Raw genomic sequence first — 144,179 nt, forward strand, 5'->3', positions numbered from 1 at the left:
TAGATGCCAGACTTTACTAATCAAACTTGTGTTTTATTGTAGGGCTGTGAACAATTCTAACTATGGCTGGAGAGCACTGAGACTTCTGGCACGCAGAAGTCCCCACTTCTTCCAGCCAACAAACCAACAATTCAAGAGTTTACCTGAATATCTAGAAAACATGGTAATCAAATTAGCCAAGGAGCTGCCTGTAAGTAATATTATCCTCTAATAATAACTGCTGAATTCGTTCACTTTCTGGTTGTCCCTCTGCAGTCCATTTGGTACATGAGGACAGAGGGGGCCAAAAAAAAATAGCCAGGAAAAAAATTTGTACACTGAAGTAAAAATTACAAACAAAATTAGTCTAATCTCTGAAGATCCCAGTAACAATAAAATAGCTGTGGCAATCCTGTTGGTAGGCAGGAGTATACATGTATATTTATATGTATGTGTATGTGAATATATACACTTATATACATCAACCCAGCTGCTTGGGTTCCATGTTGCAGTGCAGCCCAGTTTTATGGAAGGTGTAGGTCAGAATCATGGCTCATGAATATACAGGGATGGCAGGAAAAGAGGCAGCGTGTGCAGCTGGTGGTGCTGTGCTAAGTGTTACCAGAGCTTTACAGCAAGCTTTGCCAGAGCTCTTCTATCAGCTCCCTGACTTCTAAAATATGCAAAACAGGAATAAACTTTGTGGAGCTGTAAAATTTAAGGCATTAACCCTATGCTTGATCAACAGTACAAATTTGAGTCCAGGGGGACCTTTCAGGTGGCTTTATACACAGTGATAAGAGAGGCTGCCAGTGGGGAAGGGACACTTTCTGCACCTCTGAATTAGCACACAACCCAGCAATATCTTGCAGATACAAACCCCTGCTTCTCTACTGAGACCTTCCTTTTGTGTCATGTGAGCTCTGAAGGTTGGAGTTTAATGTATGGCTGTTTTATTTGTCCAGCCATCAGAGTTAACTGTATGCTAAGAGCAAGTTCAGAAAAAATGTGGGGATTTTAATGTGTTGGATGTGTTAAGGTATGGCTGTATGCAATATTCCTGATGGTACCACTGTCATGTGCCCAAGGCTATGGCAAGAAACAACTATCTATCTAAGGCCCGTGGCTGAAATGTAGAAAAGGATTAAACATTTTGGCTGATCAGTACCTGAATGAGGGAGTGAAAAGTTTGTTGTTTGTATATTTGATTGTCACCTTCCAGAAGTCTGTAAGTACACAAACTTTGGGGAATTCCCAAGTGTGGAATAAAATTAGTCAATAACAATAATAATGATTTTTTTTTTAATGTTCATCGGTAATGATCTTAAATTTGGTTGGCTGGGGTTTTTTTTTATGCAAGTGATAAAGCTACCTATGGAATGCTTAGTTGTTATTATGAAAAGGAAGACTCCTATTAAGTCAGTGGATGCTTTTATGAGGTTGTATTAGTTAGTAATATGTTTTATTAGAACTTACTGGTGTTTAGGAGACTCTGGGGAATTTTTAATTCTCATGTGGGATTGTGTCAGGCTTTCCATTCTAACACACATTCCAGAGACAAGCACAGAGCTGTAGAATTTCTCTTTGAACACAAAATTCATCCAGTGATGTTTAGTTCTTTCATTGTAGCCTCCTTCTGAAGAAATAAAAACAGGTGAAGATGAAGATGAGGAAGATAATGATGCTTTATTAAAGGAAAACAATGAAAGTAAGATTTGCATATTCTCAGTCTTTTCAGTTTTTCTCTTGATGTGTATTGCAGAATCTGTGTTTTAACATAGTTTCCACTGAGGACCATCAGTCCTGCTTACCCCAGTGCATTTGCACCAAAAAGCACAGCCTTTTTGGGACACAGGGCACCAGGAGCAGCCTCCCAGTGTCCTGGCCTGCAATGCTGAAAGCTTCCAACCTGTTGGATTAGCACTTCCACTAGGAGCCTCTTTCACCTTTTCTGCTATGTGGTCTATGTGGCCAGTGTCACTGGGTGTTCATGGCTGAAATGTCAGCTGTGTAATAGCCTGTGTGAGTGCTCCTCACCCATTTTCCTGTTCTCTCTGCCCTTTAATCACTGGGCTAAGCACTTTTCCCCTAGCCCATCCTGGGGTGGTGGGAACTGTGGGACTTTCAAAAATGGATATATTCCAGCTCTGAGGTCTTTACTTCCTCTTCATTTAAAATACCTTGAAGGCAAAAGTTTCTTTGGGAGAAGAGCAACCTTTCTAACAAACATCATCTCACTCATTTTTCTCCACAATCCATGTCTGTTTGTCTCTTGCCTTTAACCCTGGCATGTCCTGCTCCTAGGTGTCCTGCCCCATCTCCTTTTGTCTGTGAGTCTGCCCTCTTCCATCCTCGTTCATGCCTTCATCTCACAGCACCTTCTCATTTGTGGGTTTTAACCCTGTGTCCCAGCTCCTGGATCCAGCATGGGTGGATGGGATAAGCAGGAAGACAAACACTGGGTACCTCTGGCAGCTGAGGGTACCTCTTGCAAGCTGTTTTCTGTCAGTGAAAAGCCACCTGTGGGCCTCTGTGAATCTCTCTCCTGTTTCCTTTTTCCATCCATCACTTGACCTTCTCCACAATCTCCTTTGCAATAGCAGAGAAGTTCTTTCCTCTTCAGCTTAATGCTAGTTCACACAGCCTTTGTGGTGTCACTGTGTGGGATTTACATCCTTCTTTAAATCTTGTCTTAAAGCAGTGCTGGCAGAGCTGTGGTCTGATGTGCTTAGAACATAAGGGAAATTATCTGAGGACTTTTATTGCTTTGTTGTTCTGCATCTTTTGTCCTTTCCCTCAAAGTGGCTTTAGTTCAGATAAATGACTGTGACTGATAAGCACTGGAGAGACTTGAAATTTCTACTCTGTGCCAACTGTCTCTTCAGGTGGCACAAGAAGGGACTAAATTTTAATAAGATTATTTTTAATGAAATCTATTTTATTTAAAAATTAGGAATATTATTGATTTCTCTATGTATTTCAGTTGTGTGAAATTTCTACTCCGTGCCAACTGTCTCTTCAGGTGGCACAAGAAGGGACTAATTTTTTATAAGATTATTTTTTAATGAAATCTGTTTTATTTAAAAATTAGGAATATTATTAATTTTTCTATGTATTTCAGTTGTGGTTTTTTTCTTTAAAATTGTGAAATAAACATGAGTGGTAAGCCGTAGATTGTAGACCATGATAAGCTATGAATGTGCAAACCCATCTGTAATCCCTGTAGCACTTGGCTCCTCAGCAGAGCCTAGTGTTCCATGGTTTTTATGTCAATGCCAGAATGACAAAAAATTCCTTAAAGTACTGACTACACATGAAATTTACTGTCATAGCCCTGTTGCCAATAGGAACATGAGAAAAAACTGAATGAAACTGGGTTTGTTTGGGTTTCTTTACCTGGGCTGACTGAGTAAGGTGACTAAAAAATTTCAACTAAATTTTAATAAGATTATTTTTAATGAAATCTATTTTATTTAAAAATTAGGAATATTATTGATTTCTCTATGTATTTCAGTTGTGTTTTTTTTCTTTAAAATTGTGAAATAAACATGAGTGGTAAGCCGTAGATTGTAGACCATGATAAGCTATGAATGTGCAAACCCATCTGTAATCCCTGTAGCACTTGGCTCCTCAGCAGAGCCTAGTGTTCCATGGTTTTTATGTCAATGCCAGAATGACAAAAAATTCCTTAAAGTACTGACTACACATGAAATTTACTGTCATAGCCCTGTTGCCAATAGGAACATGAGAAAAAACTGAATGAAACTGGGTTTGTTTGGGTTTCTTTACCTGGGCTGGCTGAACTAAGGCGACTAAAAAATTTCGAAACACAGCTAAATGTTAAAGATTGCTCTATATTTTAGTGTTATAATTGACTTGTGTTGATAGCTGTAGGCTGTCTGTCAAAATCCTTGTTTTCATTTGGAGGAGGCAGGTAAACACCTGTGAAAATCTGCTCTTGGAGCTCAGGTAGGTTTGGAAAGCTGCAGGAAAGGTGTAAGTCAGTCAGTAAATAAACAGAGGCTCTAAAATTGGACCAATCAGGGAAGATTCATTTGCAGTGTCTGGAGCTGTTCCCTGTGTCTCACTGGTTCCTTCTCTGTTTTGCCCAGGTCCAGAGGTGCAACGGGACAAAGCCATGACGGGCGAGCAGATCGAGTCCTTCGCCAGCAGGCTGGGGGAGCAGTGGAAGGCCTTGGCCCCCTACTTGGAGATGAAGGAATCCGATATCCGGCAGATTGAGCTGGACAGCGAGGATGTGAAGATGAGAGCCAAGCAGCTGCTGGTGGCCTGGCAGGATCAGGAGGGCACTCATGCCACCCCTGAGAACCTGATCGCGGCGCTGACCAAAGCCGGGCTCGGGGACCTGGCCGAAAGCCTCAGCAACGACACCGAAGGCAGCAGCTAACTCGCCTCTCATGCCAACTGAGTGACTTGGGGCTGGGGTGTTGGTAATTGTGACTCTTCTGGTGCTTGCCATTGATAATTGTTACTTTTGTCGCTAGGTAACAGATTTTTGATAGGTATTTTATGTTCAGTAAATGATATAAAGCTTTTTAATATACTGTTGGATTGTCCAGATTGTCTGAGAACAGGATTAGTCGCCCTGGCCTGGAACTAGGAAGCTTCATCTTTAGTGGTAGACCATGAAGGGGAGGATAGAGAGTCCTGGCAGCTTTTGGGGCAGGCTCTGGGACAGTTTGGCACCAGCAGAACTCGGGTTGCTCCCACTGGGCAGAGAATTGGCAAGCTCATTCCTCAGAGCAGGGAAGGACTGTGTGTGAAGGACTTTGGAGTCACATTTTGAGGTGATGGGAGCTGAGGACTGTCAAAACCTAGTAGAGGTAGGACTGTCAAAAACTGGTAGAGGTAAAATAGAAGGGTTGTGATGGTGCTCCAAGGCTTCCAGGGAAGGAGCGCTGTCCTGCTCTCCCACTGAAGCACTGGTTCAGTTAATGATCATGAGATTTCCATACTGATTTTTGTTAATGATTATTTTTAGTGTCTCATTCTTTGGCTGTGTAGGAACACCCCTGAGTAGTAAACAAATAATTATTTTTTTTGTCACAGGTTACTGTGGAGGTTTCATTTTAAGGCTGTGGTTGTCTCTAGATGGGTACAAAAAGCTGTTTTCTCTCAAACTGTGAGATATCTTTGTGGTGTTAAGTGGCAGCTGGCTACAACTTGTTCTGTGGCTAGTTTGTTTTTCTGTCACTGAACTCTTTTCTGTATTTCTTCAGCTATTCACTGATAGCTGTGAATTTCCAGCATGATTAGCTACCATGTCAATAGAGAGTTCCTGCCTGCCGAGCCATTAATGAGTTTCGTGCCTGCTGCCCCACTTCACACTTAAATGAGATCAGGAATTTGATTAGAGTGCTTCACTGAAGGTTGGTAGGGGCAGAGATACAGGAAAATTATTGGAAATAATAGCCCAGGTCTTAGTTCCTGCTGCAGGTAGGGATTGGTAGAAGGTATGAACTTCAGCAGTTTCAGCTGGTTAAGGGACTTGAGCATATTGCAAGTGGAACTGTGCAGCTGTGACTGACAGCTTCAGTGCTGGGAAGGCTGAGGATGACAGTGGATGTAGTCCCACAACGCAGCAACCAGGCATGGACACCATCCCTCCTTCCCCTGTAACAGGATGCAGAACAAGAATTTAACCCTGGAGGAGCCTGTAGTGTTTCTGTGGGGCCTGCAGGAACAGATCCAGTCCTGTCAGGGGCCTTCCTCAATGGGCAGAACTTGCCATGAAGCATCGTTCCACTTACAATACAGCCCCAGGCCTTTGGTGTGCTCCCAGGTGAAGCTGTGCAGGGAAGGTGGCACTGGAGTAACGATTGCAAGGCAGAAGAGCTATGTGTGACAGCCACAGCTGATGCCAGTGTCCCCAGGGAAGGGTAAAAGGACCCTTTCTGATCAAGTGAGGCACAGGCAAACTCACCACCCTGCCAACAGAAGTGAAAGTATTTTTTATGAATGTGGAACAGCTCTTTCAGAAGGCACTGGGACACATCAACATTGGGAATCTGTACATGGAGGGGGGAGGGGCTTGATGACATTGATAGTGCTTTTTGGGCTGTAGCCAGTGCTGAAAGGCTTTTTTTACAGCAGTCACATCCAGTTACTGCAGAAGGTCCTGTAAATAATAAGCAAAGCCCAGTTTTGCAGCCACCACACTGGACTTAGCTACTAAGTAATGAGTAACAGGACAGGAGACACATCCCTACAGCTTAAAAAAAAAAGTGACTTTATTCCATGACTGCTTTGAGACATTCATTAGTGGTGGCCCAAGAAGTGAAAACAAACTGACTACAGTACCAGGACAGGAGCTGTTTTTAATGGAGACACATTGTTGATCACAATTTATTCTGAAATCATGAGATGCCAGCAACAGAACAGACTGAATCAGCAGGTCAGGCTGGACAAATACTTGATTGTAGCCACAGCTGTTGGCTACGGGCAGCAGCACTGAGTTACACAACAAGGCAACGGTTTCTCTTCTACCTTCCTAACAGAACTGCCAGGTAAGGCAAAGGATGGACAGCTACTGAACTGTGGTATAAACCATGCAAGAGTAACAAATGTGAGAGTAGGTGTGTAATAAATACTTGATGACATTAGAGAAGAAGGAGGAGGAGAGGCTCATTAAAAAAAATTATCTTCTGCAAGACATTAAAGCTATTTTAAGTATTGTCACCACCACAGTGGGCAGTCCAGTCCCATAGTGACTAATTGGTACATGGATCAGTTTTAAAACAATAGCCCTCTGCACATGAGAAGGTTTGAACAAAGTATTTATCCACTTGCTAAAGCTCTGGGGTTAAAGAAGTGATCAGTAATCAACATTTATTTCACACCTAGGCAGAATGGCTAAAACGGAAGACTATTGTTCAGCTGCTTCTTCAACGACTTCAATTCTGCGAGGGCCGTAGAGTAGAACATAAGCTATATGCCAGTCTCCACCCCCAGATAACCTCAAAATGTCTTCAGGTGTAACAATGCTGACTTTGTCATCATCAAATTTAATCCATTCATCTGCAAGGAAAACAAGAGGACCACTTGTAACTTAGGTGCATAAAATTTAAGCTTGCTTAACATCCCCTTTGCTGAAAGGAGCTGTGAAAAGTGGTTAACAGGGCAATTTATTTATTATTTTTTACCTTGTTTCCTTTTAACCCATGACACATAATGCCCAGAGGAACTTGATCTGCCTTGATGAGTTAGCACTGCCTGCAGGTCGTAATAGCCGCAGTTGTTAGAGCCAATATCTGAAGGGGAAAGAAAAAGTGATGTTGAGTCCTGCTTGAACAGCTGCAGTATTTTTAACAGCTCGCAGTCCAGAGATGCATCAGCCAGGCTGCAGCACCATAGCTCTCTGTGCAAAACCCCAGCTACAGCACACTACAAAACCACTGTGAACTAAACCAGCAGCTCTCAGCCACGAGACGACTCTCAGGAAACTGAAGATATTTTGCATTCTCATGAAATAAATATGTACCCATAAGAATTACTGATGTAATGCACAGGGTGAGTGCTTTGGACTTTCAGGCTCCAAGCCCGCCCAAAACTGAGGCAACACCAGCACCACCACAGCACTTTTAGAAGTCCAGTTTAAGTTTTTGTTTGGATTTCAGCCTTCTACCACACACACTGACAAGGCAGCGTGCAAAACAACTGCACATTACATGCAAATGTCTTTTGATGTGCCTGTCTTCTGTTATCACCAACTTGTCAGATGGATGGCAATTATGCCTTTCACTATCTCAACATTTTGGTTTACCTAATCTTTCCATTCCTGTCAGTCTTTGAAGAGTAATTTTCAAAAGCATTAAAGAGACAGGGTTCTCAAAATAGTCCTACCATCAGGTACACTTAAACACAAATAAACAGAAAGTTACTTTAAAGTAGATTTGCTTCCCTGTACTCACCATCAGGAAAAGAAAAGGGTTCATATTTAACTTCTTTCTGTGCACCATCACTTTTACTAGACTAAAAAAGAGAGTAAGTTGAATTAATGTGGAACAGTCTAATAAAAGCTCTATCACAATCACATCAAATCCCAAGTCTCCATTAAATTAAGTACATTTCTAAGTCTAAACATTTTTGTTCAACTTGAAAGCAGTTCATTGCTGTATTTTTTAGGTGGACATACAAAAGCCTTTTCTGAAGAAGACCAGTTTTAAAGCAAATATATAACCATTTTAGCACAACACTGCCTGCAGTGTTCACCCACGAGATTTATGGGTTTGTTTATGAAACAATTCTGCAATTGCAGATTTATTCCTTGGTGAGGGCTTGGTAACAGCAGAAGTGGCAATAAGAAAATACCAGAGACAGACTGTAAGTGCCAATACATTCTGTTCAAAAATAGCACTCTTTCCTTGTTCCCATCTGTGTAAGAGGGGATGCAAGCCTTATCCAAATGCTTAAAAGAATTTGCTATGAGTTAGGCCAGGAAAAATACCAGCAAACTTTAAAAAAATGGCTAAAACATGACAGTTTTAGCTCATTTGCTTTTGTCTTCATTAAAGACAGGGAAGTCAATCTTAGAATTATGTAGACAGGATAAGATATGAGACTATTTTCCAAGTTTTTACAGTTCTGACTTTAAGCTCAGTAGTACATGTACTCTAATTTTACCAGTCAGGCACACAGCAGTGCCTTGTACAACCCTTTCCAGCTGCTGAACAGGGAACAGCTTTCTACACTCCACTGAAGAAGGAGCAGCCACCAAACAGTAATATTTGAAGACAGTAATTTTGTGTAACTTACAGAAAAGTTTTAGGCACAGCACTAATAAACAGAAGTGCTACATTTTAATATATTTAATACCTGCTGTCTGACTACAGCATTTAACATTTCTCATCAAGCAAACACACCAAAGGAGATACTGTATTTTCATGAAAATATAGGATAAAAAGATCTAAAGCTCAATACCAAGGAGTTTGCTATGTAAGAAAATAATATATTAAAGGACATGAAGTTTTCTCTAGTCCTTATTAGTACCCCAATTTCAGATGTATGAATTAGTGAAAGTGTCAGAAGACTTACGTTCTTTGGCTGTTGATTTACTTTTTTGTCTTCTAGATCTTTGAATTTTGATCGATAAGAAACCATTTTTTCCTGCAGGTCTGGCGTACACAGCTCATACACATCCAACATAAGAGGAAATTTGACATCCTAGGAAGTAAAAAACAAAGATTTATTAGCATGGTTTGGTACTCCACATTAAAGCATTCTCCCATGGGAAGACCACACAATCAAATTAAATGCAACCCTCTTCAAACTGATGGCAACCTGACCTACTGGGATTCTGGTGACAGTATTTACCAAAAGAACTACAATGCTTTCACAGAAGAATGTCTAATTCAGTATAAATAAACCGCTATAAATTATTATATTCAGTAAAGACTAATAGTAAATCAGATTCTTTATTGTTAGCTGTCATACTTTTACACTATGGAAATACTTATACAGGCCTAAGGGAGAAGAAAAAAGAAGCATGCATGTAGAATGACAGCACAAAATAACATTTTTGCCCGGGTACGATCTAAACTACCTTCTGAAATAGTTAACATAATAACCTTCAATCCTGATTTCACTTCCTCCTCTTGTAAGGAAGGAGCATCTATCATGATGCTCCTCAGGCAGCCTACGAGGTCTGTCGGCCACGGCCAACAGAAAGCAAAACCAGAACATTCAGCTGTTTGCAGCTGGTTCCTGCATTTGTCCATCAGAAAGCCAGACAACTGAAATAACTAATACAGGAAGTGTCTGACAGCATAAACATCTCCCACCAACATTAGAACACTGTTCAGAGTTTGAAAGCATGGCCCTCTCCTTATTAAACATTCTTCTTGGAACCACCGAGAAAAGACCAAAAGACATTTACTTTATTGTCATGATACAGTATTAGCAGTACTGGGACAAATTCTCTTCTGCCCCTCACCTCCCTCCTCAGTCTATTAGTTTGGGTAGTGTAGTTTGCCACACACCATCACAACTGGGAACAAAACTACTGGGTACTTGAGCAAAAAAACTGCACTCAATGTTTTTAAATGCAATTTAAAGGCAAACAACTTAGTAAGTAGTCTTCAAGTCCTCATTGTCTACCTTTAATAAAAACTGACAGAAAACATAAAGAGGAATGAAACTTTAATAGGCAGAAAACTTACCTTAAGAACTTTTGCATTCACAGATTCTTTCTCTTTGTAAAAAAATCTAACCATCTGAATAGTCAGGTATGCTGGCAAGCGACTAATTTTGGACTGTAAAGAAAAAACAAATTAGAAAAAGCTATTACTTTAAATATTCACAGATTTTTTTTACCTTAAACACTGGTCATCCTAAATTCTATTATGTCTATTCTGGGAATATATTTGCACAGAAACCCACAGGAATAAAACAAGGTCTCCTTTTTTGAAGTTCTGTCTTAAATTTCCTGGTAGTGGATACTCAGATGCTTTATAAACATAAATCACATGGTGTCACAGCAATAACTTTGTGGCTTGGAACAGAAAACTGACAATTAAAGGAACTGTAAAGAGCAAGGAAAGTACCACTCACAGATTTGATATAGAGTGCATTTCTCTGCAGTGTTGGAGAGAGTTTGGTGATTTCCTCCTGAAGACGCTGTTACAAGAAAAAGTAACACATGTTCATCATAAAACACAGCTTAGAGAAAAGCACAACAGGGGTAAACAAACATAAACTAAATCTTGTTCTGCCAGTCTCTTCTGTTGCTGTCAGCCATTACAACACATAAGATTTTGAAATTCCTTGGCAGAAAGGACCATGCCCATTCATTCCTTCAGCTCCAGGCTCATTCCTGAGCCTTGACAACACTGAGTTTCTCTCTGCAGAAAATTCTGCCTCACAGGAGTAGAACTCACAATTGGATTTTATTATTAATTGTATCTGGACTTGGTTACAAATGTATTATATCATGCTTGGAACACAACTGAAGAAAATCTGAAGTTTCCTGTGAGAAGAATATTTGCACATCTCCCAGCTCTCAGTCTCAAGCAGCCAGAGCTGCATCTAAATTGACAGCTGGTGTCTCCTAACAAAATTCCAGGAAAGACTAGCTTGGTTCTTAGTGTTGCAATTCTCTTGCTCCAGGCAATCTAGCATAAGAATTGTAGATTTTTTTTGGCCTGAAAGTGAACTTTCTTTTTTTATAGTTTTTTTTCATTTGTGAGCATTAGCTATTTTATCCTACTTTTCCTTCTAAATTCTGTTAGGAAAAAATAGAAGACAAAGAGATACAAAGATTATCTGAGAATCACACAACTTGGGTTTTAGTCCTGTACAAACCAGATCACTGCCCTAGTCTTACACAGTTACTACAAAGGTTTTACAGTAGCTCCTCTCCTTTCTACTTCAGACTCCCCAAAAAGCCTTTACAATTTCAAAATACAAACATACATAAAAATAACAGAGGAGTTTTAATTTAAAAAAGTTTTAGAATTGTTATCTGATGGAAAATAACACCCCCATCAAAATCTGCAAAATCAAGTTTAGTTGTTACATCATCTGGTGAGGTTTTATTTAGGAACCAAAATGCCACCCTACTTTCAAGCTGACTTTTGGACCTTTTTGAAACTTATTGCTGTATAAATCATGATACTGCTGAGTCTGGAGCGAAACCCAGCTGAAGAAACAAGGAGCAAACTGCCTTGCACTTGGTTACCTGCAAGGGGAAGACCATGTCAGGGTCAAGATAATGCTCTCCTGAAGTCTGTTTGACATTAACATGCAATTCCCTTTCACAGCCACCTTCCCAACGAACACCAAAAGATTCCTGAAACTTTGTAAAGCTTGGACGGCAGACATCAATTCCAAGTCACAGATTAAATACACTTAGAATTAAGTGCATTTAGGTCACTTACAATTCCAACTGAAAAATATGCAGGCCATTTAGAATTTGAATTCAATAAAAGTTGCAATAGCTTACCAATTTTAGTCCTGTAAACAGGTATTTCACTTCTTGATTGATAAAGCAGCTAAGCTGAAGGAGATTCTCCTTTCCTTTAGTTACTTCTTCTTCTTCGGCTTCTGTACATTTCATGCTTCACAAAATTAAGGAAAACCATCATGCACCAAGAGCTGAACTCCTACTCTAGTGAAAAGAACATGCCAGGCAGCACAGCAATTTAGGTAATTATGTGCTTTGTGTAGACAGTACTTTTCCTTCTCATAGTACAAAAAAGATTTGAAGGAGCCCTTCCTTCAGACCAATCTGCTCCTTCCTGGCTAAGGACAAGGGGCAGCAGGGGCAGACAGCACACCAAAAAAAGAAAAATATGTCTTTGATCACCATTTAAGCTGAGGCCTGCTTTTTCTTTCTTCTCCCCCATCACCACCCAAGCCCCAGGACACAGAACACATTAACTGGCTGCCAACACCCAGTTACAAAGCTCTCCTCCAACATTACACTCTATTGTTGCTTATGATTAATAAAGTTCTTCTACTGCTGCTGCTGGCCAGACTTCCTGCTTCTTTCAACATGCAGAGCCTCCTTTCTCTGCCTTGTATCTGTTCTCTTCACTGAAATAAAATTAATTCCTTCATTATTTTCTACACATTTCTTTTAATTGTTCTGTCTGTCCTCTCCTCTTTTCATAGTTTTAGCCCAATGCTTTTCTCTCATCCATCTCCTTCCAATCAGGTATTTTTCTGACTGTAGCTATTCTACAAATGCTGCTGTAATTACACTTATAAAGTGTAAAACTCTTCTAACAGGTCTTCTTGCTGATACTGGTCTATGCATCATTCCTCTTAGCTACACATTCCAAGACTCCCAACTAATTTAAGGACAACAAACGTCACAGCAGAGGGAGAGAGATGCAAGATTCTTACCTTAAAAAAGGCCTTTATTCCTCATTACTACCAAGCCATGAGATACAGTACGTCATCTAAGGGGATGTTTCCTTATTTCAGACAAGCAAAATGCACAGTGTATAATTCTTTCTAAAAGTGGTGCTCAGTTTGATGACAGCCAGGATTTTGGGGTGGAGAAATGGGAAAAGAGTAATACTTGCCACGAGATGTGTGCCCCATGTGGTAATATCCTCTTTTTCTTGCTATAAAGAACCCACTAGAAAGCTGTCAGCTGCATTTATTTCTTACTCATACAACTGTGAACACCTAATTTATTTCTTAAGAAATCAATCAAGCTACCTTTTGTACATCTTTAGTATACCAGGTATGTCAGCAACACACCCTTACAAGCCAAAAAAGATGATTTAGGACAACAATTACTTTTAGATGGATAAAGCATGTCAGCACCCTTGAAGCTGCTAAGTACCAATCTTCTCTGGGGAGGAAATGTGCTACTGAAATTCAACAAGGGCTTTTTTTCCTGTAGATCTCCATTACCATTCTTTCTCCCCACATCATCCTCTCTCTCAAAGCATATCCAATCTTAAAGCTAAGTTCTGTGTACTCCTGCACAACATTATGACCCTCTTCCCCAAGCTACACCTTCATTTTCCATACTATTCTGAACAATGCTTTTCATCCTCCCTGAACTCAACTGCTAAAGTGTGAAATCATCCTTGTTTATATCTTGCCTTAGTCTTTAGGATACGCTGTTTCAAATTCAATGCTGAAGAATTGATCAATTAAACTCTTCTTTTTAGAGGATGCTGCTGTAGCTCCGGAGTCTGTCTGTAAAACAAAATCTCTTATGATGTAACTTTAAATACAACGTAAATAGTCTTCTCTACAGACTAAATAACCCCTTTTATTTAGATTCTTTAAAGCCTATTCCTTCATCTTTCTATAAGTGCATTTCTCCTAGTCAGTCAATCTTCTTACACAGCATAAAAGTTTCAAAATAAATATGCTTATAACATGCTGCTAAAACTGAAGCCCATTAACAAGCAAGATCAAAAATTCGTAAATCCCTGGCCCCTTAACTTAAATCTATCTAAAGTTTCAGGATAGTTTTCCAAGGCTCTGCCAAGACTCTCCAGAAAACAGTTGACAGAGAAAAGAGAAAGCTGTTCCGGTAAAATCTCGGCAAAAACATTGAGCAGTTTCTTGTATAAGGTTAACAGTTAAAGTTAAAACTGTATTATGATGTAACTTTAAATACAACGTAAATAGTCTTCTCTACAGACTAAATAACCCCTTTTATTTAGATTCTTTAAAGCCTATTCCTTCATCTTTCTATAAGTGCATTTCTCCTAGTCAGTCAATCTTCTTACACAGCATAAAAGTTTCAAAATAAATATGCTTATAACATGCTGCTAAAACCAATCTGAAGCCCATTAACAAGCAAGATCAAAAATTCATAAATCCCTGGCCCCTTAACTTAAATCTATCTAAAGTTTCAGGATAGTTTTCCAAGGCTCTGCCAAGACTCTCCAGAAAACAGTTGACAGAGAAAAGAGAAAGCTGTTCCGGTAAAATCTCGGCAAAAACATTGAGCAGTTTCTTGTATAAGGTTAACAGTTAAAGTTAAAACTGTAGCACACTTTTTTTCAGAAAAAAAAAAAAAAGTTCTTATGTGTTGAATTCACAGGTTATCAGGGCCAGCTGCCACATACATGAGAGGGGTTCACAACCAGCTTGGTGCAACACTGCCTTACACAGCCCTAAGGGCAAGGTTTCCTTTAGCACACTCCACTGCATCACTGACAGCACCATGGTAGCATTATGCTGATCAGAGACATCAGAAAGCAATTTCTCTATTCCAGACATATGTTAAAGAACTCACAAACAGGTAATACTTAAAAAAACATATGTGAAATACTATAAATCCTTATTCTGGTTAGAGTAAGACTACAATTACCTCCATAATTGTATCACCTTCTATGCCTTCCAGCTTCTGCTGTAGTACCCTCATCATCTGCACCCAGCACTCATTGGCATCCTAGGAAGGGAGCACAACATTAAATCTGACTACAAGCACTATGATTTAGTAACATTAAACCCATCAATTATAAAGCCAAACGTGAGGATTCATTAACTAAGAATTTCTCCCAACTGACCATGCATTCTCAAAATTAGCACTTGATATTACGTTCAACTTCTATGCAACTTTTCTACAGAAAAACCACCCCACTTTACTAGGAGCAATTATTTTCACAGGAGAAGGAAAGTCTTAAAATATTCTTGTTCTCAACTTCCAACATACTACAGAATTTTAAACAATAAGCTAAAAATTGGTCTTTACCTGTTGAAGGTACTGGCCTTGATCACCTTTCTCTGCAAACTGTGGGAAGGCCATATGTAAAAACTGCAGGAGAATGATAGGTGGGATACTGGAGGAAGTTTTATCCATGGAATCAAACAAGTCTCTAAGAGCTTGAAGAAAAAGTGAATGCTTTGAGAAGTGAAAAAACAATTCAAACACAGCAGGAAGTGCAAAAAGAACAGTAAAACAGCAACAACATTTAAAGACTGATCATTTAACAGTGTCCAATTTGATCTTTCCAAAGCAGAACCAAATTTCCAGGTGGCATAACACGTGCACCTATGATCTCCTTTCTGAACACAATTGTGAAAGTATAAAGAGGGCAATTCTGAGAATTGGGCTCATATTGCCTTTCCTGGCTGCTAACAGGAGAAAAAAAAAAAATTGAGCAATTAAGATTTTGTTTGGAATACATCTGAGGAACAACATTTTCACAAGGATATTGCCTTTCCTGGCTGCTAACAGGAGAAAAAAAAAATGAGCAATTACAATTTTATTTGGAATACATCTGAGGAATAGCATTTTCACAAGAGAAACCAGAAGGCATTCACAATCTTTCCTCTAGAGCAACTTAAGTTTCACCAGCTACCAGGAAAAAAAACTTTAATAAAATATCTAAGAAATACCCATGCTTAAGACCCAGGAAAACAAGTATGTGTATGCATGTGTGCAGAGAGCTCATAACTATGTGCAATCCAATGAATGATACTGGCTGCATGACAACACACATGGCTTTCTTTTTTATCCCATACTCTAGCATATGTTTTATCTACCCAAGTTACAGCATTTTAAATCCACAGATCACTTCAAAGGTACCTGTTAATCCTCACAACAACCCTGTGAGGTAGGCAAAAATCTGCATGGTCACTAATTTACAAGTGAAGAGACTAATGAATTGTTCTCTCCAGTAAGTGAATATAGGTAAGATTACAGGGAACCAAAGTCAGTTGCTTCCTCTTTTAGAAATGTCTTCACTGACCCTGATAAGAGGTCCAACTGACATGACACAGCAATTTAAAAAAAAAAAATGCCATAAGTGTCATGCAGGAGTTCCTGAACAGCTCAGGACTCAAGAATTAACTACAAATTACTTAAACTATTAAAATTCCTAAGAAGCAGAGCTGTCACCTTAAAAAGAAAACAAGGGACACAAAGTAAAGGCAGTGAAAAGGGGAGGGGCAGGCATGGCTGTATAGAGTAACCATTGAACTTACCACCCCAAAATTCGATCAGCAGGCATACCCACAAACTGGACCTTTCCTTCCTTATATTGTTTTGTTTTTCCTTAAATGGACTGGTAGAAATCCCAGTGTCCTGGCCCAGCATCTTAGTGGGGCAATGAAATAGAGTAAAAAAAGAAAAAGTGGACAAGTAGTACCCTTGTTCAAGTGTAAGGGGTCTAACTAGAACTCTAGTTAGAGCTTGAAGATACGGGGCCACTGTGAGCTCCCACAGTGTGAGCACCCAGACCACCACAACAAAGAGTAACTTCTGTTTTGAAGACTCTCCTTTCCATTCCAGTTAAGAAATCTGGAGCTTTAGGGCAAAGGCCAAGACCACTGATAAAGCATCAGTTTCCATCGTAACAATAATGCTCAGCCAATAAATCGTATTAAAAAACACCAATGAGATACATATCCCCAGGTGTATGGTGTTAGCCTACCACTACATGAAACAAAGAACTAAAGTATTTCTATACAAAGTGATCAAATCAATAGATGGATGGATGGAATCTGCTCTAGGAAGTTCCAATTATTTCATGCCTACATGTAAAACAATTAAGAGATACAAGTTGTTTCTATCTAAGCCTACATCACTCTGAAGTATCTTTTCCTTAGCCTGCAGCCTGATAATGTGCAGAGATAAATGCCTTGCAGGCAGGGGCAGAATAACCTTTAAAGACAAAATGAATCCTCCAGTGCCAGCAGGTCTGACATTCCTAAGGCATATGCACTAAAGAACAGTTTTAACTGCAAATTTCATCTGCAGCTAGCAGGAAATCACACACTTGTCTAAAGCCCTGTTTTCTACTCTGAACACCAACCTGCAGTAATGTACTGAGCAGAGGCCATTTCTCCTGAAGCTCTTAAGGCACCACCATACCTGAAAGGGAAGAAAAATAATTTGCATGCAATTAAACACAAACAGGAAGGACAGCTGGGTTTTTGAAGCAGGCAACAACTGGATTCATTTAAAGGAAATCTATCACCAAGCCAGAAGTAACCAAAGGTAAGATTCACTCACATTTACCTCAATGTTTCAGCTACTTTGTAAGAAAGGAAGCAAAGGAAAACGGGCATTTTTCAGACAGTAAAGGCAGACCAAGAAGTCTGGCTACATCACTGCTGCTTCCCTAATCCTTTTGCTCAAAGACTCGTTTTATTTTTAAAGAAACTGAGGAAGTCTAAACACAAGCTATGCCATTTCTGAAACATTTGCCATGGCCTCTTCAGATACATGGGAAAAAACACCTTCAAGGACGCCATTTCTGAAATATTCGCCATGGCCTCTTCAGATACATGGGAAAAAACACCTTCAACACCTATTTAAATAACAAGATGGCAGATGAAATGCACACAAGCTTGCTTCCTCCCTCCACAGCAGAAGTAAAACAGTGAGAGATGAGATGTTTTCTTGGGGAAAGTATTTCCTACATCAAAAAGGCACGGGAGTCCACCTGTATGACAAGAACTTACCACTCTTCTTTGAACTCCTAATTTAGCAGCTGGATGAGGAACAGATGGACTCCCCAAAGCCTTCAAGCCAAAGGAGGATTTCATATATTCTCTAATCTCAGACTGAATTTATGAAATTCTGACCATTGCTAGATGATGAGCAGGAAACTTTCCCCTGACATGCTACAGAACAGGGAGGAGCTCCTTGGGGAGATCAGCAGAGCAGGCTGCGAGGAAAGAAGCTTAACAGCTGTCCCAAGTGAGTCCTTTCACACCTCTCCCACTGCCATGCACCCTATAGCCTTCCATGCTGTCATCAAGCAGGGAAGACCAAAAAAAGGCTAAATCTCCAGGGAAAAACAGAGCTTGAATCCGAGTGTGAATCTGACTTCCCACAGACAATACGGCCACATCTTGTATTGCAGTCTGCCAGTTTCACAGGCTACATTTTGCTTTTTGAAGCAAATGTTCAATATTCAGATTCAGGGCCATAACTCAAGAGTCTTTCATACAGAAAGAAGCAGACTTTCCAAAAATGCTAACACTGATAGTGTTAGCATTTTTCAACAAAAACCCTGAAACCAAATTTCTGTACTTCATGAGTAGTTCTCAGTGCTTAATAATTAAGGTTCACCTGCTAACAGAATGAAAAACTGTTTATACCTATTTAAATAACAAGTGATTCTGTAATACAGACTATACAGCTGGGTACCACGGAATCAAGAAAGCAGGGCATTTTAAAGGAATCAAATGAAACCTAAGACAGCAATAATGCTCTACCTAACTCTCACTTTTTAAAAATACTCAATTGTTTTCTTATTACAATTCATCTGGAGGACAAATTCAGGCCACATTGGCAGGTATTCTTTTTTCCTTCAACATTCATAGCTTTCAAGTTTCTTGTATATTCCTTATTAAAAAAAAAAAAAACAACCAACCAAAAAAAAACACTAGCTATTTTCACATTTCAGTCTAGAACAGCAAAAATAAACAAAAACCAGAAAAGTTAACCTACAATCAGAACAAATTAGCATACAAAACAAAATTCCATTAAGATTTCTTAAAACTTCCTGCTGTACCTCCAAGTAGCAAATGTCAGAATTTCTCAGCTGAAAATACTGTGCAATAGAGCCATTGCAGGAAATATTCCTCAAAGGAACAGGACTTCCATATGATTCTTTTATGCAGAACAGGACCATAAAAACTAACAGCAAAAAAACAGGGTTAAGAGTTCAGTAGCTTATTTTAGAATTTTAAACTGGTCTTGATAGGAACTACTTTCTAGCTAAGCAAAACACATTCTCTCTATTAAAAGCCAGTTCCAAGAAACACAAAGCCTTAACTTCTTCATTAAAGTACACACACAGCCATAGGATAAATTTTAATTGATCATTCTGTTAATTTTGAAGAGACCGAAAGAGTAACAGATTGTCATGATAATCTATACCAGTATTAAGATGACCACTCTGCAAAATATCTACTTCATAAGCTAAAGGAAACATTTTAGTCACGGTATTTTTGTCCTACCTTTTAAGGGCCTCTTTCACTTCTGGCACTGAGCGGATACACTGAACCGTAGCATTCATGTAGCAAGTGTTGCCAAGGTTTGTCAATCCACATGGCAATTCCATCTACCAAAAAAATTCACAAGGGTGCTTGAAGGTCAGAGAGAAGTGGCAACCATTTCTGCACAAATACTATAATGTGACATTAACGTCTAAGCACATGAATTACGCATAAAACCCGGATTATTCCATCAAACATTATGAGGATTTCCAGATTCACTTTATGATTGTATTTATCATTACACCATTTGATACTTTTAGGGAACATTCAGGAATGCTTTGGGGTTTTTTCTATGCGTGTTTAGTTTAACGAATATGTTCTTCAAGCATGCAATTATTCAGAAAGTTCAACTCTAATCCCATTCAAGTTTTGACCTTAAAATTCTATTTCCGTGAAATTTCCACATGAACACATTTGTACAAAACACTGATGTTTTAATCAGAATCAGTTTTCAGTAAAACTCTGAAAATGATGGAGTTCATAGTTGGAAACAAAAGCATTGTTTAAACTCCTCTCCAGAAATTTGCAACAGGTCATTAACTTGATCTTTTCAGGCAACTTGTGAATTTCTGAAGTTTTGATCAATGTGAAGGCCAACTAATAGTAAGCTAACCAGTTTCAGAAATAACTATAAATCACCATGTAATAGAATTTTTCTTTTTCTTTAATCCTGAATACTTAGGTATTTGTCAGGGAAAAACACATAGTTTAATGAAACCGAAGTCGTACTGCATACTAATACCAACAAATTATTTTAGGAAGAGAGAACTCATTCATCATATCTCACAACTGAACACATGCACTGCAGACAACTGAATTTTGATGTGTAACAAAATTTCCATGTGACCAACTTTTTCAAAATGTTATCTGACAGTGAAATCATGTCCTTGCTTGCCTGTCAGTTATCTCAATGTCTGTGTATGGGGTTACTCCAAAATACATAGATACCCTTCACCTGCAGGTGGCCTGGAAAGCACTAAATCCTGAAGCAAAAACCCAGTGCTGAACTACAGATCCTTTTTCATACAGACATGCATAAAAGTATTTCTGTTCTGCATGCACAGCTGACAACAAACAAACAACTGTTAAGTATGACAAAACTTGCAGTTCAAATGACTTGTGAGAAAATTAAGGCTTTCAAGTTGTAAAAGAGGAAATTCAGGAGTTACTTCATTAAGAAAATAATAATTTTGCTCTTTCAGACTTTACATCCACAAAGCAAAACACGTGTCAAACTTAGTTTCGTTTTCCACGAAGCTGACTCAATACTAGTAACATGGACAAACAAAACCCCAAATACACCCCGCCCCAAAACAAACCCTAGTTTCTCCTCACAGATATGAAAGAGGTGGGAAAAAAATTGCCTATCTAAGAGGTCTTGTTTAGACAAAGTAGAGGACACTGATGCAGTACGGGCAATAAAACTTCATCTTTAAAAACATCAGCAATGCTATTTTCAGAAAATCTACTAAGCTGCCTGCTCAAAGGAAAAACAGCACTAATTGTATGACTTTTAAATTAAATCCCAGATTTCTTTTCACTGCTCCCAGTTTGGTCATCAACGTGAATTTGTGATTCCTGAAGATGCTAAACAGACACTACAGTTTCAAAACCCACTTTTAAACAACTGCAAGTATTTAAAAGTTTGCCATTACTCAAAGGTTTACAAGAAAGTGAAGTTGCAAACATGCTTACAGCTGAAGCCAACTGCTCCTCTGTCATGTCCTCCACGAAGATGGGGCGAGCAACCGGCTCTTCTGGCAGCGCGTCAGCGGAGCCCATCATTAGTAAGGTCATCCCCTGGAAACACAGTGAAAGCAGCAATGAATGGCTAGGGACACTTATTTCCACTCAAACCCTTAAGCTCTTAACATACTTCAGCTATTTCCCCAAAAATAAACACAGCTGATTTATTTATTTATTTATCTCTTAGTTTAACAGAACCAATACACTGCACTACTGTGACTTCAGAGCATACCTCAATTCCTCATATCTAGGAAGTACCTATTGAAACAACTCCACAGAATTATCCATGGTAGATGTTTCCACTGAAGCATCTGGTAAGGCTAGTGAGCTTGCCTGGCAAGTTCTGGGTTAAACCAGTTGAAAAGTGAAAAATAACCTAAGCTACCACATCAGTTTAGACATGAGAACTAACATTTATGGGGTAAAAAAAAAAAGTCAATCAGGTTTCCATGCTTGCTGAACTAGCATAATATGAAAATTAGTCTTTTACTATTCAACAGGAGCACATCTACACAATAAGATCTGTCAAAGAGGAGAAAATTGCTATCTGGAGACTTGAAACATACAGTGCTAAGGAAAAGGATGAACAACAGAATGAAGAGAAACTGCTTTGACAGTGTAAATAAATCCCTAGAACTTGTATATAACATTATTAAAATGAACAAAAGCAGCTATTAGCACAACCACATGCAGAAAAAGACAAGAATATTATGTACTGCATCTTTTGCTGAATAACTTTGCTACAATAGCTACAGCTAGAGGCTGCTAACAGACACTTGCAAAATAGTTACAAGGGAAAGAGCAATGCTCCCTAATTCAATTTCCCCAGTGAAGAACTGGAGTAAAACCCGTAAAGCTGCTACAAGATGTTACAAGAGACGTACAGTAACGAAAATGACACAAAAAAAATCCCCAACAAAAACCTGTGGGATTCCCTGATGCAATATTATACTTGCAAGCAACATAAACACAAACACTTTCTGGTTTCTTTTTGAACTAGCTGAAGGTATGAATTACCATTACTAATGGTAATTTTGTTTAAAAACAGCACTGTTTAACAGAGGAGAGCACATTTCAGCAGGCTGGTAAAAAAGGACTTCAGCAGAGGTGTAACTTCAGCATCACCAAAACATCTGTCCATGCTGGAGATGTGCAAGGACAAGGGTCTGCACACAATGCCCAGGTTCACCAGATCTCTCTAAACATCATCACTTATTTTTATGGTCACAGATAAAACAGCATTGCTTTGATCCCGAACATTTATTGTCTGGAATAAATATATGCACTAAAGTACTCCAGAAAAGATGGTAAGAGCTCCCTACTGATGCAAAAAAAGAAGTTGCTTCATAAATCAGTGGTGAGACCTTTCTAAGCAGGCTTACACATGACATTGATAAAATTATTTTTCATCAAGGTATAACTTTTTTAGATAGCACTGCCCATTCAAACAGAAACAGGAAGCATTTTGAAGTCTTTCTTTAAATGCCAAAATAAAAAATTAGAATAGTAAAATTTAGTTATTGCTCAGAACTTACATTCTTTATTTTTAGGTTTCCCCAGTCATCATCCTGTGAAATAAAAAAAAAGTTAAGTTAATTATCTTGTAGCAAGATACTTGTAGCAAGTCTTTTCATTAATATTAATCACATTTCTAAATATACAATTGCGTTTCATCCAAGGTTACACAATATTAACTATTTACATGTTATCAAGTCTTGTCTGACTAAAATAAAAAGCAGCCAAGTTATGTTTTCAATAAGGTTTCTCATGCGTTGTTCAACATTGCTTAAATGTAAGGCAATTTTGCTGCAAAAAGTTGCTATGTCTCATTACACCACTAAGTCTCCAGCACAGAAGCACCCAAGAATTTCTATTGAACAAGCTAGAAAGAAAAAACCTGCATTCAGATTTTGAACATAAAAAAGTAACAAAAAAAAAAATCTCACACCAAGCTGTGTTTTGTATAAATAAGTCAAGAAGTGCAGTCAGTTTAACACATACAACCAAAGACCTTCCGGAGGAACACCCAGAAACATCGTCACTGTTCATGTTAACACATAACAAAGTTAGACATAATATAAAAAATTGATTTCTACCTTCAGAGTTCCTCCTTTAACCATAACCTTCTGTCTGGCAGGCTGAACTCCAGTCAGTGCAAATAACTGGGCTTTGAAGACCATTGGAGGCTCGTCAGTGTTCAGCTCCACACCATCGAATTTCTCTTTTCCCCATTTCACATTCACTGCAAACAAAATGTTTTGAAACTTGATTATTTCCTAATACTCAAGAATGCAATTACCAAGATTACCAAGACTTCACACAGTCTCAAAATATTCTGTTTTCAGCTCTTAAAATTGTTAATAATGAAGCCAAGGAACACCTTTACTATATGGCACCTCATCCATCAGAACATACCACTTCCAGCAGATCTAAAAATATCCAACAAAACAAGTCTGAAGTAACATGTATACTGAGAATCTCTGCAAGCAGTAAGTGTGTCTAGCAGCAGGAGAAACCCTTCAGTGGGTCTTCAGAAAAGCAGTCTGGAACTAACTCTCCCATTCTCTTGGCACTGCTTGTTGCAAACAACTGAACTTTCTGAAGGAAGTTCAGAGGTGCGATTCCAGCTCAGTTATCCACAGCACTTCCGTTCTCCTTCAGAGGAAAACAATACACTGTTCTTTAAAAGCAAGGCTACAGACCCCAGTAAGGGTGCAGGACTGGAATTAGGAAGCAAAGTGAAATTTGGTCACAAAAAGTGTAAACCTTGATGCAGGAAATGGGATCATTAGCAGAAATGGGAGGCAGAATGGCACAACGGAATGTTAACTTCACTTTGGTGAGATTAGTAATGACCAACAGCAGACAAAAAATGCCTGGAATAAGCTGTGTGCCTCTACAGTGACCAGAACAGTGACACACCTTTGACCATTTCCAAGAACTAACACAGTTACATAAGGCTTCCTTAGCAAGCTGAAATTTTACTGAAAATCTGTAAAATACAGCATGCAGCAATATCCTAAATGCACAGTAAGTGGCTGAAATACCAGACTTTAGGAAAGCCTCATCCTTCTACCTCTGCTTTGGTTTTACATAAATATATTACAGCAACCATACCTTTTCAAAACACAAAGCTCTTAGAAGTCATAATTTTGAAAACCCTTCCAAAAAGGTTCAGATTTCAGATGTTTGCAATGCTTGTGATGCATAATATCACAGAATAATCAAAAGCAAGTCTAAAAGAGCTAGGCTAAATTAGTCTACAAAGGAACTCAAATTACCAAATTTTCAGTATTTCTAATAGAAAGCATCTTCTGTTTTGCCCAACATTCCAATTCTTTTAAAAACACATTTATTATTTTGCATATTTAAGATCTACAAAGCACAAGGCAACCCACTCAGTCACTGAAGCAGTCAGCTGCACAGACTTTTGGGTTTTGAATTTTTGAACAGTCATGCTTCCACTGCTAAATATTCAGAAGAGTTAGCAATTATTAATCTGTAGTGTCGCTGCTTTTGACAATGCAGCACTCAAGAAGAAGAATGGAAGAGCATGACTGTCTTCTCTTCAGAGATTGCAACCAAGATTTCGTGCAAAACAAAAGAGAAACTCGTTAATTTGAAAACAATGGGAAGTATGAAAAAGGAAGAAGGTATTTTCCCTGCTGATCAGAACACACAGCACATACAGAATGGGTCAGGTTGGAAGGGACCACAGAGGGTCATCTCATCCAACCTCGCTGCTCAAGCAGGGCCATCCCAGAGCACAAGCCACAGCATTGTGCCCAGACTATTCCTGAGTATCTCCAGTGAGGGAGACTCCACTAGATTTGGATGAGTTCAGGAAAAATCATTAAACTGACATAAGGATGCCGGTTTGCTAACCACAGCCAAAACAAGCTGCGTACCGAGGCTGCACACAACCTAAAAAATTGAAAAGCCCAAACAGGCCAAATCTGTGAGACATTATCAAGGCAGTAACTGGTCCCAGAAGTGTCACTGGCGGCTTTGCTTTTGACGTCTTTCACAGAAACCTTTCCTAACAGCAAGAAGGGCCAGCAGGATGAGGTACAATTTAAGAAAGCTTTAATTTAAGGTTTAGGCTCGACATTAGGAAGAATTTCTTCACAGAAAGGGTGATGAGACACTGGAATATTCTGCCCACGGAGGCGGTGGAGTCGCCATGCCTGGAGGTGTTTGGGAAAGGGCTGGATGTGGCATTCAGTGCCCTGCTCCAGCTGACACGGCGGTGCCTGGTCAAAGGTTGGACCTGGGCTTTTCCAACCCAAGGGAGCCTGCAGGATATACTGGATTTCCAAGAGCGGAGGCAGACACACCTGGAAGGCGCAGATGCAGCGCTCTGGCTCACCAGAGGGACAGCACCAGGTCCCTTTCAGCAGGAAGCCAGCGCAAGCCGAGACAGGGCAGTGCCGCGGCACGGCGGCCCGTCACTGACACCCGCCCTCCCGCCGGCAGGGCCAGGCCAGCGCTGCCTCCCTGCTTCCCTTCCCTTCCCCGCTCCCCTTCCCTCGGGCCGCGCCTCCGCGGCCCGGCCGGGCTGGGCGCGCACGTGCGGCCGAGCGGCGGAAGCGGGGCGGGAGCAGTGCGCGCGCAGCGCCGGAACGGGCGGGGCCGGCGGCGGGAGCGGGCCCGGCCTGCAGCCCCTGCGGGCTCTGGGCACCGCGGGCCGGGTCGGGGTCTGGAGCGGGCTCGGCCCGCAGCCCCTTAGCCCGGCGGGCCCCCGACCGCCAGGATGAGGTGCAGGCGGTGCTGGTGCCGCGGGCAGGAACGTGGGTGTGGAGGGCGCGGGGCTGGAGCGAGAGCGTGTCCGGTTCGGGGATCGCCGGTGCAGCAGAGACAGGGGCTCTGGAACGGGTCTAGAGAAGGGCAGCAAAGACGATGAAGGGACAGGAGCATTTCTGTCACGGTGACACGCTGAGAGCTGTGTTCAGCCTCGAGAAGAGACGACCAGAGAGGCCTCATCAAGTCACGGTGACACGCTGAGGGGCCTGTTCAGCCTCGAGAAGAGACGACCAAAGAGGCCTCATTAGTGTGTATAAATATCTAAAGGCAGGATGGAGCCAGGCTCTCCTTGGTGGTCACAAGCAATAGGGCAAGAGGCAACTAGTGGCAGCTGGTGCACAGAAAATTCCACCTGAACACAAGAAAAATGTCCTTATTGTATGGGTTACCCTGCACTGGAACAGATTTCACAGACAGTTGTGGAGTCTTTCTCACAGGAGATATTCAAGAGCCACCTGGATGCAGTTCTGTGCAATGTGCCTCAGGATGACCCTGCTTGAGAAGGGAGGTTGGATAAGATTGGGGTTGGAGGTTGGACCCACTGTGCTCCCTCCCAGCCTCACCCATTCTGTGACTGTGATTCAATGAGAGCTGAACTGGGCTTTTGCACCCCCAGGGATCTGCCCAAAAGCTGTGATTGCACAAGGCAGGGGAAGGGAGGCAGAAAAAATAGAAAGGCTCTTGTGGATGAAATAGGTTTATAGGCAAGGGTGAAGTAGGAACTAAGATTATCAACATAAGGACTTCATTGGGAGGAGAGGAGATGAGTAATCAACCAGCAATGTAAAATAGGCTCAGTGATAGATAAGGAGCACTGAAGGATGGGTGTGATGGCAAGAGCCAGGAGCCTTCAGTGTGATAAACCCCAAGTCGTAAACATTGAAACCAGTAGACGTGGAGACCTGAATCTCAACTGCTTCTACAAAAACTCTTGGTATTTGGATGTGGTTAAAGAAACCCAAGCAGTGCTTTAAGATGTAAGGGAGAGAATGAGACAAGAGAGAAGCATCCCTTCCTTGGACCCCTCCTAACTTGCACCTCCACAAACCCAATGCTCCTCTGCTGCTCACAGCTGCAGCTGTGAATCTGGCACAGCTTACACCGCTGTCTGGTTGTTGGTGTGTGCACTTCTGGCCATACTTTTGCCAAAGAATTGATATCCTAAACAAGAAGGATCTTTTCCTTGCTGTTGCCCAAATGTGATTTTCAGTTCCAAACCGCAGAAAAATGAAATATAAAATGGCCATAGAAATAATCCAGGGTTTGAATGTAAGCCTTAAGGTGAAAGGCTTAGAAATTTCTGTCTTTTCAGTTTGTCATGGAGAAGAACAGGAAAAGTTGATTTTATTGTCCAGTGTAGGCTTCTAGATGGGACAAGGAGGTTTGGGGCAGCAAGGATTACATTTCACAGAGAAGCTTCAAAGGGTGTTATCCTGAAATTTTGCTGCATTATCCTGGATCTTGAATTAAGATGAAGTTTACAATTACTAAAACGATTTAATTGTTAAAATTGACCAGCAAAAGTGATGAATATTTTGTTACTTGGACTTGCTGAAAGAAGCTTTCTAGAAAAGCTTTGATCCAGCTCTAGGGTGAGACCATCTATTCAAGAGACAGCAGATCCCAGCTGCCTGCCTGTGAATTTACGTGGGGGATAACTCCAGTCAGATGTTTTGCTCTTTATACCAAAAGTGACATATGTAGAGTCACTTTTACTTGTGCCAGCTAAATGGAATGCTCTATGTTCTGAAGCTGCACTGAATCCTTCCCTTATGAGAAACCCTTAGCTGATCAGGGCTCAGGCAGTCACAGACCATGCATTTCCAGAATTTGGGAAAGGCACTAGAGGGTGCTGTGCTGAAGGAGAAGAAACAGGATTTGTATCAGCAGGAAAAGCCATCCCGACCTCTGCAAGGTGAAAATCTCCCTCTTTTTTCCTCTGAGACCGTGTAGGCCTCTTCCTGCAGTAACAGCCGTGTGCCTTTTTCCTAAGGGAGGGGGTCAACAGGTGCTGGTTTTCCTGAATCTTACACAAACTGACATAAGGAGTATCGACGTCGGGAGACAAAGAGTGTAGCCTGATGTATAAATACAAACTTAATGACATTAAAATTGTAAAAGATTGGTTGAGCATTATTAAATGCATCTTTTTTCTTAGTAAAGACAGGCCCCAGGGGAACCTTGGGAGGGGGCATGGGGACACTAGAAGTGTCCCCTAGCTGTGTCTCTGTGGCCTGTGACAGGGCCATCTGAGCAGGGCCCCTTCCCATCCTGAGCTGGTTGGATACAGGCCAGCTTGGATCCAAAAGCTGGGGCTGTGTCATCAGCACTGTAGGGCATGTAGGCCAACAGGCCTGGCAGGATTTATGAGTGCTGGAGGATGGCTCAGAGCAAGTCCAGATCTGTTTAGAAAAGGTTTTTAATGCTGTGGAAGCTCCTGGGGCCCGGTTCTGAGGAGCACAAGTGACAGGTGAACCCTCAGACAGTACAAGCAGGGGCTGCAATACAGCAGAAGGTGTGGGGAAGGAAACCAAACCCCTCGACAAGGCATGCTTTAGGCATCTGTGTGGTGCCTGGGACACAACAAAGATACACTTTAAATAATGGACACTTAGGACTTAAAATGCTGCATTTACATTTCTTGTTTCTCTAAAGGTCAAGATGAGTTACCCTCATTCAATACATTGGCAGGTGTGTATTTGTGTATTTTGTTTTCTGTGGGGAACATATTGTTTCTCTAAAGGTCAAGACGAGTTACCCTCATTCAATACATTGGCAGGTGCACTTATTAATGTGTATTTTGTTTTCTGTGGGGAACATTATGTTCTTGGGAACCTGTCAACCTAACAGAACGGTTTGGGTTGGAAGGGACCATGGGCAGGGATGCCACTTACTAGGTCATATTGCCCAGGGCCCCATCCAACCTGGCCATGAACACTTTTGGGGAGGAGGCAGCCACACTCCAGTGTATCTTCTGTATATCCTCAGTAAAGAAAATGTAGCAATCCAGGAGATGTTTAGAGTACCAAACCCCCCCCTTCCATTTTTGTGTTACATCTTCCATTTCAGCAATTTTCAAACATTTTACATTCTCAGTCACAAGTGTAAATCAAGGGGAAGGAACAAGAATAAAACTCTACCTGCGGTTTGGTTTTTTTTTTTATGTTTGTAATTAGTACATTAGAAAAATCCCAGCAGAGTTCACAAGCTCAGAGGGAAGCTCAGCTGCTGCCCCCTCCTCTTGCTGCACAATTCCCAATTTCCTTCTGGCTACAGCCTCAGTGGCTACAGTAGGAAAATCCCACCTTTGGAGGAGGCTTATCCTTTATTACCAGGCTGTTTTGCTACAGTTAGCTACTCTTTCCATCTCTTTCCTGTTGCCTTCAGCAGGAATAGGGAGGCTTGAAGACAGGATCAGATTTTTTGCCTTCTACCACTGTCAGTGAACCTAATACAGTCATAAAAAAGTGAAAAGGTGGAGCCAAATCAACAACAACAACAACAACAACAAAAAAAGATCATGTAAGAATCTGAACTTTCTGATTTCTCAAGCAGCTTGTATAACTACAGCTTCACCAGCATAAAGGCAGCCAGGGTGATTTATGCTGGCTCTTCACAGTTTACACGTTTCATATCTCTTGATGACTTTCAGTTGAGATTGCATGCATTACTCTTCCTAACAGTAGAAACATTTGGCTGCTTTTTTTTTTATTCAAAGTGTAGCTATTCCTGTAGATAGGCACCTTGCTTACAGTAAACAAGTGCCAACACCAGTGTACCAGAACACACAAACTGTAATTTGCACGTCTAGACTTTATTATTACAGCATTTTAGTTGCAATTTATCCCAGACACACAAGTCAATGTAATTTTACACTTCATTATGTCTGCTGCTGTTTTCCCAAGCAAATCAGCATTTAAAAAAAAAACCTGCAGAACTTTAGCATTACTAAAAAACTCTGGAAATGACAGTAGGTGCCAGTCTGTAGAGCAAAAACCATTTTTCCACAATCCCTCTTCTCACTAGTCATCAGCTATTCGTAACAGGGCTTATGCTATTTTTCAGATTCATGGAATATGAAATTACAAGATACTACTATTTATTAATAAATGACTCAACCAAAAGGTTTTGAGCCTGCAGAGGTAGCTAGTTACACAAAAGGAAAGCAGAAAAGCAATCCACAACCTAATCTGAGTCTGGAGAGACCACAGGCCTTTCCAACTGCTTCAGAATTCCTATTATAATGTATATATTTAAGTAAGATATGTTTGATCATCTTATTATATTTTCCCTTCCCAGTATGTGACAGGAGATTAAAGCAGATCATAATTATCCTTTATATTGCTTGACAAGCTCACCATCAGTGTGACAGGTGATCTGGAATGTTGTCTTCAGTGTGCTCCAGCCACAGCTTTGACATCGCTGACATTTCAGATACAGCAGGCTCAACACAGAGGAACTTGCTGAAGTTACCTCAGTGGCTTCTATTTATCTGTACTTCCCAGCTCTGTGACCTTCAAAGGACATACAGTCATTCACATGTCATTTGGCCTTACTGCTCTATTGTTCTGCAGGCCTTGGTGGATTTCCCAGGGAGATTTATGGACAGCTAGCTTCATGGGATGTACATGACTCTTCCAAAAAAGCCCAAACAAGCCTAATGCCAAAACCCCACACCAACAAAAACTGCCTTGTCTTTTGAACAGTGTTCCCTCCCACAAATGAGTGGAGTTTCTGAAACTCCAAACCTGCATCATGAAGGATGAAGCAATCACAAGGCCAGTTCAGGGTGGCGGTTGAATAATAAATACAAATTAGGCTACTACAGCAGGCCATGAGAATAAGGAAATTAAAACATTATTTAATATGGTATTTACTTATTCATGAGGAATAGTAAAATAAAAAAAAATACCTTCCAGACTGCCCTGGGCATTATGATGCAAATGCACCTTGTACTTGGGAACTGTTGCAATGTCTGAATGCTTAGAAATATGTATAAGCTGCAGTCAGGAGAAAACACCATGCCAGTCATTTTCAAATGGGTCTTTCCATAAATTACTTTATTTCTCATTAAATGAGCACAGAGTCATTACCATATTAATAACAGATATGTTTATTATTACATATCCATCAGTGCGGCTTTCAATACCACTTGAAACATGCAAATCGTCCTAAGGACGAATCAGTTTTCCAGTGCTTCTTATTTAATACACAACTGCAAAGCCATTATAAATTATTGAGGAGGTATTTGGTTAAGAAATAAAATAAAATAAAACCATACTGCCCATACCATGAATGTATTCCTGCTACAAAGCAAGAGTCTGACAGCATTTACTGAAATTCCTGAATTTCACCCAGAGCTTTTGCGTCTTTTTTTTCCTGCATTGCCTGCACATCTCTTGGCTTATGAACAAGAATCAGTCTTTCTTTGTAAGAGGAATTCTCACTCAAAGATTGTACTTAATTTAGAAATGCATCTAGCATCTACAATACTTCAACCAATTAAAGTTCAATAAAAACTACTGATATGCAATAGTTTTTTAGAGGTTTCTTTTGCTTAGTTTTAGGTTTCTACATTTATCGACATGGCAATAATACAATTATCTCAAATTAAGGCACTAAAAGAACAATGTAAAACCAAGTAAAAGTGTTCTAAGAATAATTTACAGTTCAAACAGTGCATATATTTCTTAAAGGTTTGTTAACTTAATGTACGTTATCACTTAAAATTGTAAGGCAATACATTATACAGTAATAGAAATGATGTACCCCAAAATATGCTTCCAAACTCGGTGGTTCTTTTTACTGTTAGTTTCTAATGCCTCTAACAATAAAATAATTCAGTATGGCTTGGCAAAAATGCATAGATTAAAGGCAATTACTTGTTTTTCCCCCCTTTACAAACCTGCTGCATCAGTATTTTGTAAAGCATAATGCAAAATATTTAACACTTTGATCCATTCCATAGTGGGTGGTTAGCATTAAGGCTGTAAAGAACTCTGCAGTGAAGGCACTGAAGTTCAAGTGATAAGGCTTCATTTTAAGCTAGTTCTGCAGTCTTCAAGAGCACAACTTAAGAGTCTTGAAAGCAATTGCAGTCCTTCTCGCTGAGAAACCTTCCTCTTCTACTCCGTTTCATATGCTCATCTTGACATAAATATCCCCTTCACAGGGTTAACAGTCTTTTTCTTTCACTGGTACAAAGAAAGTTGGCTGCATTTCATTGTGACTGACAGGCTTTTTTGAAAAAATCCAAAAGGCAGCACCTTTTTTATATACCTAGCTAAGCTTTATTTGCTTTAACTTGCATTACATAGTAATAATTAATCTAATCTACCTTGAGGCAAACCCGCAATTAAACACCCTCAGCGTGCTTTTGTGCCAAAGCAAGGAGGAGACAGTAATAGCAATCTTAACCCTGAAGCCTGTGATAGTTACGTTGAAAGGAACAACAGCCCGTCTGCACTGCTCTGTGTGGTTAAAAAAAGCCCTGTTTCTCTGACTGCATCCCATGAGGTTCCATTAAGCACTGTACATGTGGTTAGCTGGAACAAAAAAGAAAACAGACAATTAATAACAAATATAAAAATTAGCTTTGTAACACTAGTGTGTGTTTGCCAAGAGCCTCAGCGAAGAAAAGACTTGATTTTAACAGATTTTTTTTTGCAATTGACAAGGTACAATACTAACATCATACCTACATAATCTTCCACAAACTGTTCTCAGTTTCAAACAACATTAAGCAAACACAGAGATCAGACAGACGATAATATTACTGCAGCTTTACAAGTAAGCAATTAAGAGCCAACAATCATGGGTGTATTCATGGCAAAGGCAAGGTGACCCCTTTTCACTTGCAGGACAAGAAAAGGCTCTCTAGGCTAAGAGCACGCACATGCAGCTGCAGAGCTCATCTGATGCACAGGAATTTTGGCTGGTTGGTTGTTTTCCTCTTCAAACATGCATTAACTTGACCAAGTGCCCAAATCCAACTGTATTAAAACAAAATATCTCAGCTGTGCTAATACAATGTGAATATATCAGCAGACTGGAAGCTATAAAGTGTAGGTTCTGATCTCGAAGCAGTACTGCAAATGCCAGCAAGTTCATCATGAAGTTCTGATTCACTGTCATTAGTGGTAAGTTATTAAAATGAGGAATAGAACTGAGGATGAACTTTCATATGCAAAGCTCCTTTCAAGGGGTCTGAGACACCTCTCCATGAAGTCAAGGAAGCAGTGCCTACTGACTGCAAAGAAAGGTGGGTCAGACCCTGAATGAAATGTACTGGAATGTCTTCAAGCATGTGTTCAAGTCCATATCCATTCAACAAACCAGTTAATGCCTGCTTACATGGTAGGACTCCATCACCGAGGGCAAGTTCTGCTATACTGTCTGACAAGAGAACAATTTTCAGATACTCAGTAAAAGCCAGATACATACATCCCATAAAAATCATTGCTCCTTCTCTTATTCCCACACTTAGATAAAGTGGTGAGGGAGGAGGAGAACTGCAGGATACATGAGTCCATAGAGGCTGATACAACAATTGACTGCCTCCTGGGAGGAAAAGAGCCTGCTGCTCCTCTGCTTTATCACCTCCCTGACCCCAGCAGAGCATCCTCCTACTTACCTGTCCTCAGCTTTGGCAATCACTGCACTTCTCAGTACACTGATCTACTCACTAGCTTGGCACAGTTAGTCTACAGTTTTTGACAGTCAGGAAACTGAACTGTTTACCTTCATGGAAGGGTCCAAAATGGATCATTTCAAACTTATCTAGGATTGAAGGACAGAAAAGATGGAGAAGACAACAGAGAGGGAAAATCCTCCCCTTTAAGTAGGAACAGGCTGTCAAATGAGCTCAGCTACTGTGCTGAGCCTACCAGTTAAGTGTTCAGTATATAAGCTACACTGTGAATTTATTTAATAAGCCAAATTTAAACACCGGTACATTAGAAGTGAATTTTCCTAAAAAAAAAAAAAAAAATCCATTGCCTCTTCTTTTTAAACACACAGGACAGAATATGTAGTGGTATCAGGGCATAGGCTGGACATAGTCCATCCCAGAAGTACTTGTCTAGCTCATAGATACAACTCACAAAAAATTTGTCTGAGAAAACCACAAAAATGTCCACAGTGCAACTGCCAGAATGAAGAGTTCCAACCTGGTCTTTTTTTTAATGCTTCTCTGCTCAGTGGAACTCTGAATCTTTTCACTGTTTGCTCACATTGCTCTGCAGGTGCCAGGCAGGCCCCACTACACTCCAGTCAACCCAGTGCAGCTGTCTAATGGGACAGAGTGTGTCACAAAGACACCCAGGGAGCTCCCTGAGCACCAGGGCAGTGTAAGGGCCCCCACCTGCCTCTTGCAGACATCTCCAGGCAGCACGACAGGCAGGAGCACACACACACCCAGCACTCCTGCTGCTCAAGGGCTGTGCCTCTCTAAATGGCTTATGCTCAACAAGCCTCTTTCTCCACAATCAATGACTACAATATGCAGCATTAAAACAGAGTTTCTTACAATTAATTACATGTTCTAAGAAGCTCTGTCAGTATTTAATACCATCAAGAAGCAAGATATCAGTTATGTCATCAAGTTCACTGATGGATTTGGGGTCAGTCTAGAAGAGTAATATAAATGTTAACTGTTTGATCCATGTCACAGCTTGTCAGATAAATTCAAGAAGCTAAAGAGGTAAGATACCATGCAGGTATTAACTTCTGAATTGACAGAAAACCTAAGAGCTTTATTTCTTCCTAAGAACTTGGAAGATCTCCTTGGGTGATGGAGAAAGGTGTGAGCAGAGGCTGCACACCAGAGCAGCTGAAGAAAATGCAAGGCTGCAGTATTTGGAACAACTGATCTGACGTGACATCCACTTATGCAAGACCATCATCATCACCCTTCCTCCTTTTGTTCTTGAGGCTCTCCCCCAAACCTCTGTAACTTTGGAATCCAACAGAAAATCCCAAGCTTTTCTCCTGTGGATTTATGGTTGGATTGTTTTTGTTGTCATGCTTTGGATTTTTTGGCTTTCCTTTATGCAAAACATTCCTGGATTAATTTTCTGCTGAAAAACAGACCAGTTCACTCTGGTAATCTGTGAAGCATGAACTGAATCAAGATAAAGCTCAGGAATGTGCAGCTGTCCTCCTTCTGGTGCTGGTGAGCTAGTAGACTAATTGTATCTTTGGGATCTTAAAAACAGAGCTTTAATAATGGTGTTTCTCATATTTTAAAGACGTTCCATTCCCTACTTGTGCATTTCTGTGATTCTGTAACACTCTCAACAGGACAATGCTAACAGTATTAATAACAGCAATAGTCTGGGTACCTGATGTCCCCAAAAATACCAATTCCTTTAAGAGTTACTGTAAGCTTTCAAATATCCAAATCTGTTCCTTCTATAACAGATTAGCTGCACACTTATCCTTGCAACTCCAAACCAGCACTTCTATTAAGACAGAGTGAAACATAATCAATTAATTGGTTTAAGAGAATGGATTTTTCTCCCAAAAGAGTATGCATGAAACTGGTTATTACAGCTACCAGAGGACCTTGCAAGGATAAAATGGAGAGCATACTCAGACTGCAATTCAAAGAGGTTTTGGAAGAAAAAGTCTATCACTCTAAATATCCAAAGGTGAAATAAAGAAGTATGGGATTATCTTGAAGGCCTTCAAGAATGTATTAGGCCTTCATGAATATATTATGATCTCAAAACTATGATCCCTGGGAGTGTTCAAGGCCAGGCTGGATGGGGCCCTAAGCGTCCTGATCTACCCTGGCAGAGTGGGTTTGAACTAGATCATCTTCAAGGTCCCTTCTAACCCAAACCATTCTAGCATCACTTATGTTTTAGAATGGAAGTCCTGGGGACAAGAAAATCAATGCCCTTTTTGTCTTTCATATTTTTTCTCATCTGCTCCCTTCAAAGAGGATGTTTCATGATATACCTCATGTCTCCTTATATGCACAAGTCTGCTTTTACTGCATTTCATGCCAGGAATGTTTGGTAGCCCTGCCAATCTGGGAAGACTCTTTTCTTACTGAGACAATAGTTTCTACTCCATACTGTCAATTCATTCAGTTATTTGGGGAGAAAACAACACACATACTGTATCAGGAAGCTAATAAAGGTTAGAATCAGATTACAGCAACCTAAGCATTAAAACGTGTATTTTACACCATGTCCTGGTTAATGCATACAGTCACAAATAGTTTACAAAAACAACTGCTGGGATAGAAGACAAATGGGAATGAGTAAGCAGGGAGGAAGAACAGAATTAATACTTAACTAGCCTCACAACAAAAGAATTGGCCTAACAACAGACAGAATCTGTAAGTTTCTCATTTCAGCCCCATTTGCAGAAGACTTCTAGCATACACAAGCTCTGAGTCAATCCATGGATGGGATGACTGTGGATCACCCTTGCTGCTAAATGCCTTTACTGACATATCCACTGGGCCTAGCCTCTAAACAGGAAAAAAACCCAGCTCCCTCCCAAGCACTGGCAGGCCAGGTACCACCTCCATGGTACCTTTCCAAATGTGAAGAGCTGATAAATTTACTGTAGTAACAGGAGACTTCTGCTCCTTCCTTTGGGATTTGAACAAAGATTTAGATCAGCACTTCAACAGCCATAACAATGGAATTATTTCACAATTCCACATGGAATAGGACTAAAGATGGAGGGGGTTTTTAGCCAAGAGGATCTGTAGTTTTTGTAGCTTATTTCTCACCTAGCTTTTCCAGAAGTATTTTTAACAACTTTTCGGAATGACTGGTTTGCTGAGGATCTTGTAGACAAAGTTCTAGGAGAAGCACGAACAAAAGAAGATGGTGGTGTCTTAGGGATCTTCTTTACTAAATGTGTCACCCACTTCTTCTGTTCATCTTGACAGGATGCCAACAAGAGCATATCTCTTGCTGTAGTTACATCATAACTCACTACAAGGAAAAAGGAGAAAGATGATTCAGTGAAAACCCAGGCTCCTTTTCAAAGTAAGAGTTATGGCACACCAACTGTGCCACTGGAGGGAACAATGGCACCTATATACATTCTTGTACTGGATTTGTTTATATATTTTTGGAAGACAACAAACAGCAGGGAGGATTACAAATATAATGTTTTTCATGACTTGTCATTCTGCATTAAGATTCTTGAGTCTTAACATGAACATTTGAGAAATGAGAAACTTAAACTAATTACAATTTTAATAAGCTGAAGAGTTGTGTGGGTGCCTTATGGCCAAGTTCCAGAGTACATACCCTGAATGCTCCATTTCACAGAGGAGAAACTTTTGCTCCAGTCTGTGAGGTAGCTGAAGAACCACTCTGCAAGGCCTCAGCAGAGCTTGCTGATGCAGCCACTGCAATTGTTCCCACCATGGGTCAGGTATGAGAGCAGAGGGAACGGTGAGGGCACCAAGGAGCTGCCCAGTACCTGGGCATAAACCTCTAGGGAACCTGGTGCTCTCAAGGCCCTCAGCAGAGCTCCACCAGGTACACCGCAGTCCTCCCTACAGAGGTTTGCCACAGCTGCCTGTTCATAAACAGTGTAACAGCCTATTGCTTTAGTAGCAATTTCCACAATTAAAGTCACTGAACTTCAGTTTTAAGTTTAAAATTAAACTGAAGTGCTTTTATTCACCTCCAGTAGTTCAGCAGGTTTGGCTTAACCACATGGAGAATACAGAACAGAAAAAACCCATGAGTATACCTTTACACGGTGCAATTAATTCCTCCTTTTTATCCAAGTGGTCTCTGTGGCACTTCACATGGCATCTTCGACATTCTAGGGCAGCAGGGGGTTTAAAGACGTGCCAGAGAGGTTTGGCACAGGCCTCACAGTTGGCTGGAAAGTGGTATAACGTGGGAATAAATTCATGGCCTTTGTGATTTAGAAAATTTGTCTTCTCTGCCGGCTGTACTGGTTCTACCTCCAAATCCTTCCTGCATTCCCCCTCATTAGCATAGAGAATCTGAAAAAGAACACTGCTGTGTTATTCTTGAAGCACTAAGTACTTTTATACCCTTTCCAAAGAAGTCACCACTTTTGCAAGAGAGTTGAATTGACAGGAGAATATACTTCTTTTTACCTGGAATATTTTAGGAATTTCTTCAGTTTCAGCTCTATATACATCTCCTTGAGTTACAGGCCGGACATGAAACAGCTTACTAGATTAGAAGAAACATGAATCAGAAAATGCTAAAAAGTTATGTATGGTTCAGAACAATTATCAAACTGCTTTGAAGTTCTTAGAAATTATGCAAGCAACACAGCCTACTTCAACACTGCAATATGATTTTGGGAACTAATTCATAAACCATACAGATTTTGTCTACCCACATAAGACCAAAATATTTCACAGCACGGAAAGAAGGTTATCTTACAATGGATTCAAGATCCATCATGATAAATTTACTTAAGATAAAGGCTTTCAAATACTTCCTCAAAACACTAGGAAGTCTAACATTATTGCTAGAAAAGCTTAGTGAAAACCTGGATGAAAGTAACCATATTAAGTAAAATACTATCCAGTAGTTTTTTTACTAAATCATGTTATGGCTTGATGAACAATCTGTGCCAAAACATCACAAAAGGAAATCTGGGGCACCAGCTGTTGAAAAAAACTATTTAAATTGGAACAAACATCCTGTGGGTCAAGACTCTAAGTCCACCTCTCCCAAGATCCTGTTTTCAGCCATGGCTGTAGCAGGTATTTAGGAAAAGAGAGTACAAAACAGTTCTAAGAGAAAATAACCCTTTTCCTGGTTGAGGAATTGGCAGCTGAAGCACTTCCTGAGTTTGAGAGTCCTTCCAGACCACTGTATTTGTTATTCCCTGATACATCTATTCATGAATTCTAAAACCATTTTTCAATTACTATTCTGTAAGATCCCATAATGTCAATCAGCTGTTCAAACATCACAGTTGTGTACCAGTGAAGGGCTTCAGTGATATTTGATACCATTTTCCTTATGTATAACCAATGTAAAGGAACCACAATTAATATATTTTACCACTTTAAACAGAAAACAGCTGGAAAAGTTAGAAATGCTTTGGACTAGAACAGCAATGATCCTTTCTCTTTTTTCTCTAACTTATAGCAATCATAGGACAAAGAGCAAGTACTGTCAAAGTTCTGTTAATGGTAAAATACAGATAGACATTTTCCAACTAGCATGGGAAATTAAGAATTATTTATGGAATTTTTATTTCAAGCTTCTGGATTTGCTATCTGCTATTTCACACACAACACTCTTTTGTCAACTTGTATCCAAAACTAACAATGACTTTACTTACTCTATATCTAGTACCATAGATGGATTAGACTGGTCCTTGTCTTTTTCATCATTGTAGAACAGTATCTTTTTACTGCTCACCACCACATACTGTGGAAAGAAAGGGTAAAACAGTTGAAATCGCATTTTAAAAAGCAATTTATTTATCCTAATGTACTCCCACATGCACATAAAAAGCCAGAGTAAATGAAAGGTTTCAAATTAACATCAGGAGATATTCAAATCAACCTGAAGGCAGCTATACTACAGACAGCTCTGCAGTGATACAGTTGCAGTTGACTGAATTGTCCCTGGATCACTCTAAAATGCTTGTGATGACTCTGCAAGTCCATCTGTACACAAACTCACAAATTGCAGTTGCTACTAGCAGGTCACTAGGAAATTTACTATATCACTGAGAGTGACACAAAGCAAAAGCTATCACTTATTGATAATTAAAAAACTTCTCTAGTTCTACAGGCCTGCAGGACTCACTGGCACTTCACACCTAACTGCTGGTAGGCTAAAACAGAGTCCTATGGCTCCTACTATTTCCTACACTTCCAATTTAATAGACTGGTAAAATAAACAGCCAAAATGAATTAGCAGAAACAGAGGTCTGGTGCCAATGAATACACTGAGATAGTTAAGATCAAACACCTCTAACCTAAGCACATCCCAGTAAGTTCAAGACTGGTATTCACTGTCTGCTGCTCTTCACTGGGAGTTGCTAGTCTAACATATTTGCTGGAGCTGTCCACAAGCATAAGCTCAGTGACAGCTGTGCCTGTTCCCTCCCCTGCAGTTTCAAATGTTTTAGAAGGAACTGTAAGATATAAGACACTAAGGAGGATTAAAAGGAGGCAAACTGGCAGCTCTGACTACCCTGATCTCCTGATTCACAAATAATATAACCCAGAAGAACAGAAAAGCATGAGAGTGAATGCACCAATAGTTCATCTTGAATCCAGTACTGGCAGGTAACTGGATGGGTTTCTGCACAATGCAGATACTGATAATTTGAATAAATGCCTACTTCTTATACAAAGGAAGGTTTCAACCTCATTTTACATAGCACTTGAAGCTGACCTCAAAACCTGAGTATGAAAGTCACCTTAAGTTTATACAACAGCATTTTTAAAATGTGCTGTGCAAGGTATGAGCTACAGTTGTAAATATCAGTTACTGAAATGCACCTATAAAACGTCATGAAAGGGCATTCTGTCACAATTCCTTAATAGAAAGCCTGATCAGTTTGAGTAAGTACTAAATGTGAGCCTCCTGTGATTTTTCCCATTGAACAAAAAGACTGTACTTCAATTCCTTTATCCACTCCAATAGAAAACTAATGCCTTTTTCATCTTTGAAGTGTGCACCTCTGCCTTTCAGAGATAAGAGCAAGCCCTGCAGATGACAACTATCACAAATGCAAATTCTGACTGTAAAGGGATTTCATTATCACACTATATATAAGCCTTGGTAAAAGAACAATATAACCTCACCAAAAAAAAGTTATGTACAACAGTGTCAATATCCTGTTGTGAACATATTAAAAAATCTTCTGACAGTAGTTCTCTTTTACAGTCATTTTTGAAGGATATTATATCATCCTTATTTGGGACGAAATGAAGTTCCAAATAAAAAATAAGAGTAACCCATTTCAATGTTAGCTTTAGGTATAACTGAAGTGTTTATTCTCAAGTAAGTTTTCCACACTCACCCCTCCCTAACTTAAGCTAAGTAACACAGAGGGCATCAGGCAAAAACATCAGTGCTACTGACATTTGAGTCAGAAATGCAGCAGCTCAAATTGTAACAACTCAGGCATCAATCCAATTACACTCCTAATATGATTTTGCTTTTCCTTTAATTTAATCTGGACATGCCTATATTTGAGGTTGCATATACCTCCCACTTTCACAAAACTGAAACTGCAGCAGAATTAGGAAGAGAAGCACCTGAGGAGGCTGACCACCTGCCAGCTTGTTTCAGCAGCAACAGTCGCTGAAACAAGTTCAGTTCAGCCAACAGAATGCACATGTGAGAGAACACAGTCCCTCCCTACTGTGTCTCACTGATATGAACCTCAGCTAGTTAAGGAACTTTATCAGTACATTTTATTTCATGACTGAGCCATCCATCTGCAGCTCAAATTCCTCCAAAGTGTGAGCATATTCAAACTAGGGAAGTGTTGGAAAGGAATGGATTAACTGCCTAAAATATCTTGAGGCAAGTAAATATGCCTATACTGGGCATGCCTGAAGAAATTTGGATAGTCTTTCACTGGAGAAGCTGCATTTATCAGGAGTTTAAAATTTCATTTGTCAGAGAATACAAAAATAATCTCAATTTTTACAAAACAACCACAAAAGAAGATATATATATATATTTTATATATATATATATATATATATTATATATATATTATATATATATCTTCTTTTGTGGTTGTTTTGTAAAAATAGATATATATAATATATATCTATTTATATATATATATCTATTTATATAAATATCTATCTATATATATATATTTATATAATATATAAAAGATATATATATAATATATATAATCAGAGAATACAAAAATAATCTCAATTTTTACAAAACAACCACAAAAGGGTACTTAGAAGCATTCTATCAGAAAAATGACACAATATTTTATATAATCCGGAACAGAACAAAGCTACCTGATTTGTGCCAGGCACCATCAATTCTATAATAAGAGGATTCAAGCAGCCTTAGCAGTCAAACAGAACTACAGGAAGCATCTGCCATTTGGTTTTGTTCCTGGTGGTGAACACTTTTTTTGTGGGTAAAGCACCTCTTTCTGTATACTTCTGCTATTAATACAGTCAAACAGAACTACAGGAAGCATCTGCCATTTGGTTTTGTTCCTGGTGGTGAACACTTTTTTTGTGGGTAAAACACCTTCTCTTTCTGTATACTTCTGCTATTAATATTGTTGGTTTTATTGTGCTTGCCTTAGTCTTGCTTTGTGCTTTCAGTAAACTGTTAACTCAACCCATAAATTCTGCTTTTGTTCCTCCCTCACCCAAAGGGGTGGGGGAAAGGTGACTGGCCATTAGTTGAAATAGGGCAAAACTTATCACTCGCTCCCAGCAAGCCAGAATAGGCGGTGGTTTTAACTTACAGACAATCCACCAAGGCCTGACATTGATGTAAAAATAGGTGGGTCTGGAACTCAAACACTTGGAGTGTTTAAAGAAGGCCATGGAAGCCCACTGAAAATAGCAGTACTTAAAAGAAAGAGTAGGGCAGCTAAAGACCCAATACAAACCCTCAAGTGCTTCTGTGACAGGAATGAATCCCTTCTCCCTTAAATTTTATAGGAATCATTTCCAGCTGTTGTAGAATGTGAATATAAATAGGAGCATTTGAGAAATACCTTTCAATAAGAATCAGAAAATTACTTCAAAAGTGTCATTAATAACTCAGTAATTCCCAGTAGCAGGCTTTGAATATAAAGAAGATGAAGGAAAAGAAACTGTTTAATACAATAAGTTTTTAAAATTTAAAAAATTCTAGAGACCACGTTCACTTTTGTATTTAGTTGTACTAAAAGATGATCAAAGGGGGAAAGTGAGAAGCCAGAAAAGATAATCAGAAATTGGTTCCAAGTATCTCAATTTGAACATTGGATGTTTCAAAGAAACAGATCATAACCTTTGCAGAGGCATAACAAAAAACTGCTTTGTTTGGAGTGGGAATTCTGGCACAGAGATCACGTTTCTGAAAGTAAATCAGTTATTTTTAAGAGAAACCAATCATTTTAAAGGTAAGGGAAACAGAAACCTCCTTGGAAATCATGTGTAGCAAGTTAAGAGTGTGATGCACTCTTCCATGACCCTCAGTACATTTAAGTGTGGTATTCCCTATTCTCTGCTGCCAAGTTGCACAAAGAGGCTCTTTTTCAGTGACAGAATTATAAAGATGCTTACTCAAAGAAGAAACGTGATTTTTAATGGTCCCAAGATGCTCACTGTAAAGCATTTGTAAATTTGCATGATGTCATTACTAAAGGTTTCATACTGAACTTGAATTTTCTTGGGTTTTTTTTCTTCAAACATGTACATACACTAAATTACTTTTAATTATTTTGTTTGTTTCTTAAATACAAGTTGTAAAATCTATTCACCACATGCCTAGAAACTTTTCCAAGGAAATTGAGGAAGAAAGGAAAAAAGGCATCTGTACCTGTTTCTTCCAGCCATGCCGCCTTATATTTCCTTTGTTTGGTACTGAAAGCCAACCTTCAAGTCTTGATTCTGGTTTTAAAAAATGCATATTTAATAATTTTGTGTATTTATAATATTAAAGCAGAATAGCACAAAAGCAAACTACAACTAGAAAGGAAGATGTACTACATGCAGTAATGAGCAATTACCTATTCAGCAAAGCAGAATAAAAAGCACAGCTAAATAAAATGAAGATATAAGCATTTAATTCATGCTTCATCACAAGCCAACATCTGATTACATCGTTACTGCACAATAAAAGTAAAGCTGTTTTCCTTGATGCCAATATCCAACATTGTATGTAAATAGTTTGCAAACAGCCAGGCAGGAAAGACTTTGCTTTGAAAATATATTATAGCTTAAATTAAGAGATTTTCAATGTAAACATAATTTAACATTCAGAGGGGCTGTATGAAAATACTCAGCAGGAAGATGCAGGAAGTAAAATAAATCAGATCCACATTTTCCACAGGAAACAAAAAAAGGAGAGAGAGCACAAGAGCAAGCAAAGCTACATGGGTGTCCCATTACTCACAGAAGATAAGCATAGGAGATAATTAAATAAGGAATGCAGGAAGAATCAACTAGATATAAAGAATAAGAGACAAGTATTTTACTCAAATTTTCAATGAAAAATTATCCAAAGAGAAATGTAATATCCTGTTTTCCCACCATTAAACTACTGAAATAATTTAGCATGATACAAAAAAAGGGACAGGAAAGCCACAGGAAAATTTGCATTCTGCCTAATGTTGATTTAGAAAGTCCTTCCAGCTAACTGAGAATGGCTTCTAAAATTTAAAATTATGAAGCCAGGTAATAGTTGCACTGAAAACTTCAAAAACATTAAGTTAAAATTTTCTGAAACATTCTCCACAACTATTTATGTCCTGAGGAGCTACTGGTTTCTTTTGTCTTTCAGGAATTACTCCATGTGAGGTGTATCCCAGCAAGTTCTGAAATGCATTCAAATGCATACAAGTTATTGTCCATGTGCTTTGCTATATAGAATTACAATGGGACTGACAGCCTAGCAATCATTATAAGGCATGGAAAAGCCCTTCCCACATTAGCCTTACAGCAGACAATATTTAGAAATGGACTACACTTAGAAATATGGAATCATTTCCCATCATTTCTCCACACAGAATAGCTTCAAAATACTGGAGGGCCACTGAAGTACTGGTATCAACTGGAAGAAAAGCATGTTAGCAGAACTCATTCCTGTAAGAGAACTTCCCAGAAAAATGAAGGAAATTTGTACCTTCCTGCCTTCTCACATCTGCATAAGAACTGTGGAAACTGGGGGTGCAGGGGTCCCCACACTCCCCAACTCTAACCCCTCTGCTATCCCAGACTATCCCCAGTTATAGGCACTCAGTAGCTTTGGAAAAGAAAACCTACCTCCTCCACGTCTACAGGCCTCACAGATATATTTACCTTGTTTTGAATACTTTGACTAATTTTTACATTAAAAGAAGATAATAGAAACATCCTAAAACTCAGGTTTTCATTGCAAAATAAAATTATTAATTGCTAATAAAAAACAAAGTATGGGAAACAGTCGTTCAAAAGGAATATAGGAAGGATGACTTGTTAAAAAAAAAAAAGAAAAAAACTTTGTTGAAATTGTGGCATATAAAAATCTGGAAAGATCCAATGATGAAGAATTTAAAAAGATGCTTGTAGGGACAGTAGAAGTTTTTCTAGGTTCCCTTCTATTTCAGCATGTTCTGAAAACAATTTCAAAAGAAGTAGGAAGTAAATAAGGTATTTCAAGTGAATCCGTGGACATTATTTTCTGTCTACTACAAATCTATTTTAGGGAGCAAATCCTATTTGAATGAGAGATGATTTCTGAGCTGTGAATAACATCTTGCAGTTGAAAGTAACAGTTTCTGACCATGCTCCTTTTCAACAAAGCTAAAATTCGTCTGGAACCAAATGTACACTTGAAAGGGTAGATGAGCTCTTTCATTCCAACCTCGCCACAAAGGTTGCTCTCAAGTAATATTTATAGTGCATTTTCATTTCTCTTAACAGACTCAGCATAACTGCAAATGCTCATCTGGCCATTTCACAAATATTTGATCCAGGAAGACTAATATTTATGAGTGTTCTGATTAAGTAATTAAGAAAATATGGGCTATCTAGACTAAAAAAAAGAATCTTCCATTCCTGTCTTTAAAAATAGGCTCAAAACTATTGCCTGACAACTTTGCTGTATTTTGGAAAGAATACCAGAACTGATACCTCATATTTGCAATCCAGAAAGTCTAAGATAGGCCTCAAAAATATCTGATGGCTAGCTGGACCTGAATAGGATATGAAGAAAGAATTCCATCAAGATCTTGTAGTTATCTCTGAATATATTTAAATGTAGATTTGCATTCCAAACATCTTCATGGCTAGTATGCAGGATTCATGGGGATTCAGTACAATAACAGTGTGACTTCAATAAAATCACACAAGACAACCATGACTGTAGTGCTTTACAAGACTTTCTGTTGTTCTGGAGATAAGTAATGTGGGTGCTTTCATGAACAGCAGAGCATCTCTTTCCAATGCTCAAGAATTCTTACTCCTAAGAGTCTCCCACAGCAACCAAAAACCTGGAGATACCATCTTGCTAATTCTTTCCATTCTTCCAGTTTGGATTTTTCCTTCTGTAGACTGTCCTACTATAATTTCATGTGGATTTCACCAAGGATTTCTGACTGGATCTTGCTTTGGGGTTTATTCAGGCTGCTTCAGCAAGTCCTGAGTCCAATAAAACTGCTGGGCTAAATGCACCACGCATTTTTAATTCCATCCTATCTTTGTGCAAAACATGACAACATATGCTGTAAAATATTATGTGCTGCAGTTAAACCTGTAGGGCAACTGAATTGCTTAAACGATCTTGCCAATCAGATAAGAAGAAGCAATTCACAACAGGTTAAGTGCCCTGTAACAATTAGGAGAAAAAATCTTCATGCTCCTGATTATGTTCCATCTTGGCAAAAAAGAATTCCGTTTACAATCATGAAAGTATAAAGACTCCCTACATCCAGCCAGGAGGAAGAGGCATTCCAAAGGCATAATTTAAAAGCAAATACCTCAGTTGTTTCAGCAAAGACTCTGTTAACACTGGGGACACCAACTGAGATATGAGCTGCTATCTGAATCAATAACCAGGTGTCAGAGCTACAAAACACGCCTAGAATCGAATACAAGGAGAAACCTTCATCCACATAATGATCTTTCCCATGTAAATGAGCAAGAACCTCAGAATAACCTGGATTGTGTAAAGGGGCCAATCCCCACCTTGGCAGAGGTATAAGTTGTCATAGCAGCTACCAGAATTTGAGAGAATATTTTAGCCAATGGCAGACAGAAAACACCTCCAAGTGAAATGCATCTGTAAAGCGTGTTACCCTGTGATTCCTCTGTTCTAAATTCTCTATTTCTAAATTCTCTATTTCTAAATAGAGAATTTTTTTCCTTCGAATGTTACGAGTATAAAATTTTTTCTCAATTAAACCAAAGACTGCCCATTGGCAGAATCATGACCATGGAATCATTCTTTTATATATGAAATTATATGCTTATATTATTTTGTATCTTTATTTTTTCCCCTGGTGATGTTTTTATTTTAACAGGAAAATGAATAAATAATACTATAATTACTTATTATAAAATTCAACCATTTATTTGCTTAAAGTTTTTTTAAGAAGTATCTTTGCCTTTAGAACTGGTGCACCAGCTAGAGAATCCTATTGACTACTCATCACATCCAGCTCTTAAACAAGATGCTATTCAAGGCTCTCTGAAGGAATGGCCATGCTTGGGTTGTGGAAGTGATGGGAACTTGGCGCACAGTTGAAGAGAATCAACATCATACAATAGAACTGTAGCAAATGAGCTGCTGTAATATGCCACCTTCTGTTTTGTACACTAATTACTTGGTTCACAGAAAAAAAACACTGTGTGCTGGACAAATTCCTCTTTCTGTGGCATGGGCTATTTCTACTCTGAAGTCTGGCTGGGTTCTTTGTCATCTTTATAATGCTACTGCACTCCTCTTTTGCCCTCTGCTTAGCTCTTTGACAAGTGTGTGAAATTTGACTACACTAATGTCACTTAATCTCCTTTAATTACCAAATTGCTTCTTATTCAGATCCTGATCAACCCAGAAACTCAGTCAAAAAAAAAAAAAAAGCAGCATGTAGGGACATGATCTAAATCTAGAGAAGTCCTAATAATATGTATTAGAGGTCCTACCTGTCTCAAACCAGCAGGACAACTGCAGTAAAAATCAGAGGCATGTGTAGAAAAAAGGGCAAAAAAGAGAAGAGAAATGAAAAGCTAGCAAAAAAGAAATCGTTGAGGGCTAACAAGTAGACACCTCACCCAAGAACACCAGAACTTCCAGTAACTGTCATGTTCTAATTAACAATGGGAATTACCAGCTGACTTAAAAAGATCTCGTACAGACTGAAATTTCTGCCCCAAAATGGAAGCAACAGATTATGCAGCCAAAAGCCTGATTACACCCATCTCCAGAGGTAAAACTGAAAATAACCTTCCTTACTGAGGCAGACAAAGAAAGAGGTTTTTCCTACAGTCCATCCAAGATCTGGGACACAATGGGGTTGTACTGACACACTACTGCCCTTAAGAAAAAAATAGGGAAGGTATCTATGGCTGGATGGAAGCATTCATGTTTTCCATGTAACACACAACAGCCATCAAATGAAAATGGCTGAGAAGGGAAGTGAGGAAGTTCATAACTACTCTTTTGAGTAGAATAAATCTGGTCTGTTTGTTGTAGGAAAAAACCCTAAAGCTCTCAACTGAAAAGAGTTCAGAAATTTTCAGTAAAATTATGAATGACAGTCTTCTTCAATTACAAGACACTTAAAAACAATAAGGCTTGATTCCAATTTGTAATTTGAGGGGATAAAAAATCCACTTGAATGAGCAAAACCCCTCTGATTTTTTTAACCATATTAATTGGAATACACTAAAAATTAGTATCTAAAAGCAAAACTCCTGAGAAGTTCTGATACTTCAGAAATACCAGAAGGAATTCCTAGCAGGTGACAGCTAAGACAAAAAATGTTCCTTAATCAAGTTAATAATTCTAAGAATTTACAATGGGAGTTTGCCTTGAAGATGTTGTCAAAAGACAAAATCTTTACAAGATGGCAATTTACAGATCAAACTCCAGAATGCAAAAGGCTTCTTGAACAAAATGGAAGTAGTGAAGAAAAAGACTATACCATTATCTGAACAAAAATCTATTCTAAAATGAAATTCATTACAGTATTAACTAAAAATAAAGATCTAAAAATACACTAGGGGAAGATAGGAAACAGACATAGAAAGGAGAAACTACATCAAAACATGTACTAAGACAGATAACCTACCTGAAATTTCAATCACTCTAAGACTCCTGGATAAACTCTAGAATGTGGCAATTTGAGCAGCATGAAGTGCATTAACAAGAAAAGACACATCTAAAATTATTCTATTTACTTTTATCTGACTACCCATCCACTGAAGTCATAAAATACCCAAAATAGCATTCTGGTTTCCATGTCTAAAAATATTTTTCTACAATGAAATTCAGACTTATCAAAAACAGAATAAAAATTTCCCAATGAATTCCAAAAGTTACTTAACCATATCGAAAAAAGACATATCGAGCTATGATGTACAGAAATTGTCAAGCACACCTGATTACATTAATTTTTTTCCTGTATTGAGAGGTACAGAAGTGGATCATGTGGAAATATTAACTGACTACACTTTTCAAACACTGGGAAAGGGGAGAGGTAAATAACTAACCAGTCTAACAGTGGGTCTCAAAGTACAGTGCCTGGTACTGATACATGGAAATGGCTGGCTACGCTGTTTTAGATGTCTTATTTTAATCTGCTACATCAGAGTACCATATAACCATAAATTTATTATGGAAATTCCTCCAATTATTTTTCACATCAGCAATTACTGCCAGTTGTCACAGAGATGCTACATGACTGAATAAGAAGAGATAAGATCACGACAATTTTGCATTCAAGATATAAAGCACTATCATGATGTTGTAGATGTGCTGGCCCTGTCTTCTACTCACCAAATACTGCACATTGTAATCACTGTATTTGAAAAACAAGAGTTGTAAAGAGACTCCTTCCTCAAAAGTGCATGTAAACAATGCTAATACCAAGCCATACAGTGGGAAGTGTGATGTAAGAAAAAAATTAAGTCTTAAATATAAGCAACTAAGGTATGAAATTAAAAAAAAAAACCAAAGGGGAAGTGGAGACGTGATACAGAATCAGACAGCCAGAAGACTTTATGAAGCAATAACAAGGAGTTGTTTGAAACAATACCTTCCAGAACTATGTGTCTGCAACACAACCAAGTAGTTTGAGCAGATTCAAATCTGCTTTTCTCATACCTGAAAGATTTCCATCCGTTTCATCTGTCGGAAGACTGGCAACACTGGTAGAATCCATTCCTTGCTGGAGGTCCATGATTTTCCTTCGTAGTTGCTCTATGTCACTCTCTTTACTATCCAGCTGCATCTGGAGCTCATTCCTGTATGTAGATTCTTCTGCTAGTTGCTGTATTTATATACATACACATAGTTACTGTGTTACCAAAAACACGGCAGCCAAGTATTTTGAAAACAAAACTCATATATAGACATACACACACAAACAACACACACACATATATATGCATATATGTCTGTCTGTATATATATGTGTGTGTGTATATATATATATAATATATTCCACAGTATGATAAAAAAATTAAATTATTTTACCGCTTGCATTTCATTAAGCTCCTTTTGGTATTTCACAACCATCTGATTGAATTTCTCTTTTTCTTGATTAAGTTCTAATTGGAGCTTTCGATTTTCCTTCTCCTTCTTCCTCAAATCTTGCATGTTAGCTTTCTTTCTGTCTATTTTAAAGTCTTTCCGATTCATTATCTCAGCCAGTTTGTTGACAGCCTGTTAAGAAAAAGGAGAACCAGTAAGAAAAATGATACATGCAGCATGTTTCATAAAAAACTTCTCAGTTCCTCTATTTACAGGATCTCATAAAAAATCCCTTCACCAACAAAAATGGCCCTTACTCACAACTGAAGTAATACTGAAAAGTATACAGCATCAAAACTTGTTCTTTCAAATGTAAATTTAACAACACATATTGTACATCATGGTTAATATAAACTTGATTTCAAAAGAACTAAGAGTTCACAAAAGCAAGAAACCTGAAATACTTCTGTTAATGCAAAGTAGTAATTGCTATTAAATTGCATAAAAAGTTGTACCTGTGTCTTCAGAGTTCTTTCAGTGTTTATGCTCTTCTCGTAATGCATTCTAATATTACTGATTTCCTCCTCTTTTTTCATTTTGTAATCTGTTAAAATAATATTCAACTTTAAGTTATTTTAGTACAAGGTAATTATTTTTATACTTAATTACTTTCTAAGTGCATAGTTTTTTTCATTCTCCTGTTGCTTCCCTTTTTGAGCAAAATACAATTTGCAAAGACAAAGATTACCAGTTTAACACTACTGCAATGACAGAAAATGACCAGAAGGATATCTCAGAAAGGCACAAAGATGAAATACTAAAGCCAACACCAAGCCCAAAATAATATGGAAGATAAACAGCAATATCTTCTTTCACTTCCCATTTCTTCACATATGCTTCAAATTCAGGCATGCTTCAGAACAGATCAACTAAAACTCCAAACATGACATACCTTCCTCTTGTTTCTTAAATTTTTCACTGATCTCTGTGTTTTCCTTTGTTATTAAATCAACATCTTTGGTTAAAGTGTTATTAGTTTCTTCCAGCTACATGAAAAGAAACACATTTTAGAATAAAGAACTTGACATAAATTCTAAAAATATCTTTAATACTATTATTTTAAATACCCTTAATTCTGTAACAACCATTTAATTAGAACACCTTCTGCCTATGTATACTTCTAAAAAATGCTACTATACGTCTGTGCTGTTTTGATTTACCAGAAGGCTCAAAATACACCTGGTACCAGAAAAAAACATTATCACTGCAGAAGTGACAACACTGTGGTATGGAATCAAAAATCAACTTAAGCAAAGTTAGGTTGTCAGCTATGGAATGTGACAATTTTAGATTAAATTGTTGTACTTTGGAAAAACTAATATGTAGGGGCCTGATACGTTGAATCCAGACAGAAAAGTAGCTGACAGATGCTAGAACTCCAGCATTATTAAATCTAGAGTAGATACAAGGCATTTACTGCTAAGTAACTGTCATAAATCATGAAAATCAGGATAAAAACAAAACTAAATTTGGGCTAAGACAAAGCAGACACAGGTAAATATGTACAGAGCTGGCAAAACAAAGAAAAAAGCTGGAAAGGAAAACCACAATAACTTTGAATATATGAGCATGTTCACTGCCACAGCAGTGAAGGATCACTTAACAAATATATATTAAAAACTATGAAAAACCAGACATAATTGTATTCCTAAATAATAGTTTTGTTTGAAGCCTATACAAATGACTGCCTATCAAGCTGACAAAATTATCAGAAACTTGAAACCAAAAATATATTGGCAAGAAGGTATTCTTTTGATGCTACAGACATAGTCTTCTAAATGCTGCTTAAGAAGCAGTAGCATTCTGGAAATTTCAAGCTTAAAAAAGCACATTCATGAAACAAACACTATTTGCACAATCTTTTCACAGAGATGGAATATCCATGGTAGCATTAACAGAAAGCTTTGAGCAACTGAGCCAAGCTCAGTTACACCTGGAACTTTCCACCCCCAGGAAAGAAAATATGCACATGTGCAGTTTTAAGAAAATATGCACAACTGATGCTAAATGGGAAAAAGCAACAATAAAATAACTATGCTACATATGGCTTGCTGTTTGAGACTTCTCAGTTAAAGACATTTATCAAGCTCATACTAACATCCAAAAGCTATGCTATAAAATGTCTTCAAAATTTACATTTTGGGGATTGGGTTGTGAAACTTGAGACTCTCAAGTGGGTTTTTTTAAGACTAAGTTACTGTGCAATAAGAGTCTCTAATAAACAGCTCCACAAATTTACCCAAAATTTACATTTTGGGGATTGGGTTGTGAAACTTGAGACTCTCAAGTGGGTTTTTTTTTGAGACTAAGTTACTGTGCAATAAGAGTCGCTAATAAACAGCTCCACAAATTTACAAGACTTAAATACACTTGGCAATGACAAGAAGTAAATACAAAAGGGTTAATAACTAAATTATAGACATTCATGTGATTTTCATCCTGGCTTCACCTCAGATGAATGAATTTGGCTTTTTAGGGAGGCCACATGATGAAATTTAAAGGTTCCAAGTGAGCTCAAAATTTAAGATACTTAAATTTAAGACACTTATTAGTTACCACTTAGGATCACAACAAGACTTCATTAATTAAAACCATAAATTTTGGTTTCCATCTGGAAGAGATTTATACAGGCATTGATAAGAGTTAATTTACCCTTCTTATGATGATGTCCTTATCAGTCAATTCCTGTCTGTGCCTTGATGCAGCTTTTTTGCTTTCCTGATTCAGTTCATAATACTGTTCTTCAGCAAGTGCTCGTGCCAACCGTTCCGACTCAGCTTTGGTTTCAGCTAAATCCAACTGGGTAGCAAGTGTTTCTCTGTAAAATGGACATTAAGTCTTCATTTTCCTATGCAAAACATTCCAAATTTTCAGGAAAACTATCAAACCCAAATTATACCACTCAGCTAATGGTCATTATCTTAGTTTCTTAAGAAAAGTAAGAGTTACAAAACTGCATTCTGTACACTTGTATCTTTTGATGGTCCACACAAGCTGCAGCAGCAAGCTTACTGTGATTTCCATTAACATTTCAATGATCCATGAAACACCAAGATGTATTCTCCTGCTTTTGAGGAACAGAAAATAAAAATAAACTATATGTACAGAGTGATCCATCAAAAGATACTTAACCCACATTTGCCCATTATCACAATTCCCAGTTATATCCAGGTGAGAAACATTTAGGATGAACGTAAGATTGCAGAGAACAGTGAGGGAAGAGAATACAAAGCATCTATAAAAAGAAGAAAAGAAATAAATAACCCCAAGAAGAATAAGGGAAGTCTTGCCTAACTTCTTCTCCTTCCACATTTCTTTATGTTGGTTACCACTCGTGAACAACTTTGCAGAGGCACAAGTATTTTCCTCCTACACCATATTTATTAGCACAACATCTTTTCTCCCTTTCTCAGGATATCAAAATGCTGTATGAAATGAACACTGTACATAACCTCTGCCCTTCAGACTGTTCTCCAGTGTTGATGCTTAAGCAGAACAAGAGACACAGACTTTAGAAGAAACTGTACTTCATGCATAAGGCCACAGTCTCCTTCTTCAGAACATGAAATAAATTAAGAAATTGGAAAAACAAGCTTAAAAATGTTTTCTTATTTGATAGCTTAGAAAACAGTGCATCACAATTAACGGTTGGTAACAATAACTAGTTTAGCTGTAATCAGAAGTATACTAAATTTCAAAGACTTTGTAACCTTTTTCTCAAATTATTTTAATGACTATAGAAATATATTAAGTAATTATCAGGATAATATAACCAAATTTTAAAAGCTGGTAAGACAATAACCACAAATTGGAATGTTTTTCAAAATTTTTGAATCTTACTAAATTTTCAGAGAAGTTATTATTCTTCTTACAGACATGATAATGTCCAAAGCAAATATGAACAACCATGTTTGGCTTTGTGAGTCAGTATAGGTAACATCCTATGTATTTGCCACTTACAAGGTGTTATGGAACACTTTTGAGGCCTTTTTCTAAGGAATTAAAACATCTTAGATCTGATTCAAAGTATACATGAGTGAGACAGTATTACAAGGAAAAACTTAGGTGTATGTGAGAAACATAATGGGCATACTTTTCTTTTTGCAACTCCTGCATTTTACTTTGCGTTTCTTTATTCCTTTCATCAATTTCCTCTTTCAGTTCCTTAACCTGAGTTTTGTAAAGTGTCTGTAAAAGAAAGCATAAAAAAATAATTATTCAAATTCCATACTGAAATTCCTCCTTGTTTTCAGACTACTTAGTTTGAATTTGTCAAACTCCAACACATGCCAATACTGTCATTAGTGAAATTTCCTCCTTCCTTCCTCTCCCAGATGTTTCTTTACAGTTTCTGTTGGGTAGGGAACTGATATGACCCAATTAGTTTTCAATTTTCTAGTGTGTTTTCCTACATAGGTGCACAAATACAGGTGCTGCAAAAGAGACAGAAGGCACTGTGACACAGCAGAACAGTTCTCCCGGACACACCAGGACAAAACTGCATCTTGGAGCATCACTTGTCTCAAAATGTTCACCCACCAAGCCTAACACCATTCTGTACTTTCACCTGTTACATTCTCTTCTCTTAGAATCTTAAGGTCTTGTACCATGTACCTCTTCTCTTAGAATCTTAAGGTCTTTCTGTACAAACTTAGTAAGTGATTCAGATGAAGTCTGATTTATGTAAATTACTGCTGTGAATTACTCCTGGGTTTTATTACTGTATTGTTATAATTACCACCACCTGTAATTCTGAAAGATAAAATTTTATCTTCTGCAGTAAACTACTTTGCTAAATATTCAGACTGAATCATTAATGTCTTATTTAAACTACAAATTAGTGAAAAAAGTAGAAACTGAGAAACACAATGCTCTGCATCTTCTTATTAGTAGTATATAATGGAGAAATGCAGAAAAAGCCCCTGTAACAGATAATGAAATTATAATCATATACAGTTTAGTAAACAAAATTTTTTATTGTCTCTCTCAGGACAAAACAAATTTAAAGTATTTTCAAAAGTGAAATTAGTCTGTTCATATTCATAGATGTATTTGAAGTTCACGTTACAGAGAATTTTATCCAATTGTTTCTTCTCACAGGACAAAACAGATCAAACTACATCAATGAAATACACATTTCAGCTATCTGGAGTAGCCAGTAAGGATCTCCAGAGATTCAGATGAAGAGAAGGTAGCTTTTTAGAAACAGGGATACATGCAGAATACTACTGAGTCTATGGTTCTTAAATGTATGTATGGTAGATCAATAGCATGAGCTATTTTCCAGTAAGTTTGGAGATTTTGAACTCTTTACAAAGTTTGCAATTGTATCAGAAAAATATCTCCTTTCCAACCTCAGGATAGGAACAACTCTGATGAATAATTCAGGTAAGAGTTACTCAATGTAATGTCAGTTTTGACAAACAACAAAACAACATTTTAGATACAACATCTAATGTTCTCTAATATTTTGTTCCTTGTTTGTATTTCAAGCAAGATTTTTTTGAATTGCTGATTTATGCAATGTTACTTGTGTTCCTTGTTTGTATTTCAAGCAAGATTTTTTGAATTGCTGATTTATGCAAGGCTGTTACTTACATTAAAACAATTTTAGTCTCAACTATTCACTGTTAAATGATTTTATGTCAAAATTCCTTACACACAATTCCTTACAAGTCTTACCGAAAAATACTGCTCGGCTTCAAGCTGATCCTGAAGCTCACGCATCTGACCTTCATTTCCTCTGTACTGTCTTTGAAGGAATTTTAAAAAAGGAAAACATTTTAAAAGTCAGCTACTAACAAAAGACAAAGACAACTTCTAACCAGAACAGCACTCTACAATGATCTTCCATTTATATACATATTACCTCACAAAGAGGTAATATGTATGTAAACAGTTTGCTGTATCCTAGAACTCTGATTTAATACAGTTCTTATGCTAAAGCAATGACCCTTTCAGTATACAATTTAGAAGCCAGGAAGTACTCTAAATGGAGAAACATTGAGCCAGCTGAAAGAATATATGATAGAAGTCTAATTAATGAAAAATGTCTTCATTTTAAGACAAAGAATCAGGCAATGAAAGGGAACTATTGACTCCCATGTACTAAAAGTCCCATATGATTTAGTAAGTAGTATCAGAGTCAATCCATAAAAAAGTAATTCAAATAAAAGAGGAATATATACATATACATACACATGCATATGTGAATGGTGAGCCAAGAACTGTTCTGAATTGTAGCTCATAACAAAAATATTCCAACACTGAAGGCTACATAGAAATCATAACATGCAGCTACATAGGAATCATAACATGCAGCTAAAAATACTCTTTCAGTTTAGGAAAAAATGCCTATGCTCCAGAGAACTTTATTCACTAGCAGGAACGGGCAAAATAGCACATGTATAATTAAGCAATTTTTTCCATTTTACTTCAGGTTTTTACTTACTTTGCAAGTTGAGCCAACTCAAATTCCAGTAACCTCTTTGCTTCCAACAAGGTATTGATTTCCTGTTTCAGCTGCTTCTCAGAACCCTTCAAGTTATCAGCTTCAAAAGCTTGTGCCTTTAATTCATTCTGTGCCATTATTCGTTTATTCGTCTCTTGCTCTAGCTTAAGTGTCAGATTCCTTACCTAAATGAGAAATATTTCAATTTAGGACCCTTTGTTAAATAACCAACTGCATGTGGCTGAAGAGGTTTCACATATGGATTATTTTATATTAAACACCACTAACTAGATGCTACACCATGTACCATATGTCAAAGTATTCCTGAATCTCCAAACATTTCAGTGCAATAATCTCACCCAAAACTGCTGCCCTTAGAACCTATGGCTATGATGTTGCAGGATTATAAAGCTTTCCCATTTTTAGTTTATTTCAAAGTCCCTGATTTAATTTCTCTGAAAGACAACAACTGAAGGAACCTATATTGTCTGCAAACAATCTGGATTTCAGATCTTAAAAATCTCTCACCCTCAAACAAAAATGCAGCTTACCAAGTACATAAAAACTAATTTACTTGAGTTGTGACCCCTAAGAAAGGTGTTATAAACCTCATTCCTGTCCTTTTTACTGTCCTGTAAAGAAAATGTAAGGATGAAGCTATTATTCTAAGTACCTAGTTTTCACACTCTATATTCTAATTGCATTTCCTTGAACAAAAGGAAAGAATGCAAACTAGACAATACAAACTCAGACCTGTAAATCATCCACATCAATCAGATTGCACAGTGAAATTCACAAGCAAATTTTTTCTTTAGAAAAGGAGGAAACACCAAAAAAATGTGCTATATTGAACTGAAGTCCAAATATGCAAGACATGCTAGAGTTATGAAACAAGCAGAAATCACCTAAACCTACTTAAGCCAACAACTATCCTCAATTCTACTGAGAGTTGTATTATATAAGGAGCTCAGTATAAGTGAATTTAATTTTCTATTTCTCAGTTCAACTCTAATTTCTTATTTATATAGAAAATTATCAGAGATAAACCTTTTACTTACTTCGTCTTCCAGTCTCTCCTTTTGCTGAAGAAGATGTTCCAGTTTCTGCTGAGATTGCTTCAGGTCAAAGTCCAACATGGAACACTGTTTTTCAGCTTGAACTATTCGATTTTCTGCCTTTTCTCTTGCTGCCCTTTCTTCCCTTATCTTTTTTTCCATTTCTAAAAAAGATTAAGGAAAGAAAAACAACAAAAATTATTACATAGCATCTGCAAGCATGCTTTTGTAAAAACAGTTATAAATATCCTAATATTTTTCAGTCCTTTTTGTTCAGCTATCTAAGCTTTTCTGCTGTTTGCTGAAAGAAAAAAGATCCTGGCATTATTACAAGGAGCACTAAAAAATAAAAATAATTCCAATCTGCATTCAAAACACTGGAATATTATCATAACAACTGAAAGATAAATAGGGAAAGAAAAAAAGCACAGATTCTTAAAGTAGTCATTTTGACAGAAGGCAAAGTTTCATTTCCATGAATGGATAGTAGCAAAAGAAAAAAATGCTACCATTATTGTTAACTCTAAAAGCCACATTTAGGTACTGATGACCTTCACAGAGAAAACCTAACACATTCAATTACAAAATCAAGATACATCTTTGATTCATGGATGTACATCTATAAAAGAAACTTCTCACTTCACTTCAGAATAGCCTAATACAATGCTGGTATTTTTAATGCACTTACACAGGAATGAATGCTCTAAGACATCTCTCTTGATAATGCATTCTTTCAATTCTGTTTAGCATTAGACAGAATTTCAAGATTCAATACCGTTTTAGAAGCCAAGGAAGGCTTTGAAGCAAGGTATGCAAAACATTAAGAAACATTACAATTTTTGTGAAATAGCACGTTAGGGGAAATAATTCAAAATGTGTAGTTTTCATGTCTTAAGATTTTAATACACATTTTCTTTATACAAGGGATCAAACACTGGTGCAAGAGTACTATAAGACAATGTGTATTCAAATATCATGTTTCATTATGTATTTACCTGAAACTTGCAGGAAACACTTACCACACATTGCAACTGATCTTGCCTCCTCTATGGACTGGTGTTTGTCAGTTAACCGCGCTTTTGTCACTTTGTGCTCGTTGACTTCCTGTTCTAACCGGTCTTGTAAGGATTTCAGCTTGTAGTTCAAATCTATCTCTAAATTATTCTTTTCCTGAAGATAAGGAAAAAGTAATCAGTTTTATGTAATACCTGAGGAATCATATTTTTATTCCCTTTTAGTATTAAATTTCTGTTATCATATCAACGTTGTTTTCCACGCTCAGCAAAGAACAGTAACAAACCAAAACTGTACTCAGGGCTCTGGAAAAAATTTCATTAACTTTTTTTCAGTAGTCTACAAATCTGTAAGAAAACTGAAACTTCCCCTTCTGTATAATCAGTAGTCACCTAAATTGGAAACACACAACTAATGAACGGACATCCTAGAGCACAGAGGAATCTGAATTATTGTTACCTGGATGGATTTGGGTTATTTCATCACTAGGATTGCCAGGCATTAACAGTAATTCACCAAACAAGCATTGGAGATGTGCTTTGTGTGACAAGCACTGGTCTTTGAATGGCTGCCTCACATAACAACAACTTAGAATTGCTTGTCCTCTTCCCTCACAGGCTGTCATATGGTCTGGGTTTTTTGCACAGACCACACAGCACGTCTTTACTTAACCTCACTAGACAGAGTTAACTCTGCAGTCTGTCTGAAGAAAGGGTGCAGGATTTCCTTTTATTGTTAATTTGGTTTTCCATCATATGGAAGGGAACAGAGATGTTAGAGGAACATTCAGAAGGAAGGACGGAAAGAAAGGACAGAAAAAAAATTCCCCACCAAAGTTGATAAAAAAGCCTGCCTGGCACCGATCCAGTCAAATTAAAATCCAGTAAGGAAAAAAAATATCAGATTTTTGGAAAGTTCATAGATTTTCAGAGGCAAGTCTTTGCAGTCATAGTTAAGTAGGGAGAAAAAAAATCCTTGCTACTGGCAGTAGGACAGGATCCTTGAATCACTGATAATGTATGACAAACACAATTTTCATGCACAATGCTACAAGTAAGAACTACCTGAGGACTTGGAAGCCATCCTGACGAGACTGTAAATTAACAGTACTTAATTCATAATATAAACACAAGACTGATTTAGAGCAGTAACACTGGACTTGGAAATATCAATAATAATAATATTTGAAAAATACAGTCAAAAGCTGACAAAGAGCATCAGCCTCAACATCATTTCACCATACCTTTTCTGAATGATTAAGCATATCCTGTGCTTGTTTTCTTTCCGCTTCCACTCTTTCAAGATTGTTTTTAATGTTTTTTACTTCTTCTTGTAAAGCTGTAATCCGAACTGCCACAAAAAATTAAATATACTCAATATTAGTTACTTCACTTAGATCAATTGTCTTTGCAACTTTTATTGGGCCCATAAATTATTTCAAATACTTCAAATTTTTCAGACATGCAAAGGCTGTACATTGTAGAGCAAACTGACCTTTTCAGACACTCTTTATGCATGTTACAGTAACAATTCATAATTACTAATGTTGCAAAAATAGTTCCTGCCTTCCATCACTTCCATTATCTAATACTCAGAATTTATTTCATTAACCCAAGTTCTGCTGTGCTACAGAACAAGCACCTATAAGTGATGCTAATTTCATTACTGGGTAGATAAGGCACATTACACAGAATGTCAGTCTCAAATGGATTTTTGGGTACTAACACAACATGTATTCACCTAAGCGTGACTCAGACAATGGGAAAGTCAGGCACTGAAACAGGTTCCCCATGGAAGGTGTGGAATCACCACCCCTGAAAGTGTTCAAAAGATGTGTAAATATGGCACTTAGGGATGTGTTTTAGTGGTGGATTTGGCAGCTCTGGGTTAATAGCTGGCCTCAGTGATCTTAGAGGTCTTTTCCAACCAAAACCATCCTATGATTTTAAGTGCTATGACATGGAAAAGGAGCAATTCCTCAAAGCCCACAGCATCTACCCCTGTGAGGCATAAGGGTTTATATGAAATACTAAGTAGAATAGGTTTGGAAGTAGAAAAGGTTTGGAAGGGACCTCTGAAAATCATCTAGTCCAATCTCCCTGCTACATGCAGGGACATCTCTCATTAGACCCTGCTGCTCAAAGCCCCTTCCAACTTAACCTGAAACACTTCCAGGGACAAGGCAACAACAGTTTCTCTGGGCAACTTGTCCCAGGGTCTCACCACCCTTATTATTAAAAAATTCTTCCCATATATAATGTAGATCTACTCTTCTTCAATTTAAAACCATTGCCCCTTGTCCTGCCACTACAGACCCTGGTAAAAAGTCTCCATCTTATATGCTCCCTCATGAAAAGCCTGTGCCTCATGGAAACTCAATACTGCAGACAGATGATTGAAAATGGCAAGTTAAGAGCCAGGATCCAATAGCACCAGGCACAGTCATGAACTAATGCATCTGAATAGTTTCTAGTATGGAAGAATCCATACAAATAGTAGAACGTTTAAAGCATCTTGCAAAAAGGGATTCTGCATCTGCGTCCCTTTTTGTGCTCTTAACCTTGCTTGTAAAAGTAATGTAGAATCATCATAAAAGAAAACAAATGCAATTCAACAAAAAAAAATAGCCTTCTCCACAAATGAAAGAAGAGCAAGTCCAGGATATACCAACTTGGCTACTGCACAAGACAGTAAAGACAGTGTTCCATCTTCTCCAGCACTGTATCAGCTCTTCATATATTTGCACCACTGGACTCAGACACACGATCAGTGTTTGACAATCTTTGATTTTGATATTCTCTCCCAAGAGCTGCTCAACATGATCAGGAAGCCAGATCAAATCTTCAGAAATTGTTCAGTCACACTTTGTTTTCAGGTTGGCTTTCCTCCCGTTACCAAACTCTACTTCACTTAAGTAGGGTTATCACAACTTTTTTTGGTAAAGTGTAAATTCAGAATAATTACCCTGTAGTTCTCCAATCATTTCAGATCCATGACTTCTGTCCCTTCGTTCTGACTCCAAAGCTGCTTGTAGTTGGTAATAATCTTTCTCCACCTGCAGTTTTGTGCTTTCCAGAACTCTGCACCTTTCCTGCAGTTCTCTATTCAGTGATTCTACCTGACTTAATGACTTGCTCATTTCTGTGTTACCCTTTCTCAGTCTTGCAGCTGTGTCGGATTCTGTCCTCAGCAAATCATTTGCTTCTTCTAGCTGTAAAAATAAACCAGACAAAGATTCTCAAATATAAAGATTATGGAGCCAGTTTTGCTACATTTGAATGCTCAAATCTAAGAAAGAAATAATGAAGACAAGGAGCACAAACAACATACTTGTTTTTGTAACTGTGTTATCTTCTCATTTGAAATTTGCGAATGCTGGCTGATTTTTTTCAAGTCTTCCATCTGATCTTTTAATGTGGACACTAAAGAGAAATTGCACCATTAATACAGCATACTATAAAAACCTTAGGGTTTTATTCTTGTTTTTTTACACAAACATGCTCCAAAATATTGTTTTGTATTGACAGGTCTTTTGTTGACTTTTTGCTTCTAATATATATTATTATGTCAAATTTTGTGCTTGCAGACAAACAACACAGTGCACAGAATTTGAAAATAAGAACAAAAAAATTGTGTTCAAATAAAAATTACCTCAAAATCTGTGTTCATTATTTGAAAAGATCCCTTTTCAAATCTTAAAGTTGCACAGCACTTAAGATACTATGACACTAAATTGTTCCCCAGAACACATCATATACGTCCTCAGTGTCAATGTTTGGACAATACCGCATACCTTCATTTTCCACATTACGTCTTTTTTCATTCTCTTGTTCAAATTTTCTTTGGTACTCATTTATCTTATGTTGTAATACCATCTTTTCCTTCTCAATCTGCGACACTGTTGTTTCCAAGTTCTTCCTTTGATTTCCCTAAAATTAGAAGAATTGGTATTTTATACTTACATTTTAAGGAATAATCGCTAAACAAGTTGCATGATCTCTGCAACTAATTAAACATGGAAACTGATGCATTGTTTCAAATTAATGAATTACTGGCTTCCTTGGAAAGGTTTTCAGAAAAGACAGCTTTTTAACTTCTACATGACAAATTTATACAATTACTAGAAAAATTGTAGTTAGTTTATATCTAAAGTAACTACTAAAATTATTATCAAGAGACAAGAGAAGGACTCAATGGAAAATCACCTGCATTTTTGTAGTTATTGACTTTGATAAACTCCAGAAAACTTGCAACAAGCAAGACTAAGTGAAATATTTACAAGAGTAAACAGAAATCAGCATGACTAACAGAAAGAAAAGTTTTTGTAAATGGCTACAAATAAAAATGCAATCTCCCAATGTTATGTATTGAAACATGATCATTAGGTCTCAAACCTGAACAGAACAATTTTTTTTTAGTCACAGAAAAAATGTCTTAGAATTATGAAAGTACTATTCCTAACTCCACTCTTTACCCAGTTAAGGCATCTTCAGGGGGGAAAAATATTACCTCTTCATCCAGTTCTTTCATTATCTTGTCTAGCTTTATGTTTGAAGATCTAAAAATAAAACAGGATCATTTAACAGATACATTATACATACTGTTTTTTCAGTGAAATGATTTGTGACCATTACTAAAGTGAATGTTAATATTTTGACTAACGTGATTTTGTAATGAACATTTAAAGCTGAGAAAGACAATAAATCATAGCAAATAATTTGTAAAACATTTAAGTATTTATCAGCTTTGTTACAGATTAAATATGTGAAACTTTAGGTGCCACATTTTATCCCTTAATCTGCAAAAAACAGTGTACGTACACAACAGGTTACCCTTAAGATTAGAATACCCTGTTAAGCTGCTGAAACTTCCTCTAGTTATGACCTCAAAATATCTAAAATAGCTCATTAATTCCACAGGAGACAGCTCCCTACTACAGATAAAGGTATATGAATAATATTATTTGAAAGTCTCTCTGTTGAAGCAATGTATTAGAAGACTGAACTACAGAGAAAGTGTGGCAAAACACACATCATTTAACTGGCAATAGCATTGACACATCCATTGCATTTCTGCAGGCAGCCAGCCCTCTTCAAAGAGGAAACAAAGAGGACCCAGACAAGGCTGCCTGACAGGTACAAAGAGGTAGCTACAATAGTGAGGGATATCTGCTGTCTACTAACTCTGCAGTGAATGACAGGACATAGCAGAAGACACAGGTGTGCTCTGACAACTTCAGTAGTACTGCAGGAAGACAGCTACTGAATATCCCTCAAGAATGTTACATACTGCTTGTGGAGAGCAATCAGAACGTGCCAACAGTGAGCTTGTGTTTAAGTAAACAACAGTGTCACACAGCCTGAATTCCCACTAGACCATTTCAGTTACCAGTTTACACCTGAGGAGCTTGTACAGCTACACACTAGGGTTCTAATTCACAAGTCTAAATTCTTCCTGCAGCATATACCTAATGTTGCCTCCTGGGATTATTTAATTCTTCAGGAAAAGACTTCAAAAGGAGAAGCTAACTAAAGAGGAATTTAGTTTGCATGACTCTAAGTAAAAATGTCTGATTATCAGAAAGGGAGAATCTCAACTGTTTGTTCATGTGACTGCAAGAAAAATGCCAATTCTCACATAGCTGCTACTTCAGCATGGTAGAAACAGAATTTCAGAAAGCAAACTGTTGTCCTTATATGTCAGCCATAGGAAAAAAATATTGGTTTTCCAACAAGTACCCTGTATTTCGAAAACATCTAATTAATTTTAATAATCCAATATATGCCATATATACATAATTTCACATTTTCAAAAAAAAAACCAGCAGGGTGAGCGTGTACCTCAGTCCAACAAAACGTGAATACAGAGGTATCAGGTAAACTGAAACACTTAAGTGTTCAGAAAGAATATGTGTTCACGTGTTACGTGGCTGTCAATGAAAACAAAAATTTCTTTATACCATAATCAAGAAAATTTTAGAATTAATTAAATCTTGCCTGGAACTCCCCTGGAGAACTACAACACCATTCTTAGTGTTATCCTGGTAATCCCTAAAGCAGTACCACAGAACTGAAGTGTCAGATATACTTAAATTATGTAAACAATTGAAGTTCAAAGTCTCACCTGCACTTCTGCTCCATTTCATCTTTCAACTGCATTTCATTATGTAGCTGTTCTTCCAACTCATAGATCATCTTCTGCATGTTTTCCAGCTTTAAATATATATTTGTACATGAAAGAACATGCATTAAATTTAGAAACTTAAAAAAAGTATTTCATAATATTCAGTCCTGCTTACATTGTATCACAGCTTACTTTCTTCTACCAAAATAAGACATTTTACCTTATTAAAATGTGATGCATGTCCCATCCTCCCCGTCCCCCTGCCTCCAATTTAATTACAAAAAGTAAGACCGTTTCTTCCATTTGTATGCACATGAAATTTCAGGTATCTTCAAAATTCACAGGGCTAAGCTAAATCAAATCCTCCTTGTTTTACATATCTTCAGTACCTGGCTAAAGATATTACTGCAAAAATGTAAGAAAGCACTTTAGTAAGTCTCAAAATTTCTTCTAGCATGAACTACCACGTGTAGTTTGCAATGTACCCTCAAGCTCCCAACAAGCTCAGGAAGCAGAACCAGGCCAGTCAGTTACTGGCAATGGGGAGAGAGTGCTCTCACCACTTTAGTCAGAGGTCATTTTTATAGCTAGAACTCTACCAAGCTTTGAAAGATAGCAACAAACTTCAGATGTTAATATAGCACATTAGTGCATAGCATGTACTGTTTGCCAGCAGGCTAAACTCAGAAATTCATTCCTTTCATGTAGTCTCAAAATATCTATCACCTTCTATTGAATATCTAGGCACAATAATCCCATTCCAACATCAAAAGCCTCATTTAACATGATGGTGTCGGCCTTGAAGAAGCTCATCAAGTCAACCTCATGTTGATTCACTATAAACCTTTCCACTGATATTGTAAAGATTTCAGCCTATTTGATTTTTATACATTTCCCTCAGTGCTCTTGGAACTGCATAGAGAAGCACTAGATTCCTAATCCAGACTCCCTTCAAACCAATTCAAATGAGTAGTTCTGATGCTTTGCTTTCTTGTTTCCTGTTTTAACTCCAAAATCTAAAAAAAACTTCAAAAAATTAGACATTTCAGCACTTAACAGAGCAGCTCTGGAAAACAAATTACTGGTGTGACATAGAACATAACACTATGTAGATCAGACAATGCTTGTAGTTAAAAAAAAGGATGGCTTCTAAATCTAGACTTTGAGGACAAAGGAAGGACCAGTACACAATGCATTTATCTCCTTGGTCAAACCACTGAGAAACAAAGCAAGAATCAAGACTACTTAAAGGCTCTCACTGTAATAAGAAAGGACCACAGCAAATGCCCCAAAACAAAGGATAACAAAGGTTGAATGTGATTGCTCTTCCATTTCCTTTTACTCACGTTATAGCCCTTCCAGACAGGGTGCACAGAGGAACTAAATGGGATAGATGAGAAACAGGTCTAAAAAGACATCTGGCAACTGAGGCCTTTCTGTACTGACTCCGACTAGCTTGGACTGCTATCGCATCCTCTTGCGTCTCTCTGTCTCTGCATGTTCTCACATCAGGCTGTACCCCAGGGACCCATCTGAGCTTGCTGAGCAGTCTAATTATATCAGTAGAGACAACAGGCTTCCGGACAAAGTTCTGCACAATCTGCTATCAATAGACTAAAGAATACCTCAAGAAAATCCTGAGTTACAATTAACTCAGTAGAAAAGCACGCCTTTTAGTTTGCTCTTGGTTTTCATTTTGAGTAGGAAGCAGGGAGGAAAGGAAAGAAAAGCCTGTCTGCAGCAGAGAGGTAAAGAAAAATCTCTCTGGAACTGTAATACTTTTTTTTTCTTTTTTCTTACTCACTACAGCATAGGGAGTCTGGTTCTGTACCCTGAGCAATGAAGAAAACCTAAGATCTGGTACAAAAGAATCCGTTTATCTCCTTTTTCTTAAAATGTGAACAGTCTACAGGTGGTTATAGCAGCACTAAACCAAAGTAAGCAATCAGATCTTCAAAGAGGTTTGATAATCAATAAAAGAACATTGAATTATCTTTTTACACAACATCATGGCTGAATTCTGTTAAGTTTTACACACTCGCAAAACAATTAATTTCTTGGAAATTTGTGGCACTCATGTCTTTCTCCAAAGACATTCAAAACACAGATGTCAAAATGCAGAGAGACCAGGTAGCATCTTGTGTTGTATTTCCAGAACTAATTAATTTGCTAACCATGTGCCAACATTACCGTTTTCATTGCAGCATGTAATGAAAGAAAAACAGCTGAGAAAGAACTGTGGGGAAAAAATACCTTGTAATAAATACTTAACATTGATTTAAACCTTCCTATACCACTCAAATTCTTCCAGACCTTCACCTCCCAAAACCACAAGACATTGTGATGTCTGACAATACAGAATATGTCTGACAATACAGACAGGATTATTAAGGATTCTTCAACTACACACTGAGTAGTATTCCACTGAGTATACCAAGTCCATTCAGTAACTCTCTTCAAAGTCAGCCAAAAGCCAACACACAGTTTTAAGTACTTTCAAATATTGGAAAGTCTAGCTTTGTTTTTAAATTTTACTGTATCAACAGTCAAACACTTATAAGGAAAGTATATCAAACACATCAATATACATTAAAAAATCAAGACATTTCAACTATTAAATTCAGTTGCCCAGCAAAGGACATAACCAGTTCCCCTGCCCTGTAGAAATTTTCTCTGGGTAGTGCCATGTGTCATTAAACCTTTTCATTGCTAGTTTAAGAGAAAAGGGAACACAGATCACTATATTTTCTACTCTCAACAGAAAGTAGAACTAAATACTAACATAGTAAATCACAGTCAAAGCCAAGATTTATTTTGAAGTTAATTATCAATTTTTGACCATGTTTTCTTCTGGAAAGAATGTAATTCGTAAAATATCAAACCATTTTGGGGAATAGTTTGATTTATATCAGAACTTACAAAGAGTCCAAGGACTCAATCAAGTCTCAAACACCTTAGTATATCTTCCTGACTGCCGAGATGCTTGGGAATAAGTAACTGAAAGAACTCCTGGGCATTTCTTGCTAGGTGAACTGCTCTAGAAATGCAGATCACCAGTGCCCCAACTCCCAACAGCTTGTGGGGAAGGCCTGTGAAGGAGCAGAATGCCCAAGCTTGGTGCATTATCTCCCACTTTCCAATGAGTTCACTGAAGTCCAGACTCCATGCTTGCCACAAAGCTACCCAGGATCAATAAGGCACTCTAGAAACACTGCACAAATACTTTGATATTTCTAAAGATAAAAACTGTGAATCCTTTTCCACAAAAAGTTTTTGCTATTTTACTCAATTCAGGAAAACCAATGTTATATTAAGAAATGAAATTCTGCTTTTCCATTAACTTTATTAGGGAGGCCATACTAAAGACCTAAAAATCATGCATCGCTTTCATTGATCCCAAATACTAAGATAATCTGAGATATTTCTAACTCAAACAGTTTATGACATATATGCAGTATATGTTCATATATGCAGCAGACTCTTTATTAGGATACAATAAAGATGAAGACATACCACACTTTTGTCCACATTGGAGCCTGTTCTGTTGTCATTGGAATTTTCTGCAGGGACACTTAAATACCTGCAAAAACATTTTCAAAGTTACATTTGAAGAGTTGTTTAAAGGTAAGATTATTAAAAAAAGATTAAGATAATACAGACATACTAAAATATATATTGCTCCAAAATGTGGATAATCAAATAGCAACATAATCTGATTTAAGCACATTTAATTGAAAAATTCAATTTATTGAAAGGTTAAAGTACAAAGCTGCAATAGAAGGCCTCCAGAAAAAAAGGATTTCTGCCAAATACAATACAACCACTTTTATTTTTTTAATAACCATTAAAAAAAGTCTTTGCTTTCCTTAGTTACAACACTCTCACTGGCTTCCATCCCATAAATATTTACTCAGGCACTTATGCAGCAAGTAGCAGTAATGAAGCAAAGTCTGCAGAGATTGTGTAACTTTCAACAAAGTTACTAAGAGTTCTACACACAAAAAGTTTGCCCTGAAGCCAGTGTTCTTATTTTATGTAAATGTTTTCTAAAAATACCATAAATTTCTAGTTGTGATGATTCTGGAGAGTTAGGTAAATACACAAATTACTGTTTTCAAATTCCTTTGGTACTTGATGTGATATTCTTGGCCTGATAACTGATCTAAAGAGACAAAGCATCTATTAAGTGCATCAGATTACGTGAGAAATAACACTCCAACACATGAACTGAGAAAGATCGACACATCTTTTTTGTTTCACGTGGGTATTTCCAGATATCAAAAAAACCTCTCCAAAAGATCAAGGAGAGCAAAATCAAAGGTATCTCCAAACCATGGTCAAATTAAACATCAATCCAGCTTTCAGACAATCAAATGACAAAGTGGAAATAAGACAGTTTCCTATGGAAACAAGCTTGCTGTTTGGAGTACAAGAAGACACCATATTTTACACACCAGGGTTGTTGAGCAGTAAGAATGTGATACTTAGACAGGCACAGCACCAGCTGCATCAAATCTAGAAGAGAACTCACAAGCCAAATAGGGCTACAAAGTGTTCTCAACTGGTATTCCAAAATCTGTGCTAACATGTCCAGATACAGACTTATTTTTCTTTCAATGCTTGAACTATTCTCAGTACAGAAAGAAAACAGAAGTTAGGATTACATGAATTGGGATTAGCACAAATAGTCATTTCAGATTTTTCAAGACAATCACACCAGCAGAATATTACGGGACAAAATTCAGTTCTAGGCCAGCATCATAGGTTAGTAAGCCTACAAAGTTATGACAGTAGCAGAGGGCAGCAGAGCTCCTCACTGACAGCGAGAACACAGCACTTAGCTCTCTTGAATTTCTGATACTGTCCCCCAAAAAGGAAGACAGGGAAAGAAGAAATTCTGTTATTAACATGCTCCTAAATATATCCCAAAGTATTCCTGCAAGGCAAAAATTAAAACTTTTCAAAGTTACAGACTAAAGTGAGAACAATAGGTGAAACTCTTGAACTGCTGAACTCACCCAAAGTGTACAGAAAGCCTGCAAGTCCTTCTACACCTTACCATGGCAAAAAGTAACAACAAATCCAACTCTTTGCAGAGATGGAAAGAATTTCACCACAGGCTTGGAAAAGTGTTTCCTCTTCTATGCAAGGACGAAAACCAGATTTATTTCCTTTAAGATTTTCCTACCCAGAAATGCTATTAAAACTAACAGTCTCTATCTGACAGTTCTACTAGAAATTTCAGCCCATTTTAAGCCTGACTGACAACACAATTAAAAGCAGCTTTCTAAGTATTAAAAAGTTACTGAGATTATTGAATGTAAATGTAGCTATCCATAGAGCCTACAATAATAATGACTGTTGAAAGCATGAATTAATACAGCTTTAACTGATGTCATTTAGAAGTCTTAAGCAATAGTGAAAGCCATAAAGCATCACGATCTCACTCTGTCAGTGGATGTGTACTTAAAAAAAAAAGAAAAATTTTGAAGCAGAAAGCAGGCAAGTAGGAAATATTTCTAGTAAGCCAAGGTTTAATTTACCACACACTAAAACACTGATGGAAAGTATGGAAACTTCACATTCAGCTCAGGGACAGTAATATGCAGTAAAACAAATGGACTTTCAAACCCTGGTTCATGAGTCTACACACAATTCAGTGCTCTGCAGGCAGCTCTGCCTGGTAGTGGCAAAGGTGGATTTTCTTTCTGAGCTTCTGCAGCATCACTTCCAAATCTTCTCAATGCAGAATAGGACACTCAACAACACTGTGATATTTTTAAGGTAACAACGTCTAGCAGTACTTGTATTAAAATAGTGTCATTTTTAGTATTCTGAATAACTAGTAAGTATCTGAACGGATTTAAAGCTAGACATTGGTTGTTAAGAGTCAGAAACAGTGCCAACAAAGAATACAACATTAATTTGCTTTCTGCACACATACCTACGGTTGCTGTAGTACGTAAATCCTACAAAAGGAAGCTGGTTGCCCACAAACGCTTTTGGTATGGGAAATGTTTCTTCCTCTCCTTTGTCTTCTTCCAGATCATCAAAATTACTAGTGTCAATGTCACTACTTAAGTCAGGCACAACTGGCGCTACAGCTAGAAAAAATGCAAAATAGTATGGTGATAATCAGTACATCACTCAAGTCACTAAGAAAATCTTGCTTGGTACAGAGTAAATAAAACTTTAAACTCCTTTAAACAAAATACACCAGTCCTTTTGCTAACATGATACATAGGTAAGCCAGACCACCATTTCTGAGAAAAGCAATATACTTACTGTCTCTGAGTGTTTCCCAAGCCCATTGATCATTTTTGAAGAAAAGATGCCGTTTAATTTCTTCTACACCATTTCGTCCTAGCCTCACTTCCCTGTTAAAAAGTGTTTTGATTAAACATGTGAGATTCTATAGTTATTCTGAAGGAAAGACTCATTTTAAAGCATAATCTAACAACAGACACAATAAAATACCTCTCAAGGTATGGTAAAATGTACACATAACACAAATATTTTCATAAGACAATCTCTATATGAGCAGAGCAGCTACATTTCAGAACACAGCCTGGTTTTAACTTTTGTCTATGAGAACCTCAGCTACTTCTGTTTCCACCATCATGGACAGCTCAGGCAATTGCCAAGTTGTTACACCACACTCATGCCCAGGCACTAAGAATTTCACTTCTCCTGATCAGTTCAAAAATGCACACAAAACAAATACTTCTTTTTTTTCAAGAAGACAAGAAATACTCTTAATGAAGGTTTATTTTTATTATGAATAAAATATAAACCTTACCTATCAGTTAAAAAAGCACAAATGAGATTTTTTGCCTCTTTAGAAATGTCACTGTCATCAGGGAAAGTAAGGGAGTTCTTATGGTTCATAATCTTACTGTACGTTCCAACCAAAGAATCTGCATAAAAAGGTGTATCACCTGGAAAAGCAGAACCACAAACACGAAAAAGAAGATCAAAATTATTGTAGACTTGATTTGCAGTATCTGAATTACATATACAACAATGTATGCAACCAAGCGAACAAGAGGCAAGGACAAATGTTTGAGAACTCTGCCAGAATTTTTCTAAAATACATTCTGTAAATGCCAGGATCTGTAAACCACAGCTCATGCCAGAAGAGCAATAATGTTAAAAATAAGAGCGATGGGAGTCTAGTTAAGTAGCGCAGTCAATTCTGATGATCCTACTACTCACCTACAAGCATCTCATACAAGAAGACTCCAACTGACCACCAGTCACATTCCCGCCCATAGTAACCATCCCCTCCCTGGGATTTCAATACTTCAGGAGAGATGTAGTCTGGTGTTCCCACAGCTGTGTCACATCGTACCATTCCTTCCTACAAAACAGAGGAAAACAGCCAGGCCCAAATATAAGATCCAAAATTGCCAGTAAGTTCCATGAGCTTATGCAGACTAAGCAACATCAACAGATCCACATAAAATTTTGTCAACAAACATTATTTTAAAATGGGATTTTTAAAATATTTTTGAAGTCTAAGCTGCTGAAGCCAGAACAAAGCAGTACATCTGTCAAACACAATGGAAGTTGCTTTAAAAACCTCAGTTAGTATCCAAGAAGTAATCAGAATTGCATCTAGGCTATGCACACACCACACAGCCACTCATGCCAGTATAAATGTGTCATTTACTGACAGGATGTTCTGTAAACAGAGAAAGCTCCTCTGTTAGCATAAATAGGTCAACATCAGGGATTTTGATAACAGGAACAGCTGAACTGCAAGTTTTTGGCCTCTGACCCAAGATACTGAATGCTAGAAAGACTAAAGGTAGATAAGGTTTTGAAAATCTATGTAGAGAGACTTCAAAACAGGTAACAGATGAGAAGAGTGTTTGATGTTCCTCACACTCCTGAGAAAGTGCTCACAGAAATGAGATCAGTCACACTGGAGCTGTCATCCAGAATGCTGAAGGTGTAACTACATACTCCTTTCCCGTGCCATTCAGGCACTTCTGAAATAATCCTATGCCATTCATAGAAATGGATCAGTGGAAAAACTTGCATAACAATACATAACTAAGCAAATAAAATAAATACTAATTTAGTTCTGCATATGCAGCAAATCCTAAATTAAGCTTCTATGCTGAGCAGTTTTTCTTCTAGAGAATAACCTTTTGTTTTCAAAAGACCAGAGAACCAAAAGACTAGGCTCAAGACCACTAGGATTTTTACACACAGCCTGAACTTGGTTTTCATTGGTGCCTTTTACTCAGCAGCTAAGTACAACAGTTTATTCAAATCTCCTGGAATATGATGAAAACATATTGTACATATTACACCAACTCTACTAAGTACCATGTATTTCAAATTTCCACAATATGTTTTCCTCAAATATACACGCAGGCTGACACAAAGCAGTCAGTTTTGTGTAGGGAACAACAGTGCTACACAGTACTTGAATACATGTTGCAAAACACTTTTTTAATGACCTCAGAATACATTTTTAAAAAGTAAATAATTCTATGACATCTACTTCCTTCAGATTTGTCCTCATGCTATATCAACAATGGCTAATAAGTAAAACTGGTATTCAGCAACTGGCATGACAGTTTTGATTCTTTAATTTCTGGCAGACATCATAAAAATCATCTCATTTCTTTGCAGCAACTTTTCATACCAAAAGACGTAAAGGAATAACCTTGAGCATCTAGAGACAAAGACTTGACTTCAGAAAATAAAAAACTTCAGAAAAACTTCTCTAAAAAACAGTACTTGAAGAACCATTTCTGCACTTTACATTATCATTGAATAAGATGCATGAATCACAGAATGGTTTGGATTGGAAGGGACCTTAAAGATCATCTAGTTCCTTTCACTAGGCCATGAACAACAATAAGAGAGTACACTCTTCTCATGTAGCTTGAAACTTTCCAGTATCTTTTCTTTTCACTTTTAAGTATGTTTTCCTTTCATAAACAGAAAAGTGAAATTACAAACATATGTTTACCTTGTTCATCTTCATACAAGTACCAAAATCTGCTAATTTTAAATGACCAGCTTTATCTAGCAGCATATTATCAGGCTTCACATCTCTGAAAGAAAAATACATATTTTAAAAAGTAAAAATTCAATTTAATAGATTTAACTTATAAAAACAATGGAAGTCAACTGCTTTTCAGATGCAACATGTTATGGAAAAACAACAACATTAAAGCACCACTATTGCCTCCACTTTTTTTTGCTTTCTCTAGAGACTGCTGAACAACATTTTTAAAAATTAGAACACGTGAGAATACAGCCTTAAGTCACCAAATTTAATAGATCTGGACACTAATCTTGAACCACAAGTTCCTACAAAACACTCACTGGTTATGTCAAATAGGCATTGAAAACATAGCTTCTTTCCTGTACCACTTCTATTTCAATGGAACAACTGGATGTCATTTTCAAAATTCTATTATTGTGAACAAATATTTTCCTGTGACTGAAGAGGAGTATTAACTTATACCACTCTCCAAGTTCTTCTATTATAGAAGTTTTCATAAACTGACTGGTAAAGTGCAGCATATTGATGTCACTGAACACACCGAAGCAGAATAGCAGTAAAAAACAATTACTAAGATAGCGTAACACAAATTTCAGGAGAAAGTGTATTTCTCCTGAAGTATACCTCAAAGGAGAGACCTCAAGGGAGAACTCTGGCCATAACTGTCAGATGAAATAGTGTAAATGTACCAGTACATCACAGAATAATTTTGTTTGGAAGGGATTTTTGTAAGACTCTCAGTTAGCTCCCTGATCAAAGTATAGCTGCAAAGTCAGACTGAACTTCAAAGTTACATTAGGTTACTCAGGGTCAAATCCAGGCAAGTTTCCTTTTTCTGAGGATGAAGAATCCATAAGCTCTCTTGTACTGTTTGACCTCCCTCATAGTGGGAAAAAAAACCTCCTAATGAATAGCTAGATATTCCCCTGCTACAACTTGTGTCATCCATTGCCTTTCATCTTTTCACCATGCAACTTCAAGCCTGCTCCACCTTTTATATAAAATCCTGCTGGGCAGCTGGTGACTAATGCTTTCTGTCCTGCCTGAACAGTGTTCATGTTGTGAACAGAGACAGTGCTGATCCTGTCACCAAACCTCTGGGGAACTGCTGGTAGCTGACTGCTGCTGGACAGCCCAATCTACTCAAGGAGTAGCTAGCCAGTTCTACCTGTTCAAAGGGTGCCTTTCTAACCCAGCTACATCTATAACCTTGCTGAAGTCAAGACAAACATTATCTTCCTCATCACTGAAGCCATCATCTCAACACAGAAGGTAACTGGTTTGGGAAGACATGTATTACCCTTCATAAATCCATGCAGGCTGCTCACAATCCCCTTCCCATCCACATCCTTGGAAACTCTTTCCTGACAATTTAATCCAACTGCCCTTAGGCTGGCTTGCCTTCAGCTCCTCTCTCTCCTCCCAGCCCTTCTTGGGGTGAGACAGGTGTGCCATTTGTTTCCTTCCAGTCATCTGGAATCTCCTAATTCCCACACACCTTCCAAGCTGACAGAGAGCAGTTATCATGAGGCTACTTGGCAGCTCCCTCCCCACCCACGGCATGTCCCACCGTGTGCCCTGGACATGTGCATATCCAGTTTGCACAACTGGGACTCAGCTTGATCATCCTCTGCCAGAGCAATGCTTTTCTCTTCCAAGCTCTGCCACTGGGCACAGCATCTGAGAGGCCTGAAAGCAGATCTTATCAATGAAGGCTGGGCAAAGGCAGCACCTCAGCCATTCCCAAGTCCTTTGTCACTCAGTTCCTGACCCATTAAGCGGTATGCCCATATTTTCTTAAGTTCCTTTTCATTCATCAGAGTTGAACAGATTAACTACAGGGGAAAACAAATTCAAAAAAAAATCTCCTGATTTCAAAATAATCTAAATTTTCATGAAAAAAACCTCTCTGTGCTGTTGCCATCTTCTAATGCCTGCTTTTTAAAGCTTGCAATACACACTTACAAATGGTTCATTCAGCCAGATAATTTACCCATTAGATGCAGCATAGCTACATAATTAATGATGCTCTAGATCCTACTCAAGCAATGGATTAGTAGTTTATTTTGCTTTGTATTAGCCATTTTTGCAAAAACTTACATGTTAACACTGATCTTGTGACCAAATCACAAACTGAAAATGTATATACTATAGCATATACTACACACTACTCAAATTCTTCCTGTATTTTTTGTTGAAAAATTTATTCTTTGGCTCCCAGTTAATATAATTAAAAACTAGAAACAGATACAAGTTCAAATATCAAAAAGAAAACTTCGTAACCTATCCAAGAAAAAACTGCATTTCACTTTAAGGCAAGTACATAATATGAAACTAATCCAAGTCCCTTTGCTCTGCATCTCAATTTTCCATCTTGCCCCTCAGAAGAAAACATATGGCTGGGAGATTTTCCTCACATTGTTCACAGATTCTTGCTTAATGGGTCACCGAGGCTTCAAATGCCTAGCAGAGAATTAATTCCTAACAGTGGATACTACTGTGATCAAGTTCCTTGAACAGCTTTTTCTAATCAAAAGAAAAGAACCACTTTGGGGCCAACATGCTCACACCATTTTTGTTCTTGTTATCTCTTGGTAAAGTGGGACAATTTTATTACTCCCCAAACTTGAGGAACACCAGCCTGCTGAAAACCTTTATTTTGACTATATCACCTCAGACTTACAGTTTCTGAGGCAACAGCTTTTCAATTTGTAAGATGGAATAATTATGCAATAACAATAAAGAAGTAGTGTATGCTGCCTGAAGTGATTCTGGCAGCATCAGGAAATAAACAACCCCACATAACATCTTTTTCTTTCTCACCTGTGTATAAAACCCATTGAGTGAATTGCATCTAATGCAAGTACAACTTCAGCAGTATAAAATCTTGCCCATTTCTCTGGAACATCGTAGTTACTCATTAAATTCACAAGGTCCCCACCAGGCATGTATTCCATCACCATGTAAAGGTAACGGTCATCTTGGAATGCATAAAATAACTGCAAAAAAGCAAAACCAAAAAAGAAGCCAGTTATGTTACAGTTATCTTTAATACTTTGCTTGTTCGCAAATCAAAGGCACTTCCATGAAAGCCAATTTCCAAAGTAATAGAATTGCTACAATAACTGCAGCAACTCTGCATCATTCAGCAAACCTCCTAAAAAGAAGTTAACCTCTAGAGCCAGGTTCTCCATCCCTTTATATTACCCTGGAAGAAGTAGAGTTCAGGTTACAAATTATGATAAGTGAATTTGGTGCAAGGAATTTTGAGGTCATTTCAAAGAATGCTCATTACATTTAGACAAAACGTTTTCCTCTCTCACTGGGATGTTAGTTGACCCATATGCAAAGATGAAACTACTCTGCTGCAAACATCTCTCTGATTCTACTTGTATTCTCAGTAAATGTTTATTTTTCTATTGTCAACATTTATTTGTTATATAGAAAATGAGCCTAAACTTTATACAATAAAAATAATTCGCTTAAAGTTGCCGGCCCTCTGTTCAACATGAGTAGTGCAAGCAGATTTTTCTTTACTTAAAACTGTATAAAACTCCTGAGTTTTATTCTGCACAATCACACCCAGACAGATAATAAAGCAGTTTTTTTGACCTGGGTAAATTTTTTATTTGACCTGGGTAGATTTTGAATGAGTTTGTGTAATTCCAACCTAACAGAAGATTTTGTATGCTTAAGGGTAAGAACAGTTTAAATTAACAAGATGACATGTGCACACACAATGCTCAATGATTGGTTCAGGCATGTTCCTTAGAACTTCAAAGGCAGCAGCACCTCCCAAAAAACTGTCAGTGAGAACACTGAAACGGAGAAAAAATTACCAGAGCAGGTATGATTTGCAAAGATACACACAGAAATTAGAATTTACAGAAGCTCTGTCTTAAGTACATATTTCTGGTATGCTTTCTGGTATGCTGAACAATTCAAATAAGTACTACAGAGCAGATGCACCAAAATATATCCGGCAAAGAGTTTTAATAATAAAGAGAATAGTTGATCTTGCAAATCTGACAAAATACAGTTTGAAGCAAGTGTTATTCCTGCTCTTTTGTATAGCATTGCTATAAAAAATTGCTATTATCTTAGTCATGTATACCCTAGCAGACCAAAAAAATAAACAAAAAAAGAGACTTCAAAACGTATCATTCCAGGTCATGCAGTGTTGGAACCAAACTATTCTATAATGCTAATATTTTAAAAGCAGTATCACTTTACCTGAACAACCCAGGGACTATTAGCAAAAGCCATAATATCCCTTTCTTCCCAGAAGAATGCAGAATCAGATCTTTTTATCATCTCAAATTTGCTCAGAAGTTTCATAGCATACACTCTCCTTGAGGATTTATGCCTTACCTGTGAAGACAAATGTGACATACAGAACGTATTAGTTTGCCATTTTAACACATGAAAAACATCACTGAAAACATTACTTTTCCTGCTTTACCATTTAGCACATTTTATAAGACTCTTCACATTACTATAAAGGACTGTATACTGTACATCCACAACATAATTACATTTGACAATGCATTACTTTTAAAATACTCGCTAGAACTTTTCAATACAGAAGTCCATAGGCACAGCAGTCACACAATCTGCATGTATGTGCCTCTAAAAGGACAAATATTGGCAGTTAGTGATATTAAATACCATAAAGTTAAAACTATAAGCATTTTCCAGAGTTCATTAGCAGATGTGTATACTTGCTGCTGTATCTCCAGTTTCTCCCACCAGCACTTGATTAAATAAAGCAGGATTAACAAGCCTGGCTGCTAACCTATCACAAACAACACACATCTCTCATCTGTGAGAACTATGTCCACAAAAATCTGGTGTAGTCCCTGAACTGCCAGAAACTCTTCTAGTCCTTAAGACTTCAAGTGTCCATGTAAACAGTGGTAAAGGCTAATTTTCTTGATTATGAGTAATACACATTCCATTTTAAGAGAGAAGACTACAATGCAAAACAAGAACTTGCGCAATTGGACAGGACTGAAATAGGACATTTTCAAAAACATTTCCATAAACTGGAAAGGAAAAGAATTTCATTGAGCCAAAGGCTTTAATATTTAAGACTGCATCTTCTGAAGACTACACTGAGAAACAGATGCATGAGCAAATACTACAGAATACGTTCAAATGTACAAATAGAAACTCAACTTACCAACTGAACCTCCCCAAATGCCCCTCTACCGATCACCTTCACCACTTCATAATCTTCAGCTTTCATGCGCAGATCTCTCATTTTATTTACTGTGTCTTTATCTACATGGAACAAAATTCACAATTCATATACAGTCAACTTAATTAAAGCCGTTTGTCTAACTTCAATTTTTCACAGTTTTTAGAAGAACTGCTGCTCAAAGAACCTACATTGCCATTGAAAAATTCTCTGCAAGAATGCATGACCTTATTCTCACAACCAGTTACCAAATAACCAAATGCAGTGACTCCACTGTACAATCCTATTACAGGAGACCTTAATTTAGAAATTTCATTTAAAATATTTACCTTTAAAAAAGAAAAAAGCTATGCAAAAGTTTCCTATCCAGCATGATCCTGCTTGCAAGCTGATCAGTATAAAAATATTATTTCTGAATAAATATGCAACACAGCTGGGAAAGTGTATAAAAAATACACTACAAGACACTCGAAAAAATATTTTTTGAAAAAAGTTATTCTTTTCTGCACTTTCATGATTGCTAATACTCAAAAAAGTAGATTTTAATTTAAAACATGCAGTGGGAATCACTGCAATTATTTATATAAACCTGTCATTCTATAAACTAGAATAATTTACAAACTCCCAGTGGACAGATATTCTAATTCTAATTCCAAATTTGGTAAAAGATTAAAACAGTCTATTTTAATCCATGTGGGTCAACACTGGCATGAGACTACGTAGAAAAGCTTCATGCTTCAGTATTTCTAAAAGCCAGGAAGTTCTACTAAAACAGATATGCTTCTAACAAAAAAAATAATGCAATGGTATTTTATTTTCAAAAATAGTATTCTAGGCCTAGAAGCAAAGTGTAGAGAGAAGTAAGGACAAGGGAAGAAAAAGGAGGAGAAATAAAATATTTTAAGTCCATATGCTAAAAACCGATAAAACAGCTGACAGAAAATTATCATTAAATTTCTACCTACACAGGCCACAACCTAAAACAAAAGCTGCTTATCTACAATAAAAATTCAGTAAGATTTTATTACCTCAGGAGGAACAAACATAGTTCTGCTTGAATAAATACTCTGTGACATTATTATCTAATGTAAAGCAACCATTCACAATGTGTTTATAACACAGGCTTATTATGGTGTAAATTATAGCAAAACTTTTAATTCTGACAAATTCTGCCACATAGGGATCAAAATATTCAGTAGTTCCAACAAATAATGCATTGCCTTATTTGCTCTGGTGAGAACTGACTTACAGAAGAGAAGGAGCAAGAGTGCACAAAACTAAAATGCAGCAATTTTCACAACAGCAATTTTCTAGCTATTGTTAACTTCCTGCCTAGTAATCTCACAACAGGAGGCTCACCTCTTCTGAACAAAAAAGCCTAAGCACAATATGAATCCTTTAAATGGTATTCAATCACAAGTACTGCCTTTGAACACAGCAGAATTAAGGAAAATACATCTGAAGAGCAACCCAAGCTAAGGATTTTAAAATAATGTAAGCCAAGCTTGTGATCAGTTGCAAATTGAAATTTACTGCTTGAGGTACATACTAACACTCAGTTATCTTCAGACAACACCTTATAGTAACACTATATATAGTAACACTATATATAATACACACCTTATATATATATAACATATATATAATTATATTATATATATGTTATATATATATATAACACTATATATAATACATATATATATATATATATAATACATATATATATATATATATATATATAACACTATATATAATACAACACCTTATAGTAACACTATATATAGTAACAGCCCAGTTGGAAACTGGGCCTCCATATTGTAAGATCTGTCAAACAAGGTTTATCAGGCTGCAATATACTCCAACAGGCAGTTCCTTATCTCCCAGAGCAGCGGAGGACCTGCCCAGCTTGTGCCGTATGAACAGCTGGGTGCTCCCATGGCAAAAGTCACCCTCTCCCAACTCGCCCTGAACTTGGGGTACAGGCTCAGATGTGCCTTGAAATAAACTGAGTCACCACTGCCAAGCAGGGCTCTCAGATACCTCTAATACTCATTTCTTCCACCTTATAGTAACACTATATATAGTAACACTATATATAATACACACCTTATATATATATAACATATATATAATTATATTATATATATGTCTCTAATACTCATTTCTTCATTCTTTTAATTCTATAGGGTAGAGAAATAGGGTTCTCTCTATAGGGTTCTACATTTGCAAAAACTATCCTCACAACCTCAGCCAGCAGAGGCAGATTTTGGAGGCATCATAAATATACACCATAAATTAGGGAGAAGTAAAGAGGGGATAAGGAGTGGTTCATAGGGCAATCAGTCTACAAAATAAAGGAAGCAAACTACCATTTTGTTTGCCATCCAAAAATTAATTTTAAATTTCTGCAATAACATTGCAAACCAGGCAGCTGATACTGCAAAAATATATGATACTGTTTAAAAACAGCCTCCTAATAAAATAAAAGAAATATGAAAATGGGTTTTTTTAATTTTTTTAATAGAAATTCAAGGCAAACTAAGATTTCAGTTCCCTCTAAGGCCACTACTCACACAGCCACAGCTTGCTTTCATATTTCAACAAACACTGCAAGTTAATGTTTCAAAGGAAGTTTGAAGGGAACCAATGTGTTCTGTTCTCCACCTTCAGATTACTTCAGGTCACATCTTACACAGTATATAATTTATACCTAAAAGACATTCATTATCAGGTTGTAAATGTAAAAGTTTTCTTCCACTCAGCCCCTCCTGCAGAAGTGAAGCTTTTTGAGACTCACTAATGATTTCACTACTCACAAAAATTACATTCAAATTATCTGTTGCAATGAGTATTTCCTTTGCCTGATACAACTTCTCTTTTCTCCAAGAGTTTCACCACACCTTCTCAGTAAATAACTGAGTACACAAAATGTGCATGTAACTCATAATATGGTATCAATACAGTTTGAACTGTGAAAAGTTAAACAGAACATTTGAGCTTAGGCTTTCAGTAACCAGCTTACGTGCAAACGAACCATCAAACAGATCAAGTAGACTCAAATATTCATACAAATGGAGATTAATGTAAAATAATCACCACAAATTCATTATCACAGGTTACAGTTGCACCCAATATACCATTTGAAAACACCGTGAAAACAAAAAAAAACACTCCACATAAATTTCAAAGTAAAGACAAAAATTATTTTTGTCAAATTACCTCATATTTACCACAAAAAAACATTTACTATATTCAACTGAATTGCTTAAGAATGTAAAAATCTACCAATATTAGCTTAATTTCAAGTTTTGCCCATTTAGTCTCCAGGCAGTAATCAGTAAACATTTCTGCCATGATCTTCAGAATCTGTCAGTTTGGCAGCCTTCAGAAAAGTTTTGATTCATGAATGCCTTTTGGAGTTTTCTTTGTTTGTGTTTTGATTTTTTAAATTATGCAAATTATGGAACTATTATTTCTATTAAAAAACCAACTTTACTACTTTAAAGTGTTATTATCGAGTATAATGTGCAGGAAATCTGGCAGTGGAAAAACAGTAAATGCAGAGAATTCTGCAGACACATCAGCTCTGCAGTATAAAATTTTCAAAAAAAGAGACCTTTCATACTAAAAAACTCAAAAGCTTACAAAATAATGCTCCAGCCTGTTAGTGAACAAATATTTAATACAATTCCATTACATTGTACACATCACTATGACATTTTATTGTTAATTGCTTATGATATCCTAGTACATGAAAATAGAAAACAAGTTATGGGAATCCAGGGAGTTGCCCTAACAAAGACAAGAGGCCTTTCTCTTAAAAGGCTTTGTGCCACTTCAGACAAGGCCATTTACAAGGGCAACAGATTGGACATTGAATTGCTGGGGATGAGATTTACATAGGCAGCTGTCACTTCTCAGTGGGAAATAAATAAATAAGACTCCTGCACCCAAAACAACTTGTACCCAAAAACTCAATGCACTCCAAACCCCTAGCTGCCTTTCAAAGAGCTGGAACAGGTATTTTCTTTTTGATATTACAGACTTCTGTTATTTTGTAAAATAACATTAAATACTTACACCTGTTTAAGAAGTTATCAATGTTCTTGTTTTTTCTTAAGGCAGGAAAATCCAAGTCATACACCAAAGCATCTAATCCATCCTGAAAAAAAACAAACAAAACAAAAGCAAAATTAAGTATTTGAAAAAATAATTACACATGCTGCTAGCTAAAGAGCCAAGTTAAAAAAACCAGTTGTCCCTATCAATCTTCCATGCAAATGAAATCATTCACATTTATTTAATGACTGCTAGCAGTTACATGAAACAGCTGTTACTCCTTCGCTTCCATAGGACTCATCAAAATTTAATTCCATGGGCTTTTATGTATTATTACCTTAATTAGCTCCATATCTACATGAAAATAATTACTTTTTCCAAATACAAAAAGAACAAACAACAGTTCTAATGAAGTTCAGTAATATTAAAAAGTCACAGTGCATCACACAGTAGGCACTTGAACATGAAATGGCAACTGGTAAACAGGACAAATATGGTAATTTCATTCACAGAATCAAACCCCTGTATTTTATCCACTGAATCAGTGTGAATTCTCATGAACACTATGTTGGGCTTTATACAGTCCTACTTCAAAAGTCACAGTGCATCACACAGTAGGCACTTGAACATGAAATGGCAACTGGTAAACAGGACAAATATGGTAATTTAATTCACAGAATCAAACCCCTGTATTTTATCCACTGAATTCAGTGTGAACACTACGTTGGGCTTTATACACTCCTATCTAAATCTAGAAACAAATAGCCACAAGCCCATCTGGCACTAGTACCACAGCATACATCCCTACAAACAAAGGCAAACCAAACACCATCATAAAACCCAACAGAAAAATACAACAAGGAAGGAAATAGTTTTAAGGTCTCATTAAGTGCCATGAACTTTGTGACTTAGTTTAAGTCTAAGTTTGTCACTAGGTATAAATGACTCCTCAGTGGGTAGCACCTTCTTGGAGAAAGACTAAACCTAGTTTTTTGGCTGAAAACCACAGATATGGCTTCAACTGAAAAATGATCATGTATTCGAGGAATTATGTAACAAAGAATTAAAGTGCATTAGGGAGTTCTCTCTCAGGTAAGTGTGACAACTGCAAAAACAGAGACAAAGGTCTTAAAATACAAATTGGTGTATATTACTAAAGCATGCCAGAGATGTACTGCTATTTACTTGTCCATTCATAGCTAGGTGTTTCTATTACCTATTTTTAACCTGCTTGGAGTGAGATATTAGACCAGACATATCTTTGATCTGATCAGTTCAGATCTGACTAGACCTAATTTGATTGCTTTCAGCTTTTAAAAGGATTTTTCTATCCTTTTTTCAGGATTGAAAACTGATCCATCAGTCCTTGCTAAGTATACCAAGTAACGATGCCTGAACAAAAGCTAAAACATAAGCTTTTTGAAAGCTTATTTTCCAGGAATATATAGTTGAGAACACATTTTATTTAGACTGAAATATTAGTCTTTGATCTTTCACTTCAAATTCAAACTATTTTTCACCTCAGTCTTTATGACTGACTTTTAACTATAAAAAATCCCAAGTACTATCAAGATCAAAATTATTTCTTGGCTTGCAGTCCTCACTTTTAAAGTATGTGAGATAAGAATTATTTGCTTCACATATAATAAGCAGTGAAATATTGCTAGAATTTTAAAACAGGTAGCTGCAAGGATAATCAGAATTACTTTAAAGGCTGGATATTATTAAAATTGTCAATTTCATAAAAACATTCCTTTTTAAGCTACCTCTGCCTACAATGGCTCATTTTGAACTAAGAAATGCTAAAATGAAAACTATACAAATAAAGAAAAGCATCACAGTAAGTCAGTTCTCTAAAATAAAGTCAGGTTTTGCATATTGGGCATTAAAGGATCATCTTTTTGGACTGACACTGATGATGAAAATAGAAAGCAAATAGCAAGGAAACAACATTAAACCAGTCAGTAGTAGAAATAGAGAGTAGTAGAATAGAGTAAGAGGCCAACAACAATTTGGACTCAAGACCAATGCAGAAATAAAGCTTTGCAGGCAGGGTAACTGTAACTTAGTGAGAAATACTTTGCAAACTACTAAAAGCCATCTTTTCCAAAGACACATGGTAAATACCCAGGAAATCCAGGGAAAAAAAATTCAATTCTTTGGTTCTGTTGACTAAATTTAAGGGAGAACCATGATAACTGCTTGCACAGCAGTACTAAGTCCACTAGTAGCTTCTGTGCATTTAACTCCATGTTGTGTGAAGCAGTAGGAAAACACCAGCTAGGAGACTGCTGGGTTCCATCCAGTGATTTTTAAAAGCAAATTAAAGAGATGACACTGAACTGTCAAAATCTGAGGTTCAATCTGCTGTGAAGCCTTCCAATCTGTACAGTCAATTGATTTGTCCAGGTTCACAACTAACACAATTTCCACTTGCCCAGCAGAACCAAAAATTCTCAAATCCTGCTTGGTTCTGGGGTCGTGCAATTATCTGTTTCAATTCAGGGCTTGCTCCAAAAGCCAAAATTCACTATTTTACTTGATAGGGAGGTTTAAAGCACCAAATTAAAAAATATATTTCTGTTTCAATTCAGGGCTTGCTTCAAAAGCCAAAATTCACTATTTTACTTGATATGAAGGGAGGTTTAAAACACCAAATTTAAAAATATATGAAAAAAATGGCAGTATGCTTAAATTAATAACATTAATCTTACTTTTGTATCATACTTTTTCTTTCAAAATACTAAAACATAAGCCCATGCCTAAAGAAGCATAAAGTACAGAAAACTTTTTCCTTGGTGTCTCAAGCATGTTAGCTACTGTGTTATTTTTTAAAGTTTTAATTAAAAGATGGGAAAAAGTGTACAAATTCCTTTCAACAAGCAAAAGCAAATTTCAATACTGTTTAATTCAGAATTCACCATGTACAATGTTTCCTGTTCTGTTCTTCACCTTCCAGTTCTTAGATATGAACTCCATCAATTAAAATACTTAACAACTCTGAAATACAGATTTAAGAGCTTGATCTTCCATTAATTTCAAATCCTATTTCAAGATCATGCAAACAATATCTCAGGAAGCTACATGCCAAGAATTGCTTATTTAAAAGGCTCTTCAAGAATCAGCTTCCCTTCACTACAGTATCCAGAGAATAAGCTAACCTGGTTCAAAACTTCCATTAAAAAAAGGTAAGGATAGGTGATATTCTATAATTAATCCTTAACTCAAAATAATTATTTTCTTCAACTGAAGTAACCTTCTGAAGGAAAAAAAACCCCTTGGTATTATTTTAGTGTCAGACTGCAAATGCAAGACTAAGCTTGAAGCAATTTTATGGAATCATAATTAATGGAAGTAAAATACTTGAGATACCTGGTGTAAAACATAAAGCATGAAACAGCCTACTTCACTTACATTAGCTAAAGCAGAGAACTTACAAACACTACAGGCTGTCCCAACACCAAGGGGAGCAGAGAAGCACAGCTATTTTTAAATGGTATCACTAGTGGACAAACAGGGAGGAGTGCACAAGCTCAAAGTGAGCGTTGGTTCAAAGGGGTGGGGAGTCAGAGATGGGAACATACTACAGAGTTGCAGAAATAATGGCTTGCAGAAAAAGGGTTAAGTCTAAATGAGACATGATCATTATTGCCAGTAGCTGCTGAGATAGCTCAGCTTTCTTCATTCCATCTTGGTCTTTCAATACGTCATCGTTTTTGCCAACACAGAAAGGAAGGGACATCATCTTTCCATCAAGACCTATAGCAGCCATACTCTTCCCCTCTTAAAGGATGACAAGATGTCATTATAACAGGCAACCATACCTCCAGTAGTTCCATGAACTGTATTAAAACAGGACTGCCTCAATTTTATGATGGATCTTTCCTCCACTTGGATGGCTGCCATGTATTTTTAGTATGTATCTTCTTTAAATACAGCACATTCCATACTTCTTGGAAACATATACTGTGGCTTAGAGGTATTTTCAGCTAACACTAAGTTCTACCTTATTTTGTCATTACAGAGCAATTTTCCTGTTTAGCTTTCAGGTCTACACATTTTTCTTCTAACAGTTAAATTGGATTACTAAAATAAATTGGTTTATACCTCCACTTACATGGTAACAGTATTTCAGAGGTGATTAAAGAACAGGAAAAAAACTTCATTTCTTCAGTCAGTTTCATGGTCTGATACAGCCTTTTCTATATCACATTCATTCAATGAAATCATCAATAGTTTAATTATCTGTTTAAAAGACCTCATTTTATCCTTAAATTTTAAAGAGGGCACACTAGGGAGTCATTACAACATGCAGAGTTCTTCCTTATGAAAACAACAATTCCACATATTCTGTTGGTTGAATTTTGTTCATTACTACACCACTTAAAAGTTTGAAAGGTATAGTTACATAGAATAAAACCAAAGGTCAGTCTAGATGCATAGACTGGCTCTGGAGGTGACAGTGCCCAGGAAAGAGGATATGAGCAAGCCCTGCTCAGATGTATGTGTGAGCCAGAAATGGCACTGTCATAGTTGACTGCCATTTCGTCAACTATGACAAGAATTTTCTAGGCAACATTTTTTTTGGTGATTTTTGTCTAAATGTTTTTTCCACTGCATTTACAGCATTGCAGAGATATGAATTCCACCACCTATAGGCTATACAAAAGTGTATCTCACCTCGAGCTTACCACTCTTCAGCCAAAAAAGAGACAGTGACTCTTCACCCACCTCACCCAAGACACAGCTTTACACACTTGCAGCATTTCTGACCAACTCTCTTCCAATTATCTTTGTATGAAAGTTATTTCAATTCCCACCATCAACGCCCTGTGGTGATTTGTTATTTCCACCATGTACATTTTTATTGGGGCAGGGGCACATGTGGAGAAACTGCACATTGTGTTTAAGTTGTGAGCACTCTGTAAGTAGACATGGCATTACAACAGTTCTTGTTCTGTGCTTCATTGTATTTCCAGTTCTTCACTGAAATATTTGCTTCGTTTTTATAGTCATTGTGTACTAGTTTGATTCTTTCAAAAACGAGGCATTACAAATCAAAGCTAGTTCAACATAACATAAGTCCACAAAGATGAGAGGTTTTTCTCCCATGCACTCAATCAACATTCAAAGATGAATTTTACCTACCACTTTTAATCAGCCAGGGACAAATTACTAATTTCTTCTTTGATTTTCTAGATCTCTAATTTTTACTGCTCTACAATCATAAATTGATCATTATTCACCATTTTAGATCCCTTATGGCTGTGAAATACCACACACCTATTCAACTTCATTACCAATCTGTTTTGAATAGACTGATCACCAGCTTTCCAATTATTCATCTATTCATACAAGTAGGCGAGCCCAACAGCCTTTGCCATTACTTCCCCTTCAGTTGTTCTAAAAATACAGAATGCTGTAACATAAAACTTACCATTAACACATACATTAACTACACAATCTCTTAACACTGAATTTCTCAGGTTGTTATGCTAACTTCTTTTCATTAAGTTCATCTAAAATGGACTGATTTTCTTCAGTTTGTCTTAAGCAGTCTCACCTTAACTGGATTTTCCCCAGATTTTGATCTATACCTACTTGCAAAGTTTTAATGCATCAAACTGCCAGTACTACTATGACTAGACTAGAGTTCTTCACTCTGCAACTACATTCCCTAACTTCAAAACTCACTACAATTATGTAATGCTGGTTTCATTCAGATGTTTGAATTAATTTTATAGGGATATATGAAAATATACACTATCAACCAATTCTGATTTAGCAAAACATATCTCATGATTCATAACTGATATGAAGAAGAAAATGCAGTAAATGATCGACATTATCAGGGTACAATTTTTATATTTTGAAATTTTATTTACACACATTTCATTATGACGCAGCATCATCTAGCACAAATAAAAATACATGAAATTCAGCTGAAACTTTGTTATTGAGACACTTGGTTTTACTATTTATTTAGCATTCAAAGCACTAAAAATACTTAATAAGTATTACCAGCAGACAAAATTTGCATTCCTTGCACAGACTGGAAGTTATCCAAGTTTAAACTCTTTGCTATTTTTACTTTTTTCAAGAGACAAAAGTAAGCCTTAAAATCTACAACTCTTAACTATCCATATTTAGGAAAATGGCTACAATGCAGGGAACCAATCTCTATAGCACTATGATCTTCCCCCCTCACTATCAAAACAACAAACCTGACTCACCTTCTTTTGTGTGTGTTCATCATAATTCACAATAACGTCCTGTCATAAGTAATTCTCTTGTCAACTATGCCAATAGTGCTACATTTATCTATCTCTCATCAAATACACAAAAGATCCCATTAAGTTTTAAGTTAATCACGCTCATTAATTTTGCTGTTCAAATAAGAGGAAACTGCAATTTAACACTTCATCTTTAAAGAGGACAAGACAATGTAGACAAAGTTAAGGCACTTCACTTAAGAATTTTCATTAAATTGTTAGAGCAAGCAAAGTACACAAACTGACATGTGAGGCTGGGTAAAAGCCCCTTGATTCATCACCCAGCATGACAGAACTCCCCAGAGCTCCTTGCTCCCTACTATTCTGCATACTCCTAGGAGTTCTTGCAAATTTGCTTAAACAGATATCCTTTCAAACATAAATACTGGGGGGCGTGGAGTGTTAAGTCAATAAAGAGCAAAGAGTTTGACTCAGTGAAGATTTAACAACTGAATAAGGAGATCTTGAAACTTCAAGGTAGCAATATTGAAAGCAGTATGGATTACTGCTTTCATTTTGACTATTTTAAAGGGTTATTCCAAGTGTAGTTGCAAACTTCACCCACATGTGCTTCCTTGTATAAGTACAAGTACTTGTCTTCTGTTCAAAGAGTAGCTGTCCTGGAATAAACTAAAACAAAATGTAGTGCAAATCTGTGAAATCAACCTATATACAGGTTGTACTACCTATACAAAGGATTACTGCCAGCACCCACTACATGCCTTAGTCTTTCACAAAAACAGAGGCTAAGTCATAGATCCTTCTCACCAGAGCCCCTCTCTGTCCACTGACTACATAGAGAAATCTTGAATCGCTAGATCTGTTTGGAATGACACCTATTTGTGAGATCATTTTATGCCTAAAATGATGGAAAACTAACATGGTTTTAAGATGTGTTCCAGAAAATGTATTTCAGTGGGTGTTTCTTTCCACTCCAAATTCTAACACTATATTGCAACATTAATTTTACTACAATAGCATAATTTCTTGTGGTCAATAGTCTTTACATCCCAACTTCAATTTATTACATTGCTGCTTTATTATTTCAATTTGTCATCAGAATTAATTCCACTTAGTATTGCATCTTTAGGAACAACTATCAGATGAGAGAGCAGTGTCTTCAAGGATATGAAGAACACAGACCGATATAGCACCAAGAACATATTCAGTAAAATCCATTTCATAGGCAGAAAACAGGTACCATATAATTTGAAAATAGTTCAGGAAGATGTGAAACAGGAGTAAAAGCTGATTGCCATTAAGTCAAATTATACTGATTCATTTCACAGCAAGTGAGACCGCTGGATCCTGGCAGCCTCATTTCCTTAAAAAAGGTTCACTTGCATTGCTTAATATGCTCTGTGGACAAGTTTTATAACCTTCAAAGCTTCTACACCAAATGTGGCACGTTCTACCATGAAAACAATACTTTACACAAAAAGACTAACACAGTTGTAGAACTATCTGGAAGGCTACAGAGATTCTTTATATTTTAATGTGTAGAAAATAAAATAGCCTACTTTAGGTTTAAATCATTTATCAAACCATGTTTGACTAACATTAGAATTAAATAAGGTGTAAGTGCAGCTTGTTAAAAGCATCCTTTTCAAGAAAACTGCACTGAATGTGATTATCACAAGTACATCTAAAACATACATATTTAAATAGTGTTAGAAGAAGTAGGAGTCCTGGTTAGGAGCACTGACTGATGTTTATCACCATGGAAGCAGCATTCCACAGCCACTGCAGCATTTGGTATTAGGAAATGCCTCACAGGTCTAGAGTTCCCAGCTACTGTAACAACTGCAACTGGAGATGAGCAGACAACCTGACACACTATCCACAGAAATACCTCGTGGTGGAAAAAAGCCACTTCACATCCTTTCCACTTCTCAAAGTTGTGGTGCCAACCAAAAATATAAGGTAAGCCCTGTTCCCTCAACTAAGATATAAGATCACTACTTTTTTTTTTTTTTTTTAAAGCCAAACATCACTTGTAAATTATATCAGCAAACACTCTTTGAGGTCCTCAGAGCTTTCTCGGTTATCCTGTGAGGGCAGATTCTTCCACAGGCAGCAGAGAGATCTGCTGTTCTGATTTGGGAGTCCCAACCTTTTCATTTGAAACACAAACACTCAAAACTACCAATTTAGATCAATGGGAGTCAACACTCTAAGAAACGCTCATTAGAAAGCAAAAGTAACATGGATAAAAATTAACACTATGGATGCAAATACTGGTACATAACTTCCCTTCAACAAAATGTATAAAGACAGATTAGAGATAGGAAAGAATGAAGACAAACTAGTCCAGTCCCAGCTCAAAAGTCTAAGGCTTCTTTTGCAGCATCCTGCAAGGAGTCGAGTAAAGACTTCACCAAAAGAAAAGAAACTGCACAACTCCATTAGGAAATAGTGGTATTGACCAAAGGAAACAGAACCCCTCCACATCTGTTGCCTAGGAAATTGCTGTCTGCTTCCCATATTTTTTTCCAGGCAGGTATCCATGAAACCTGACTTCAGAAAGTAAGCTTTAGTCACCTGGGTAAGAAGTGAATTAGCAAGACGTCAACATGTTCACCAGAGTTACTGTAAACAACATCAACAAAATTGCTTTAGCTCTTGTAAAAGCTGTCAAATATGTAAAGCTATTTTAGATCTCTTAGCTTTACATCACACTAAAACTAGTGCAAGTTCTCCCATCAATAGCTTAAATTGCTGCTTCTAGCTCTCCCATCCTGCTTTTGTCTGAAAACTGATACCTCTGCTATGAAAAACAAACAAAAATATTACCATCAAAGTATGCAATACAATAAGTCACTGGAAAGGATACTAATTTTTCTGTAAATCAACAATACCTTAGCAGCCATACTGAACCTGCTGTCACCTGACCCTGATTATGTTTGCTGCAAACATAACCAAGTGCTAAATACAGACATAAACAATAAACTATACAACAACAAAAAGGGAAGTTCTCTTTTTAGCTTTGACAACTTGGTCTTGGAGATTATACTAGCTCAATAATTATGCTTTACAAAAAGACTCTAAAAAGGTGCACCAAGGTATCACCCCGCAGAAAAATAAGCCAGGGACTGGAAACAGATGCTGAGAACAAAAGCACTTAATTTTTTAAACAGAGCACAGACAATTAATTAAATAACTTTTCAAGAAAGAGTGGGATCACAATTTTTCTAGCAGTCTGGAAGCACTGCACAAAAATCTCCCCTTCCCCACCACTAAAAGGGAAATTCTTCCCTAAGACTCTACAAGTCAAAACACTTCTACAATTAGAGGCAAATAGCCATGAGAGAAGCCCAGTAATGAAGATTATGAAAAAATTATGCTAAAAAAACTCTGTAGAAACTGAAATAGTGATTTGTAAAGCAGTATGCCTTTCCTTAGTGTCACATGCTAACCAATCTGCAAAACAAAAAATATGGGAAGTTGAGCACAACTGAAGCAAGGAATCAACTCTGAGAAGCTTCTTTGATTGCGCAATCTCCTGTCAGAGCTCTCGCTACATTTCTGCAATAAACATTCCAGCACAAGCAATCACACGTCAAGCAGATATTTGAAATATGCAACTAAACAAGAACCTAACACTATTTAAAAATTTGTGCATCGTTAGGCAGTTTTGTATCGCAAACCCTAGTGAAGCCCATAGATTTTTTTCATGCATTGATTACAAGAAAAACTTCACTTTCAATAAAAAAGATGTTTGTATGCATAAATCAAATGTTTTTTATATTTGTTCTTTTTTTCCATGATGAATACACCCACAAAAATGACTTTCAAGTAATGTTATTTTTAAAAAAGGTTATAAAAATTCCATGAGAATTACTTTAGATGTAGACAAGTTATTTCTATTCCCAACCACTTAGATACATCAGAATTAACCGGATTTTGTTACGAACAGGAAAAAAACAGCAAGTTTTCCACATTTTTGGGAAATTTTCACTGTTAATGTAGAACAAAACAGTTCTGCTAACAGTTTCCAGAGTCCAGAACCCAATGAATTAAATTTATAAATTTAAAAAAAAAACTTGTTTTAGGCATTACCTTTAAGCAATTTTTTTTAAAAGTGTGAAGAAACAAACTCTCTTTCAAAACCCACTTGAAGAAAAAATGGTAGCATATACAGAAAATGCCACTAGTAACACTATTTTAATTAATACTGGATGTTTAAGTATATATTCAAGTCATTAACAGTGACTACTTTCGGATCGAAAAATACTCCCCCAACAGACGCTTTCAGAGAAGTTGTGGATGTCCCATCCCCAAAAGTCTTCAAGCCAAGCTGGACAGAGCCTTGAGCAACCTGATCTAGTGGAAAGTGGCTGTCCATAGCTAGGTGGTTGGAACTAGATGATCTTCAAGGGCCCTTCCAACCCAAAACATTCTACAGTTCTCTGATTTAAACCAAATCTCTAAGTACTCTGTAGGGGTGCATCTTTTTACCCTTTCTGACGCCATAGTAGAATCATAACTAAAATCCTGAATGCTTTGGACTGCATGTGAAAAAAGAAAGGTGTTAACTATAAAACAAAAAATTTACATGAAAGCATGGTTCCACATTCCACCACTGAAATGACAGAACCAAAGCTGTCCATTAAAACTTAAGGGTGGCTTTCTACAAACTGCAAGTCTGTCTCATTATGTCTCATTATAATCAGTAAGGATTTTACCATATGTAATAATGCAACAATATAAGCCAACTTATCTGGGATTTCCAAGTACAGTATTTCAAGACTAGAGGAGGACAGGAAATGTTAGGAATCCATTATAGGATCCAACATTTTTAATTTCAAGGAAGTCCAAAGATGTTGTGATTTATAACACTTACAAGACTGTTAGGGGCGTGCAACTAAGTTCCTTTTCAAGCTTTGAGCCTAAAGTTTGAGGAAAACTAAAGCCACTGACTCCATACACCAAGAAAGAAGTTTTTCCCAACATTTCCACTGCGCAAGCATGACACATGCATTCCTAACACACTTGCTAAAGCATGAGACACAGAGAGCAGAACTTCATAAAACAGTGGTATTCAACTTCTACAACACTGGGTATTTTCACCAAGCTCATATACTGCGATCATAAGGATGAAAATACAAAAATACTAAGAAAAAATTGTAAAAGCAACTCTTCTACTTGTCCAGCTACATCAAAAGAGTAAGTCAACTCCTCCCCAATACCACTCTTCCTCCATAGCATTCCAGAACCTGAGAAAACCACCCCCTGCAACAGGATACAGTAGATCGATATGTGTACTCCAAAGGCATGATTTTCTTTTGGACTTAGAACACAGAAGAAAACAAATCTTAACCCAAGAGGAAAGAGAGCCAGAGCTGTCTGGACCATTGCCACAATCACGGAATCTTGTCAAAGTCTCTCTTGCCTGTCCTTACAAGGGAGCAAGACTGAGCCTGGGCTGATTAACTTAATCTCTACAGGAAATGAGGGCAGGCAATATTTTTGTCACACCATAAAAGCCTGCCATGAGATAAATCAGAGCGCGCTAACATGATATCTTCTGTTCCTCCATCCCACAGACCATTCTGAGTAGCTGTCATTTACTTTCTCATCAAGCAGAGAGTAAAACTGATAAAAATGTGTTTTTTACAAAATAAACCGAAAGGGAATGAAAGGCTACTTTTTACTCCCATCCAAATTCTACATGATTTCTACCCGAGGATTTGCTTTATGAGAACATTTTTCGAGTATCTAATTTTTAAAAGAAGTCATAAAAAACCACTGCTTTCTTGGAAATCTACATGAACTAAGACACTGGAGATACAGTGTATGTGTGTATAAAAATATTTTAAAAACAAGTAATTCAAAGGCCATGTCAAATGAGGTCAGGCAGTACCTGCTACTTCCCATTCATATAAATTCTGTGTATGTAAAACACTGAGGAAAGCAGGTTTCCAATTTCTAAATACTACAGAGTATCAACATGAGATATTCTGGAATGTAATTAAGAGCAGCAGTATCAGTTCAAGAATTTAGAGTCACATTTTTATCAGACATCCTGCACTTGAATTTCCAGAAGTCTGCTGGACCACAGAGCCAGTTTCTGAAGAACTACATAAAACATGGATGGAAACAGATACTTGTTACCAATCATGGTCATTTTATAAATTAATATATAAATATAGCCTCAGAGACTTCAAAAGGTAATGGAGAAGTCAGTTATACCTTTTGTGATATTCAAACAAAATGCACTGGCATTGAGATAAACTATCCTTATATTTAACTAAACTCTGAACTACAGATAAACAATTTGACTTAGAAAAGGAAAAATCTAACCATCTGACATTAAAAAAGGTCTAACACAAGGAAGCGTGTGCATGCATACATCCTCTACACACAGATTTACACATCCCAAACAACCAAGCATTTCAAATAATTTTCTTTTTTAAAGCGACCTACCGCTTTCATTCAGATTCACATTTTACAAACTGTTTGCTTGGCAAGAGAAATAAGAAGTACCAAATACTTCAACAGAGACACAACAGAGACAAACCCCTTTGCACTTGCAAAATTGCAAGTAGTTCATGATGCAAAGCTCTATATGCAGTCTTCAGAGAAGAAAAGCAATGCAGCATTTAACCAAATACTGTCATGTAAAGCACATTTCAAATCCCCACTTGCCTCAGTCAAGATTACACATACTTGCAGCAAACAGAAAAGAACTGAACTTCCTCTTTTCTGAACTGCTGTAGATCAACTCTAAGATCAAGTCATATTCACATGTTTAGAGCTCTTCTTCTTTCCTTCCAATACAGAATTAAGGGACAAATATGAAAATTGGTCGCTTCTTATAATTTTGTCCCTTTATGTACTGAACTACGACATGCCAAATTTGCAATTTATTTAACCTTACCTTACTGAAAAACCTCTTAATCTGCTTATTCTCTGAAGATGACACTTAGTCCAGTTCAATATATTCAGTTAAAAGCCAACTTTTATAAATAAGAACACTGAGATAATACTTCTTAGAGATAATACCTCTTTTTGTATGTGTTGCTGTATAGAATTAAGAAAACAGCAGAAAACCAGTCTATGAATACATAAGCTATTCCTTCTGAAAACCAATATAAAAATCCATGGCTATCCAGAAGATAAGAGCAAGAAAATTCAGAAAAAAAGCTGAGTGGAATAGTTCTATATTCTTACATACTTTTTCTACGCAGAAGTTAATCTTAACAGCAGAAAATCATCTGAGTATCCTACAGCCCGACTTGCTCTCTTTTCCAAACTCTGTTCACTGTCATAAGCATACCAAAAACGTATTTTGACTTTTCATTACCAAGTTTTTTAAAATGTTTAATTACTCGCAGTATGATCTTAAAAATTACAAAACCAAAATTATAATATAGTTTACATTCCTTATCAATCCTCAAAATAAATATGCTATTTTCTGTAAAAAGGGAGAAGCATACCTTTGAGTGTCCTAAAAGGCCGATGTGGCTTAGATCTTCTCTTCTGTCAAGAGTCAACTACCATCACACTGCATTATTCTGAGCTAGCAGAAACATAACAGGAACCTGATGGCAAAGAAATTACTAAAAGACATCCTGATTGAACCCCTTTTCCTTGCAACACCACAGTGACAGTGACTGAATTTTCCTGTTTGGCACCACAGATGCTGGAGCATCTCATTTCTTTAAAAGCGCATGAGGAATGCCAATGGCCTGACGTAACTGCGTCTGGGAAAAGACCATAAGCAATGGCTGGAATTTGATTTGCTCTTTCCACCGAGTTCTTCCAATGCCTTCTTATTTCACCTAATACACCTTCCCTGGTGGATTACAGTACGGCTCATGGTAGGTGTCCTCCTGCCCCACAACCCAAACCATAAGAGGGAGGTAAATTCTAAAAAGCTTGTGGCTAAATACTACAGCTACTGAATGTAGCACAAGGGTAGCAGATGTATTAGATGCTGGCTTACAAAACAGAGACAAGAGGCTGTTGTAGAAAGATTGTGGCCTCACTCTTGATGGACTGGCCTGAGGATTGCTGCTACAGAACCCTCTAATACCAGTCTCATTGTACAAGTGGAATTCTAAAACAAAATCTCTTGCACTTCTAAGCTTTATTACAGAAAAATAATCAGCTGAGAAATAAAATACACTTGAAATTAAGAGCATTGTTTAGACAATTTTTTCCTTTATAATTCTTAGGGCTCCATCAGAAATACAGATTCAACCAACTACTTCAGTTATTTCTTGAAAGCTTACCTGCAGCCTTGATTTTATGCCCAAATAAACTACATATCTTCATCTAGTAAAAGTTAAATGTTGCTTGGCTATATCTGACTGTATATGGTAACAACCTTACATATTCAAATTACCTGTTTTACTTCCATACTTACAAAGAAGAATTGCATCTTATTTACCGAAAACTTCATTCTGTGCTAATTCTTAATTTGGAGACATATACTAATCTCACTTGAAACGTCCTATGACAAAACTGAAGCAATTTCTCATCTGAAACCATCATAAGACAAAACTCCTACCAGCTCCTGATCATTATGCAAGCTTCTCTTAGCTTAACAGAGGTATCTTTCCAATCTAAATGGATAATTTGAACTTGCTGGTTTAAATTCTCAGAATGTTCTTCCCTCCTTCCAGACAGAGTTCATCTTAGCTTCTAGAGCATTAAATGTCACAGAGACAAAAATTAACTCTATAGGAGCTGCTTTTCCTGATGTTTTCTTTTTTAAGTTCCAATACTATTGCTATTTAGAGTAAAAAATATTTAAGAAAATAATAGTGGTTTATATTTTTGTCCACTTACAAACTAGATTTGTTATGCATGCATTCTGTGGTTGAGCTTCTTCCATGTCTTCAGGCCACTACCTTTAAAGGGTTTTCTCTTTAAGTCTCTTTCACTCTCATAAGACCAGATCTGCCGTTAAAAGAAATTAACATTGCAGTGCTCAGCACAGATATCATATCCTGTACAGTGTCACAGGTCAGAAAATGGGACCTCAATAGCTGAGGAAACAATTCATACATATAGGACATACCATTACTTTCTGCTTAATTACCACTGCTGCAAACATGTTGTTGCATTGATTTGAGAGCTTCACTGAGGCTCTGAAACAAAGCTAGGAAAAGGCAAAGGGAAAAACCAACCAGTGAAATACTGTAGAGATGTTTTCTCCGAAGACAGAGGATCATAGAACCACAGAACAGTCTAGATTTGGTGGTACCTCCAAAGTTCAGCTTGTCCAACTTTTCAAGCAAAAGGAAGACTTGATGAGATTGCCCAGCACCCTGCTGAGTCTTGAAAACCACCACTAATGGGGAGTCCACCACATTCTGAGGACATTGTTCCAATGACTGACTACTGTCACAGTAAAATATTTATTTTGTACATAAACCTCTCCAAGGCAACATGTACACATTGGCTCTTTGTTTTCCCCTCCTGAAAAGACAGCTTTCATCTTCTTTGTGGCTGTCCTTTTAGCACTGGAACACCATGATGAGGTACCCCAAGCTTTCTCTGGGGGAACACCTTCACTTTTCCCTCACAAACCAAGAGCTCCAGCCCTCTGAATCACCTCTGTGACCCTCCCTGAATTGCAGGAACAAGAACTGGACACCTCCCTACAGAGGTGGCCTTACCAGCACTGAGTGGAATGATCACATCTCCAACTGTGCTACTGACCCCACCGTAGATGCAGCCCAGGATCCAATCTGCCCTTGCTGCTGCAGCCGTGCTCTGCTGACTCATGCCCACCTTGTTGTCCAGTGGGGCCCCAATGTCAGCAAGGCTGCTCCCAACCTCACACCAGATCCCAGCCTGGACCAGGCTCTTTGGTTGTGTCATCCCAGATGGAAGACACTGTTTGACTTCATTAAACTTCATACTGCTCTTGCTTGCCCACTCTTCCAGCCTGTCTGTAAAATGTCTCTTCCTTTTAAAAGGTCTCCTCACTACTCAGTTCAGTGTCATCAGCAAATTTACTGAGGGTACTTTCAATGCCACCACCCAGGTCATGCAGGAAGACACTGGACAGCATTAGGCCCAGCATCCACCCTGGAAGACCCCACTTGTGACAGGATGCAAGCCTGAGTAAAACCTACTGACCACCACAAGTTCTGATATATTTTTAAAATAATACATATTTGATGTCTCACCAAAATTAACTCACTCTATATTGGCAAAATTTAATTATTCCTTGTGCCATTTTGGTGTCACCATTCACTATACAGAAACATTCTCATCAGAGTTTCTTTCTAACAAAACCTAGAGGAGAAAATTATAATTGCACAGTGTTGAAAGCAAACACTCCTCTCAGTTTTTCTGAAGCTTAGAGTACTTCAACTGAATTTGCAGATTTTTTTAAAGGAAAATGAATGTAATGATTTCATATTTTTCATTACAAATAGTGTGTATACATGTGTATAAAAGTCTGTGAAGGTACTGAACATAAATTTCTTTCCATCCAATTCATTAATTTAATTGTGATCTGGAATGATCAGTGAAGCTTTTCACAGAAAGGCTTTCCTGGAAAACTGTTAAGCACATCTTCAGATTTAAAAAGCAAGCAATAGTTATATATGAATTCATTAAGGTACAAAACCACTACCTACTCGGTATGTGAGGCTAACAAGAAGGAAAATTATTTCAGAGAACTAATAAACTTTATTTATTACAACTCTCAAACTGCTTAGGCCAATGGAACATTTTAGTGTCTCCCCCCTTTCCTCCAGTGATTACACCACTGGAAACTATGGCAAACAGGAAGAATCTCCCTTTATACTATTGACTATTATCAGCTGAGCACTGGACACTGCAGTTTAAGTGCAACTTAAAATGCACATATCTTCATTTTAACTGCTTCATATAAATGCACAACACAGTTCAAACAGCCAGGGCTGACATTTTTCCATTGAAAGCATCACATTTCATTAAGCTCCTCTTTGTATACAATTTTCCCCCTAAAAATACAGTAATTCTCTATCACACGTTCAATGCAAAAAGAGTGATGAACATTATGAATATGCTACTAAAAAGCTAATGTATTGTAAAAATTTACTTATTATATTGAAGAACAGTAATTTCTAGGTTCATGTAATAATATGCATTAGCATGCAGAGAATTTTTTTTTTAGACAAAAAAAGTATTTTGCAGTTGCAAGCCCATGCCCATGTAAATCAGTTTTCCCTATTTGTCTGTAGGAACACCTGGAACTTAAGAAAAATACAGCTCTAACTCAAAAGAATAACCCTCTCAATGATTTTTTTAATGATTTTGGGAATCTAGAGAGGTTCCAGCTGACTGGAAGCTGGTAAACATTGTCCCAATTTAAGAAGGGCAAGAAGGATGACCTGGAAACTACAGGCCTATCAATGTCACTTCAATGACTATTACAGAAAAGCTTATTTGGGGAGATATGGAAAAACACCTGAAGGACAATGCAGTCATCAGTCACCATCAGTATGGGCTCATGAGGGGAAAGCCCTGCTCGACAAACTTAATTCCCTCTAATGACAAGGTAACCCACCTAGGTACCAAGGGAAGCCAGCTGATCCAATCTTTTGGGATTTCAGTAAAGCTTTCAGTACTGTCTCACAGTGTCCTACCAGATGAAATGTCCAGCATTCAGCTGGATAAACACACCACAGGACAGGCAAGCAACTGGCTCACGGGTCAGGCACAAAGAGCTGTAGCAAATGGGGTGACATCAGACTGTCGACCTGACACTAACAGGGTTCTGCAGAGCTCAATCCCTCCACAGGGCCTTGTGCTCATCAACATCTTCATTAATTACTTGGATGCACAAGTGGAAGGAATATTAAGTAATTTTCCAGTGATACTAAATTGGGAAGACCTGTTGACTCCCTTGAAGGCAGGGAGGCCCTGCAGAGACACACCAACAAATTTTAGGGCTGGGCAACCACAAACCATAAACAAAAGAGAAGTGCTGGATTCTGCACCTGGGATGGGCAACGCTGGATGTACACACAAATCAGAACAAGATGCTGGAAAGGAGTGCTGTGGGAAGGGACCTTGGGGTCCTGGTCAGTGGCAAGTTGAACCTAAGTCAGCAGTGCCCTGGCAGCCAGGAGGGCTAAGCATGTTCTGGGGGCATCAGGCACAGCATTGCCAGCAGGGCAAGGGAGGAGATTGTCCTGCTCTGCTCTGGGACAGCCTCACCTCGAGTGCTGGGGGCAGTTCTTGGTGCCACAAAATTAGAAAGATACAAAGCTATTAGAGAGCATCCAGAGGAGGGCCACTAAGATAGTTCAGGACTTTACAAGGAATGGCTGAGATCACTTGGCTTGCTCATCCTGGAGAAGAGGAGACAGGGAAGACCTCACTGCAGCAGTAATATCCTCATGAGAGGAAGTGCAGGGGCAGACACTGATTTCTCTCTGGTGATCAGTGACAGGACCCAAGAGACTGGCATGAAGCTATGTCAGGGGACGTTTAAGTTAGATATCAGGAGAAGGTTCTTCACCCAGAGGGTGGTTAGGCACTGGAACAGGATCCCCAGGGAACTGGCCACACCACCAACACTGACAGAGTTCAAGAAGCATTCCAACAACACCCTAAGGCACATGGTGTGATCCTTGGCGTTTGTAAAACGTGCAAGGTCAGGATGATCCTTGTGGCTCCAAGTCTGTATTTCTGCTGGTTAGGCACTGGAACAGGCTCCCCAGGGAACTGGCCACACCACCAATCCTGACAGAGTTCAGGAAGCATTCCAACAACACCCTAAGGCACATGGTGTGATCCTTGGGGTTTGTAAAATGTGCAAACATCATCAGGATGATCCTTGTGGCTCCAACTCTGTATTTCTGTGATTCTACAAAAATAATTTAAAAATTTGAAAGCAACGGATTATATCAAAAAAGTGGTTTGCAACATATCAGTGAAGATGCAATGTTAAACAGACTCACAATTTCCTTCTGACTTTAAGTCTTGCTGTGGAGGTTTTTGTTGGCCATTCATGTTTGACACACTTCATTGTAGCTTGATGTCTGCTTTTCAAATACTTAATGGTACTACCAGTGAAATTTCCCTACCCCTAAAAAGCAGTACAAAAAGTAACTTGCCTGCACACCATCAAACCCACAAATTGTGGGGGCTGGGGGAAGTACTTCCTTATTTTAGATGCAGGAAACAGAAATACAAAACAGTCTCACAAAAAGACTGAAGAAATCAGGAAACCCTAACTTAAGGCACATTAGGCCAAACAAACAATTCCAACACCAAAATCATCTTTAATTATCATCTTACTAATTTCTCTGCCTGTTTTCCAAACCTCATATTTGTGTAATTATCTTTGAGACAGACAAGACTTCCTTCTCCACAAAGGGAGTTTTTTGTTCTTGTACCCTACCCCTGCAACACCATAAATGTAATCTGTTATGTTCTGCAGTTTAAAATATTCAAAAGCAAAGACAGATGTATCACAATATCAAGGATACTACACTGATGCTTCTATTTGTTGATATTTTATTTACCAAGGCAAGAGATAACACGGCACACCAATTTTCATTTCACCTCCTATCTTTTCAAGAGATATTTGACTAATACTCAATCAAGAGGAAGAATTTAAATTGAATAATTGACTTTTCACAACCTCAATATCAAAAGGATAAAGTTATTTTTTATAACTGTCAATAATTAATTTATGGTAGGCAAATACACATTGCACAAGTTTAAGAATTAATTCAAGGCTATAACTTGACAGGACTGGCATTACTGACAAAATCATTTTTGTTGACTGCCCCATTAGCTGCTTCTCCTTTTCATGTCAGAACATGATTATTGGTTTTATTTCTACTGCAGAAGTGAAACAGAAATTATATGAAGGCTGAAGAACATAAAATAATGACATTTAAAAATTTTAAAACTACATGATTCTTGTATTTTGCAGAGATGAGGACACAGTTATCTTGTCCAACTTCATCAGGTGTTCTTATGGCTAACACTGCTTCCACCTTCTTCTGGATGTAGAAAGGAAGTTAACAAACATCCAGTTCATTTCTGTGAGCTGCACTTCATTATACTAGGAAGACATTTGTTTATCATTATGAAATTCAAGGAAAGCAAGATCTACAGAGAATTATCTAATCTTAAGCATAAGTTTTAGCTCTAAATTGCAAGTTACTTGTTAAAGATTGTGTCTTTTTCCATTGTCATGAAAGAGGTTATGTTGATTCCAACTCCTGTGAAAAAAAAAAACCCAACTTATTTTGTAAAAATATCATATTACTTTTTAAAGTAATTCTTCAAAAACTCATGACCCTATTTCTTTTTTTTCCACTTTTCCTAGCCCATCAGCTCAGAAGACTTGCTCTTAAATTACATGTAAAGGCCTATAAGTGGAATTATCATTCTGAAGAAAACTTAGGATTTCAACTTGTTTCAACAATACATCTTTGCTGAACACTGTTATTTCCTCCCACAAATATGAGTAATGCAGCACCACTATAAGGTAAGATTTTTGATGTTGAAACATACAAGAAAGAAAGCAAAAGATGTCCTGCATTGGTAGAGCTAGTCAACCTCCCACAAGATAGCCAGATTTGAACAAAGACCTTCAGCTGCCTATTTTGGTGGAATCTTACACTGAAAAATTAAGCTTCTACTTACTGGGCATCAGAAACTTGGAAAGAAATTTCCCGACCTCCAAATAAATGGTTTTGATAAATCTTTTCTTTTATTCCTGACCATATCTATGAGTTTGTCAAATTGCAATGAAACAGGGTATATAAAAAGAAAACAAAATCCCTTTTTCTCTCCTCTAGAATTCATGGTTTCAGACCTTTCTTTCCCATGAACTTGTGAAGAACTATGACAGAAACTATTCTTTATATGAAGGTGAAGTTAATCTGACTCCATTCTTTGCCAGAAGCTCAAAGAGGAGATGACCAAAGAAAAGAACAATGCAGACATCCCATCTATTCCCTGATGCCAACCAAAAATCAACTGTACAGAAGGCAGAAAGTCACAGAGGAGCTGCCTACAGTCACTGCAGTCCCAGACACAAAGCAGCTCCTGCAGCACCAGCATCTAAGACCCCAATTTTGCCTCTATATGGTATCTGCTTAAATCCCAAGTCCAAACTACTAATGATAATAGTGTTATGTACACATTGCATTCAGAAGGACAAAAGCTTTCTTATCAAAGCCGGAAGGCATTTGAGGGCAGAAAAGAAACAAAAGGAAAACACTTCAAAGATTCCTCTGACCTTCCAGTCATCAAGAACAAGAGTGAGAGAGACTTTTAGTCCTTTCCTTACCCCAATCCAATCTGCCATGCACAATCAATTAACAGCTCTGAGCTTGCAAGTTACGTGATACAAGACCTTCTTTGTGTTACAACTTCTTTCTTTCGACAAACAACCCAGAATTCTCCTAAATATGGTTTTCCTACCAAGAGTCTTCACAGCTTGACTCAGAACCACATTGTGACTAGCTCTGATGATTTCTCTGACCACCTGATTTTGCAAGTCAAAACTATCTCCAAACACTTTAAGGTCATGCTACTTCCAAAACCCATATGCACAAAACAGTTTGTGGAGTATGAAAAGGCTAAAAATAGCCATGGGCATTTTAGTAAAAGACAGAAGACAAAGGCTCTTCCAGGAAACCTACTGATTTATTCACTATAGAGAAAGCTTAGCTCATTAATGACATGTCCAATTATAAATTCAGTGTATTGGAAAGAAAAACCAAAACAACCAACCAAAAAACCCACTGCTCAAACAAAAAGCAACACAATAAAATACACAATCACATCAACAGTTCAGCTTTCACTCACAGGTCTTTATGGGCAATTTTTTTATTTACGTCACTATCTTTGCTCTACAAATGCTGGCAACAACAGCCCCTCTTTCAAAAGTGAGTCTACTGTGGTGTTCACATGGCCTCTGAACAGAGAGAAGCAGAAAAAAAGAATGATCCAAAAAATTCTTATCTCATTTGCTACTCCTGTGTTCTTAAACATGTAGAATGCATTAGAATATTACTTACCTGAAGGTAATTACTTAATTAAATTCTAGTAAACATTGTTTTTGTTAATTAACCTATCAAGTCCAAATTGTATCGACAGTCTGATCAGCAGTCACACGCTTCTTCAGTTTAAGATAATTCTTGTTAGTGTAATACAGTGTAATATAGTTCTAGTAGAATATAGTATAATAAAGTAATTAATTAGCCTTCTGATATCACGGAGTCAGATGCACATCATTTTTCCCTGAGCTGGGAGTCATCATAAATTTGATAGTCTACCACTTGGCTGGCACCACTTTCAGCCTTGAATTTTTCCACAAAAGAGGATACATAGCATGTAACAGCAGGTTTGACTGGTCCCAAGACCACCGAAAATTGTATCATTGTTATGCTGGCAATTGTTTGTTTAATTGCCAACGAACTTAGTAATTTAAGTTGAAGGAGGAGGACAGCTACCCACAGAAGATGTATTAGAGCAATAAACAAACCATCAGTGAAGTGGCAGAACCACCTTCCCTCTTTGAAAGAGGAGAATAAATTCTCTCAGTTCAATATCGACAGGATTCTTTCCATGCCTACAAGCAAAGCTACTTTCTAAGAAGAGATTAGTATAAAAACACATTTGTATAATCAGACTTCATAACAAAGAAGAGAATCCTATGATTCCACCTCTAACACTGACAACAGAGCAGAGTATCAACACAAAATTGTGAGGCATGAGTATTATCTCTGTTTTCAACCAGAGCTTCATGCCCTGCCTGGCACTATTCACACAACCTAGCATGTGCAAAAAGCACAGGCCAAGTATAACCAGCACACACTCACTCCTCCTGTCCTACCCTCACCTCACTCCTCCCTGAAGAATCTTCCCCATCCACTCCTACTTGGTTAGCTCCTGCCTGGAGAGGTTTCCTCCCCTCCTAACTACCTGACATAGTCACTTGCACACTTGTAGCCAAATGAGCTCCCAGATCTCACACTCAAGGAAGACGGTGCTTGTACTGACACCTTACACTTCAGCTTCTCTGAAGTCAAAGTTTGAAGCTGAAGTCTCTCCTCTGAAGACTCTGCCTGCAAACTCCACAGGCAGTCTTCTCTTCTCCAGTCCCTCAGGGACAGATCAGTTCCTGTCACATCAGTATCAAAAATTCTTTCACATTTCAGGACAATAAGGAAGTCCTACCCAGCGTCCCACACTGCCTGTAAAGAGGGAAATTATCTGTGTACACAGATACAGAAAACACAAGGCTACATAATCATGAAAAACTGAAGTGGCACTAGTGGAGTGCAAACTGGAGATCACAACAAGGCAATCACTCTCTTTTTAGCTCCAATAGAAAAATCTGTTTCAACCATATTCACAAATTAAATATGAGCTTATGAATTTACAGTGACTGACCCCTCAGATACAAATTTTTATGTTTAAAATATCCAAATCTACAAATGCCTCCACACAAAGTTCTTCTGGTCTTCTGTGGCAGATACCTTTCAAAAAATTATTTGGGCTAGAAACAGATTTACTAAACAAGAAGACCAGAACTCTACAAATGAGTACTGATGACTTTTCTATTTAGTTTTGGTGGATTTTAGCTTCAACAGAGAAAGCATTCTTCTGAGAAGGGGAAAATTACAGGTTGCCCAGAGAAGTTGTAGAGTTGTCAAAAGCCTTCCTGGGCAACCTGGTGTAGGTCACTCTATCAGAGTAGGGGGATGAAGGACCCCTAGACGTTCCTTCCAGCCTCAAACATTCTGTGAAAAAAAAAATGCATTTGTACTCAGCAACATACTACTTTCCCACAATACATGGTAATAAAAATTAAGAAGGCAGACTTCCAAATCACCATCCGAAGTAACTGGTTTAGACAAAAGAAATAAATGATCAAACAGTAGCCAGTTGGAGATGAATGCCTGAACCATTGTTCCTTCACACTTTCCCACTGGAAATAACCATTATGCCTATAATACAAGTTTTACTAACCATCTGCTGAAAAATGTAACATCTCCAACCACAAAACGGGAAAAAATTTCCTAGCTGAAATTTCCAGATGTCAAGACAAGCTTCTGGCTTCCTCTTCTTCAAAAAGCACACTCCAGATGACATACTTAGTTTTGTGTAGTCAGGGGTTTTTTTGGCTGTTATTTATTTGCTAAAAATTAAGCTCAGCCTCCACAGAAACAGTATTTTCATAGCAGTCAAGTCACTGACTACACAAGAAAACACCCATCTTCTATTAATGCATTTTCTATGTAGATATCTCACATCAAGTTTTCCTCAATATATTCATACCTTAGCATTTAATACATCTGAATATAGTGCAGCACCAAGTACTGTGCTGCTTTCTACTAGATTAGAGAAAAAAATATAAAGACACAATTAGTCAATATTTACATAACTATTAGAATTTGAGGATTTTTTTCTAAGTGAATATTATGACTCATGAAGATCTGTAAGAAAAAACAAGGACGTGTTCCCTTTGTGTTTCCAGTTCAATTATAAGCTCTGCAGGCCAGACACACTCAAGCTAGAAACACTCTTAGGTAGTTCCAATCTAGAGTCCAAAATAAAGCTTTAACGTGTGCAGTGTTTACTACAGAGGTTTTGAAGCATTAAGTCTTTGCATCATCTCAGATCATGCAACTGACAAAAAACAAGCAAACCTTCACATATTTCTGAGCTCTATGAGAGAAACAGAAAAATGAATGCATATAAGAAACATAAGAGAAGCTAATATAAAGAAATCTGCAGTTGGATTGCAAATAGGACCTACTAATAAAGAGATCTTACATACTGTCCCCATGACAGTTTTTATTGTATAAATATTGACAGGGAGTGGCAACCTTTCAGCTAACGAAAGCCAATCCTTTACAAGATTTTGAGTATCAGAATAGACTTTGACCCCTGCTCCAGTCAAAAGCTGGTGCTGATCCTGTGCTGGTTCTCCCTTAGCAACATGGGCAGGCAACCCAGCTGAGCAGCTCCTGCCCGTCTAGACAGCCTCCAGACAGCTGTAACTGAAGATGCACCACAGCACCTTACACCCTGCTCAAGGGGCACACCACAGAGGCATCTCCTACCCTGCTGACTGGACACTTCAGCACAGGCAATCCCACAGCAAAACAACGGGGACAAGAGAAGCTCCAAACTGCTTTTCTTCTTCTCAAACGTCCTGTTTCAGCACTTGTTCAGTCACTGTTCACAGAATCATTCAGGCTGGAAAAGACCTATAAGATCATTGAGTCCAGTCATTTCCCCAGCACTGCCAAGAACAACCACTAAACCGTGTCCCTATGTGCCACAGCTACACGCTCCTTCCAGGGACGGGGACTCCATCACTTCCCTAGGGAGCCTGGTCACAGTTTTCCTGCTGCATGTGGCTCCCTGTCCCCCCTGTTTGCTGTCCACGCTGTGTGCCTTGGCATTAATTCGAGCGTAAATTTCAGCAGATTGCTAAGGAAGCTAAAAGAGGGTGTTATTTGCATTTGCTTGAACTGAGCTATAACTGGGTGCTGCCTGCATAGTGCCTGCAGTTTTACCAGTATTGTCTCATCATCCTTCTGGCTTTATTGCTGATGGAATGACTGGACAAATTAAGGCAAAGACAGAAAAGTTTTTAACCATTCTCCAGGTTTTTTTCTCAGATAAATAAGTTCAGTTTTTCAGTATTTCTATTGGGAACTGCAATTTCTTGACGACAAAGGAGTTTTGATAAATAAAATCAAGCAACATCCACCAAAAAAAGACTTTAATTACATGGTTTGGGACCTCTTAAATTCAAGATAAACATCCTGTATCAAGAAAAACATCTCAGTGTTCTTTGGTAAGAGACCTTAAAAAGCTTTTTATTTTTATATAGTACTCAAGTATGACCTAGGGAATTCTGCTAACAGCAACTGTGAGGTTACCAACATCATCTGCTCACAGGGCTTCTCAGTATTTATTAAGTTCTCAATGAGTGGCTCCTGAAGCTATCATTGTCCTCAAAGATTTACAGACCAACAGGTTGATTTTCAATTTGTCCAGCAAACAAATTCCAGGTGTTTCCCTCTTCCTTCCCTCAAGCAACAAAAAAAACACCACTCTGTAGTTGCCAGGGAAAAGGACATTGTTTACAAATATTTTTACTTAGTAAGAGCATTTATAGCTTAGTTGGGTGTTTTATTCCTCTTGTTGAAACGTGTCTTAACATCAACTTTCTATTATCATTCCTCATTAAAACTTTTTATAGGAAAAATAAATAATTACATTCCTACACAGCCTCTAGTTTTATAAGCAGAAGAACTGGCTAAGTTAACTATTAATTTCTCCATAAAACCTACAATACACCATGAAACAAATGCCAACATTTTGACATGTTCCACTCTACTGTTAAATTTCTAATGGCTAATGTAATACTAAAAATTTGTTAAGAGATGCAACCTAAAATAAGAAACCATCAAATTACTGTATTTTCAAAGCCAACTTAGAGTTGCATTTTACCTCTGACTAACATATCAAGATATGTTTTATCATTAACTTAACATGAATCTTTACATTTCATAATCTGTAGTGATGAGTAGATAACATTAATGTTAAATAACATTATTAATAATGTTAATTAACATTAATAATTAACAGGAATAATTAACAGTAATTATTTTTGCATATAAAGTTCAGATATGGTAACTTGAAGACATGGAATTGCATTTCTAGGTCAGCCAGAAGTCTTATTTTGAATCTAACTACCAAATCAGGGAATGGTTTGGGTTAGAAGGGATCTTTTTAAGGATCATCTAGTACCAAACCCCTGCCTTGGGAAAGGACACCTTCCCCTAGATCAGGCTGCTCAAAGCTCCACTCAATCCAGCCCTGAACACTTCCATGGATGGTGTATCCACAACTTCTCTAGGCAAGCTGTTCCAGCACCTCACCACCCTCCCAGTGAAAAACTTCTTCCTCATGTCCAATCTAAATCTGCGCTCGTTTCAATTTAAAGCTCTTGCCCTGACACGAACAGACGCTGTCAAAAAGGTCATTTTCTGACAGATGACTCAGAAATACAGGTAAAACCCCCAAATCCTTCTCCACAGGGCTGCTCTCACACTATTCAACACCCAGTCTGCAGTGATTGCCCCAACACAACTGCAGACCTTCCACTTGGATCTAAAAACTGGTAGAAAGATGTCCAAGGAGACTGAGTCAGTCACAACACTCTCCCTTACTTTGGACCAGCTTCAGACAGCTTAAAGAATTCTGAAGCTGACAATCTGCAACTCTTTGTGAAGTTCTGTTTCTTGAAAATATAAATATATACACACACACACACTAAGCTTCATTAGCAACAAGGAAGCTTTTCAGATACCAAATTTTTCAAGCATTTAATCACTCAGACTTTAAGAGCAGAGTTAGTGTGGTTTCAGTCAACATGATTTCAACAGCTATCTGGATAGATACCTCTGAAGTACAGGTAACTTCAGGTATTTACTTTTTATTTATTGCTTTTTAAAATTTTGTTATCCAAATCCCTAATCACAAAGTCTTCAGAAGTGCTTTCTAATACATTTAACAGAAGGGAAATATGTCTAGTAACAGATATATATAGAACTCCAAATATCAAAGATGAGGAGATCATCTTGCCTTTTCCTATGCAAGACAGATGAACATGAATTCATCTAGCTGCTGAAACAGGCCTAGGAAAAACAGGTGAATCAAGCTCTGTAGCTAAGCATTTCTGGTGCAACAAAAATGGAAACCTCTTCAGAGCAGATAAAACAAGTTTGTGATATGCTTTGATTTGCAGTATTTACTGCTGTCAGTTATTTTGAAGACAAACTGCTCAACAAAAGAAATACTTGACATCTTTTGAAGATTAAGACCACCAAAAGTGTGAAGTTTCTAAAATCAACTATGGAAGTAACTAAGTACCTGAATAATTATAATATTATATTGTGACATATATATAAAGAGAATATATATATATATATATAACTCAAGTGCCTGTATAAACCATGAAAACACTCTTCGTGAGCACTTACCTGAACAGAGAGAGAACCAAAACACATTTTCAAGCGAAGTTGCTAGTTATTTTAGAATCAAAAACATATGCAATTCCAGGTCAAAATGTCCCACACCTAAACACTTATTACACCCTTTAACTCCCACTCTCCAAAAACTGGAAGCCCATAAACCCTGAGAATTTACTAAAACACGAGTTCGTTCCAAAAATTGTTGTAGAACGATGCCCACTGAATACTGCTTTTCAGTGTTTAAGCTCACTGAGCTCCAGTTAATAGTTAGAATAGTTAGTCACTTACACTGCCTCTGGGCCTACTCAGCACCCCTATGGAAATTACCAGGATCCGACCACTGCCCACCCCAGAGTGTGACCACCTCTCTGACACAGCCTTCAGTGTTACTAGATCTTTTGGGGACAGTAGGACTCCTAGGACCAAATATTTTGAGAAAATGCACTACATGATGCTGTGTACACTTAAATCAGGTTTGAGCCTCCTCATGCCTGATCAAAAAAAGAAAAAGACAGTTTATCTGTGATTCCCCTGCCTAGTACTAAATCATGTGCATGGAAGCCCCAAAAAACCAAATTTTGTTACAGACAGTTGCAACTTGAACTCATTTTCTTACTCTGTTTTTTATTACAGTTGCATAAGAGAAAACAGGAAAAATAAACACATCTCTCTCCTGCACTTCAGCTTTATGAATTTCCTTCCTGCAGCATGTAAATTGAAGTTACAAGGCCCTCGGTGTGCCTTTTCCGCCTGCTCTGCTCTGTTGTCAGCACTCTCCTCCCACACCTTCCTGAAACGGTAACACATCTTCCTTTCTATCAGGCCCCACCCCCATCTTCTTTTAGAGTTCTCATACTACTTCACATATAAATTTAGAATCTTTCTAGCATACAGAACATAGCTCATGACAGTTTGAAATGCAAAATGGCTACAAATCTGATTTAAAGGTTATTCCATGTCCTGCCTGTTAGTCTACAAAGGGTACAAACTTATGGGGAAGAAAAACAAGAGCAGAAGAAAAAAATGAAGCCAAGTTAGAGGATAAAACCATCCTAAGAGAAGCCAAGAGCATTGCTGGGACTTTCCATTGTACAGCCAAAAAAAATGTTCCCTGAACCTAAATGAACCCCAGCATTTTAAATCTACACATACAGAATATCAGATGCTGAAGTGTGTATCTGCTATTCCTGTATTTCCACTCAGACATGCACAGTTAGCTACCATCGTTACTTAGGAAAGTCAAAAGCAGTTATAAGGAACATCAATGCACAACCTTAATCAAAGGTAAAAATATTTTAGATTTTTTAAGTTTTACTAGAAAGAATTTTTCTATGTAGTCAGATCAGAAAAGTATTATTTAACTTTCTTGTTAAGTGTACCACATCTGAAGTCTGTCAAATTTCCCTCTTTAACTGAGACTTGCAGTGAGGAGAATGGGGAGTTCATTTCAGAAGGTATTCAAATGCAGATCAATTACACCTACACCGAAGCATTTCTTCCTTAAAAGCATATCCATACAGATTTTAATGGATTTGATATATAAGTAATACTTTGGGCCAAGAATGATGCTTGTAGTGTGAATCATCACATTAAAAACTAGTGTAAAATATGTAAGCCGGTTAGAAAATGTTAGGATACTTAAATTCTTCTATAGAAAAGATCCCAAGAACAAGTGAAGCGAAGTGTATGTCCAGCCAGCAGGAAGACTGATATATTGACCAAACACATATAAAATTAGTTTACCAAGTGATTTCCTCAGAAGCAGCATTTTCTTTTTTAATTGATAATAGTTTAAAAGAAATTGCCTAAAAAACTGTCATTTCAAAGGACCTCAAAATCTGTAATGCAAAGACACGTTCTAAAACTTTCAACAAGCATGACAGGAAGCATCCCAGCAAGTTCATTCCCAAACTGACCACAGCTTAGCTCCTAATCACAATTAAGATAACTGAAATGGGGCAAATCCTTAAACTGATTATAAGATTAAGGAATACGGTTAAAGATACTACCAACTGCATGTCTGATACCTGCCAATTCCAGGAAGGTCCCCATAGAACAGCCAGCACTTCAGCACATACTAGCAAACTGAGCCATGGTTAATGTAAACCCTGAACTCTTAGATGACTTTATACTCTTGACACCTATTAATAGAACCTGGCTGTAAAAACGTCTGATAAGTCTCGAGATACCAAAATTGACACACTATATCCTAAGAACCAGAGGTATCCTCATTGGCTGTGGTTCTAAGATGACAGATAGGTAAAGCAGATCAAGGGAAGAAGGCTAACTAGAAGATGCAGCGCTATTTTCCTTTGTGACAGCAGCATCCACAAGGCTCTGCTTTTATCTAGGGATGTAGGTTTGAGCTGCCAACACTTCAGAAGCTCAGAGACCTGTAATAAGTTAAAGAGAGTAAACAATATTGTGTACTTGCACATATTCTTGCATTATTCTTTTAATCTATTCACCGCCCTATGCTCAAGCAAGCTTTCTGCCAAGAACCATGCAGCAGAAAATGAAGAATGACTATTAAGAGCTATCTCCACCCCCACACCTCCCCTCCCTTCCAACCCCAAAATGTCAGAGTTCATACGAGGAACAAATTCAATTTATTTGTTCCTCTCTCTGACAACAGAAAGCCAGGGAAAAAAATACACTAAAGAACTTCCATCACTTGCTCCAAAGAAAATAAGCCCTCTACTTCAGTGAGAAAGCACAAATTACACTTTGGTACTATTTAAGGACATCTCTAGGCATATCTAAGGACGCAGATGCATCCCAAACAAATTGGTTGTATTTGGCATGCAGTTTACTACGGTACTAAGTGATCTAGACGAGAACTAAAAGATCATCCAATTCTGACGATCAGCTACCAAATGACGTTAGTTGGTTTCACATCAGGAAGTGTTATGGCTTGCTCTCCTGTGATGCACTTTTAACACTGACAGCACCGGTGAGACCCAGCTATCAGGTACGATCAATTAGGGAAACAACAAGCGAGCAGGCCTCGCACAACCACCAGTTTAAAATGCATTTAAACACCTGCCCCCAGCTGTAAGGGCTTATCAATCGTGTTGTATGCGACTGTCAGCGCTGCAGTGCTTAGCCACAGCATAAGAGGACCTCAGTCTTTAAAAAAGCTGCTGGAGAGAGAACTGGTATCAAAGCCAATTGACGTCCTGGGCTCACACAGAGGAGCGGCACTCCCGATTCCGCCTTTGTGCAAAGGCTCCGCCGCCGCAGTGACAGCGCTCGGAGCGAGGGATGACAGCCGCGAGCGAGGCAGGGCTGGGCCGGCGCCTCGGCGGCAAGAGCCGCGCTCCCGGCACACGGGCACTCACGCACCCTGAGCCCAGCGCTGGGTAAACAAAACACCAGCACGGAGCCGAGCAGGGCGGTGACTCAGCCAGGAGAGCGAGATTCGGTCCCACAGGGTAAGGAATTCGGGGAGACGTGAGCGGGGGCCCATCGGCGCTCCGTACTCACCAGCAAACAGTCCACGTTCACTTCGGACTTGGGGTCCTTCAAAGTCACGTCGATTTTCTCAAACCGAGACTCAAAACTTTCTCCCGTCGACATGTTTCCGGAGTTAAAAAGTTTCCCTTATTCCAGAGCAAAGTTAAGGTTAAAAAAAAATAATAATGATAAAGTAAAAAACAAAAACCACCAAAAACCAGGAACAGGCGAGCACAAAAGAGAAACCACAGCCTGCACCAGGCTGAGGAAGCGCCTTCTGCGAGATCCCTTCAATCACAAAAGTCTCTGGGGCACGTCCCCGTCAGGGGGGCAGAGAATCCAAGGGGAGCCCGCAGCAGGCGGGGGACGAGGCTGCTTCTCCCCCCGCTCCTCCAGGCAGGCACGCACGCAGCTTCCCGGGATGCTCAGAGCTCCGCAGCAGCAGGTTTCCTCTCCCTCCCTCCTCTGCTCGGGCCCCACCGCCTCAGCATTCCCATTTTCCCAGCCGGGGAAGCCGTCCTGGGCTCCAGCGTAGCGGTCCCTCCTCCTCGTCCTGCTGCTGCAGCGCCGGCGGGTCGGTGCCAGGTTCCGGAGCGCGGCTTTCTTTCCGGTGAACCAGAAGAAACAACAGAAGAGGGGAAACAAAAAAAAAAAAAGAAAAGAAAAGAAAGAAAAAAAAAAAAAAAAGGACAAAAGCCTGCAGCCACACCAACAAGGCAAAAATGGATGGAAAAATAAAACTTAGGGGAATCCTCTTGACGGCGTGTCTCAGCGCCGTGGGGTCGGTCCGTCCGTGGGCACGGGGCGAGGAAGGCACCGGGCGAGTGCCCCCGCGGGCGGCGGACGCGTAACTTCACCGGCGGAACGGCCGCAGCAGCATCTTTCTTCCTCTCTCCTCCTCCTCGCTGCCTCCCGCCGCTGCCAACGCCGGCTCAGCCCCTCCCTCTCCGCTCCTCCGCCTCACGGACGGGACGGCAGCCCGGACCGCCTCAGGACCGACCCGAGGCTGCGGCGTGAGAAGGGAGGAGGGAAGGAGGCGGCTTAAGGGGAGGGGAGAGCGTGAGGTCCGGCGGCTGCACGGGAACCTGCGAGAGCCACCAACATGTCCGCCTTCCTGTTTGAACAGTCGGGACGGGGCGCGGGGCGCATGCGCGGGGGGAACGGCTCCGGTGCGGGCGGGGACGGGACGGGACGGCGGCAGGAGGCGCGCGCCTGGGAAGGAATCACAGTCCCCGAATCGGTCAGGATGGAAAAGACCTCTGAGACCATCCAAGCCAACATGTGACCGAACACCACCGTGTCAACTAGACCAGGGCACTGAGTGCCACATCCAGTCTTTCCTTAAATACCTCCAGGGACCGTGACTCCACCACCTCCCTGGGCAGTCTATTCCAGTGTCTAATCACCCTTTCTGTGAAGAAACTCTTCCTAATGTCCAATCTAAACCTCCCCTGGCGCAGTTTGAGGCTGTGTTCTCTGGTCCTTGTTGCCTGGGAGAAGAGGCCGGCCCCCGGCTGCTACACGCTCCTTTCAGATGGTTCTGGAGAGCGGCAAGGCCGCCCCCGAGCCTCCTTTTCTCCAGGATAAACCCCAGCCCCTCAGCCGCTCTTCATCGAACTTGTGCTCCAGACCCTTCACCAGCCTCGTTGCCCAGCTGAAGGGAGAGGCGGGAGCGGGCGGGAGGCTCGGCCCCGGTGCGGGTGGGACAGCCGGGATCCCCCTTCCGGGAGCCGCTGGCTTCGTGCGCCCGCCCCCGCCCGCCGGTTCCGGCGGGAATTGTGCGGAGCCCCGGGGCAGCGTCCCGCCGGGAAAAGCGCCCGTTCCCGCGGGCTCCCCGGGCCATGGGGGGATGCTGCCGCCGTGTTTCCGCCCCTCAGCGCTGGTGGCTCCCGCCGCCTTGGCACGGCACGGGCACTGGCACTGGCACGGGGGGACAAGTGGCAGCGAGGGTCACCCCTAGAGCTGTTGTGGGCTCCATCCTTGTGGATCTTCAAAAGCCAGGCCCTGGGCAGCCGGCTGTCGGTGGTCCTTAGGTGATCCCTCATTGCAGATACTCTAGAACCATATGGGTGCAATCCCGTGCCGTGTGTTCTGGGATGATCCTGCTTGAGCAAGGGTACCTTTCCAATTTACTGTGGTTCTGCGGTTCTGTCCTGCCTGATCAGGGGGACTGGAGAAGTTGGCCTCTAGAGATCCATTTCAGTGGCAGCCACTCTGCCATCCTGTGTGTCCAGGGAGGGAGAGGCCAGCTTCCACAGTTCAAAGCATTCTGGTTTATGTCCGGACAAGAGCCATGTGCAAGGTAGCACACCAAACAGAAAGAAGAGATAACAGCACTAAACATGTAACCTCTGCAGCCTGTGCTGGTGTTTCCAATTCAAACTTTACCTTCAGACCACAGCAGGGACCTTGTATTCAAATAAGGAAACAATCATAGAATCCCTTAGGTTGGAAAGGACCTCTGAGATAATCCAGGCCAACCTCTGCCCGAACACCACCATGTCAATTAGAACATGCCGCTGAGTGCTATGTCCAGTCTTTTCTAGAGCACCTTCAGGAATAGTGATGCCACCATCTCCCTGGGCAGTCCATTCCAATGCTTAACAACCCTTCCTGTGGAAAAAAATCCTCCTAATGTCCAACCTGACCTTCCTGTGGGTCAGCTTGAGACTTGAGCAAAGCAATGATTTCAAATATTACTCGACAGAGGCCACTCTATTGGTTTGGTTCTTTGACTTCCACTGCAGTTCCATAAATGGCAATGGCATTTTTACAACGATCACTATAAATTGCTTAGAGATTGTCAAGTCATTGATCTCCGGTCACTGAAGAGTTGCCAGCAGCAAACCTGAATCATTAGCACTCTAAGTTATTTTACATGTCATTGGAAACAAATTCATAGCCAAGTGTTAGAGCATTTGAGCTATTCAGTCTTGGATGTCAGTTCTTGCTGTCTTACTTTATACAAAAAAAATAAGAAATGGCATTCTACATTTTGCTTTTTCTTATCCACAGCTGCCTGCATCTTTGTTTTTGTTTTCTGCTGAGAAGTATGTACAGTTAAAGCAAAAATGCAGGCTACAGCAACATTTCCTGCTCTCTCGTTTTGTGCTGGCTACTACCACAGCCCTTTGATTCAGAGGGTTTGGTTGCTCTTGGAAATGCAGATGTTCCATTTCAGCAACCACAGTCCAAAGAGAACATTTCCACAAGCTACAGGGTGTAGGCCTGGGATCATTTCATGTGTGATGCAGTAAGTAATTTCTAAAATACACAGACAATGCTTCTTGCAGTCTTCATCTAAAGCAAGATGAAAATTATCACTAGAGATACAGAGCCTAATTCACAGTGCTCTTGGGCACCTGATTTAGGCATTAGGGATGATGCCAGGCCTCAGCAGGGTGATTTGAGGCACCTAGCTGAAAACAATGCAAAATCCATGAGCCTGTAATAGCGTATGGAAGAGGAAGTCTGAATCTGCAGCTTAGTGGGCAGATTCACTATTCACAACTATGATCAGCAGGTGCCACTTAAGTGTTTTATCCCATGTCTGTGGGAAAACTTACAGGCACTCTTGGAAATGCAAAACACCTTGCATGCTCTCCAGATCTCCCTGCAACAAAGCTACATGGGTCTTGCTCTCTCTTGCTCTTTGTTTCTTTGCGCTTTTTTTTTGTTTTTTTTTTTTTTTTTTACAGTGGCCCAGATTCAACACAGAAAGTGGAGAGAAGCACCATCCCATTGTTTGGCGACTTGGAGAATTCACAGAGATGAGAGCTGGGCATTGGACAGGCCCAGCCTCACATGTTTTTTTGCCAGTGAAGGATCTTGTCTCTGGAGCAGTACACCTGAGAACTTCTACCAGTGTTTGTGGTGAGCAAAGCTGCTGTGTTTGTGTTCATCTGCGTGTAAACTCTGTGTGTTTCAAACATGACTGCCAGGCTGGGCTTTTCTCACAACTGTGGTGGACTAAAATGCTTGTCTGTCTGTCTCAAATAGAACAGAATTTGTGTGGGAGGTGCTCATGCAGCTGTCTAGGAAACTCTGAGCACTGCTTCGAAACTGTAAAAGGCAGGCTTTGGCTACCAGCATCAAAAAGGATAATAGATTCTAATTTTTAAAAGCAGGTATGGGTTAAGTGTCCAGTGTGATAAAGTACTCATGTTGTAATGTGAGAGTGTAATGTAATAGTTTTTAATCCAGAGAACCCTCATTCACATGCTGGGATCTTAAAGCCTGTTTTCACATACTTCAGTCAGACTATTTGTATCTATATGATTAGGAACTTGCATATTTCTAGCATTGGCCCCTTAGAAATCATATGAATCCCCATCCTCCACAACCAGCTAGTGCATTGAACTTTTGAACATCTAATTGTTTTGTTTTATCTTCCTGATAAATAAACTAAAAATGGGTAATTTCTTCCTGTTGCTTTTGTTATGTCACATTTTGGATTGAACTAGGTTTTGTTGAGTGAGATAGGAATTACTCAACATATACATGACCTGAACGCACTGAGGTGGCAAAACATGCAAACTTAAAAGATAATTTTTTCTCTCTTCAAAACCATGTAGTCTCTAATTCTTGAAAGTGTCTCTAAGCTGATGTCCATGCAAAGTAAACTAAGAAACTGATAATCCTAATAAAACCAAAACCATGGTCCCCATATCCATATTCTCTTGCCTGTTTCATAAGCTATTTAAATGTTCCTGCTTCTTCTGTGATACAAATTGACACTGATTTAAGAACTGATTGTTTGGCAGAGATTGAAAGTTCTTATTAAATACAGAATATCAGTAAACTGTCAAATGACTACGTTGGCTTCCTCTAAACCATAATAAAATACTTGCAGAAAGTACAAGTAATACTGTTTATTTTGCAAATAACATTCTTGTACATGAGAGTAATAAAACTATGCATGTAAGAGGTTTGAGTAGTGCTCATTTCAGGAACATTTAGCAAATAGCAAGAACACAAGAACAGTGGAATACTCAAAGTATTGGCTCAGCCCTCTCTGAGCAGGTACTATTACTCCCATTCTCTTGTGAAAAAGCTAAGAATAATTAAACAAAAGAGCTTGTAATAAAGCCAAAGGCCCTTTACATTTTTCAGGTCAGCGGGTGTGCATCTTAAAAGGCATACACTCTCAGAAAGAGAACAGGCTGGGACACCCGTGTTCCTGAAGTAGTTACTGACTTCAGAAGAGTTGCACAAGACAGAAATGAGACTACATCCTGTTCACCATATTAGGCCAAGTTAGTAATGCATGAGGTCCCCTCACATTCAGCTTCCAATTTAGTCAGCATGAAACCTTCAGCAGTTAAATCACGTTATATTAAGCCTGCCTTGGGTCCACTGCCCTCTCTCCTTCCTTGCCCTGAAAAACTGGCTTAGTTTAGCCTCTGCTCTAGTTCTAGGGACAGTTAATAGCACAGGCCAGTGTGGCTTGAAGCCCTGGCAGGACAACTGGTCAACAAATCCAGTCCTTGGGCAAAATATTTTATCATTGCTAAAGTCCATCTGTGCAACAGGCTACTTGCAGTAGCTTCCTGCTTCAGGCAAGGTGTGATGGACACTCAAGCAGACTTCTGAACTGACTTTGGGCAATGATAAAGTTACACTAGCACTGATCATAATGTGCTTGCAAAACCTGGAAAGTAAAGACTGCATTAGGTAATGAATGCTGGTGTCTGTAAGTAGCTGATTTAAAGTTGCAGTCACAGTGGTGACCACACTGCAGCCCCCTCGCCTCCTCTGGGAGCTCATCTATGCACTGAAGACTCTTTGGGGGATTACAGACTGAAAGCTTGAGGTGCAAAGTGCTCTGAGCAGTGAACATGTTAAAATACTCTATGAATAGAAGAGAGAAAGTAAAGAAATGAGAAAGCTCTTAGTCATAATATAGTATGCTGAGAAAAGTCATCTTGGCAAAACATATGACCTATAACAGAATAGAAGTGGCCTAGGCAATAAGAACTGCTAGCATGAGAAAACACTTTTGCCTATAATAGATCAAAAGAGAATTTCCTATGGGTCGACACCAGCAAAGCAGTATCTTTCAAACATCTGTTTGGCAAATATATGTTTGATGTTGAAACAGTGCAACATATACCTATACATGTATAAATATGTTTTTCCTTCATTCACCAGATTTAATAAAGATGTGAGGCTCCAGGCATATGGCCTTTCCTGTTCCAGTGTATCCCAGCTTCCCAGCAGAGGGTAGCTGCTGCTGTTTGCTATTACAGTGCATTTTCATTTTCATATCAGAGTACTTGTGTTGGAACACTGAGGAGAACCTGCTCCCACTGCCTGCGAGTGGTGAGTGATGAGTAAGAAATGGGGCACCTGAACCTGAATCTTTGTTGTATGTTCTTGAACAAACTATAAATAGTGGGGGGTGGGGAAATCACCTGTTGGAACTTCATGGCTCAGTTTGATGGAGAGGATCCGGTCTGAAAACAAACTTCTGCAAGGGAGGAAGTAAACTGGATGGCATTGTGTGTTCCAGTGCAAACGCAGATGCGTTTGCTGCCAGCAGACAAGGGCATCGTTGTGTAAACAGCACAGACACTCCCAAGGTGACTTCTATTGTATCTGGAAAGGAGGGCAGCTGTGAGCCAAGAGATAGATAGCAGCTCCCATATCTGGTCACCATATGGCTTAGGCCAACATCAGCCACAAGTGCATATACAGCACAGGCTCCCTCTGCTTTTATGCTTTAAAAGTGCAGAAAAAAATCCTTTATGCAATGTATGTCAAAAGCTCACAAACTGATTTGAAAGGAAATCAAAATTCCACTGGAATGCTGAAAGATTCATACCCTAGAAAGGACCATTTCCGTGGCAAATACTATTTTCCCATTAAAGCCACTTGCTGAGTACAGTCAATATACCAGAAATTCTTCCTTGAGAAAAAGCTTTTTTATTTTCATTATCCCAGGGCTTAAAAATGGTCCAAGTACTTCTTGTTGGAAATCTTTGAAAAGCCAAACAAATTCAATTCTAAGTCAACAAAAAACTGTGGAAAAAATTGCCTGAAATAACAAAGGTTTTCAGAAATGTAGGAGTATATTAAAGCAGGAGCTAAAAAGTAATCTCCTTATGGTCTCATTCACCAGGATATAAACAGAAGTATTACATCCTTTGTGTCTATATATTTACATTGTATACGTGGAAATATAAATAAATATGTATTTCTATTAAAAGCAGAGTGATTATCATCATTTTAGACCTCATAAAAGGTATCATGAACCTGATTTTCTATGCTGCTATTATCTTGTTAACTGTGAATCACCAATGGGATTAAGGAGTTTTCTTCTTATTTCTCCAGTTCATAACCCTAAGTGCTCTCTCCTTAAAAAAATTTCTCCCACCCCACCTTACTCCTACTTCCCTGGCATACACATATCACATTTCCTGTGGCTAGATTAGTTTTGCAGTCCTTGCTCAAATAGGTCTTCTGGAGACAAAAGTTAAAAGTAAACTAGGCTGAGTTTAAAAGTAAACTAGCTTTGATTGCCCTGGCTTTGTTTTTATGTATGCTGTTCTAAATATCTACACTCCTTGTAAATGCTTTGCTCTGATGAAGACTATGACAAATCCATAAAAAGACATGTTTTTTATCTTGGGCCTGGGAAATATTTAACAGTTTCAGCCCTTAACAGATAATTAACTTCTAAATGGCACATCTGATAACTTTGCTGGTATAAACAGAGAGGTCTCAGTATAGTCCTTTTTGGGACAGAACAGCAGAAGTTGCCATTCCTGACACCCACAGTGTGAAGATACACAACACAAGTCATAGACAATTGCTTTTATACCATGAAGCTTCACGAGATTCTACATGTTTTGTCTTAAATCAAATTCCATTAAATATGCAGTTTTTAAAAAATGCATGTGTTTCATATGACTATCTTCCAGATTTTTTTTTAATTGAAGTTTAGTCACTGAAAAAGAACTCAAATTCACTGCAACTTCAGGAACTATAAATGAGTCAAGTTAGTAATTTTTTTGATGAAATTCTTATAACTAAATCCCAGAAGCTGATTTTGTTCACAATCAGGATATTTTCAAATTCTTTTTTTAATCTCATGCCACTAGGCAATCGGTTAAGCGTAAATTTTATACCAATTTTATACCACTGTTGTTTTCTTTGTAGAGCTCTGCTACTCTTTGAACGTATCTATAAGGTTTGAGAGAGTCTAGTCTTAGCAGATTATTTATATATTGACTTTTATTATAGTTCTGTTTTTGTTTGGCCATTAACAACCCAAACCCCAGAAATGAAAATTTTATAGGTGTGATCATAGACAGAAAATCATGTGTATGAAAGTGTGAGCATCACACATCATCAAAGAGTTAATCTTATTCTTCTTCTTCTCTTCCTCCCCTCTTGGATGTAAAAGGCACGAAACTTCCTACTTCCTGTAGTAAAATACTATGCAAGTCTGTTGGGCAATTAAACTCTTGATACTCAGAAGATGGCAATTTTATATCCGTTTTACCTCATTATTTTTCTTCTTTATTATTATAATTATGGTTACTTCAAATCCCCAGAACTGCCTTATTTGAAATGGAGAAGGGAAACAGGACAAGAACAAATGGCCTCAAGTTGTGGGAGGGGGGGTTTAGATTGGATATTGGGAAAAAGTTTTTCCTGACAAACCAAAAGGATTGTCAAGTATTGAAATAGGCTGCTGAGGGAAATGATTCAGTCTCCAGCCTTGGAGGTATTTAAAAGATGTGCAGATGTGGCAGGAGGGGACATGGTTTAAGTGGTGGACTTGGCAGTGCTGGCTTAATGGTTGGATTTTTCCAACAAAAACCATTCTATGATTCTAATTTGATTATAGCAAAAATAATCCGTCAAAGCGACAAATCAAAGGCCAGGAAGAGGCCACTTCAAAAGTGTAGTGGATGCAAAGTAATACCTTCTTGATGGAGAGTGTTTAGGCAGAGAGGAAAAAAGAGCCAACTCAGTTTGCTTTTTCCAGAGTCAAATAAAGCCCATCTACCAGGACTGGAGAATGTCAGCATTGTCCTAAACTGGCTCTACACCATCAGAATAGATAAGGCTGCTCTGTAAAGCACTGGATTAAAAAAAGTACAAGGTGATTGACTCATTCGTGGCCCATAGCCATACTAATACTTGCAAAATTGCCTCCGGCTGATGTTCTAGAACTTTTACCATAGAAACAAAAGGTACTGTGGCAAACAAAGCTGTCCCTCAGGAGTTTTATACAATGAAAGCAAAGCTGGGAACATGCATATGCAAAGCAGTATTTGTATAGAGTTACATCATTACACCTTTGCAGTCACTCCATTTTTTGTGCCAAACTTTGCTGAAATTATGGAATAACTCAGAACCAGAGTGAGTTCTCTTAAACAGATTATTGAAACTGTAAGTACTATGTCCAAGTTATTATGGAGTTTGAGTTTGTTTTAATGAAAATGTCTTGTTTACCTGTTTGCATGGAGTTCCCAGCACTCCTTGGTGGTAGCCATGCCACCATTTTCTATTCCTGTGAATGTTATACTGAAATGTTATACTGCCTGCACTGTAAAATATCCACAGCAACTTAAACCACATCTACAACATTTTGACAGATGTCGTTGTATAATCCATCTGGCTGAAGTCAAAGCAGGTAACATGATTTACCTGCTAGCCTCAGGTCATAAGACCAGAAATTTATCTCTTTGCTTGTCAGTGTGCATGCAGAAAAGGGGCATACAACTCTGTAGCTCCAGACTTACCTGAGCTAGTTTCTAGCCAGCTAGCTGAGGCACCTACAGTGATGCAATCAGCCTCCACAGACCATCACGTTATTTGCCCCAGATGTCATGTTGCTGAAGCTTCGTGCAGCTGTTCCTCAATCAGCTGGATTACACCATCACATCTGCTGAGCACGGCATGAACGTGGTCTGAATTCCTATGGGCACTTCATGGTTCTGGAAGCATAATGCTGCTACCTTCACACGTAGAAAATGCTGGCACCATCACCAGAGGACCCTGCTGGGCACTACTTCAAGTTGGATAAACACAAGACCTTTCCACAGAGGGAAACCTGAACTCCATCATAGTTTGGATATGGTACTTGTACTTTCAGTAATTTGAATATAGGAATCTGTCCAATTATAAAAAATCATGCAGTTACAACAGTCAGTGGTCAGTGATGTTATCTGCACTCTGGGTAACTATGGCAAGAATTTCTTGTGGCCGGTATTTCTACTATTTGGTGACCTCATGATTTTTTTTTGGTTAGTTGTTGCTATTTCCTTCGTGACTCACTCCTAAAAGGCACTGTCATGTCACAGATTTGTCACTCACACAGCAGTAATTGCAACTGTCCTTAAATCAGTTTTGCAAACCTGCATCCAGAGCAAACCTGCATCCCCTACCAGAAGGGTGTGTGCTCTGCATCTTCTTAAGCTGAAGTCCCCCCACTTTGTTTCGATGTGAGCTATGAGATTCAGCCTTTCATTTGGGCTTCTTTAGACTGAACTTAGTCTGAGGGGAAGCTCCTGCAAAGTACTGGAGGTAAAGCCACACCATGGGAAAATGAGGAAAGAAATGTGTGTTTCCTGCAGTGTGGGAGACAATCAACTATTAGCCACCATTCTTCTCAGCTGTGTGGAAGTTTTAATCCCCCCACCTCACCCTGGGCAGCCAACAGATCATTTCACAGCAGTCATCTTTATAGCATCTACGTGAGCATGGTGGGGTGCCTTGTACTTCTGAACACACGTTTCGTTAATGTCTCTTTTCATGTCCTGATCAGACTATTGCAAAACCCCACACGCAGACTCCCCAAAATGAGTCATGTCTGCCGGCAGGGATGTCTGCAAGATGTCTCTGCACAGAGGTGCAGAGCTATGCAGGAAGCCTGGGAGAAGACACGCTGGTACAGCACAAAAGCTTATTTATTAGGGAGAATGCCTTAGTGGAGCAGAGAGGGCCTAGTAGGTCTACCCCAGGGGGCAATCCATTAGCTTCAAGGTAAAATGTAGTGGGTTCATTGTGACCTCCAAAATCTGACTGCCATGGGAGCTGCCCCTCTCTGAAATATGTCTCCCCTTGCATCTGCAGAGAACTGAAATTTTGCTCTGGAAGGGTAATCCTCCAGTGGGACTGGAGACACTGGAACATGATCTGCTCTGCATATCCGGGTCCCCAACTTTTCCTTTCTTATGGCATGATCTTATTTGTCTGGTTTTACACCCACTGTCCATGAGATTTTTCCTGTACATCAAATCTGACACTGGGAGAAGGAGCTGCATTACTCATACATAATTTCAAAATTGTGGGCAAACTGGATGGTTTCTTGCTCCCGCAGACATATGACTTCATCATGTCTATCTTCCCAACTTCACGCACTGATACTATTTGCTTCAGAGGCCTTATCACCTGCTGAAAAAGAATTCTGTCCTTATCACCTGTTAAATTGAAGGATCAGTTGGGGCAGCCATGTGGCATCTCTTGGTTTCTGTCTGCCAGTAAGTTAGCTGCATTCAGTTTCAATAACATGGCTTTTCTTAATATGCTTATTCATTTTCTGTAATTTAAATTAGAAAAAAATAGGTTGGTAAAATTGAGACCCTCTAAAGTATAGTAGGCTAATACAATAATGCCTTGATATTGAACAAGTGACCAATATTTTCCCCTTTGACTCCAGAGTTTTCCACAGCATTGTTACCTGAGCAATTTACTCAGGTTATTCATGAGTAAGTTGTGATTAGCAGTATGCTATTAATTGCTGAAACCCTCTGGTCTTCTTCTGTTGTCCATAAAGGATAAAAAACCACTCAGGCAGCCTAGTCCATTTCCAGCCCTACAATTTAAACTCACTAAATTTAAACTCACTAGGCCAAGTCTATATTCAGAAATTGTTCCGTCCTACTCTATATCCATTCTCACTCTTATTTCCTCTCATCTTTTTCCAAGCATGTATTGAACAACTTACATGCAGAAAATAATGCCTGTAAGACTTACCTTGATTTTTAAAATTTTTATTTTCCTGTCAGACAAAACAGACACACACACACACACACACACACAAGAAAAAACAAAACCAAAAAACAAACAACCACAACGAAAAAAACAACCAAACAAAAAAACCAAATTACAAAGCTATGTGCAAACTGATAGAGAAATGGTAATGCAAATTTACTCATCTTTCACACTCAATAGCTGTTTCTAGTACTCTGCCTTTGTCCTTAGGATTTAATTAAATCTCTCACAGAAAACAGAATTTGCTAGTACTTGACCTTTGTTTTCAGAGCCCCGAAACACAAAAGGCATTTAGAATCAATGACAAGGCACAAAACACAACGCACTCCATTTAGCGCTCATGGCAACACAATGCTCATCCTTTATATGGAGAGACCCTGGGTTAAAAAAGGATTAAAATTAAGCCACAGTATTCTTTTCTAGGTTGTCCCCTGAAGAATCACCACTGCTGCTTCAAGCTGATTATATGTTTTGCAGTCCACCAGCACATGATGCCCCTAAAGTAATCTTTTTTTCACTATATAAACTATATCGCCACTCTTTATTTGCCTTCACTGGCTTCCTTCCTGTCGTAATTCCTCACTGCAAGCTCCTCACCCTCCACTTGAAGACCAAACACAAACTCCCGGCTCCCATTTCTGCTCCCACTTCCCCTTCCTCCCATCTGGGCCGCCTACAGCCAACTTTGTTCCAGCAGCCTTTCTGCTTTTGTTTCCCAGCTGCTCTCTCCTGCATCTCTTCAGCTGCTCTTTACACCCCTTACATCGCTTTCCTACGCGGCTTTTTGCAGAGATTCTTCACAATTTCTCTTCCTTTTCTCTCACTGATTTCTTACTGGATTTTTTTTTCTCCATTTTGGTGTCAATGGCAGAGAAATAGTGGATTTATGATGAATAGCGAGTAACATTTTAGTTCTTGCAGAACTCATTGAAGCAAGTCTGAAAATTAACACATAGCTAAAACAAAAACTGGTAGAAAGCTAATTAGGGGAAAGCATGATGTTCATCGGCCTTGAACTACGTAGAAAAAGGCCACTGAATGAGAAGCTACAGAGAATGATTTGCTTCTCATCATGTTAATCAGGTTAACAGGGTATAGTAAGCCACACATTAATTATATTCCTTGAATTAGAAGGAGTTTTGAGAGTGAAACTCTCCTTAGCTCTCACAGAGTGGTTCACAGTAGGAGAAAGGTGCGCTCTGCCTGTCACACCTGCCAGCCAGGCTTGTAATATTTCCTTCTGTTGATCTCTTACTCATTTACCATCCCACAAGCTGCAAGAAAGTCCATTCACAGCTTCTTTCCCACCCAGTGGCAGGCTACACCTCTGCCTGCTATTCATGCAGCTGGGAAAAGTTTGTCTGCTTCCCTGAGCTAAAAAGTGTCATTCTTGTATCTTTTCAAACATTGTCACTCAGCACAGCTTACAGTACCAAGGTTCACAGCCTGGCTTTTAGCTTAACTAGAACCTGGGCAGCATGTTTTTGTTTGGGTTTTTGAGTTGTTTTTTTTTCATGTGGGAGTAGAAGAAGCAACAAATACAAGTAATTTATTTGAGGGAAATAATTGAAATAATTTAATAATAACAATAATTAAAAATATATTGTAATTCAAGTTATTGCCACCAGTATCCTGCAGAAGGACCAGCAGGTTTGTTTTGGCATTTTTGACCCCTCCCATAATATTGCTCACTGCAATTTATACTGCTGAGAGGCCTCCTGCCTCCTGGGATACCTTCAAGGATACCTGGGTCTTGCCCATATGGTACAAATCACATGTTTTAAGCCTTCTGTAGGAAAAGCAAAAAGTGTCCAAAACTTATGAAAACAAAGAAGACTGGGGAGATGCATTGGCACTGGTCCTGTTTCCATCTTCTCTGTCGGTTAGACACTATTTTAACCAATTACTATTTTTTTAAAGAACAAATTATTCTGTAGGTAATTTAAACAAATTCCCATAATCTTCACAAAATCTGAGGACTTTTAAAGGTCCCTTCCAACCCAAACACACACACACACACAGAGGAATCCACCTCTGCCTCTGCTGGGCCTCTCCAGCAGCTCTGTTGGCAGGAGGTGCTTCGAGGATGTGTGAATCACTGAGGTGTTCCCAGTTACTGCAGGCTGTTTTACCAGGTGCCAGGCAAGTTGCAAAGCTACAGCCCCCAGCCAGAGGGATTCTCTCTTGCTCGTGGTCCTCTGCTGGGCTCTGTACAAGCAGGGGCCTGATTCTGCAGACACATGAAGGGGGGAAAGGCAGATGTTCTCCCGAAGGAAATAAAACCGCATGAACTGAAGACACATCCTGTACCACGACTGCACATACCTACAGAAAATGCTCCACACTACACTGCTACAGAAGCTGCCTCTCCAGGACTTGCATTTCCTTTGATTTTCCTATGACCAGAAACAGCAAATAACAAATTGGGAATCAAATGCAATACCCACCCCTGAAACCCTCTGCATTTAACAGAAACCAGCTGATTTTCTGCAGCATTTTTACTGTAATCTATTAAGCTATTTTCAGAGTGCTTGAACCAAGAATAGCAGTGAATGTCAAGTCCTTCTATGTATGGCTGTACCCTTCATTTCTCTGCAAGATACATTTCCAGGCAAGTATTAGGCCTTGACAACTATATCAAACGTTCAGATCAGGAAATGTTGTGTCCAAGAGGTAGATAATTCCCCCCCCTGCTGTGGCCACAAACACACAATATTCTACAACCCAGCTCTTCTGTTTCTTCCCATCACATATGCCAGGCACCACTGTTTTCCTTATTCTGTCTTTGTCCAGAGTTTTGACCTCTGATTGACTTTGAAGTTTACATATGAGGAAAAACAGTCAGGCAGCTGCTAAAACAAGCGCTGAGAGATCAAACGGTTTTGAAAGAATTAAAAACAAACAACTTTTATCTTTTTCTTTTGTGTTTACCAATACGTTAACAGATCCAGATAGATGGAGAGATACCCAAATGTGCATACATATATATTTAAATGGTAATGTTAAAAAATTACATTAAAAGCATATTGTTTAGAAGGATAAGGAAATTAGGAAAATTAGGAAATACCAGATTAAGACTGCTATGCTAATTTCTTTCTGCTACTGGGTGTGATTATCCTGTGTTGTAAAGAATGAGGCATGCATCCTGTGGGAAAGTCTAAAATCTGACTGTGTTATGGAAGGGTTTGTAAGAAAACATATGCACAAGGGGAGGGACAAAAAATGATTGTCCAGAGAGTCTTAAATCTGCCATTTTCTAATGTATCAGGAATGGAACTGTAGCTTAAGTGGCACTATTTAATGACTGGAGCATAGGGAATTGGATGTTCTAGCTTGTTTTCAAGGGAGAAAAAAGCTAGCAGAGGGAAGTTCCCTGTGACATGCATAGAGAAACACAGACTTTTGCCTTTTATTGAGTCATTGCAGACATTTAATTAATTGGGTTTGGAGTGTCAGGTATAAGTAGGAGTTATTTGGTCTAAGGCTGGAGGTCCACTTAGTAGAAACCAAGTTTTGTTTCCTCTACCATACTAAACCTTTTTGAGCTTCATCTCTATTAAATTGAGTCCAGAAATTTCATTCTGCTTTTGCTGTACAATTTCTCCTAATGCTTCATCTCCTATTACTGTTTCAGTGTCAGCAAGAACTCGGGTCTTTAAAACCGTGATGTTGCCCAATTACTATACTGGCAGACTGCCTTGACCTTTCCTGGAGAAACCAGCAAGAGAAAAGCAGTGGTGGTTCCCAACAGTTTCCATCTCAATGACTCTCACATAGAAATTCACAGAACACAGGAAAAATGTTGTCTCTGAGATTAATGACTTTGAATTTCAAAGGTCTGCCGAAAGTAATAAAGATGTTAAACTTTCCAAAATATGTCAAATTTCACAAATGCCTAAAATATATTACTGCAGATACCATGTAACTATGAATAAAAATCTAAACCAGAATGTTTTGATTGACAATGGATTTCTATTTGGTTTGTGAGAAGTTTCCTTTTTTTTTTTTAATAAGATTACTCTGGCCTGTATAACTCTGTAGGGCTCTGTAACTTGTGGCAGAGGCAAACCAGTCTGTACATTCTCCTGCCTCTTGATATCACTTCTACATGTAAGATAATTTCCATAGTCAGTTAATTCAAATCTGCTTTCTTAAATGCTTAAAAAGCAATAAGTTATAGGATGAAAATTCTTCCAAATCACAACTCTCTTTGTGTCATTTTGCCCTTCTGCCATGGATAAACCATTGTCTCTTATACACAAAAGTCTGCCAAAGGACCAGTTTGGATAAATGTAAATATGTTTTCCTGTGGGTTTGGGGTTTTCTTAATGCTGAATTTCACAGATTGTTGAGATAATTTTTGTTGAGCAAAGTAGCAGTATAAACAGAAGTAAAATTGTCTTTTCAGTATTGGCTTCAGAGCTGAAGCAATTTGTGTACAGTTATCTTTTCCATCTATCCCTTGGGCATAAAGGCAGTGAAAGAATTCTTAAAGAGGGGAAGGAAATTGCGTTGGTCAAGATCAAATTGCAAGCATGCATAATTTGATGTACTGATGACTGTCCACCAGATATCACAGTAGGAGACTAGCCAAGATGTTAATTGTCTCAAGGACTGGAGTTTGATGCTTAACAAACATCTCAGTTTCGTTGTGGAATGAAAGTTATGACAGCTGGAAAGACTCCTTGTCTTAGTTGCATGTGCAGTAGTGAGTAGCATTGAGAAAAATCCTGATTTTAAATGAAAACGTCTTCTGCTTGCAATAATAGTTATTGGTAGGGTTACTAGAGAGAGAGAGGGAGTGTAACTTCATAGCTTCAGTATGTGGAGTCAGTACAAAACTCCAGGGTTGACTTTGTGGCTTCGAACCAACTCAGACACTAGGGGAGCATGTAATTTTGTGTAGCTCTTTCTGCTTTTGAAAATGTCAGGTTGTATCTTAGAGACAGTCCCACAGTGAAGTCCTTGTATAAAACAACTCAAACCTCTATTTCAGTCTTTGCATAGAAGTCTGCAGGTTGCAAACTGCAGTTGCATACTGCAAGTTGGTAGATGTCATTTGTTGTCTCTCATGTCCAGACATATGAGCTAACAAACAGGCTACTTTTTAACTATTATTTGAAGCAAAAGGGTCAGTCAACAGCCCATTAAAAATACTTATGGTGAATAAAATATTTCTAAACACAGAAGACTCCCCTAATCTGACTTCTGTTCAGCAATCCTGCTATTCATCACCCCAGTCCAGAGCAGTGTACATAATGAGAAGAAATACTTCTCCATTTAGGACAGAAATTTTTCTCACTTTGATGGCTAGGACTTCATCCCAGATATTAAGAAAACTCTGACTGCAGTAATTGTAGATCTGCTGGTTGTGCAGGGAGCATTAGCCTCATACCAGCCAAGTAATTGTTGTCCAATTGGAGAATGGTATGGCCTTTTTCTCTGATATTTCCCCTCACCACCACATGGAGAATCCTTCGACACAAATGTTACCCTGTCTGATTTGTTGTAGCTGTTACTGTGGAAATTGTACACATGGGCCTGGATTCTGTTTTTGGCTGAAGCAGATTAAACTGCAGAGAGAATAACTGGAATTAACCAAGAGCTATCACACATAAACTGGATTATTTAAGCATGTAGATGATCAGCATTTCCCATGCACACCAGTAAAAAAATGTCAAGTTCTTTTTCTGCAATAATCCTAATTTAATCTCAATATTCTTCTGAATAAAAAAAAAGAAGTGGTAGTTATGTTTATCCACAGCATATATCCATGATTGTTTCAGATTCCTCTCTGTGTAAACTACACCGAAAAAATGATCCAAGGTGGAATACATTAATTACTTCATTTGCTGATGAAACTGGTATCTTTGTTATAGTATTTCTAGACAGAGTTGTTGGAAACAAATGTAAGGGCAAATATCAATAAATAATGTTGAGAAAAATAATGATATCAAACGAGAAGAATTACTGGACTGTAGTGACTGAAAGCTGAATCTTCATCAGGAATACATCCAGATACCTAAAAATAGTGTGTACTTCAAAGCTACGTACACCCATATTGATAATGAGAAATAACAGCTCTATTATGGCCATTCCATAATCACTGCTGGTTCCTGAAATGCTTGTCTATCTGCAAGAGATGCTGTCCAGCAATCTCAGTTGATCAAACTGTAAAGCATTTTCTTCCAAAGCAAGCATCAGCCTGTAACTCAACCTGGGGTAGGCAGGATGAGTTGTGAACTGGGTAGAGCAGCTGTTGATCCTGTTTTTGTTTCGACTGCTGCTTGCAAGGAGTTATTTACCCTGCTACACTACATAGGCTGCTCCAAATTGCCATGAGGCTTTTCTTTCTTTCTGCAGCATTCAGGAGAGGCAGGTCTGTAAATTGTCTTCTCTGACTACTCTGAATCACATTAGCCTGCTATTTTTTTGTAAGCATACCCCATAGTGATAACAGAATTCAATCAGGCAGGCAATGCTGCTCTGCCTGCTTTTCCCCATGTGCACGTACATTCATGTGTTCACCACCTCTTGGGGAGCTCATACCAGGGAGCAGCTTTACCCCCATCATCAGGGCAGCTCTTGGGGCTTTCCTGCTGCAGGTGCAGGGAGGAAAACCCTACTCACCTACCCTCTGGTGAATGCATAGCCTGTGAGAAACCTACACAGCAGGGAGGCCATCCTCTATGAGAAAAATCACCTTGGACATTTTTGTTTCTGGCTGCCAGGGAAAATATTGACATTTATCTGTGGCACTGGTGCCAAGTTACATTTAGGCTTGCTCATGCTCAGGAACTTTTTGGCTTGGAGAGAGAAGAAAAAGAAAGCAGTTAGGCCACAAGGCTCTTTGGTGCCTTTCATTTTGTCCCTCTGGGCTGCTGCCTTCTTCCTTGCTCCACAGCAATTCTTGTGGGAGGGGAAAGAAGTGACTGTGGCAGTAAGGCACAACAGAAACTGAAGCAGGAACCTGCATATTAGGGCACGGTGACCAGCAAATCTGCCAGGAGCTGGCGATAATACCCAGGGCACAGTAACCTACACTTACAGCTAGGAAAATTACTTCATGTGCTTCCAGCACTTTATGTGCTGGCCTGTTTGTGCTCTTACACCTTCGTGGAGAAAGTATGGAGTTGCTACTTGGTGTCAGTGCTGCTGGGCACCTCAAAAGAGTTTCTCCAAGTGCTGAATACTTGCCTCTGGGAGGTTAAGAATTTTGGTTTGCATAAATAGTTCATATTACCCAATAATAAATGTAACTAATTATTTATTTTATTATTATAATGTGTTATGCATTTTATGTAAATATATTTGCTTCTCTAACTCCAATTTGGATTGCTGGCTTTACTTTCCCAGGAAGGAAGTAACTATTTATTTTATTATTATAATGTGTTATGCATTTTATGTAAATATATATAAATTATGTAAATATAAACCCTTGTTTTGGGAGAGTGTGTATCCAGCCTCTGAGGACTTGCCAAAGGCATGAAACCCAGGCTTCTCCTGCACTATACAAAGTGAGGAAAATGCCCTTGGTGATTATTACCTTGGGCAGAACTGAGAATGAGCAACAAAGTCTGAGGAACACAGTCTGAAAATGGGTGAATTTGTTTGCTTTCCCATCCTGGTCTCCTCTTTGCTCTCTCTTACAGAAAGATGTTGGCCTGGATCAGTTTCTGTTTTTCTATAGGGAGCTTGCCCTGGGATATTGGGGTAGCTGAGAACAACTGCTGAGCAAGGACATTCCCCAGTCAGTTTGAGCAAAATACTGTTTACCCCATTCTCACTCATTTGCCTCTCCCATTTCCCTGTTTCTCACTGGAGGCGACAGCTGCCTGAGGCGTGGGAGTAACAGCAGATCCCTCAGCTGCAATGGTTGTCAGACCAGGAAGGGCACAATGAGCCCCACAGAGTGTACCCAGGACCTTTGGAAGTCTGCTTTTTGCTACCTGGTCCTGTTACCCTGTCCAAAGTCTCTTACACCCTACACCCAGGGAGATTCCACTACATGGTCTGACATTCTTCATACACATACCCCACACTGACTAGGGCACTCTGGCATTTACTTCCAGGTGTCACTGCACACATGCTTATGCACAGCTGGAGATGATCCTCCTCTTCCCATCACCCTGCCACTGCTTTGAGATACAGAGGATCCCTATGGATATGAAGAGGGGTGTCTCTAATTGTGGTTTCTGGTCCCTGGCTGGTGCCAGGCCAAGTGTCCCTCATTCATGGGAAAGCACAGAAGAAAGAGGCTTAGCAACTAGACCTGTAGCTGCCTGAGCTCAGAATGTCTCAGGGTCTCAACTATTGGCACTCAGACTTGGCTTCCTTTGTGTGTTTGGCTCCTTCCTCCTTGCCCATAGTTCTCTTCAGTTTTGCCAGTCTTCTTTGCAAAAGAGACCAGGAGGCTTGGGCCAACGAGTTCTGCCTACACTTGGTGACATGGATTGGGTGCTGGTTCATCAGGACTGGTTTCTGCATATCTGTGAGGTTACTTACTCATCGCAGACACCACCACCCATGGTGAAAGCCCAGGTTCTCTCAGTGGTCCATGAGGGAAAATACATCTTGCCACTGCCTGGGCCAGATTTGTCAGTCGGACAATTGATGGCAACAAGAACAGGAAAGCTTAGGAGGGGGAGCCCAGCTAAACAGCCCTGGGCATGGCACACGTGTGAAGGCAACTCTGACCTGCCTGCATAAACCATACTTGTGTTTTTTTGAGTCCTCCCACTCTTAAATCTGACTTAGAAAATTTTCTGCACCTGTCTATGCCAACTACACGGTCTGCACACAGTGGATCCAACCTACATATCAGCAAACCTGCTGTGCACTGGCAGCTGCTGTTGTGGCCTGCCTTTCCAGTTGGGAGACAGATGCTTTTGTCTGTGCACTTGTGCCTTAACATGGCATTGGAGCCAATGTGCTGAGGGTTGTTTCTACAGCATGAAGAAATTTGTGGTGGAGCCACTTTTCCCTGGAGTTGGTTACAAGACTGTTTCCTCAGATGGTGTAGAAACCAACCATCAGAAGGCAGAGCCTTTGTTTATCCTTGCCAGCTCCTGCCACACAGAGCTCAGCTAAAGAGGCTCTTAATTTCAATTTTCCTCAGAGAGACATTCTCTGGTTTCTTCCCAGACCACAGGATCGAATAATATTTTGTTCTTTTGTTTCATAGATTCTCCCATCTTTTCTGCTTTTTCTTTCATATATTTCCAACATGCACTGAATGTTTGCCATATTGGTTATTCTCTCACACGTGTCTTGTATGTCTGCTCTGCTACAGGCATTGACTTGCTCCCGTGTTTGGGATAGAGATTCCTATTGTTTGTATGGTCTAGCTACATGGAGATCCCCTATCTTAAATTAGGGATGACAGTTAGTCAAATACAAAGCCATGTAAAGTAAAAAAGGGTAAGTTATTTGAAAACTGGGGGAACGAGATGCTGGAAAGCAGTGCTGAGGAAAGAGACCTGGGGGTCCTGGTCGATGGCAAGTTGAATCTAAGTCAGCAGTGCCCTGGCAGCCAGGAGGGCCAGCTGTGTCCTGGAGGCATCAGGCACAGCATCACCAGCCAGGTACTGGAGGGGCTTGTCCTGCTCTGCTCTGCACTGCGGCAACCTCACTTTGAGTGCTGGGGGCAGCTTTGGGTGCAATACAAGAAGTGTCTGAGGTCTCCAGGTTTGTTCAGCCTGGAGAAGACTGAGAGAAGATCTTACCACAGTCTTCAACATTCTCATGAGGGGAGGTGAAAGGACCAGTACTGATCTGTTCCCTCTGGTGACCAGTGACAGGACCCAAGGGAATGGCATGCAGCTGTGCCAGGGGAGGTTTAGGTTGGATATTGGGAAAAGATTTTTTGCCCAGAGGGTGGTTAAGCACTGGAACAGGCTCCTCAGGAAGTGGTCACAGCACCAAGACTGCTAGAGCTTAAGAAACATTCGGACAACACTTTAAGACACATGGTGTGATTTCTTGGGCTTGCCCTGTGCAGAAACAGGAGTTGGACTCAATGATCCTTGTGGGTCCCTTCCAACTCAACACATGATTATATGTTTCTAAATTTTTGCTCACAATTGTCCCATACTGCTCACTCAAAGTTCAAAGGAATTTTTTGCTTTGATCCCCATGTTCTCCTTCATGTATAGGGATGAAAATCCTTCACTTCACTAGAATAGGAAGATGAAGAAATATATGTGAATCTCATAGGTATTATGATAGTGAGAAGCATAGAAAAGCCTAGGAAGAAGCTGATGGTTTTTCCTCTGATAATGGGACTTGAGTCAGGCAAACATTTGATGAAGAAAAACTCAGTTCTACCATGATTTTTTTCTTTCTTTTCCTGTCTAACATTCAGCCTATCTCCTGATACTGTGAGACATGGGGAATGTGTAACCACATTACAGCAGAAGAGATCCCCTATTCACCAGGGAGAATCTACTGTGGGAATCTCCAGTCAGTTTAAGTTCACGCTCTGCATGCATAAGCAGAGCAAACTTGGCAGGCTGAACAGTCTGTCCCTTGGGAATATTGACAGATGAATATAAACTCAATTACCTTGCTTTTTCATTCCAGTTGGGTTACTTGTGCTGTGTAACTAAGTACATCAGCATCTGGAGTCACTCTAACAGGAGAAAACATTTTCTGGTGTTGAAACTAGATTTTTGTACAGCATTTATTACTTGCAAAAATTCAGGAGGCTGGCTGTGCTTTGTTTCCCACCATCCTGAAAAAAACAAACAAAGCAAAACCAAGGTAGAAGGGTCATCATTGCCAAGGGCTGGGGTTTCTTCTTTTGGTATAGCTAAAAGGCTGATAGCCATTTTGCCTATGAGCGTGCACACCTGAAAGATGCAAAACCAGCTCCTGAATTTTCCTTACCACTCTCCCCACCACCACCATCTTCACTATCCATCAACCTGCCTCACTGCTGAAAGCTGAAAACACAAAAGTAAACATTAGTTAAGGAGTTTTGCACCCGGGGGTGGTGAACAAAACTGCTCTCCGTGCCTGTGAGCTCTGGAAGGGAAAGTCTGCTGTAGGAAAACAAATCTCATCACAGTAAGAGCAGGTCTGCGTGGGGTAGGTTGTGTGTGCAGAGAATGAGAAGAATATTTTCATTTTTCTGATTTCATAATTAGGGAATGATGAGGTACAAAATCTTTCCTAAATGTGTCCCTCCAGTTAGAAAATACATACTTGCCTTATCTTTGTTTTCATTGTAGCTAGAAGCAGCAGTTGATGCTAATCTAATTCCTTACTCCTCTGTAGTTTGGGACATTTCAAATACATATTTTTTGTCCTGAGATTTTGTCTCAAATGGAGACAATTGAGACTTTGTCTTGGACTAAAAGAATTAAGACTTTGTCTAAAATGCAATAATATGGTGCATGCTAAACAAAACAAGTCTTTGTGTGTCATTGTTATTAAACATTGTAGCAGCAGGAAATAGCTAGACGTGGACTTTCCTTTGCTAGTTAACTGCTACTATAGATCTGTTAAAGTTCAACTCATTATACATTTAAATCCTATTACAGTACTGAATGCTCTGACAAAGAAAGAAACAGCCTGTAACACAGTTCCTTGCAAAACAGTGGTGCATGTATTAAATCAGCATGTTCTCACCTTACCGTGTCCTTCGTTCAGTCCACCCTTCTCTGAACGTGACTTTCACTCCTGCACCCGGGCGTGACCTCCTCCCAAATGCCCAGTGGAGCATCACCAGGGAGAGGCAGGAACACCCCCGGCAATCTGGCCCCCTCGGGAGCTGCACGACAGGGTCAGGTCCACCCCTTCGGCATCGCTCACCAGAGCCGGGCTCAGCCCCAGTCCTTCAGGAGCTCCTTGTGAGTCCTTGGTCAGAAGAAACCCGGCTCAGTTTAATGCCCGTGGCAGGGTCTGCTCTCTCGGTCGGTGCTCCCCCTCCGCAGGGCTATGGTCTGAAACAAAAGCAAGCTCTAGAAAAGCAGATCTCCCTAGTCATACATTCAGGGATAGATTTTCTCTTCTTCTTCTGGTGCTGAAATCAGGGAGAGGACTAATTCTTCTGAAGATAATGGAGCAAACCAACGCAAGTCAAAGGAGAATCTGACTGTAGCTCTAAGAAACACCTATTCCTATTGCTTCCTAGGTTTTTGTTGGGTTGTTTTGGGTTTTTTTTCCCTGAACATATATAAATCTCTGCATTAGCTGACTTCAAAGATTGTAAATCCCTAATTGTATGTGCAGACTACTAATACAGTGTGCTGCTGATGCAAAAAACACGTACATATTACAGAAATACACTCAGGCTGGACTTAAATTTAGCTTCAACCACACACAAGATATCTTTATAACTAAGAATGTTGGGAAGAAAGATCTCATTCCAGACCAGATGAACATCTCATTTTTTCATTAATCCTGGATTTGGCTGATCTGACTTAAATGTGTCCTAAGATGTTTCTTAGTGCTTTGGAAATTACATCAACATACTTGGGTTGGAGATGCCAGAGTTAGAAAAAAAAGGGGAGATTCTATTTTTAAAATTCTGCTGCTCCTTTTAAAAATAGATCAGCAAAGCATAACTTTTCCTATAGCTGTAATTTTTCAGGCTAAGCAAACTCCAGTAATTTCAAAAGCAGTGGGAACAAGGGGTCACTTGGGGCTAGCCAGAAAAACAATTTAACTCTTTGCTCTTTTCCAGCACAAGTTTTTGTCATGTTATTATTGTTGAACAGAGTCAGCTTATAAATGAAAAGTTAAGCTTTTCCTTGCAAGAAAACACAAACTGAAAAAAGTATGCAGCAATAATTATTTGAGAGCTGGATAAGAACATTAATGAGGGAAGAGAAATAAAACCAGGAGTTCAGCTGTGCATTTTCTTAGTACTTATCACTATAGCCAGACTAGAATTTGCTAAATGACATCTGTCACTGACAGCTGCTGTCATCAGGAGACTGCCAAGAGCTACAAACACCTTTCAGCAGCAGGAGGCTATCAGCCATGGCAGTGTACAAGCTTTTCATGACATTGCCTTCAGTGGTGAGAGCTCCAAACCCTTTCCCTAATAACATTGCTGCAAGTCTTCAGTTTAGAGGGGAAGAAAGCCATGTTACAGCAGCATGACCTGACTCTCTTGAAAATTTAACATGAATAATACAGATCCTTGTTTCATGATTGTTTTGTATCAGACAGCTAGACTTCCATGAGTTAGTGTTTCAGGTGATTTTTAGATGTTACATTTTATACAAATATACAAGTAACCCTGAAACAGCGAAAAACCCAAGCACAGGTGGATAGGCTGTCCTTGCCATTAGGGTGTGTTTAGCAAAAGGATGGACTCCTCCTGGCCTGAATTCACACCTTTGTGCTCTGGCCATCTCACTGATAAAGTCCCTAGGAGTAAAACTCCATCTTTACTTAACCTGCCAGCTACAGCTCAAGTTTGCTGATTTCAACTGGGGCTCCACTCACATTTATATAGAAGTTATTTGCCATCCTCCTGGCAAAGTCATAGGGTAAATGATTCTTTCCCTCAGTACTTTTCAAGCATGGGAATTTGGGTTAAAAATCTATTGGTTTCCCAAGTGGCTTCCAACAGGGTAATGATAGTTTGGCACTGGAAATGCTTGGCCTCTGTAGTTTGAGAACCAAACTGGGGAAGGTAGGATAGATGTTCAGGCTTTGGAAACACCAGCTAGTGCTCTTTGTTTGTATCTACATTTGCATTGGGATGAACAACTCTCAGCAGAAGCAAATGCAATTTGTTTAAGTATTTCAGCTAGAGGACAGCAATTATAAAAACAGGGCCCTCCTTTCCCTACCTTCAAAGCATTTGCTGGTGTCAATAATTAGGACCTGAGACCAAGTCCCAAGGCTTAATTCTCTTCTAACTGGGCCAGCCTGACACTTAGAAGATTTACTATTTTGCATTAGACATTGTGAAATGTTACAAACACTTCCCAAGTAGAGCTTTTTTTTGTCCCATTGACTCAGGAATAGTCACACTGCAATGATGTTTTAGACTCCTCCTTGAGAAATGAGCTGCTTCATGCTGTAACTGCAGAGTGTGATCAGTGGATAGACAGAACACCAATGAATCTTTAGTCACAAGACATCCATACAGTTCAGTAGCACCCTCTGAAACATCTATGGCTCCTCACTTGTCAGGAATTGTGTTGCCTTAAGAAATCACATGAAAAATCCTTAATGGTATTTTAATAGCACTGACCATGCATTGTTTCTAGGAAAAAACCCCTAAAACCTTGAAAATTTGGTGATCTAAATGTGTATACCAGGAAGGACAGTCCTATAGCTACAACTCACAGTAGCTTCTGATGTTGGCATTGACAAAACAAAAGGGAGTCTTCTTTGATGTAAAAAAGATTTCCATGAGTTGATCAGAAAATACAGAACTCTTTGACCAAAAGTCTCTTTTATATTAAAAAAGTCTGCCATATACAAGCTATTATAAAGTATACATTTTAAGGGCATAATCAAATAAATTTCTTTCATGAAAGATAAATTTCTGGAGATTGAAAAATGTGATATAAAGGCTAATTGTTTGTTTTCTGTCTGTTACTAAAAAAGTTCTACTAAAATAATAAAAAAATGCTTTCATCATTTTTTCTTCCTCTTATTTTTCAAGTTTCCTATATTTTCATTTTTGCATTTTCTTTCCAAAAAGCAGCTTAAAAATTGGACCAAAATTACACTTGCGAACGACCCAAATTGGTGCGATCCAGTGTCTCAGTGCAGACTGCTGTGTTCAAAGACAGCAGATGGATCCTATATGAAACACTTCCCTGAAAATCTAGTCATCTCAGACAAAGGCTATTTTGAATTTTATAACCTAAATAGTGCCAGACCACCAGTCAGATGAGAAATAGGCAAGGAGAAAAACTGAAGATATTTTAAGGAGCTGTAGTGTGGGGACACAGTAAATTTGGGTTTAGGACTTCCAGTATCAGATCAGGAGTTGGCAGTTGCATACTGTAAAATATTTTTGAAAAAAAAAAAAGTCATGTTTTTAGCTGGAGTCTATTTGAAACAATCTTAACTCTGTGCAGGTGGCACTTGGGCTTGTGTTGGTACTGTCAGAAGAAATGTCATCAGCCAGTCCTCAGCTTCTTGTTTTATCATCTGGAGGTTGGTGTTGCCAGTCAGTGTCCTTTAATTTCAGATCCAAGTCAAAATCTAATAATCTCTGTATTGCAGCCATTTCCCTATTTGCCATAGCTATCTTGCATGTTCTTTTGACCTCTTCTTTTGCATCCACCCTTTGCCTCCCTCCTCATATGCTGAAGAAAGTGAAGAAACTCAGGATGATCTCAGGAACAGATATGGGTTTCTATCTGTAAAGAGGCACACTGTAAGTTACATGCACTGTATTTCCCTAGCCCGGTCTGCCAAAATTCAGCCTGGTCCCGTGTTGTCAGCATGCATCATGATAAAGTTTACAATTTCCATGTGGATACCACAGGATAGACACCAAAGGGAACTGGAGCAGCGCAGGGACGGTGTTTTGAAGTGTGACTACAAGAAAGGAACTGATGACTTGATGCAATAGGGTGCTGCTGGCTCCTGAGGTGACCAGCTCATCCAAAGACAGTGGGTACAGTGGGATCTTGATGGCAGACTTCAAACTGAAACTTTGAGCCTAAATGCTCTCTTATCAGAAAGTAAAAAAGGATTCAAGGATTGAGAGGGGACTGTCCTAGGGGCAGCAGCCAAAGGGTAGATGGACAGTACCTTCTCTGTCCTTGGATGTTGTTTACAGGAGAAAGTCAAAATAAAATAAAAAAAACCAAACCAACTTGCCTCTGGCCCAAGTAAAGAAGCCACTATGAGAGCTCTCTTCTGCTTGCATTTTTTTATTTGTTTGCTTTATTTCTTTTGTGGGGTGCTCCAGTTTTCTGGGCATGTCTCCAGGGGTTGTGTGCTTTGCCAAGCGGCTGCTTCACATTCTCAGGCAGGCAACATCCTGGTTCCACCCTATCCTTAACGGGGTGTGCTCACACACCCTCATCTACCGTCAAGAACACTTTATTTCAGATAGATGTCTGGTGAAGAGAAATTAGACTAAATCTGCTTTTCTCCCATGAACTGGCCTTATTTAGTGTACTGGCACCTACGAATATGAGCTGTAGCTTGGCACAGCAGTGCTGGAGAGATCCCAGAAGAAGAGATACTCCCCGAGACGTGCACAGGCTCTTTCCACAGGCAGGTTCACAATGTCTCCTCAGGCATCATTTGCTGTTGGTGCATTGTGGCGTAGCTTGACTTGAGTGACAAGGGACTTCAACTGATTAGAAACTACATGGATCACTGTCACATTCTCCAGCAGGGCAGAGGTTTCACCTGTGGACCATCGCCCACAGACATTTACTGTCTCCAGGGCTGGCCCAGACACGGAAGGAAAAAAAACCAGAAATGCAGTTTCTAAACAGAAAGGAAAATAGTTACTCATTTGTGTAATAGAGGACAACTGCTTACATTTTACAATACTGCCCGGGAACAGGGAAAATTCAAGGGAAAGGTGATAAACCCACACGTGTAAAAGCCAGGGAGCCGGAGAAGGCAGCTGGGGCGACAAGGACAGGGCTCAGCCCAGCAAGCACGCATCCCGCCCACGGCTAGAGCTCTGTTCCCGGGCAGCCATGGGCAGCGGCCGGCTCGCTCCCACAGTCCCCGCTCCCAAGGAGGGGAGAGAACAAGCAGCTTGGCCAGGAGAACGAAACTCACTCCGGTGGGTGCCGCGGACCCCTCATTGCGGGCAGCCGGCGCCAGGCGGCGGCGGGCCGGGCCCGGCTCCCCGCGCTCTGCGGGCCGCTGGGCGGCGCTGCGGCAGCGCGGCCCGGCCCGCGCCGTGAGGGGACTGGCTTGGTGGCGGGGCACTGGCGCTTGTGGGAAGCTGTGAAAATAACGTGTACATATGCTTGGTGGCGGGGCACTGGCGCTTGTGGGAAGCTGTGAAAATAATGTATACATATATAGTATAAAATAATTTTTTTTAAAAAAAAAAGAAAATAAAATAAAAAGGTGAATTGAAAAAATTGCTTAGGGGCAGAGGGAAGGCTCCGTGGGCGGATGACGTCCGCGGCGCTACTGGCGCACGGCAGCGAGCCCCGGTGGCCCTGTGCC

The 144,179-nt window shown here is 38.7% G+C and overlaps 3 protein-coding genes across 7 annotated transcripts in view; 1 reads left to right on the top strand and 2 right to left on the bottom strand.

Annotated features, from left to right (window-relative positions):
* Positions 1 to 4,543, top strand: part of THOC1 (THO complex 1) — an 18,747-nt gene extending 14,204 nt beyond the window's left edge. For 2 of the 3 annotated variants that reach the window (XM_039706017.1, XM_039706018.1), the window contains 3 exons: positions 43 to 190; positions 1,609 to 1,687; positions 4,092 to 4,543. In XM_039706017.1, coding sequence (XP_039561951.1) covers positions 43 to 190; positions 1,609 to 1,687; positions 4,092 to 4,387 — 523 coding nt within the window. In that variant the 3' untranslated portion in view covers positions 4,388 to 4,543. The remainder of the gene's footprint in view (positions 1 to 42; positions 191 to 1,608; positions 1,688 to 4,091) is intronic. The other variant, XM_039706019.1, reaches the window with a different exon arrangement.
* A 1,788-nt stretch (positions 4,544 to 6,331) lies between these two features.
* Positions 6,332 to 23,420, bottom strand: USP14 (ubiquitin specific peptidase 14). Its single transcript, XM_039706020.1, has 15 exons — positions 23,271 to 23,420; positions 22,710 to 22,742; positions 21,124 to 21,228; positions 19,390 to 19,493; positions 17,232 to 17,290; positions 15,167 to 15,297; positions 14,783 to 14,863; positions 13,574 to 13,653; positions 11,939 to 12,053; positions 10,549 to 10,614; positions 10,158 to 10,250; positions 9,034 to 9,162; positions 7,911 to 7,971; positions 7,143 to 7,250; positions 6,332 to 7,017 (listed from the first exon to the last, which is right to left on the bottom strand). Exons 1-15 carry the CDS (start codon positions 23,352 to 23,354, stop codon positions 6,866 to 6,868), a joined length of 1,401 nt encoding a protein of 466 aa, XP_039561954.1. The 5' UTR covers positions 23,355 to 23,420; the 3' UTR covers positions 6,332 to 6,865.
* Positions 23,421 to 31,008: 7,588 nt separating this feature from the next.
* On the bottom strand, positions 31,009 to 116,142 carry ROCK1 (Rho associated coiled-coil containing protein kinase 1). 3 transcript variants are annotated; one of them, XM_039706066.1, is made up of 34 exons: positions 115,074 to 116,139; positions 83,357 to 83,438; positions 79,259 to 79,359; positions 78,310 to 78,447; positions 76,900 to 77,075; positions 74,038 to 74,122; positions 72,264 to 72,408; positions 71,848 to 71,986; positions 71,334 to 71,425; positions 70,993 to 71,152; positions 68,562 to 68,628; positions 65,049 to 65,137; positions 63,435 to 63,483; positions 62,719 to 62,854; positions 62,256 to 62,347; positions 61,890 to 62,136; positions 60,169 to 60,275; positions 58,931 to 59,081; positions 57,915 to 58,075; positions 56,857 to 57,041; positions 56,088 to 56,157; positions 54,499 to 54,593; positions 53,058 to 53,223; positions 51,298 to 51,391; positions 50,861 to 50,949; positions 50,349 to 50,537; positions 49,977 to 50,142; positions 43,491 to 43,561; positions 39,295 to 39,383; positions 38,087 to 38,165; positions 37,708 to 37,969; positions 36,728 to 36,935; positions 33,331 to 33,372; positions 31,009 to 32,522 (listed from the first exon to the last, which is right to left on the bottom strand). In XM_039706066.1, the coding sequence occupies exons 1-33, from the start codon at positions 115,164 to 115,166 to the stop codon at positions 33,345 to 33,347; spliced, it is 4,101 nt and encodes a 1,366-aa protein (XP_039562000.1). In that variant the 5' UTR covers positions 115,167 to 116,139; the 3' UTR covers positions 31,009 to 32,522; positions 33,331 to 33,344. The 3 variants fall into 3 exon arrangements, 2 of the variants coding, with proteins under 2 accessions (XP_039562000.1, XP_039562001.1); XM_039706067.1 differs by lacking the exon at positions 33,331 to 33,372 and having other exon boundaries at positions 115,074 to 116,138; XR_005627166.1 differs by lacking the exons at positions 31,009 to 32,522; positions 33,331 to 33,372; positions 36,728 to 36,935; positions 37,708 to 37,969; positions 38,087 to 38,165 and adding an exon at positions 44,067 to 44,115 and having other exon boundaries at positions 115,074 to 116,142.
* Positions 116,143 to 144,179: the final 28,037 nt, after the last annotated feature.

The sequence above is a fragment of the Passer montanus genome, unplaced genomic scaffold (assembly GCF_014805655.1).
Source record: "Passer montanus isolate IOZ18808 unplaced genomic scaffold, ASM1480565v1 scaffold19, whole genome shotgun sequence".
Classification (NCBI taxonomy): Eukaryota; Metazoa; Chordata; class Aves; order Passeriformes; family Passeridae; genus Passer; species Passer montanus.

What these genes read in the sequence shown, in the direction of transcription:
- USP14 (XM_039706020.1), bottom strand. Translation starts at nt 23,354, where the DNA reads ATGGTCTTCAAAGCCCAGTTATTTGCACTGACTGGAGTTCAGCCTGCC. An exon ending in AGGAGCAGTTGGCTTCAGCT is followed by an intron (nt 19,494 to 21,123) that starts GTAAGCATGTTT and finishes TTTTTTTGGTAG; the next exon opens with ATGGAATTGCCATGTGGATT. An exon ending in ATGGGTTAAAAGGAAACAAG is followed by an intron (nt 7,018 to 7,142) that starts GTAAAAAATAAT and finishes TTTTCCTTGCAG; the next exon opens with ATGAATGGATTAAATTTGAT.
- ROCK1 (XM_039706066.1), bottom strand. Translation starts at nt 115,166, where the DNA reads ATGTCGACGGGAGAAAGTTTTGAGTCTCGGTTTGAGAAAATCGACGTG. An exon ending in AAGCCGAGCAGTATTTTTCG is followed by an intron (nt 54,594 to 56,087) that starts GTAAGACTTGTA and finishes TTTCTTTTACAG; the next exon opens with ACACTTTACAAAACTCAGGT. An exon ending in CAGGAGTTGCAAAAAGAAAA is followed by an intron (nt 53,224 to 54,498) that starts GTATGCCCATTA and finishes TCCATTTTACAG; the next exon opens with AGAAACACTTGCTACCCAGT.